The sequence below is a fragment of the Hyperolius riggenbachi genome, chromosome 3, assembly GCF_040937935.1.
Source record: "Hyperolius riggenbachi isolate aHypRig1 chromosome 3, aHypRig1.pri, whole genome shotgun sequence".
Lineage (NCBI taxonomy): Eukaryota > Metazoa > Chordata > Amphibia > Anura > Hyperoliidae > Hyperolius > Hyperolius riggenbachi.
The window spans coordinates 107,627,743-107,771,921 of record NC_090648.1 but is presented as its reverse complement, the minus strand read 5'-3'; the positions used below and the strand labels follow the sequence as shown (position 1 = coordinate 107,771,921).

Below are 144,179 nucleotides of genomic sequence, written 5' to 3'. Positions count from 1 at the left end.
TGAACAGGTATGCAGGGGTGGGTTCACAGAACAGGTATGCAGTGGCAGGTTCACTGAACAGGTATGCAGTGGCGGGTTCACTGAACAGGTATGCAGTGGTGGGTTCACTGAACAGGTATGCAGTGGTGGGTTCACTGAATAGGTATGCAGTGGTGGGTTCACAGTACAGGTATGCAGTGATGGGTTCACAGAACAGGTATGCAGTGGCAGGTTCACTGAACAGGTATGCAGTGGGCTCACTGAACAGAACAGGTATGGTGGGCTCACTGAACAGAACAGGTATGCAGCCAGGAAGGAACAAGCTAAGCCTAACTAATCTTTCCCTATGAGAGACAGTCTGCAGCAGCTCGCCCTACTCTCACTAATGCAGGCACACGAGTGAGCGTAATGGCCGCCGCTGCCTGCCTTTTATTAGGGCGGGAGTGGCTCCAGGGGCTAGTGTAGCCTAATTGGCTACACTGGGCCTGCTGACTGTGATGTAGAGGGTCAAAGTTGACCCTCATGGTGCATTATGGGGCGAACCGAACTTCCGCAAAACCTCGCCTGCGGGACGCGAACGCGAACCACTGAAGTTCGCATGGAACCGTTCGCAGGCAAACCGTTCGGCCCAACTCTAGTGTTCAGATCTTTAAAGGTCACATAAGACAGAACTATCATATTTTTGGCATTTGTAGGTGTTCATATGGAAGAGATCCACTTAGTAAAGCTAATTTGTCCAACGTATATTAACATTTTCAAAATCATAATTTAGACATATAGAGATGTGAGGCAGCTATAGTTGTGGACTGCAAACACTGCTTCACAGCTATAATTGTGGACTGTACCACATATGCAAACACTACTTCACAGCTATGCCTTGTTGCTCTTCATATCACATCGACAGCGGGTCTATCTGACTGAAAATTCTAGACTTTCTTCTGTTCTAAGTCAGATGATGAACCTCACCTTTCCTGGTTCAGTCCCATTCATTCATTTAAACTGTGTCAAAAATGTGTGAGGACCTCAGCTAGGCCTGGATTTACATCACAAGCGCCTAAAGGCACAGATGTTCTGGCACCCTAGACTGGGTTCAGTCAAAAATGGCGCACGGTGATGCCGCTGTTTTTTTTTTTTTTGCTATAAACTTTATTAAACATTATTTAACGTTTAGCTATATAATGTTATCAGCCAGATGACAGAGGCTACAAATATAAATGCCAGGGCTCTGCCACTGCCACTGAAAGTACTGTCTTACCCTGTGCATGATGCTCCAGGCTGGTGGCTGGCTGGCAGTGCCCGCTGTCTAGTGGTGCTGGAAGTGGTCAGGCAGCCGATCCCGTGTGGATGACCCAGCACACTGCTGCCTGTGTGGCATTCCGGCTCTTGCTGCTGTGCTCTCCTCCTGCTAGCATCATCCCCACGCTGTGCCAACCATCCTCATCCCAGGATCTGCTTTTCCTAGACGGTAGACGGCAGAGGTGGCAGGGCTAATGTGTCCGCTCTCCACCTGTCCACTTCTCTCTCTTCCCTCCTGCTGCTTATTTTGAAACTTGAGAAGCCGCCACATACGAGGAAATTGTGTCAGTGAATGAGCCAGCAGCCGAATAACCCTCCTCACGATGGGTTAATTAACGTTAAAGACAGTAAAATGTTAATTAGCGATATGCCGCTTAAAGGGAACCAGAGACGAACGATCTCTAAAAAATGAAAAAAGATGTTATTCATACCTGGGGCTTCCTCCAGCCCCTCAGCCTGGATCGCTCCCACGCCGCCGTCCTCCGCTGCCTCTGTCCGCCGGTACCGGTTCCCGTCACTTCCAACCGGACGCAACCAGTCTTCCGCATGCCCAGGGGCTCCCTCCGGCTCTGTACGCCTGCGCAGTACGGAGGAAACGCACTGCACTTGCGTCGACTGGGCGAAATGACGGGACCCGGTACCGGCGGACAGAGGCAGCGGAGAAAGGCGGCGTGGGAGCGATCCGGGCTGATGGGGCTGGAGGAAGCTCCAGGTATGTATAACATCTTTTTTCTGTGGTCTCTGGTTCTCTTTAACAATTTAACCTTTCAATTTGTTTTTTGTCCGTGCACCATAATTAACATTGATATTGCTAAATAAAGTTATGGCTATGTTTTCAATGCGGCGCCATTTTTAAACATCGCCACTATGTGCCATTTTTCTCTGTTCCCCCCAGACTTTGCCCTCCACGAACTTACAAACTCCCGCCGAACCGCATTGCAAGTGTGCTGGCTGTCCCAGCTGTCACTTCTCCCTTACTTCCCTTGCCCGTCATAGGTAGCTACAGGTGTCCCTTAATACTGAGTGTACCAGGGGAGGACTGGGACCTTTTGGCCTGGGGGAAAACACAAACTAGAGGCCCGTTTTCATGGCAGCCTCAGCCTAAATGATGTCACACATGCGCCCCACGTGCTGTATGCTGGTAGTCACATGTGGCGCCAATGCGGAAATACAGCACGGACACTTGCGTGAAAGAATAAATGCACAGGCATCAGGGTCACTTAATACATTTGGAGGGATGACAGCCAGGGGTTTCCGTCGTGTCCGTATTTCATGATCATCGCATGTCGTTATCGCTGTGCACCCGATCAACCACATCAGCCTGAGATTTCCCAGCATCTCAAACTCGACCAATTTCCGCCTGAAATTAGTAAAATCATTGATTGGGCATGCTTGTGGCGGCACCGATTTTCATCGAATTCGATAATAATTATCAAAACAGTTGGTTGATCGCCCAGTCAACAGATGTATGGCCACCTTAATTCCCCAAGGCTCACCCCCTCCAAACACACAATTATGTCCAAAGAGGGACTGTGAGAGACCGGACACATTTTTTACACACGGACTCTGCAGGTAAGCTTCTGCTCTGCATCATGCTGTGTATATTTACCAGCTTGCCCGCCCTCTAATAGCTCTCTAATTGTGCTTTTATTTTCCTCAGCCAGCTAACCTAGTGGTTCACATTGCCTTATACAAAAACCTGAATGCACCAGGCCCTTTACCAGCCCTAAATCATTAAATGAGAGGCAGCCTGGGGGAAATCTCCCCCCTTCCCCCCTGGCCAGTCCTCCCCTGGAGTGTACCTCTGGCTACCTAATACTATGTAGCTAGAGTTGCCCCCGATCGAAGGGAGATCTCGTCACTGAAATGCTGAGAGCTAGGTGAGTAACCGCTCATTTATGCTCCACATGGGACTCTTCTGACTGTTAGAGATTAGATTGTGAGCCCCTCTGTGGGACAGTCAAGTAATAAGACAATATACTCTGTATAGCGCTGCAGAAGATGTCGGTGCTGTATAAATCCTACCTAATAAAAGCTAAGTGTCGCTGCGTCCAGCAGTTTTATCCCTGTGTCCCAGGAGTTTTGTTACTGCGCATGTGCGCAGTAACGGACAGCTGGGACCAGGGAGCCGGGCGAGCGAGGTGGGCGGGTGCGGGCGCACTGGCGACGGCGGCCGTAGACCTAGAGCCCGTTTTTAAATGGGCTGGGTCTACTAGTACTAAATAATAATGATAATAATTATATGTGTAGTAGTATTGGTAAATAGATGCAAACTCACATTCTTATTTTCAGTTTAAGAGCCACTATTATAATGTGAAATCTAAAGCACAGCTGTCATGTGAGGGCTGGTTCACATTGGGGCGATTCTTCAGCGGCGGTGATCAGCAAAGCGCTGCTACAATGTATCCCTATGGATACATTCACACTGCAGCGGTTGCGATTTTGATCAATCACAAACGCGCTGCATGTAGCGATTTGCGGGCGATTGCTCTGTGATTCTCGTTCTATTAAACAGGAATCACAAGCGCAAATCGCAGTGAATCGCAAGATTTTGCCCGCAAATCGCGATCGCGGAGCCGATCGCGATAGCAGGCAAAGCTCCAAGTGTGAACCAGCCCTGAGGAAGATTCTGCATCATTCAGTTCCCAGGGGGATAATTATTTGCCACCTTTCAGCACTTTATAGTTATCAGAAATCTTTGTGCAGACATTTTTTTGCCTTCTATTTACTTTTCAGGAGAGCCCAGTCCGTTGGTCGTCAGGGATATTGAATGCCATTACCGCTGCCTCACCCAATCAAGCCTTTGCGACTGAGATTTTCCAGCATTCCCAATTGATCCATTCGATGGATTTTTGCTTGAAATTGATTGAAAGATTGGTTGGGAGGCCATGTTGTAGTATAGATTCTCCAACAAACCAATAAAATTATTGTATTGAAGGGTAGATCGGTTTGTAAAATTGAGTGATGTATAGGCACCCTTGGGGTGCTTACACACATTTAATAACACATTTAATATGAGCAGATTGTTTAAAGTAAACCTGAGACTGTAAAATAATAAGAAACAGATACCTCGGAAGGGGGAAGCCTTCCATCGTCTTCCTCTGCAGCCCCATTCCAGCCCCGAACAGTGCGTTTCTTGCACTGCGGTGGAAATAGCCGAATTCAGTTGCGTCCACTCTACTGCGTAGGCAGCTGATGGCTCACGTCTGCAGAGTAGAGCGGACCCAATTTGGCCCGGCTTTTTTCCTCTGGAGCCCAAGCGAAAAGCTGCTAGTGCGCATGTGTGCAGTGGCGATAAGGGGATTTTGGGGGTGGCCAGCGCTGGGTACACTTTGCTGACCAAAAGAGGCCTACACTGTCCTGCTCAGCGCTGCTGAGCAGGACAGTGTAGGCAGAGCCGGCGCTACCATAGTGGCAAAGGGAGCAATTGCCCCAGGGCCCTAAAGCCTATTGGGGCCCCCCAAGGTGTCTCCCCACTGACTTAACTCTGTTCCCCTGCCACATCTTTGAAAGAGAGTCTCATCTGTCCCGGTGGTCACCATAGAGGAGCATTCCCATTGGAACAGGTGAGTTGCTACTACTGTCAAAGACATTGCAGGGGCCCTGGGGAGAACAGTTAAGTTATGGGGGGGGGGGGGTGAGTGAGGAAGGGTGCGCAGATGGCTTAGGGATCCTGTGGGGAAATATGGCTGCAACAAAGGGTCTCTAATGCTGCTCTAAAGTCGGGTTAAGGGGGGGGGGTCTCTGTCAGGGGCCCCCCTGGGTTAATTTTGCCCTAGGGCCCCATTGTTACTAGAACCAGCCCTGAGTGTAGGCCTCTTTTGGATCCACAGGCTTTGGATCCAAAAGTACCCCCTGGGGCACTTTTTTTCCATTTCAGGTTTATTTCAAGCTCTCGTACTACATTGAAGTATTATATTGGCTATTTATTGGCCAACCAAAATTGAATGTGTGGTTCTGGTTTAATAATCCATTTTAACTTGATAAACTTGATTTTTTTTTTGGGGGGGGGGGGGGGGGGTGAAAGTTTTTCCCTAAAGTTCAGCACTCCCTCCTTCGATGTGATCATGTGCAACCATTTGATCAACTTATTTCATAAAATATTGACCATGGATTGGATGAAAAATGAATTGATTGCAATACCACATACAACTCTTGAGTATATTCTGTGGTGTGGGCATGCTCCAAAACTTTATTGAATGGAATACAATTTAGTGTTGGACGCAATGGGTTGGTTGCTAGAAGCAAAGCTATGCGTTTTTGTCCTTGATGTCGCATTCACAGTGCCACAGTGTGGAGCTGCGTTATAAAGTCGCGTTGAAAAAAGTTGTGTTGTGGTAACTCACTGCTTGCAGTGTGTTACCTCTTAACGCAGACACGTCCGTTGCGACTTTAAAGTCGTATTAAAACGCAACGTCCCACTGTGAATGTGACCTTAATATTGGATAATCTTACATAGTTACATAGTTATTTTGGTTGAAAAAAGACATACGTCCATCGAGTTCAACCAGTACAAAGTACAACTCCAGCCTGCTCCCTCACATATCCCTGTTGATCCAGAGGAAGGCGAAAAAACCCTTACAAGGCATGGTCCAATTATCCCCAAAAGGGAAAAATTCCTTCCCGACTCCAGATGGCAATCAGATAAAATCCCTGGATCAACATCATTAGGCATTACCTAGTAATTGTAGCCATGGATGTCTTTCAATGCAAGGAAAGCATCTAACCCCCCTTTAAATGCAGGTATAGAGTTTGCCATAACGACTTCCTGTGGCAATGCATTCCACATCTTAATCACTCTTACTGTAAAGAACCCTTTCCTGAATAAATGGCTAAAACGTTTTTCCTCCATGCGCAGATCATGTCCTCTAGTCCTTTGAGAAGGCCTAGGTACAAAAAGCCAAGCTATTATATTGCCCTCTGATGTATTTATACATGTTAATTAGATCTCCTCTAAGGCGTCTTTTCTCTAGACTAAATAAACCCAGTTTATCTAACCTTTCTTGGTAAGCGAGACCTTCCATCCCACGTATCAATTTTGTTGCTCGTCTCTGCACCTGCTCTAAAACTGCAATATCTTTTTTGTAATGTGGTGCCCAGAACTGAATTCCATATTCCAGATGTGGCCTTACTAGAGCGTTAAACAGGGGCAATATTATGCTAGCGTCTCGAGTTTTTATTTCCCTTTTAATGCATCCCAAAATTTTGTTAGCTTTAGCTGCAGCGGCTTGGCATTGAGTACGATTATTTAACTTGTTGTCGATGAGTACTCCTAAGTCCTTCTCCAAGTTTGATGTCCCCAACTGTATCCCATTTATTTTGTATGGTGCTAGCCCATTGGTACGACCAAAATGCATGACTTTACATTTTTCAACATTGAATTTCATCTGCCATTTATGTGCCCATATAGCCATCCTATCCAGATCCTGTTGCAATATGACACTATCTTCCTGAGAGTTGATGATTCTGCACAATTTTGTATCATCTGCAAAAATAGCAACATTGCTCACTACTGCATCTACCAGGTCATTAATAAATAAATTGAAGAGCACTGGACCCAGTACAGACCCCTGTGGGACCCCACTGCTAACAGTCTCCCATTTTGAGTACGATCCATTGACCACAACTCTTTGTTTTCTGTCCATTAGCCAGTTCCCTATCCATGCACACAGACTCTTCCCCAGTCCTTGCATCATCAACTTTTGCACCAGACTTTTGTGGGGAACAGTGTCGAAGGCCTTTGCGAAGTCCAAGTATATCACATCTACAGCATTCCCAATATCCATATTAGCATTCACTACCTCATAAAAGCTGAGCATGTTAGTCAAACAGAACCTGTCTTTAGTAAACCCATGTTGATGCTGAGAAACAAGATTATTTTCTACTATGAAGTCATGTATAGTATCTCTTAGTAACCCCTCAAATAGTTTGCATACAACTGATGTTAAGCTTACAGGTCTATAATTTCCTGGATCTGATTTTTTGCCCTTCTTAAATAATGGGAAAACGTGGGCTGTACGCCAATCCACTGGGACTCTGCCAGTTGAAAGAGAGTCACAAAAGATAAGATAAGGGGTTTATCTATAACTGAACTTAATTCCCTTAGGACCCGAGGATGCATGCCATCCGGGCCAGGTGCCTTGTCTATTTTTAATCTATTTAGTCTTGCCTTCACTTCTTCCTGCGTTAAGTATTTAATATTACAGTTAGAAGATTGAGACTCTTCTGCCTCTGTAATTTGCAACAGTGCTGTTTCCTTTGTGAAGACAGAAGCAAAGAAAGCATTTAATAACTCTGCCTTACCTTGGTCATCCACCATTGAGTTCCCACCCTCATCCTTTAGGAGTCCTATACAGTCAACCTTTCTTTTTTTAGAGTTGATGTACTTGTAAAACTTTTTTGGGTTAGATTTGATATCCCTAGTGATTTGATTTTCAGCTTCGATTTTTGCCAGCCTAATTTCTTTTTTACAATTTTTATTGCACTCCTTATAATTGCTTAGTGCAGCCTCGGTCCCCTCCTGTTTTAGGACCTTATAGGCATTCTTTTTCCTCTTCATTTTATCCCTAACCTTTCTATTCATCCATAGAGGCCTTTGTTTATTCCTAGACATTTTGTTTCCATATGGGATATACATACTACAATATCGATTGAGAATAAGTTTAAAAGCTTGCCATTTCCCTTCAGTGTCCTCCCCTTGTAGTACATTATCCCAGTTCACCAAACTTAGTGCCTGCCTAATTTGATTGAACTTTGCTTTTCTAAAATTCATAGTTTTAGTGGTCCTGCTGCCCCGTGGCCTATCAGTCACCAGATCAAACGTTATCATGTGGTGATCACTATTTCCCAAATGTTCTTGAACCTGCATATTTGATACATTATCTGGTCTATTAGAAATGATCAGATCCAGTAACGCATTCCCTCTAGTTGGTTCCGTTACCATTTGAGTCAAGTAATTGTTCTGTAGTGCTGCCAGAAATCTGCTGCTTTTACCAGAATAGGTAGCCTCAATACCCCCCAGTCAATGTCTGGAAAGTTGAAGTCGCCCATAACTATATGACCTCATTTTTGCTTGCAGCTTTTTCAATCTGCTGTAGTAATCGCAGTTCTGCAGCTTCATTAATATGAGGTGGTCTGTAGCATACCCCAATAAGCAATTGGCAACTTTTATTTCCACCATGAATATTTACCCAAACAGACTCCACATCTTCGCAATCTTCCTCCATCTCATCGTTGAGGACAGCTGTAAAAGAATTCTTAACAAAGAGACAAACCCCTCCACCTTTTTTCCCTGTTCTATCCCTCCTAAACACATTGTATCCTTTTAAATTAGCTATCCAGTCATGGCTTTCATCCATCCATGTCTCGGTTATTCCCACAATGTCATAGTGTCAATGTCATAGCCTTTGTCATTCAATGTCATAGCCTTTGTCATTCAAATCTGATGGTTACACCTTAAATAAATGCACTTCAAATAAAATTATTTGTGAATGAGTGAGTTAGGGTTAGGCATCAGAGGGGGATGGTTAGGGTTAGGCTCGGTAGAGGGAGGGCTCTGTGAGAGAATAGAATATAGGGTTCTGTAAGGTTAACTAATGGAGGGATGGTGGTAGTTGGGGAGTATGGAGCCTAGAAATTTGTAAGGGCGGTCAGCCCTGAACTGTTGCTCCATATATTTTTAATCAAATCTATATGCAATGTGTGGTAGTAATAAATCCCTCTCTGATCAGATTTCGTTCAGAAAGTGATCTATCTGTTATCTGATGGGCGGTCATCTGCCAGTACTGTATATGGCCACTTTATGGCAATTTTATATTTAAAGAGAACTGAAAATAAAAAGTCAACATAAACACATTTACCTCCTGTGTAGTCTACTACTCAATTTCTTTCCCCTCTCCTGCATCCTCTTTGTCCACTATGATCAATGGATTTCTCCGTCCTCCATTTTAAAAATGGCCAGGAGACTGTTAAACTGTAAGATCACCCACTTGAGCCATAGGGAAACATGGACATTACCTTGCACATTCAGTTGTTCCTGACAACTGCTGATACATAACTGACAGCAACTGAAATGTTTCAGTTCTGACTAAATATTGTCAGAACTGGAAGGGATCACTGTAAGAAGAAAATGGTGAGCTTCTGAGAGGAACTGGCAGGGAAGTTAGTATGTAATATTCATTTGCAGCGACCTCATGTCATGTGTTTATTTTAAATAATTTGCCTCACTTCAGGTTCTTATTTTAAATCATTTTCCTCGCTTCAGGTTGCCTTTAATTCTTCTCCATCCTTCTGTGAACGTTGATGCGGTGGCTACTAGTAAATATACACAGGAGGAGCCTGCTAGAGGGCGCTGTGGTGAAGGGAGGCGGTGGGAAGAGCGGGTGATCGAGGAGGACGGTCTGTCCGGCTGCTACAGGAGGAGAGAGTCGTGTGAGGAGTCCCGTACAGCGCCATACAGAAGTCTGCAGTGACTGAGAAGGGGTGGGCATGTAATACGTCCTGTCTAGGCAGACCACATATATCCTATACATACATGGGGGCAGGAGCTGCTGTGACTCTGAGAAACACGCAGCTGTAGGCTCAGGTTATTCAGTCTGTTCCAGGGCACTGTGGGAGTTGTAGTTCCTCACGGCTGAAGAGGACCTGTCTCCAGGGCAGAGTAATTACTACACTTTGGAAGACGAGACAAAAGCATTGCTTCCTCTGCTATGGCAGAGTTCAGTGCAGGACAGGAGAGAAGCTGTGCTTAGCCAGCTGCAGCTTGAACATATGCTGGTGCTAGTGGTGTTTCAGATGCCGATTACTGCTACACATTTAAGAAAGGGCGAATTCCCTTTTCATTACTATTTTAGGGCTTGTTCACACTGCAGGCGGTTTGTTTTTTTTGCATACGGGCGATTTTTTTCAAATCGCCCACCAAACGCTTGTGCAATGAATGTCTATGAACAGATTCATAGATTCATATCAGCGTGGGTCGTGCACTGTCCGTTCAGTATAGCGGTGCATGCACCGTTTTTGAGGAAAGTATAGGAGAGACGAAAAACGCTCACAAAATCGCTTTATGTAGCATTTGCGTTCTGTTTTTAAGAACAAATACATTGTATTTATTTTTTTCTGGGTCAAAGAGTTCACTTCCTGACTTGTATCAGGGAGTGAATTAAAAATCCCCTTGGAAAAAAAACACTTAGAAAACCGCTAAGCACAAAAACGATTTGCCCACCTAAGCGCCAGGAATCGGAAAAAAGATGCCTCAAAAACAGCCCAACGTAGACGGACACGCGATGTGAACAAGGCCTTAGTATGTCCTAAAAAAAAAAGTATAACTGCCCACTTTATGGTACAATTTCCCGAACGATTGTCAGATCTTATTAAGATTTTTCAGGCACACCAACAGAGGAGATGAGCAATTTGGTGAGGCTAAAAGAATCGTTTGGTACGATTATTTGGCGTCGATCGCCATCATTAATGGTACCCAATCTGATCAATCAGGAGATTGTACTGTTAATGGGCACCTTTACAATCAGCACATTATTATTTTAGGACACTCCATTTTCTATTCCCCCTAGTTTGTTTTTGTTAGAACCAGATATGAACTTGATGGACCTAATCTAGTTAATTGGACCTAGTGGGAAAACTCGCTAGCTTCACTCCCTGCAATATGACTTAGCGAACGCACAAATCGGGTTGTAACAACTAATACCCTCTAGACCAACTCCAACGTGACTGTTTTTACTTATGGTAACTGGCATTAGGGGGGTGTTACTGAAACTTTGCACAGTGCTTATTAGGTTCAGGAGCTAATATATATCAGGTTATTAACAAATATGTCAAGTGCAGTACAACTAGGCAGTTTCTCTTTATACTGAGTGAAAATCACCCCAGGCTGAACAAGAGCTTTGCACAGAGCTAAAATGTAGGGTCCAGTCACACCTGAAAGAGTGCGTGGGTGATTTTACTGCGATTAGCGTGGTAAAATCACTACACTCTTGCGCTTTAGAGCAATTGCGATCAGCGCTTTTATAAGCACTGTATCACCATAGCTCCAGAATCACGAAAAAATGCTGCAGGCAACGTGTGATTGCCGTAAATTGGATCGGTGGTAGTGAGATCATTGCCATAGGGTAACAATTGTGCTAGTGCTTTAAAAAGCGCTTCAGCGATTAGCGGGAATCGCCCTGGTGGCCCTCAGACAGCCAAGAATTGATACCTTGGTAATTAAATGAAGTTTGCATCTTAACAGCCCTGTAGAAAGTTTCAGGTCATCCCCTGCTAATTCCACTTCTTGTAGAGAAAAGTAAACCCTTTATATGCCATGTCTAGTCGACATATATAGTGTGTATTCGGTCCTATTTCAAAACACCCTTGTGTTGCCAGTACAAGTCATTTTATTGGCTAGATCAGTAATTTTGTTCCAGTTAAGTAAATAGTTTAAAGAAAACCTGTAACGAAAAAAGTTCCCCTGGGGGGTACTCGCCTCGGGTGGGGGAAGCCTCCGGATCCTATCGAGGCTACCCCCATCCTCATGTGTCCCACGGCGGTCTTGCTGTGCCCCTCTGAATAGCGGGGATGTAAATATTTACCTTCCCGGCTCCAGTGCAGGCGCAGTATCGGCTCTTTGCTCAAAGATAGGCAGAAATAGCCAATCGCTGGTCCGAGTGCTGTAAAGATTTGGGTACTTACGTTTTATCCCGTCGATCGGTGTAGATTCGAAAATTCTGCAGGCAAATTTGGGCGCAGGGTGATGACAGCTCACTCTGCTCTAGCTAAACTCCAGTTGTGTTGGGGAAAAAAAACTTCCCCACTACCTAGAAATCTCTCAGCCCCTGTAATTCGGGCTCTGGCTATTGCCAGTGGCCACAATTCTGTTTATTCCCCTGGCAAGCTGAGAGTCTTAACTTTTCTTTGCACCAGGTCCCAAGTCTGTGCGGTGCTCCCTTACCAAGGTTTTGAAGGGATGGTGTCCCCCACTCTTTGCTGCAGAGAGCACAATTAGTGGAATTGAGGCTCCAGCCAGTAAGACGCGTAGAGAGAGCAGTTAAAATACAGTAATTGAAAGTATGGAGGAGCTGTGGAACCCAGTCTTTAAAGTCAATGGGAACTGTAAAAAACAAACAGCCAGATACTAACCTAAGGAGGGGGAAAGCTCTGACTCTATAGAGCCTTCCCGCTCCTCTCTCGGATCCATTGTTCCAGCGCTGGCTCCCCCGGTAGCATTATTCAACCATATTGGTCAGATACCGCTTTCCAGCCTGAGTGCTCCCAAAGACACGTGGCTCTGTACTGCGCGAGCACGGTCTCTCGTGCGCTCATGCAGGCGCAGTATGGAGCCGTCTGTCTTCCAAAGTCCCCCGTGGCGGGGGATTCAAACGGGGGAGCTGCCGTTTAAACGAGGTGACTGTGAGAGGAGCGGAAAGGCTCTATAGGACCCAGAGCCTTCCCTTTCTTTAGGTATCTGGCTTATTTTTTTTTGTTTTGTTTACAGTTCCCATTGACTTTAAGCACAGCAGAGGCCACAAACCGCTTAAAGGACAACTAAAGTAAGAGGTATATGGAGACTGCCAAATTTATTTCCTTTTATACAATACAAGTTGCCTGGTTGCCATTCTGGTCTATTAGGATGCAGTAGTATCCGAATAATGCCAGAAACAAGCATGAAGCTAATCTTTCAGATCTGATAATAGGGTCAGGGTCTATAGCTAAAATTATTAGAGGCAGTATCAGCAGGACTGCCAGCCTCCATATCTCTATCGCTTCAGTTGCCCTTTAAGAAGTTGGCCTTCACCACTGTGAGTATTGTGGTTAAGACTGGTGGTCAGTTGAGTTCCGGATAACTGGATTCAGTTGTATGTTGTTAACTTTCTGGAGTTTTGTGTTTGAGAGATAACACGTTGTTTCCTGTGTCCCCAGCTTTCTCACTTTGTGGCTTACAGATAAATGTAATCCTGGATCCTCCGAATATAGATGGAGTGCAGCTCTCTTCAGTGGAACATGATTTCTACCTGCTTGTGTCGGCAGAACTCAGCCACTTTTTACAGCAGGGAACACATAATGCGTAAGTGTGTTACGTTCATGTATTTGGTGGTGATCACGCCGATGCTGGGGGTGTAAGGTCTTCAATTGATCACATGACTTTAGGTAACCTTTCTGATCGCTCCCACAATGTTTTTTTCATTTTATTAACATTTATTTTATTTTTCTTTTAATAAATAAACATCCCTCCCTCCCACAGCCAGCCAACCCGTGGCTGGCTGCCATCAAGGGGGACAACCGTGTCACATGGATTCCACAGTACAGCGCTGCCGTGGATTGCAGCACCGTACACAGTAAACGGTTTCGCCATCTAACAGTCTCCTAGCGGCGATTTCTGCTGGGAGGCTGATGACGGAGCAGAGCTCTGTCATTCAAGCGGAAATGCGCGCGATCTCCTGCAAAACACGGCCACAGGACCTTTCGGCGTTAGGCGGTCCTGGGCTGCCGCCACGCCCATCGGCATGACTCGGTCCCCTAGTGGGTAGGATATTTTACAGCACATGTACAGATCCTGTCCGTCAGTAACAAGCAAGAGATGTACTCTCTGTTTAGTTAGGCTGTGCTTGCAGCTGATACTGTATCTCTCCTCCATGCTGTGAGGACAAAGCCCGTTCTTGTAATACAGGCTCAGTTAGCACAAGTACTGTTATGTCCTTTGGAAGGTTTGGGGTAAGTAAACGGGCAGATTCCTGTTTATCTACCTGGGTGTGCATGTGTTGCCTCTCAGCTCTCTTCTCATTTGGGTTGATTGGACAATGGGGGAGAGGAAGGCATGATTTGACAAACAATTCCAGAAGACTATTCCAGAAGTCCATCAATAGAAATCTAGGACAACTGTGGCCAGAGTCCGATGCTGATTAGCAGCAATTTTCAAATGTTGTTTGTCTGAAGCTGGGGAAGCATAAAAGGAGTATGGTGAAAAATGTTAAAACGCAGTACATATAAAATGTATACGTCGCTGATGCAGTAGGTAGTGGAAATCTGCAAGATTTCTCAGGTTTTGGACTATTCCATCTCCTCATGGGGGATTCTCAGGCATTTCTTTATACACAAAGGCACTTATTGAACAGCAGTTGCTCAGTCCAACTGCCAAAATGGTATGCAAGTGCGTAGGAAGGCCGGCTTCTATCTTTGTATAGGCAAATGCTTTTGTAAAGCATAAAGGTAATACTGAGAATTTCCCATGAGGAGATGGACTAGTCCAAGATCTGTCAGCTATTTACTGCCTACTGTAAGTGACAGCAACATTGGAAAAAAAAGTAATTTATGGTGCGTTTTACAAAGGAACAAATGTACATTATATATGTGTCTAGTTTACATTTTATTACTTTTTGCAATCGTGGTGGACTCACCAGGCAAAATACTAAAAAAAAAAAGTTAAATACCTGCATGAAATTTGAATGCACGGAGGACGTCATCCGCGCCGTTCCGCTGGGTCCCCGCTGCTCAATGTCCCCCCAGGCCAGCTCCCGACCCCACAGCCCGGGTCGGGCTCTCCTGCCTCCACTAAAATGGCCGCAGCTGCGCAGTCCACATAGACGCGAGTGCGGCTGCACAGCTCTAGGGCCTACCCCCTGATCCACGCTACAGGAGATGGCCCAGATTGTGCAAGGATTTGAATGTCAGTAAGCCAATCTTAACAAAAATTCTCCATTTTATCAGTAGCCAGTGGAGTGAACACAGGGTTGGTGTTATGTGGTAATGGCGCGGTTGACTCGTTAACAGCCAACCCCCAAAAGAAGAGATTTTGTTGATCTGTAAAGGCCGACACACAAGCTAGAATGTTTTCTGGACTGTCTTTGCTGAGAATCTTGTACAGCCCCCCCACCCCCTGATGCCCCTGCCTGTGGGTGACCGCCTGTTGTGCACCACACAATGGTTTTTGGCCTAAAGCGGCCAGTTGGGGCGGGTAATTTTGTGTGCGTGTACACAAACCTTTGTTTCCTCTCTGGATACACCTGCGGGGTTGGTTTTATTTAAAAGAAAAAAAAAATTATGTACGGTAATGAATTGTATTTTGTTTGCTTGTTGCTCTGCAGAGTCCTGCTGTTCCCTCCTGTGTCCAGCCGCCTGCGCTTCCTGATTCACCATGTCACAGAGGCTTATGATGGATTGAGCAGCTTTTCAGTGGGTGAAGGTTGGCAGCGCCGCACTGTAATATGCCACACAGGAGTCAGGTGAGACACACAATTGCTTTAGAAGGCCTACACATGTCTAATTTTGATTGGCTAAATTTACCAACTTCCATGTAGTATGATGAGAGCTTACCTACACAATCTGTTCATAGAATTAAAAATCTGATGGTCCCCTTATTCCCTGTAAAATAGGCCGATCACTGAACTAAAATTGAATGTGTGTACGCATCCTTACTGAAGTTGGAGAACATGAGCAGTAATGATCTTCCGAGTAGCTACTTGGAATATAAACTGTAATTATAGCAGCTGTGACCGGGGAAGACGTGGGGGTTAACTTGCCCATAAGTCTTTGGGATCCTATGTGTCTCTTTCGACCTTACGCGAAGCATTGGCCGCGTCCCATGACTCACTACCACGCTTCCTCCTTCCTTCCTACTTAGAAGACCAACGCTAAACATGAGTGATCCCGCTAACTTGGATTAGAAAAAAAAATTGAGTGAGCAAGTGGGGAAATCAATCAAATTTTGCTGATTTTCAATCTTTTAAAGTGTAACTTAGCTAATGCAGCCTGATTGGCTGAAGCTTCTTTCCCTCCTGGTTTCCCCTCCCACACTTCTGTTCCTGTCTGGCCAATATTTCTCATTCTGAGACAATGCACTTCCTATGGCAGAGCTGGGTGGGAGTGTCTGAAGACTGTGTGAGGACAGGCAATGCATACACAATCGGACAGAGGAGCTCCTGGCCAGGAAGCTGACACTCTACCCTGTCGGTCATCTCAGCCTGTTATTCCCAGCATGTTGTCGGTATAAGATTTACTGGACCTCCAAGCCGGGTTTCAGCAAGGAAGCAGAGCTATGCACCCGAACCCAGCTGATAATTTCATAATGAGAAACTTTAGTGGGAGACCTGCAGGAAGTTTGTAAGTTTTGAATCTAAGATCCAGAAGAGGTAATTTACAACGAAGCAGGTTGTATCGATGCGCTGCTCTGTTATAGCAGCAATGCTGTGATGCGCACCCCGCATAGTGGTAATTCGCTAATTACATCTCCCTCTGAGTTGCGACAACTCTGAGGGGGATTAATATTTAACGCCCGACCTGGGAGTTTAGCGGCAGCAGTGAGAGCCGCACCAAACTGAGCGGCGCCCAGGCAATGTACTTAATTTACAAGAGGTGAAGCTTACCGATAGACAAGAGTATATGAAAGCTTCTGAAACTGCTGATGTGTGGAGTTATCAGGCTGAAATTAGAATTTTTTAGCTTTTTTAAGGAATCGTGGAATTTTCAGTGGAAATATTTATAAAAATATTTATATTTTCTCCTACTTTTGAATACAGGTAGTCACCAGTTAATGAACGAGATAGGGACTGTAGGTTTGTTCTTAACCTGAATCTGTCCATAATTCAAAACATTGTGCCATCTCTGTCCCTTGTACCTCCTTTATGCCCCCCCTGTGCCTCTGGTGTCCCCTCTGTTCCACTGTGCGTTCAGTGTCTCCTCCTGTGCCACCTATGCCCTCTCCCCCACTGTCCCCTTTGTCCCCATATGCCCTCAAATCAAAATGCACAGTTTCAAGCTATTCACATCGGCGGTTTGAAAGTAGGGTGTCCATAACTCGTGGATTACCTGTATATGCATATGTTTAATTGAGAGAGGTTTTCCCATTTTATATTACAAATCAAAATAATACTTTTATATGGTTATACTTGTAGACTACCAACAACAGGTGAAGAGCCCAGAGCCAAAGATAAAGATCGTAATCGGTTTTGGAGCAACGCTTCATGCAATAAGAAATATGACCGAGGAAAAGGAAGACAAAACTGGAGGCAGTATAAGGACACAAGACCAGACAGAACAGGCTATGCAGCCAAAGGAAGACCTTGGAAAAAAGAGGATCTGGGAAGAAGGGACAGAGCAGAAGTTGAAACTGAGGAGCCGGAAGTAAGACAGAGACACAGGTATACGTATCGCAAAGGAGATCTAGTGCAAGTCACAAAAATAGAAGATGACCTGAATGAACAGGAAAGTACAAAATTAAAGGATGAGAAGAATGATGGGGTACAGTTACCGACAGACACACCTGTATTGAAAACGGCAGAGGAGCCTATGGATGTCCAAGACAAAGGACCACAGAGCCATGACGTTCCAAAAAGGATGCTAGATAACGATGTACCAGAAATGAAAGAAAGGGGCCATAACATTCCAGATGCCATGGAGAAAAATGTGCACATTATAGGAAAGAAAGACCAAAGAGAAGGAATTGGCACAGAAGACCATCAAGATGCAAAGAGCAGCTCAGCTGACCAAGAGGTTCCCGTGGAGGAATCAGAACTGATTTGCGGGGCCCTGGGGAGTACACAGGACCAAGCAGAAGCTTTGAAAATCTCCAGAGATCTGAGTGAACTGCCAAAGAGTTCTGTGAATTTGGAGAGACTAAACCAGATGACCAACGCCACTGAAGAGATACAGGAGGAAACGCCGGCTCAAGAGGGAGCAAAGATGATCTTGGAGGACCTGAAGAATGTAGATGAAACGTCAGGGAGCCACACAGTATTAGAAAAGGAAGTAGAGAACGAGGAGGAGTTGGTGAGGAGAACCCAACATCAGGAAGAGACATCAGTGGGTCCCGCAGAAGCAGTGCCCAAATCACAGGAATTTAATGCAGGAGAAATTACAGCAGAGGGTCCAAACTATGAAGAGATGTCAGCAGAGCAACAGGAAGGAACACATATCAAAGTTCAAGATGACAGAAAATTAGAGAACAAAGATGACAGTCAGCTGAATACTGAGACCATTATTACAGCAGTTACTGAGACACCATGTAATGATATATTGGAAAAAAATAGAGGTAATGATGATAGTATAGTAGAAAGCACTGACACCGGTGAGGGACTATTACAAGTCAATATACGAATGAAGAGCAATGAAGGAGCAATATGTAGTCCATCAATGAAGGAAGGCCATACAGAAGATAAAAATCAAGAAAGAGCATTTCAAAGATGTAAAGAGGATACAGAGATAGGAATTTCCAGTTCAGAAGCCAGGAAGCCATCCATATCGTCTGTTTTAAGGGAAAGTGTGTGCAGTGTGGTAGAAGGAACAGAAGATGTGGTGGTCCCAGAAGCAAAGGCATCTAACTTGGAGAAGATACCAAAACTGAATACAAATATCGGTGGAGACGACCACAATTCTGCCTCAAACGCACCAGAAAATATTGAAGTCTCCATCTCTAAACTAGATGATGGCTACAACATTGTGAAAGATGAAGTTACCCTAGAGAAATCCAGTAAAGGTTGTACAGAGCTTTTCATGTCTGAAACTCAGTCCTTACCTGATGAAGTGGCTAAAGAACTACTAGATGTACCACAATGTGCAAAAGCAAGCAGTGGCTGTAGGCAAGGACTGAAAGAGTCAGCAGGCATTGAGGAAGATCAGCAGAAGACACTTGAGCAGATCATAACTGAGGTGAGTGGCGAGAAGTTGAATATTAAAAGTACTCGAGATGTTTCAATACGGATGGATGGGCAGGGTCGCGGGGATAAATACATACCTCTCCTGATTAGGGATGATCAATGAAATCCAAATATTTCTGAGTTCGTGAATAATTATGCAATTTTTTAATGCAAATATATGCTGCTTGATTTGATTGGTTCATTTTCAAGCTTCATATATTTGCATAAAAATGTACGTAAATTTGCATGAACTCGGAAATATTTACATCTCGTTGATCATCCCTAGTCCTGATGTCTTTGGGGCATAGGAAAATCTTTGGAATCCTCTGCCTGCATGGGGGCGGGCCATGGCCACACGGGTAGGCGTGGCAAGGGCACGGCAGCCAGTTTAAAGAAACTCGCCAGGGCCCAACTATGAGGGAAGGCGGAGTGAAGTCGTTCACTTGCCTAGAGAGATGACCCCCGGACAGGTAAGTATTTAGCCTGCGACACTCCCCGATGCTACATCATTTTTTCCTGAGCATGTCATGACAGGCTCTGTCATTTATACCTCAAGTACTCTTTAAATGCTACATAGCCCCCCATTTGGTTTGCAAGAAAAAAACTAAAAATTCTAAAATTGCTTTATTTATTGTGCCACAAGCAATGACTTAGAAGGAACCCGATGTGAGAGACCTATGGAGGCTCCCATATTTATTTCCTTTTCAACAATACCAGTTGCCTGGCAGCTCTGCTGGTCTTTCTCGTCAGTAGTGTCTGAATCACACACCTGAAACAAGCATGCAGCTAATCTTGTCAGATACATCTGATCTGCATGCTTGTTCAGGGTCTTATTGCCTGGCTGCCCCGTTGTTCAGCTGTTAATATTTTTAGCCATAGACTCTGAACTAGCAGGCATATCAGATGTTTCTGACAAGATTAACTGCATGCTTGTCATAGATGTGTGCTTGAGACACTACTGAAGGCAACTGGTATTGTTTGAATGAAAATAATAAACATGGCAGCCTCCACATCGCTCTCACTTCATTTGTCCTTTAGGTCCCTTTTCCACTTACTGGGTGGTATCGCATCATGGTGTTCTCCCCGCCGCAGCTTGTCGCATGCACAGTATGGCCACACTTGTGCTTGAAGAGAATCGTGTCCCTGATCAGATTGCTGACAAGCCCTTGTCGGTAATCTTTGGAGGGTCTGCGCTTGGCGACCGAGGACCAGAGGACAGCGAGGGAAGACTCATTAGGATTCAGAAGCTTCCCTCTTCTTGGGAAAGTATGAGATTTTGCACCTGAGCTTTAGCACACTTTTAAAGGGTATCTAAAGCAACAAGTATATGGAGGCCGCCATATTTATTTCCTGTTAAACAATACCAGTTGCCTGGCAGACCTGCTGATCTGTTTAGCTGCAGTAGCGTCTTATTCACACCAACAACAAAAAGTAACATTTGTAAAGCACTTTTCTCCCGTAGGACTCAAAGCGCGTCAGCATGGCTCAGACCAATAATTAATTGATTGATTGGTAAGTCGTGGTACAGAGGAAGAATTCTATAAGTCCGGAAATGCCAGGCTAAACAGGTGGCTTTTCAGTCTAGATTGGAATTGCTCAAGGGATGGGGCTGTCTTTACTGGATGTGGTAGGGAATTCCAAAGGGTAGGGACAGCATGACAGAAAGCTCTGGCTCCAAAGGTTTTGAGGTGCACTCTGGGAGTGACCAAGTTTATAGAGCCTGTTGATCTGAGGTTGTGAGGGGTGTAGTGCAGCTTCAGCAAGTCCTTCATGTATCCAGGGCCCAAGTTGTGCAGTGATTTGAATGTCAGCAGTCCAATCTTGAAGAGTATTCCCCATTCTATTGGTAGCCAGTGCAGTGAGCGAAGGATTAGTGTAATGTAACAGTGGTGAGGCTGGTTTGTTAGCAATCTAGCAGCAGCATTCTGCACTAATTGCAAGCGGAGCAGGTCCTTTTTGGGGAGGCCAGCATAAAGGGCATTGCAGTAGTCAAGCTGTGATGTGATGAAGGCGTGAACTAGGGTTGGAAGATCCTCTGGGAGAATCAGATGTTTAATTTTTGCAATGTTCCTCAGATGAAAGTAGGAAGACACCAGAAATAAGCATGCAGCTAATCTTGTCAGATTTGACAAATTTATTAAACACCTGATCTGCTGCATGCTTGTTCAGGAGCTATGGCTAAAGTATTAGAGGCAAAGGTTCAGCAGGATAGTCAGGCAACTGGTATTGCTTAAAAGGAAATGCATATGGCAGCCTCCATGTACCAGTATACCTCTGACTTCAGGTTCCCTTTAAAGAGTGACTGTCAGGCTGCAAAAGCTAATTTAAACCTCTATTCTCCTGTGTTAAACAGTTTAGAAGGAAGCCAAAAAGGCAATACTGCAGTTAAAAATTTCTCTTACTTTAGATGTTTGCTGACAGCAAGGCTCCGTATTCCCAGGCTCCTAAGGAGGACGCAAGCCGAATAACAGATACTGCAAAGCATTCTGGGGCCCTCCCCTGGCTGCTAGTGAGGCTCAAGTTTCAACAGCATGTAACAGTCTAGCTCACAGCACTAATAAATCTCGGGCAAAGTACACTGCAGGAGTCAGCTATTGTTCCTAGCCACATGGCTAATTAATATTCACTGCACAGTAGTGTTATTCATTGCCAGCGTTTGTGAGAGTGGAATCATTAGGAAGCAGGCAGGACCGACACATTTGGCTTCATAGGAGACAGACAAACATGGAACCTGCCATTAGCTGTCAGGAGCATCATTCTCTGCAAATACTATATAAAAATTATGTGAAGTACAAACGTGGACAGTGAAATGCATATGTAATGTAAGTACAGCCAATCTTTAGCTACTGATATATGTTTATTTTCTCTGAGACCTTATACCTAACAGCTCCTCTTTAAATGTAATTATACATTAGAGTGTTGTACCGTGTTAGCCATAAGTAAAAGCAAGAAGTTTTGAAGTTGGATGATACCATTTATTGGCTAACTTTTAGAAGGAAAGGAGTAAGCTCTCGGTTATGAAGCCTTCATCATACTGATATGCGTTGGCTATTTGTACCATGATTCTGATTCCTTGTTAATTGTTGCCACCTAGTGGAGGCAGTGAGGTAATTCAGGCTGAGTTTGTAGTATACCATGTAAATACAGTATAGGAACTCTTATAAAGATCAGCCTGAAAAAAAATTTTTTTTTTTTTTTTTTTTTTTCTTTGTTTTTTTTTTCTGGTTTTCCAGCTCTAGAAGTCACATTTTATAAAAGAGGGAGCAGTTTTTCTTCCTAGTGATCTGGCCCTGATTATTCAGAAATGTGGCAAAGTATTTACCCTATGTTAGTGGTCAGAATCTCCTATTGACTTTATTAGAAATGGCTCACTATGGCCTAGTGCACACCAAAAACCGCTAGCAGATCCGCAAAATGCTAGCAGATTTTAAAACGCTTTCTCTTCTTTTTCTGTAGCGTTTCAGCTAGCATTTTGCGGTTTTGTGAATCGGTTTTGGTATAGTAGATTTCATGTATTGTTACAGTAAAGCTGTTACTGAACAGCTACTGTAACAAAAAACGCCTGGCAAACCGCTCTGAAGTGCCGTTTTTCAGAGCGGTTTGCGGTTTTCCTATACTTAACATTGAAACGCCCGGGAGTATGCGTTTCTGCAAAACGCCTCCCGCTCTGGTGTGCACCAGCCCATTGTAATACATTACCCTAGCGGATCCGCACCCGCAAGCAGATCGCAAACCGCAGCGGAAACGCTCCAGTGTGCACTAGGCCTATTAGTTCTCCAGTCATGTTAGTTCTTGCTGTGACCAAATGTGGCAGTGGCCAATATGACTCCATTTTCAAAAGCACTGGACACTCTGAAAAAAGCTGCTGTTTTGACGTTGTTTGCATTTTGTATAAATGTGGCAATAAGAAAAATGCAATTACAGCAAGGTCCCCAGTACATGTGCTTGCTGGGTTTTTTTAGCAAACGGACGAAAAAGCACAAACCCTCCCCCAGTGTACAGCACCATCTTCTAACCTTCTTGTAGCTCCTAGAGGCTTTCTGGAATCCTCCATGTACGGCTCCCAGCATGTCAGCTGACCCATGTCTGGTCATATGACACACTGGGAGCTGTGCACGGACTCCAGAAAGCCACTAGGAGCTACAGAAAGGTTAGAAGACGGCGCTGGGCACTGAGTATTTTTTTGCCATAACTCCCCCCCCCCCCCCCCCCTCAGATAATGGGGTTTTTGCTGTATTAATTAATGCTATAGGTATTTTCTGTTGCTTAGCCTGTTTGCCCCTGTTTTGTATACAGTGCAGATTGTTGCACGTTTTATGTGGTGGTGGTTGTTGTTTGCTCCGGGTAACATTCTCTTCTTCCTCTCAGATCAGCGCTCATGTCAGTGTGAAGGATGTGCACATCCAGCCTCTTCTGGGAGATTTCTCACACTTTGCTGAAATCCAAGTGGAACATGGGAGATTCGGCCACATTATTGAGGTGTATGGCTTCTCCTCTAAACTAAGTACTGAGGAACTAATGGAACCATTCCTGGAATTCAGGTATTCAAAATGAATGAAACTGAAAAGCCCTCCTGCTGAAAAGCAACGCTCATTGAAATTTGCCTTTTTAAAACGGAACGTTTGTGCGGTAATTTAGCTTTAAGTAAACACTGGTTTCCCATGATGCATCACTCCTGAATATGCATAAATACATTTTGTTGTACTACTCCAAGCCCGTCCCATAAAGACGTATAAATCCCTGCCATGCACTAATGAGGAGCAGAAAATCTGAAACAGGCTGTCTGCAATGTTGGGTTGATGTGGCTCTGTAAATGTATAAGCTATAGGCTTGCTGTACACTAGTGAATCTGGGTTTTAGCCTGACTTCAGGGGCATAAAGAGATGATTTGCATATTGAGGAGGGATGCAACATGACTGAAAATGTTAAGAGCTAATGAGGAATGTTTTGTAATACAAATTTCATAGTGAAAATCTGAGACCATAAATCTGTTCTACGGAGGTTCTCCTGACTGGAAAGACACTGCAGAACATTGGTGATTTGCAGATCTAGCTTGTATTTAAAGTGAAACTAAAGCAACATTAACCCTCCTGGCGGTTTGCAAAAAAATCGCCAGGGGGCAGCAAATCTTTTTTTTTTAAATTTTTTTTTTTTTTTCATGTAGCGAGACAAAGTCTCGCTACATGATAGCCGCTGCTCAGCGGCATCCCCCCAGCCCCTCCGATCGCCGCCGGCGATCGGAGATCCGGAGATCCCGTTCAAAGAACGGGATCTCCCGGAGGGCTTCCCCCGTCGCCATGGCGACGGGGCGGGATGACGTCATCGACGTCGTGACGTCAAAGGGGATTCCGATCCACCCCATAGAGCTGCCTGGCACTGATTGGCCAGGCAGCGCACGGGGTCTGGGGGGGGGGGGGGGGCGGCGGCGGATCGGCGGGTAGCGGCGGCGATCGGGCACTGCACGCAGCTAGCAAAGTGCTAGCTGCGTGCAGCAAAAAAAAAATTATGCAAATCGGCCCAGCGGGGCCTGAGCGGTGCCTTCCGGCGGCATAGCCCGAACTCAGTTCGGGCTTACCGCCAGGAAGGTTAAAAAAAAAAAAAAAAAAAAAAGGCAGGTACTTGCCTACAGAAAGGGAAGGTGCTGGATGCTGTAGAACCTTCCTGTTCTTCTATGGTCACCCCACTCCAGTACGGTCACTGGTTGAATATGCCTTTGGGGTTCTTTAGAAGCACTCGCATCTTTGGGCGGCTCCGTACTGCACATGTGCAAAGACAACTGTATGCAGCCTTTATCTGGTTCATGCTGTGACTGTTACAAAGTTTTGGCACCCTCTCTGGACCATATTGTGAAGTTAGTAATGTTTTTGCCACACAGCAGACAAATTTAAAACATTTCAGAGCAGGTTTGCAGGATAAATTATAGTGTACCTAAAGGTGCCTATTAACGGTATGGTTTTTACGAACAATTTTGATTTAGTAAATTGGAATTAATGGATTGCAAATTATTGTATAGCCAAAAATCGTCCAATTTTTAATTGATAAAATCGGACACAATCATTAAAATAAGCCTGGGAAATCAATAAACTGACCCTTTTACGATCGACTATATGATCATTTGTATATCTATTTTGAGCAACTGCTGGCTTTTATGTATGATTTAAGCAGAGTTATCTGATCAAAATTATTGTTCATACTAATTGTTCAGTTAATGAGGACCTTAAAGTACAACTGAAGTGAGAAGGATATGGAGGCTGCCATATTTTATTTCCTTTTAAACAATACCAGTTGCCTGGCAGCCCTGCTGGTCTATTTGGCTGCAGTAGTGTCTGAATAACACCAGAAACAAGCTAATCTTGTCAGATCTGACAATAATGTTAAACACCTGATCTGCTGCATGCTTGTTCTGGGTTTATGCCTAAAAGTATTAGAGGCAGAGAAGCAACAGGACAGCCAGGCAACTGGTATTGCTTAAAAGGAAATAAATATGGCAGCCTCCATATCCCTTTGGACCAGAACTCTTGCACAGGACAGAAGGAAAACCTAGAGAAATGCACCCTGTATGTATTTAGAGAGTTTAGCCTGTTTAATGCCCCCTCATGTGTGTAATCACAAGCTGTAATTTGATCTCCCCTCTGTGTCACATGACTGCCACGGCAGATAAGACAAATAAGCTCATTTGAAAACACTGGAGGTTAACAATATTTCCTAATTTCCACTGTGCCCCCCCCCCCCCCCCCCCCCCCCGGTGCACTAAATATTGCCTACTCATGGCCGCTGCCGACTCAAGGCTCTGGCCTCCGCCAAGGAACGCACCCCATGTGGTTGCCGGAGTAACGCAGGTTCGTGTGTGACATCACACGTGCCCACATGTACGCCAGCTACCACGTGGGGCGTGTGTATTGACTGAGCCAGCTGCGCCCATGCACAGGTAATGTATAATGCACTGGGGGGCACATTGGACTTTATGGGGGACAGCAGCTGGCTGGCGAGGTGGTGGATGCGACGTCAAGGCAGATTCTGGATTGATTTCAGCATGAAATTGATCGGGAATGGGCCTGCGATAGATTGCTCTCTAATCAGATTCCATCAGAGAGAGATTTGTCTCTTTGTGGATTCTGCCCATCATCGCTAGATGTATGGCTACCTTAAGGGCCCGTTTCCACTGTCACGGATCTGCATGCAGATTCGCATAACCAATACAAGTGGATGGGCCTGTTTCCACTTGTCAGAAATCCTGTGCGATTTTGTGTGCAAGAAAAATCTGCACGGCAGAGCCATCAGAATTTCGCATACAATGTATTTAATAGGAAATTTGCATACGTTTTCGCTATACGAATTTTCCATGCGCATTCGCGTACGTTTTTCGCATAAAATCAATGTAAAAGCACACCGGCACTGACATGGTCAAATTTGCATAAATACTAACATATGCAAAAACGTACGCGAATTAGCGGTAAAATTTGTGTTAAAAGTAGCATCCGCATGTGAATTCGTTTTCGCGGTTTCCGCTACAAATTTGCACTGCACAAGTGGAAACGGGCCCTAAGTGTGTTGTACCAGTCCTGCAGCTGTGTTCACTTAATTCACCTAAATCTGATAAGTTATTTGATATTTATTTGTAAATTCTGTCAAGCTGAATTCTCTTCAAGGGTCAGTCCGCTTCTTCTCTTGTGGCAACATCTATTTGTTATAACGCCAAACTTGGTATCTCATACCTTCTGCATGATTCATAATGTAAAAAAAGTTTATTACAAACAGAAGGAATGAGATTTACTTGTAATGGCCAAGTCAGGCAGGCAGACGTGGAACTTAAAAGCTCAGAAATGTGAGTTCCAAAGTCCACAAGGGATATAAAATGATACTAAGGCTCACTTTGGGCTGTTTGTATTCCGAGAAATCCGGTGTTCTGATTTGATCCAGCTGCCAAGAGATTTGCCTTCTGTCTGTTGTTCACATAAAAGTTCACACTCGTTATCCGTTGTTGTGTTACTATGTAGTTTATAGTGAAGTGACATCCACCCTTTGACCGTGAAGAGCATCAGAAGACCAGAGTAAATGGCAGGCTATCACATGAACCTTCCAATCAGGCAGAATGAACATTTTAATACCTTTTTTCAGTGCTGCATATATAATGATCACCTGTGCAGCCTAAGTTGAACATAAATGGTGCAAACATTCCAAGGGCTGTTGGGTATTTACTGTCAGAATAGGAGATGATTTTATATGTGTGTAGTGCTCCCAGCACCTACCCACCTAAAACCTGCCTGGCATCTGAGAAAATGTCTCAGATAACCAACCAGTGAGCCTGGCTATCTGTGGCTGTCATTCTCGACACAATTGCTTCTAGGGTTGCCATATAGCTCTTTATCCTTCCAGTCGTAAGAGTGAATCTGCAGCCTGATTGGACAGTCGTGACATGCTTGCAAGCTGACTGCCATCCAGTGCATGCAGACATCTCAAGTGACTTTTGTTGGTCACTGACTTTGAGGGGTGATTTGTAACAGGTGCAGCGACGCTAGAGATGTTTTCTCTGCTTGTAAAGATGCCCATTAATGGTACCATTTTTTTTTTCCCCTCAGATTCGATCAGATTTTTAAGATTGCATTGTACAGAAAACATGCAGTATGTAGCAGGGCTGTGGAGTCAGTACAAAAATCATCCGACTCCGACTGTCGACTCCAATTCGTCAGTTTTTAAAACCACCAACTCCGACTCCAGGTACCCAAAATTGCTACCCAAAATTGCTTCGACTCCACAGCCCTGGTATGTAGAGAAGAAGGACTTAAACGATTCTATGATCAGTTGGAAAAGAGAAATCTGTTGGTCGTATCTGAAGAGAGTAAGTGCTCTAATTGCAACTTTATGGGAACAATCAAGAATTACCTTCCCTTGTACCATTAATGGGCACCTTTAGACAGATCTACCCGCTACCTAACAACAACTGGAAGTGACATTATTCTTAAACACCAATCTACTCTCCCCTCCCAATATGAGTTTAGAGAATCATTATACACAAGTGCAGGGAGATGCGGGTTATTAGCTGCAGTTACAGGATGATGATATGTAAGACCTCTTGAGGAATTTTATGACACAATCTTCTTCTTCCATTCACTGTAAGGCCCTGTTCATAGTGGTCAGTTGCAATGCAGAATAATTCTGCATGTTAACTCACTGCCCATACAATCCTATGGGCCTGTTCACAGTAACGGATTGCGTTATTCTAACTCGTTGCATGCAGGCTTTGTATTAAAGTCTGTGTCCAGTCTCCACTGCAGTATACACTCAGTATTATGTATGCATTATGCAAGTGACCACTGTGAATCCAGCCTAAATTTTGTTGAGGGAAAATGTAGGGGGTAACAGCTCTAAGCCAGCTTTATTTTGTTTGCAGGGACAGAGGCTTCCGGCTGCAGTGGGTTGATCATACGCACGCCCTGGGAATATTTTCCAGCCCTGAGGATGGTAAGACATCACTGTAATGTCAGCACTGTGGGATGTGGCATGAGAGCAGCATGTCTTTAGTGTGTGTTTCAGCAGGGAAACTGCTTTATTTGCATTTTCATACGAAAGTCACAGCAAACCTCTCTTTGTGAAATCTCCTGAGCTTTTGTATACTACATTCCAACATATTGTTTTTACCCGTATCCCCAACATGAGCACGTCAAATCCAGCGCAGGAGATTTGGGTGCAGCCGGCGCCACCATAGACCGTAATAAGAATTACAGCCATAGCGGCGCTCAGTGAGTAACTTCGGCGCTGTCAGAAGGTGGAGCTGAAGTTACTTTTAAAACACTGTAATTCGTCCGCCAGCAATAGCTGGAAGCCGAATTACATTATTCCCCACCATCCACGTGGGCCTGGAGGGGAAATAGTAATTAACGCCACTGAGACTTGTGCAGGAGCAGGGTAAGCCATATATCGGCTGTATCTTGCTCCCAAGTCTCTCGGCGGTGATTTCACTCGTACGCCCTTAATAGCACTATGTACTACAGAACACATTGCATTGTAAAACCTGTTGCCCTGCAGTCATTGGGGAATGTATTGAGACAGAACATGCAAATGGGTCTTCCTTATGCCATGAAATGAGCAGTTTTATGCTTGGCCCGGGAGCTTTAATATGAAATGACTATAAAAACCACTATTAACCCATTGCACTCATACACTCACAGCAAGCTAGGATTCTAGTAATGTTAACAACTTGAATGCCATTTCGGTTGCACTAAATAGAGGATATTCACACCCATAATGGTTTGCATGCTACAGCATTCTGTACAAGACCCTTTCACCAGCGGCGTGGTTTAAAAGGCCCCTACTGTACTCACACCAGCAAACATTTCATGCTCCGGAACCTGGGATTCACACTGAGGCCTGTCTGGTTCTACCACTCTAGGGAAAACATGCGGCCCTGCCTGGTTCTACCACTCTAGGGAAAACATGCATGCACGTAAATCAGTCTAAGATCTTCAGGGAGCGACAAACTGATAAAATCTGATGAAGTGGTTGCTCTTGGGAATCACCGTTCGGCACCAGCGATCTAGTGAGGAGACCACACTTACGCTGGTATCAGCTGGACATTCACACAGCTGCATACACAGCCCAAAGACACTACAAGTCCATTAAATTTTTATTGCATATGTCCACAAACAATGCACAGTGCTCAGTCTTGGTTACAGAATGTACAGCAGCTCTAAATGGCTCTAAATAGCTATGTCATGTGGACACCATCCAACCTATAAATTACAGGTATATTACGTACAGAAAACTCTCCAGCTTAACAAGTGTTTAATAGACACACCTCACTGTGGGTGTGTGAGAGCTGTCCATCATATTAGGAGCTTTCTATAGGCTGCCATGAGAATGTGATGTCATGTTTAAACAAAAGAAAATGAAAATGGCCACGCATCTAACCAAGATGCACCTGACATTGCATAGGGCTGATAAGCCTCTCAAAGGCACAACTGTGCTCATTGCAGTAGAACAGGTGCATTAGAACTAATGCATCTCACAATACAAATAATGGAAGCAAACTTATGCATTAACATTATTAACTTATTAGGGCTCATTACCCTTCTCTTATTGAGAGAGACATCAGTTCAACAGCAGGGTCTTCTTTCTAAAATGGGGTAACTTGTGGGGTTCCTATACTGCCCTGGCATTTTAGGGGCCCTAAACCGTGAGGAGTAGTCTTGAAACCAAATTTCTCAAAATGACCTGTGAAATCCTAAAGGTACTCATTGGATTTTGGGCCCCTTAGCGCAGTTAGGGTGCAAAAAAGTGCCACACTTGGTACCGCCGTACTCAGGAGAAGTAGTATAATGTGCTTTGTGGTGTATTTTTTACACATACCCATGCTGGGTGGGAGAAATATCTCTGTAAATGACCATTTTTTGATTTATTTATTTTTTTACACACAATTGTCTATTTACAGAGATATTTCTCCCACCCAGCATGGGTATGTGTGAAAATACACCACAAAACACATTATACTACTTCTCCTGAGTACGGCGATACCACATGTGTGGCACTTTTTTGCACCCTAACTGCGCTAAGGGGCCCAACGTCCTATGAGTACCTTAAGGCCCCGTTCACATTACAAACGCGGACGGGCACGCATGCGGAACGCAACGCGTACGAACGCACGCCATCCGCGTTTGTATGCGTTGCGTGGCTGATCCCATCACTGAAAAGTGAATGGGACAGCCACGCGTTTTGGCAAAAAATGCGTGCAGCATGCGTTCCCGGACCGCACAGTTCCGGGAACGCATGCAGTGTGATCAGACAGTGCACTCTATGCACTGTCTGTCGTGCGTGTCGGCCACCTGCACGCGTTTCCAAAACGCGGCTGGAAACGCGTGCAGTGTGAACGGGGCCTTAGGATTTCACAGGTCATTTTGAGAAATTTGGTTTCTAGACTACTCACGGTTTAGGGCCCCTAAAATGCCAGGGCAGTATAGGGACCCCACAAGTGACCCCATTTTAGAAATAAGACACCCCAAGGTATTCAGTTAGTAGTATGGTGAGTTCATAGAAGATTTTATTTTTTTGTCACAAGTTAGCGGAAATTGTTTTTGTTTTTTTTTTTCCCACAAAGTGTCATTTTCCACTAACTTGTGACAAAAATTAAAATCTTCTATGAGCTTACCATACTCCTAACGGAATACCTTGGGGTGTCTTCTTTCTAAAATGGGGTCACTTGTTGATATTTCTCCCACCCAGCATGGGTAAGTGTAAAAATACACCACAAAACACAATATACTATTTCTCCTGAGTACGGCGATACCACGTGTGACACTTTTTTGCAGCCTAGGTGCGCTAAGGGGCCCAACGTCCTATTCACGGGTCATTTTGAGGCATTTGGTTTCTAGACTTCCCACGGTTTAGGGCCCCTAAAATGCCAGGGCAGTATAGGAACCCCATAAGTGACCCCATTTTAAAAAGAAGACACCCCAAGGTATTCCGTTAGGTGTATAGTGAGTTCATAGAATTTTTTTTGTCACAAGTTAGTGGAAAATGACACTTTGTAAAAAAAACAATAAAAATCAATTTCCGCTAAGTTTTGACAAAAAATAAAATCTTCTATAAACTCGTCATACACCTAACGGAATACCTTGGGGTGTCTTTTTTTCTAAAATGGGGTCACTTGTGGGGTTCCTATACTGCCCTGGCATTTTAGGGCCCAAAACCGTGAGGAGTAGTCTGGAAACCAAATGCCTCAAAATGACTGTTCAGGGGTATAAGCATCTGCAAATTTTGATGACAGGTGGTCTATGAGGGGGCGAATTTTGTGGAACCGGTCATAAGCAGTGTGGCCTCTTAGATGACAGGTTGTATTGGGCCTGATCTGATGGATAGGAGTGCTAGGGGGGTGACAGGAGGTGATTGATGGGTGTCTCAGGGGGTGATTAGAGGGGAAAATAGATGCAATCAATGCACTGGGGAGGTGATCGGAAGGGGGTCTGAGGGGGATCTGAGGGTTTGGCCGAGTGATCAGGAGCCCACACCGGACAAATTAGGGCCTGATCTGATGGGTAGGTGTGCTAGGGGGTGACAGGTAGTGACAGGAGGTGATTGATTGGGTGTCTCAAGGTGTGATTAGAGGGGGGAATAGATGCAAGCAGTGCACTGGCGAGGTGATCAGGGCTGGGGTCTGAAGGCGTTCTGAGGGTGTGGGCGGGTGATTGGGTGCCCTAGGGGCAGATAGGGGTCTGATCTGATTGGTAGTGGTGACGGAGTGATTGATGTGTGATCAGTGGGTGATTAGATGGCAGAACAGATGTAAACAATGCACTTTGGAGGTGATCTGAGGGTGGGTCTGCGGGCGATCTGATGGTGTGGGTGATCAGATGCCCATAAGAGGCAGGTTAGGATCTGATCTGATTGGTGGCAGTGACAGGGGGTGATTGACGTTGACGGGTGATTACAGGGGAGGATAGATGTATACAGTACGGGGGGGGGGGGTCTGGGGGGGTGATCAGTAGCCCCCAGGGGGCAGTGTTAGTGACGGGGTGATTGACAGGTTATTAGTGGGAAGAATAGATGTAAACAGTACACGGGGGGGGGGGGGGGGGTCTGGGGAGGATCTGAGGGTGTGGGGGGGGGGTGATCAGTAGCCCCCAGGGGGCAGTGTTAGTGACGGGGGGTGATTGACAGGTGATTAGTGGAGAGGTTAGATGTAAACAGTACACGGGGGGGAGGGTCTGGGGAGGATCTGAGGGTGTGGGGGGGGGGGTGATCAGGAGACCCCAGAGAGCAGATTAGGACCTTATAAAAAAAAATAGCGCTGACAGATAGTGACAGGGAGTGATTGATGGGTGATTAGGGGGGTAATTGGGTGCAAACAGGGGTCTGGGGGGTGGGCAGGGGGGGGGGGGGGTCTGAGGTGTGCTTTGGTCGATCAGAGGGCAGGGGGGGGGGCAGAGCAGTGTGTTTGGGTGCGACTTAGGGTGGCTGCAGCCTGCCCTGGTGGTCCCTCGATCACTGGGACCACCAGGGCAGGAAGCAGCCTGTATAATACTTTGTATACATTACAAAGTGTATTATACACTTTGTATGCAGCGATCAAGCTTTTACATCCCGCCATCGCTTACTACCGGCCGGCGGGATGAAGTCGCGGGTGGGCGGAGCCTGTTGCCAGGGGCAGCGCACGTCACCAGTGACACGGTCGCTGCCCCTACGAGCCGAAAGGAGCCGCCGCCATTCGGCGTATTGCGGTCCTTTCGGCGTCCACTTTGTCGCTGCCCATCGGCTGTGGGTGGTTGGCAAGTGGTTAACATGACTACTCTCTTTACTGGGTGAAAGAAAACCTGATGCTTGGAGGCTTCCATACTGCCGTTTTTAACAATGCCAATTTCCTGGTTGTAATGCTGACCTTTTGGTATCGGTAGTCTCTCAGTGCTAAACCTACAAGATGCAGCCAGTGGCGGCGGACGTCTGTTCTGGATGCTTGTTCCTAGTTACTGACTCCTGACGATCACCACCACAGTCAGGCAAGTGACAGTGAAGAGTGCATTTCTCTTGCGTCCGGTTTCCTTTCATGTTAGTGTAGGAGTGGTAAGCTAACCTTGCAGTGTCTGCTTGCGCTCTGTGAGTTGCAGCCTGTTATGCTAGCTCTAGCACTAATCAGTGGGGAGATGTGGCACACATATGTTAGGGGATCTCTGAGGACAAGGTAAGCAACGTTGATTTACTAGCTACCCCAAATGGACACATATGGTGCAAGTCTGTAATTGGGGATTGCATGTGTGTTTTTTGAGCTTTTATGTACTCTTTATTGCCATTCCTGTATGACCTGTGTGTCTATTGCAGCATATGCCGCCTCCCGCAAGACTCACCCGGATATGAAGTTCCGTCCTTTATCTCAAGGAACCCGTCAGTCCAAAATACGAGCACATGATAGGACAGGTGAGGCTCAATCTTATGGTCTTGCATGGGCTGTTGCTGTTAGAACAAATGAAAGCTAGGTCTGGTATTTACAGCAGCCAATCAGAACAGGCCTTACATTTTCTATTCTGGAAAATTATACTGCTGAAGTCTCATCTATAATATAGGTAGATGATCTTGATGGTGTTTTCTGAATTTCGTAATGTAGTAATCTTTTAAGGTACCTGTAAACATCAGGGAGCAGCCATTGGTGCAGGCCTAGGCTGATGGCCTAAAGAGGCACTGTAGTGACAAGCCAGGTGTTACCCTACTTACACACAGCTTACGTTCTTGGAGTTTGTAAGTATAGTTTGTTTGTGATTTAAGTCCTGTATTATACATAGGGAAATGTGCATAAATTGTTTACTTTCAGACAACTCTGGATTTGGACATATAGCATAAATGGTTTTTGGTTGTTTTCAATGTGTTTTTTAAAGCACAATATAATCTAAAAATCTATATACCCATATTTTTCGGACTATAAGACCGTCTTGACCATAAGACGCACCTAGGCTTAGAGGAGAAAAAGCAGGGGAAAAATATATACTAATCCTGATGCGTCCATGGTGAAGGGGCATCTTGTGGATTATGCCCCCTTTGTACCTCATGCCCTTTTTGTACCTCAGGTACCTCTTCTATGCCCCTTTGTGTCCTCCATTTGTCCCCCTGTGTCCTCCTCTGCATGGGCACAGTACAGCGAGGCCCCGACATTGCGGCGGATTAGAGGTTTGTATTGGCAGGCATTCATAAGTCAGGGACTCCCTGCATTTGGACTTTGATACTGACTTTCCTTCCTCCCCCCTCCCCACACACTTTTGGGGTCGTAAAAGTGAGTCTTATAGTCCAAAAAATACAGTATATAGAATCGGACGTGTGTGTGCAACGCAATCACTTGGAAATTAAATCCCTTATAACCTGGGAAAATATGTTCTGGGGGTCGCATGCCCCCCTGCACACCACAACCGCAGCCAATTAGATTTCACCCATTCATGTTAATGGAAACATTTTTAATGCTGCCATTAGGATCGGGAATATCAGGAACTATAAGCTACGAGTGGAGGAACGGAACTGAGGACGGGAAGACACGAGGAAGAACTTCCACTTCCTCCTTGCCCATCATCAACAGCTGAGCAGAGCGGGGGCCACAGGAGGTCCTTTAGGGGGAATATGGTGCTGTGACATATGTCACAGCACCACAAATAATACAGTATGAAAAGTCTTGTGCAAAACCCGGTTCAGGGGTATTTTAAATCTTTAAGTTCTTCCTCAAAACTAACTTTTTCCTACAAGCATACATTCTAACTTAGGCCATTCCCCCTTCAACCTCTGGGCAAGTTGTACTCCTTACTGGATAACCTAAAAACACACTGCGTCTAGGTATGATTATTGTATACTACCCCTCCTCTTGTCCCCCTTATTCCTTCAGATTGTAAGCCCACGAGGGCAGGACTCCCTCACCCTTCTGTGTCTTGGAATGTACCGGACTATAAGACGCACTTTTTCTCCCCCAAAAGTGTGGGGGGGGGGGAAGTTACTGCGTCTTATAGTCCAAATGTAACAATTTACCTGTCCGGGCGGGCACTGTGTCAGCAGCAGCAGAGTTATCCGGAGGTGTTCCAGCATAGCAGCAGCTGCTGCAATCTGTATGCCGGTGTCCATCGCCTTGTCGCCCAAAGCGGCGGCAGTGGGATCAGCTTTACATCTCCCTGGGTGGCATAGCAGCAGCCGCTGCAATCATCTGCAATGCCTATGTGTATCTGCGGCTTGTCCCCCGAGCAGCTCCAGCAGCAGCGTAATCCGAGAGAACTCCCCCGGGTGGCATGGCTGTAGGTGCATAGCAGCAGCCGCTGCAATCATCTGCAATGCCTATGTGTATCTGCGGCTTGTCCCCCGAGCAGCTCCAGCAGCAGCGTAATCCGAGATAACTCCCCGGGTGGCATGGCTCTAGGTGCTAATAAGATTGTTTATGCATGCGCCTCTTCTGCCCGAGCAGCTTCAGCAGCAGCGTAATCCGAGAGAACTCCCCCGGGTGGCATGGCTGTAGGTGCTAATAAGATTGTTTATGCATGCGCCTCTTCTGCCCCAGCAGCTTCAGCAGCAGCGTAATCAGAGAGAACTCCCCCGGGTGGCATGGCTCTAGGTGCTAATGAGATTGTTTATGCATGCGCCTCTTCTGCCCCGCATCAGCCGTGCGTCATCAGGACATCTTCAGCCACGTTACTATCAGCGTCCGGCAGAGACCTCTGAACTGCTTCCTTATTGGCTCGCCGCATGACCCCGGCGCACGTGCGACGCAGGTCATCAGAGGGCATCAATAAGAAAGCAGTTCAGAGGTCTCTGCCGGACGCCGATAGTAACGTGGCTGAAGATATCCCAATGACGGGCGGCTGATGCGGGGCAGATGTGGCGCATGCATAAACAATCTTATTAGCACCTACAGCCATGCCACCCGGGGAGTTATCTCGGATTACGCTGCTGCTGGAGCTGCTCGGGGGACAAGCTGCAGATACACACAGGCATTGCAGATGATTGCAGCGGCTGCTGCTATGCCACCCAGGAAATCTTACAGCTGATCCCACTCCCACCGTTCGGGGGACAAGACGGACACCGGCATACAGATTGCAGCAGCTGCTGCTATGCTGGAACATCTCCGGATAACTCTGCTGCCACAAACCTCCTCATTATGGGTGAGCTTTTAGTTTAATAGTAATGGTTAATTAGTGTAGCTAGGTTGGGGGCGGGGGGGGGGGGGGGGAGGTGATACGGCTTTGTGTAGTGAAGTGTAGTATAGTGTAGCTGGGTGGGGGTATACATCAGTGGTTAGTGAAGTATAGTGTAGCTGGGCGGGGAGATACATCAGTGGTTAGTGAAGTATAGTGTAGCTGGGTGGGGGTATACATCAGTGGTTAGTGAAGTATAGCGTAGCTGGGTGGGGGGGATACATCAGTGGTTAGTGAAGTATAGTGTAGCTGGGGGTGAGGTATCAGTTGTTAGTGTAGTTGGTGGGGCAGAAGTGGTTAGTGTAGCTGGGCAATATAACTTAGATAGAAACATCTTAGGGGGAGGTTAAAGGTCTATAGGAGACTCCTGGACCATGGAGGCACCGAGATTTAGTTTTTTTTTTGTTTGTTTTTTTTTCCTGCTTTTTGCCCTCTAAATCTAGGTGCGTCTTATAGTCCGAAAAATACGGTATTTATTTTGTGTCTTGGAATTTGTTATATATTCCATTCATCATGTTACATTTGTCACTGTAATTAGTATGTCTACCAATCTTGTATATTGTACCAGTGTCTATTGTATATTTGGTGTTTACCAATAACTATTATATACCCCATATTGTTTTTCTTACTCTGTACAGCACACGGAATATGTTGACGCTTTATAAATCAATAATACATTTCTGTCCTACTTTGACTAGCATAGTGTTCCCATATACTTCAGAGAGCCATAGATCAGAAGAGCTGTGCTGCAGTGGTGGTGGAATATGTGAGCGATCACACGCCTTCCATATGACGGTATACTGCTGCAGATAAACAGCGTAAATTCACAACATATGTGTTGTGTATGTGGCACTTACTGGAGAGTGCAGCCCCCTGTTATATATAGTTGTTTTTCCAGTATACTGACTGTAATATAGGCTGTAGTCAGTACCACGTTCAGTTCAAACGATCCACAGAGCAGCCACTTTAAGGCATTGGAGATGTATGACCATGTGCTTCTATTCTACATAAAAGTTTGAGGACATATGTTACTTTTCTCGTTCATAATGTTTCAATATGGCCCTCCCGTAAATGGCATCCCTCTTTGACTTGTTTGATGTGCTGAATGAATAATATACGACAATAAATGGAGTCAGTGATATGATTCGATTGGCAGTGGGGGTACATGTACTGTATGGTACATGATAGTAACGCTGCCACCTAGAGATGTCATACAGTACTGGGATAGTGGTTGACACTGACACTATACGCAAAATGTGTTCATTAGCTGCTGGTTAGCAATAGGGATGGCTGTAGGAGAATTCACTGAGAAGCATGTGATCAGCTGATAGATTTGTAAGGCTCTGATTTGCTGGTCATGATCATGCATTAAACCAGGAAGTCATCACAGCAAATCAGAACCTTACAAAGTTATCAGCTGATCGAACTGATCACATGCTTCTCCATTCTAGTTGGTACCCTTGCTTTACAACACTATAGTCCCAGGTTCACATCTGTGTCAGAGCGGAGTTTTATTTGTGCTGTCTTCCTGTCTGAGTTTCCTGAAACCCCACAAATGTACTGGTAGGCCACCTTATTATTTATTGCATTTATAAAGCGCCAACATATTACGCAGAGCTGAACAATAGATAAATGGGTTAACATACAAGGTAGGACATACATGGAGCTCACAACAAAACAAGATGATCCAATGATTTGATAACAGCTGTTCAGTGTCTTTGGTCAAAAGACGGTTCTAGTCCACAAGAGGGGTGACAGACAGTAAGATTATATAATCAAGCTGGAAACTCTAGGGGGAGGGCTCTGCCAGAGGCTTACAATCTAAAGGGTGGGGGTAGAGACAATAAGTGCACCTGTTGAGAGGGTGCCCAGCAGAACATACAGTATTATGGTGCTGATGTGGTGGGGTATGCGAGCATGAAAAGGCGAGTATTGAGGGCTCATTTGAAGGTATTAACCTCCCCGGCGTTCTATTGAGATCGCCAGGGAGGCTGCGGGAGGGGTTTTTTTTAATTAAAAAAAAAACTATTTCATGCAGCCAACTGAAAGTTGGCTGCATGAAAGCCCACTAGAGGGCGCTCCGGAGGCGTTCTTCCGATCGCCTCCGGCGCCCAGAATAAACAAGGAAGGCCGCAATGAGCAGCCTTCCTTGTTTGGCTTTCCTGGTCGCCATGGCGACGAGCGGAGTGACGTCATGGACGTCAGCCGACGTCCTGACGTCAGCCGCCTCCGATCCAGCCCTTAGCGCTGGCCGGAACTGATTGGTCCGGCTGCGCAGGGCTGGGGCGGCTGGGGGGACCCTCTTTCGCCGCTGCTCACGGCGGATCGCCGCAGAGCGGCGGCGATCAGGCAGCACACGCGGCTGGCAAAGTGCCGGCTGCGTGTGCTGCTTTTTATTTGAAGAAAATCGGCCCAGCAGGGCCTGAGCGGCAGCCTCCGGCGGTGATGGACGAGCTGAGCTCGTCCATACCGCTCAGGAGGTTAAAGGTGGGGGCGAATCTGATAGCTGCTGGAAGCGAGTTGGGGGCAGCTCTAGTGAAGTCTTGCAATCGTGCATGGGAATGAGATATATGCGCCGTGTGACCAGGCGCAGGTTATTGGAGGTTCGGAGGGTCGGGCCGGTATGTGCCTGTGGACAAGATCAGAAATGTAGGTCGGGCAGGTCCTGTGTTCCGATTTGTAGGCCAAGCGCATAATTTTGAAGTTGATCCTGAAGCGGATGGGGAGCCAGTGGAGGGCTTTACAGAGGGGAGTTCAATGAGAAGAGTTTATCAGTCTGGCTGCCACGGTTAGAGGGGAGGCACGACAAAAAGCATTTGCAATAGTCTAGGAGGGAGATGACAAGGGCATGGATGAGGAGTTTGGTGTCAGGGGACAGGTAGGAGCGGATCTTAGTGATGTTATGGAGGCGGAAGTTGCAGGATCAGGCAATCCTTTATATGGGGGGTGCAAAGGAAAGTGCAGAGTCCAGGGTAACACCCAGGCAGCAGGCTTGGGAGGTAGGGCGGATGATGGTGATATGCATATCTGGGAGGGGTGCAGCTGTGCGCGGTGGGAATATTTTCTCAGCACGTAACCCCTCCTGTGCCTACCAAGCGGTGCAGCTGTTATACCGTCCTCTGTCTACCCAGCCAGCTAGTGCTTATTCCCTCCTCTACCCACCCCAACCAGTGTCTATTACCACCTCCTGCCCACCCAGTGCTTATTCCCTCCTCTACCCACCCCAACCAGTGTCTATTACCACCTCCTGCCCACCCAGTGCTTATTCCCTCCTCTGCCCACCCCAACCATCGTCTATTACCTCCTGTACCCACCCAGTGCTTATTCCCTTCTCTGCCCACCCGGCGCTTATCCCCTCATCTATCCACCAGCTCTTATCCCCTCCTCTAGCCACCAGCTCTTATCCCTTCCTCCACCCACCCAGCTGCTTATCCCCTTGCTCACCTATCCTACTATCCTCAGTGTGTGCTGCCCTTCCTCAACTGTGTCCTTCTACCCCACCAGATCCCGTCCTTTTACCCTCCTGCCAGGGCCGGATTTACCGTAAGGCACTGTAGGCACGTGCCTATAGGCGTCTGATTATGTAAAAGTGTCTCACTCCCCTCCACTAGTGCCTCCCTCCCTCCTTCCCTATGCAGATTTACAAAGCAGATCGTAAAATGAGGTTACTCACCCATCTCTCGGCATTCCACTGACGATCTCCCTTCAGTCGGGGGCACCTCTAGCTACTTAAAGTGAACTAAGCAGCTCCTGGCTTCAAATAGCTGCAAGGGCTGCCATTGTTCAGAAGCTCAACCCCTGCTGTTTTACAACTAGCATTGTCCAGGCTAGGTGTGAAATTCTTCAACTGTAACTGATGTTTTCTGCTTGAAGTACAATGGGGGTTTGTTTGTGGTCAGTTAAGTCTAATGAGGTGATTTCTTATCTGTCTTCCACAATCTCCTGCTCAGCGACCGACCTCAGGTCCTTTACAGACGGACAAAGTGGCTATTTTAACCCTTAGATGTAAAAAAGTGAGGTTAATTGAAAGTTTTTTTAAAATAATAAACCACATTTTTAGAATGCATTTTTAATTTGCTATAGAGCTGCCCTGGGTGTTAAAAATGATGCTCGGTTCACTTTAACTGCTTGAGGACCACTAGTGACCAGGCCATTTTTTACAATTCAGCACACTGCAGCTTTAAAGTGAACCTAAAGCCAGTTAAAAAAAATGAGATTAACTCACCTGGGGCTTCTCTCAGCCCCCTGCAGCCGATCGGTGCCCTCGCAGCTCCGCTCCGATGCCTCTGGACCCGCCGGCGACGACTTCCGGTTTCGCCGACAGGCATGGGAACGCGAGTGATTGTTCGCGTTCCCAGCCTGTATATCGCCCCCTATGCTGCTATTGCGGCCAGGAGGTCCAGAGGCATCCGAGCGGAGCTGCGAGGGGGCTAAGGGAAGCCCCAGGTGAGTTAATCTCTTTTTTTTTTTTTTTTAACTGGCTTTAGGTTCACTTTAACAGATTATTACATGGCCATACAACTTACCACGCAAACTAAACCTGCCTCCTTTTTTTCCCACCAACATAGCTTTCTGTTGGTGGCATCTGATTGCTGCTGCGATGTTGTAGTTTTTTTTATTTATTTATGAATTTATAATAAAAAATTAATTACATTTTTTTTTTAAATTCATTTTCCTACCTCCAAGATCCAGAAGTAGGATCGCCTCTCATAGGCATCAGCCTATGAGAAGGATCAGATTTGCAGCCTCTCCTGGGGACAGCTCAGTGACAGAGCTGTTCCCCATACAGAGCTGCACTAGATCGCAGCGCTGTACAAGTAACTTCGGACGCTTTTTTTCCCATTTACAGCCTGCCAGCTCCAATCGTGGGTGGCAGGTTATCCCTCGCTAATCTCTGCCCCAGGACTTGAGGGCAATCGGAGTTAGGTGGTCCTGGGGGAGCCACTCTGCGGCTGTGGGCGCAGAGTGGTTAATATTGAGGGTACCTCTGACTAACTAATGCTAAGGGGCACCTGTAGCTATGATGAGCAAGATAAATAAGGGAGAAGTGACAGCTGGGACAGCCAGCACACTTGTGGTGAGGCAAAGTCTAGGGTGCCCCCTGTGCCTATAGGCTCTTGTGATGTAAATCCGGGCCTGCCTCCTGCTCGCCTTTCTTTTCATTCTAAATGAGTTCTTGCACCTCAACTGGCTCTGTCCTCACTCCAGCCAGAGGCTGTTTTGCCGGCTCACCTTCTGAAGCAGTATAGGCACCATTTTCCTACTAGCTGCAGAATGAAAGATAACCACTTTGTTGTATTTGACAATATAGCTTGAAGTACTCATTTGCCATTTGACCTATTATGAATGCTGCATGCAGTGTGTCCCGGTTGCCTTGTGTGACATAACTGTAATATTTTTCCTTTGCAGCATCCTTGCAGCCCTTCAAGGAGAGACCTCCGACAGATGCTTCTGTGATGAAGAGAATGGTGAACAGAGCGCTGGGGCAGCAGAAGCCAGAGGCGGAGCAATCTGTGGATAACTGAGACATTACTGGTGTGGGTGGCACATGAGCAGTGTTGGACCAGTGGAAGAGACTGTGATGGTTTAGATTTCATAGCAGTATTGTTTACCTTTTATCCTCTGCATACAGAGAGGTGCAGAACAGGTATACGTGGCAAACAGTCCATCTGTTTCATCAATTTGACAGTGTACTTGGGGTGCTCTTTAAAGGGAACCTGAACTGAGAAGAATATGAACTTTTCCTTTTAAAATAATACCAGTTGCCTGACTCCAGTGCTGATCCTGTGTCTCTAATACTTTCAGCCACAGCCCCTGAACAAGCATGCAGATCAGGTGCACTGACTGAAGTCAGACTGGATTAGCTGCATGCTTGTTTCAGGTGTGCGATTCAGACACTGCTGCAGCCACAGAGATCAGCAGGACTGACGAGCAACTGGTATTGTTTAAAAGGAAACATTCATATCCCTCTGTTGAGGTTCCCTTTAATATGAAACACATTTTCCTCTGCTATGAAATGATCCATTATTGATCATCTTATAAAAAATATACAAAACCTCACGTTATCATTTCCTGTTATAATAAGTATACTGTATAATCAACCGTCTTGGCATATATATCAGTGCAAGATTCTGGAATTAGTTTCCTCGAGCTACCTGACCTCACCATGCTGCCGTTCTCTGTGACATTATCAAATTCTAATTACCCAATCGGAAATCTGCCACAAAACCTTCTGACCAGTCACTTCAGCCTGCAGCATCTGACTAGATTCTAGCACAGAAGACTTAAAGGACAACTGAAGTGAGAAGAATATGGAGGCTGCTATATTTGTTTCCTGTTAAATAATACCAGTTGCCTGGCAGCCCTGCTGATCTATTTGGCTACAGCAGTGGCTGAATCACACCACAAACAAGCATGCAGCTAATCTTGTTGTTCTGACAAAAATGTCCGACGCACCTGATCTGCTGCATGCTTGTTCAGGGTCTATGGCTAAAAGTATTAGAGGCAGAGTATCCGCAGGCTAGCCAGGCAACTGGTATTGCTTGAAAGGAAATAAATATGGAACCCTCCAGATAATCTTGCTTTAGTTGTCCTTTAATTCCTGAAATGTTGCCTTGCACTGGATGGTTGTATACACTGTAACTGTTAATGGGACCTATGATGTGAGACTTTGTATTTTTATAGGAAGACTAATAAGGATTACATTTACAGAAGATCCTCCAGATTTGGATGCCTGCTGATTACCCTGAGGGGTCTAATGGTGGTGGACTGTGGCACATATATATGATTAATTCTTCCCATGGGTGTGAATACCACTGACTGGCCCACCCCCAGAACAGCAGGCAGACCCCCAGCTTTACACGTTGACACGCCACTGTTCTTTACTTTCCAGATGCAAATATCAGCTTGTTTAGACCAAACAGCTGTTTAAATCTATTTCAAGCTATCTGTGTACATGATTCGCCAGATAGGGTCATTATCCAATAAATCCTTGTGTCAGAAACAAGGACATTCTCTGCTAACATCCCAGATGCCTTAAAGCAGTGGAAACTTCTGAGATGAATAGCTAAGTTACAAAAAAAAGTTGCAGTGTTGGCACTTTCTGTTTGTTTGATGACTCTGTTACTGTTTGATGTTTTCTTAAACACGATCCTATTGGCAGCTGTGTAAGCGGAGTCTTTATTTTACCACCACTATTAAATGATACACACACAGTAGTACAGTATTACGATATGTTTATATATAGCACTGACACAGCTCTGTAGAGTACACCGCATAACCAGGTCTATATCCCCAGTAATCAGGGGAGTTAACAAAGAAACTGCTTTAACGTGTACCTGAGATGAAACAAAAAATTCATACATACCTGGGGCTTCCTTCAGCCTGATGGCTCCCACAGCGCCGTCCTCCTCCTCCTGGATCTTCCATAAGGGCTCCCAGTAACTTGGGGCTTGTTGCACAGTGCGGCCGCACCGCATGCTCCTCCGTCTTGTTCCCGCGGCAAGGAAAGTTCTGTGCCTGCGCAGTAGTAATGCACCGCCGCAGAAAGCTCCCGGCGGCAGGGCGCAGCCAGGCCACACATGCACAGCAAGCCCCGACTGGTCAAAGATACCGGTAGCTCTTATGAAGGATCCAGGAGATGGCGCTGAGGGAGCGATCAGGCTGGAGGAAGCCCCAGGTATGTATGATTCCCCCCCCCCCCCCCGCTTTATCTCAGGTTCCCTTTAAAGTCCAGTTCTAGTGACCTTTATTAACCTCCTTGGCGGTAATCCCGAGCTAGGGTTGGGGCGGAAAACCACAGCTCAGAGCGGTAATCCCGACCTGTGCTCCGGGTAGCTGCCGGAGGCTGTGTTCAGAGCAATGCATGCAGCGGGCGAATCTACATACCTCCCGGGGGATCCCAACGTCGGCCGCAATTCTTCCGCTCCTCCGAGGCTCTGCTTCCTCCTGTTGAGATCGCCAGCTGTCGTCATGATGACAACTGCCACCCGGAGGATGGAGGGAAAACTGCAGCGCTGGAGTCAGGGGGGTGAGTGATTGCTGAAGCTGCTGCAGATCTCCCTGGCAGCATGATTTTTTTCCAGGTTTTAGGGTCTGAAAGGGTGCAAAAAAATTGAACCGCTTTTAGACCCTAAAATCCGGAAAGAATCATACAAATGCCACGGGGATAAAGAAGCACTGTAGTGACATATTGTAGAATGTAGTAAATTATTCAGGATACTCACCCTTCCAGCAGTAATTTTTCCTAGTTTCAGCATCAGAAACACTTCCTATATCTACTGTAAATATTGTTTTATATTAAATGTACTTTCCCAGTGAGGATTCTGAAAGACCAGGTGTATTTTCTACTGACTTTAGGCCCCGTTCACACTTGCGGTTTTGCAAAAACCGCACCGGATGTCCGGACCGCACCGGAGCCGGATCGGACCTGAACCGTACGGTTCCTGTCCGGATCCGGTCCGGTTCCATACGGTTTTCGTGCGGTATGAACACGGTTGCGGTCCGGATCCGGATTCTTAAAGAGATAACAACCTGTATAAATACCTGGGGTTCTGGGAGGTCAGCAGAAGCTCTGGGGTCATTGTTGGAGACAGCTGGACGTGTGGAGACCATCCTTGGATACAGAGACAGCAGTTGGGACCATGGATCCAGTCATTTTTTACGCTTATTACCTGGGAATTCTCTCCTTCCTGTTGTTTACCTACTACTATGTGGGGAGAAGGCGTGCTCCTCGCAGGAGATGGTGGGTGCACCCTCTACTAGCCAGGAGGCAGAGGAAGGGAGAGTTCCAGGCCCTCTACCGGGACCTCAGACGACACCCACAGAAGTTCTACAGCTACACTCGGATGTCTATTCCCCTGTAAGTATATAGGCCTAAATACACCAACCCCCACCATTCCTAAACACCCCACCCTCACCCCCACAACACCTCATCCCTGTATACCTAGCTAAACACACCACCCTGACCCCCACACCCCTGTATACCTAGCTATACACTACACCCCCACCCTCCACAACACTCCCAAACCTCTGTAAACACACCTCCCCCATCCTCCACCCAACACCTTGTCCCACAACATACTTTACAGCTTCTTCCTTTACATCTCCTGACAGGTTTGATACCCTTTTGGAGATGGTGAAGGATGACCTTAGGAAGAAGGATACCACGTTCAGGAGAGCAGTCACACCACAAGAACAACTACTCATCACACTGAGGTATGTAAAAACTTTTTTTATTGCAAAAACAACCACTTTCCAACATGGAAACATTCTTCCAACATGGAAGACAAAAAAATAACATATCTATGGTATAGCCCGGTCAGTTTTAAGGAACACCAACCACCAACTTTGTGCTGGAAGAGTTGCAGGGCATAGCTGCCCAAGTGTCTTTCGGGGACACCAGGCCCTAATAAATTGAAGTGCTTCAAAAACCTAACCACTGGCACAGGACCCTCTGAGCCATGGGTGAAGGACACAGGTCAGTGAAAAGGCTAGGCCTCTCACCGACCAGTCAAGGTGTCCTTCATCCATGGCTCCAAGGGTCTTGTGCAAGTGGTTAGGAACAAGAACAAAGTGAGGAGCAAGAGGAACCGATGGCAGAGGTGCATGACTACAGGTGCAGTGCAACAGGCACAAGGTTGTGACCCAGGTAGTGTCTTTCGGGGACACCAGGCCCTAAAATTGAAGTGCTTCAAAAACCTAACCACTGGCACATGACCCTCTGAGCCATGGATGAAGGACACAGGTCAGTGAAAAGGCTAGGCCTCTCACCGACCAGTCAAGGTGTCCTTCATCCATGGCTCCAAGGGTCTTGTGCAAGTGGTTAGGAACAAGAACAAAGTGAGGAGCAAGAGGAACCGATGGCAGAGGTGCATGACTACAGGTGCAGTGCAACAGGCACAAGGTTGTGACCCAGGTAGTGTCTTTCGGGGACACCAGGCCCTAAAATTGAAGTGCTTCAAAAACCTAACCACTGGCACATGACCCTCTGAGCCATGGATGAAGGACACAGGTCAGTGAAAAGGCTAGGCCTCTCACCGACCAGTCAAGGTGTCCTTCATCCATGGCTCCAAGGGTCTTGTGCAAGTGGTTAGGAACAAGAACAAAGTGAGGAGCAAGAGGAACCGATGGCAGAGGTGCATGACTACAGGTGCAGTGCAACAGGCACAAGGTTGTGACCCAGGTAGTGTCTTTCGGGGACACCAGGCCCTAAAATTGAAGTGCTTCAAAAACCTAACCACTGGCACAGGACCCTCTGAGCCATGGATGAAGGACACAGGTCAGTGAAAAGGCTAGGCCTCTCACCGACCAGTCAAGGTGTCCTTCACCCATGGCTCCAAGGGTCTTGTGCAAGTGGTTAGGAACAAGAACAAAGTGAGGAGCAAGAGGAACCGATGGCAGAGGTGCATGACTACAGGTGCAGTGCAACAGGCACAAGGTTGTGACCCAGGTAGTGTCTTTCGGGGACACCAGGCCCTAAAATTGAAGTGCTTCAAAAACCTAACCACTGGCACAGGACCCTCTGAGCCATGGATGAAGGACACAGGTCAGTGAAAAGGCTAGGCCTCTCACCGACCAGTCAAGGTGTCCTTCACCCATGGCTCCAAGGGTCTTGTGCAAGTGGTTAGGAACAAGAACAAAGTGAGGAGCAAGAGGAACCGATGGCAGAGGTGCATGACTACAGGTGCAGTGCAACAGGCACAAGGTTGTGACCCAGGTAGTGTCTTTCGGGGACACCAGGCCCTAAAATTGAAGTGCTTCAAAAACCTAACCACTGGCACAGGACCCTCTGAGCCATGGATGAAGGACACAGGTCAGTGAAAAGGCTAGGCCTCTCACCGACCAGTCAAGGTGTCCTTCACCCATGGCTCCAAGGGTCTTGTGCAAGTGGTTAGGAACAAGAACAAAGTGAGGAGCAAGAGGAACCGATGGCAGAGGTGCATGACTACAGGTGCAGTGCAACAGGCACAAGGTTGTGACCCAGGTAGTGTCTTTCGGGGACACCAGGCCCTAAATTATTAGTGCTTCTAAAACCTAACGACTGGCTCAGGACCCTCTGAGCCATGGATGAAGGACACAGGTCAGTGAAAAGGCTAGGCCTCTCACCGACCAGTCAAGGTGTCCTTCACCCATGGCTCCAAGGGTCTTGTGCAAGTGATTAGGATCAACAAAGTAAGGAACAAGAGGAATCAAAGGCACAGGTGCAGGACTACAGGTGCAGTGCAACAGGCACAAGGTTGTGACCCAGGTAGTGTCTTTCGGGGACACCAGGCCCTAAAGTTCAAGTCCAGCAAAACCAAAAGTTAAAAAGCCCTGTGATGGTATCCTTCCTTCGAGGATCGGAGGTATTCAGAGGAGCATGTCCAGGAACAATTTGACTTTTTTTCAAATTGTATCGGCACCACTACTAGAAAAGGTGGGAGTTGCTGCCTTGAAATCTGGACTCTCTTGGGTGCTGGTCGTGGATGAGCTGGACCCTGACAGCGGTGGCCCATATTGACTGCCTCTGTAGCCGGTGTACATCTGTGATGATTGCCAGGTGGGCACCGCTGTTGGTTGTGGGGGTCTAAAAATTGGTGGTTGCAATAATGGCGTGTCCATGTGCTGTTTAATCACCTCCAGCAAATTGGAATGGCACGCCATCAGGTTTTGTGAAGGCACCTTTTCAAGATATGGTATTAGAGACATCACAGTGTGAAAACACGGGTGTGCCTGCAATTTCAGTAGTTCCTTGCTTTGTTGATGCATTTGCTGCATCATGTTCTGCAGCTGGCCCACCGACTGATGATGCTGCGCACGCAGTTGGTCGATTTCTCCTCTGTGCATCTCATGCATCATTTTAAGCTCGTCCCTGTAGTGCCCATGTACAGCGTCGAGCTCACATTGCAGTGTAGTGATGTGGGACTTGTACTGCTCCATGATATGGCCCCTGTCCTCATCTTGCAACTGCCGGGTTATGAGAGTTTGGTGGCTCTGAAGAATCCCGAGAAGTCCGGAGACAGCCCCGGACATCTCGGACTCTGTCTCTCTCCTTGTTGGGGGGAGGGTACCTCGACGCCTCACTGGTGGTGTGGCAGCATCTTCCCGTCCTCTGGCCTGTGTCGGGGTTGCCCTGCGTGCTGGTTGTGCTGCAGTCTCTCGGTGCTCCTCACTTTGTTCTTGTTCCCCTGGAGCTTCCATAGCGGTCGATTGTGGAGGTTCAGCTTCTTCCACACTCGGTCCTGCAACCTCAACATCCAAGCTCTCTTCTGCCAAGTCATCATCAAAGGACGGAGTTGTGATTAAGGACTCCCTCCTCCTACTCCTCGCCTCGGGGCAATAGGTTACATCGGCGACGTCATCATCCACCAAGCTCTCCTCACTGCTGAACCGTGCCTCCTGGGTCGGTTCCTCTTGCTCCAAATTGTCTTCAGTCCTGTAGATAAAAAAAATATTTATTGGTGTGCCAAACAGCATGTGGCGTCAATTCACAGAGCTAGCAAACACTAGCAATCACTTTATCACCAGTTTCTACCCAACATTTGATAAAGCTTGTGAGAAAAGTTCGCTAGCCATGGGAATTGAGGCCATAGCAATACATGGCCGAAGTCATGGTAATGAGCTCTCAGTTCCTGCCCACAGTAGTGGTACTTACAGTCTAGGTTCCAGGCTTGCATTGATGAAAGACAATTGCTTGGCAAATTGGTAGTCTTTTTGTCGCCTTCCCCCGCCACTGCCACTTCGTTCGGCAAGTTTTTTCTTCCGTAGCCATTTCACATATGCATCCCGTATATTGCGCCACCTTGTCTTGTACCTTTCTCCTGTAACGACATGAAAAATTGATTTCGATTATTTCTCTTGTAGGTACATCGCAACTGGACAAACATATACATCGCTACATGTCACATTTCGTATTGGGAAGAGCACGGTGGCAGGCATCGTCGTGAGGACTTCGAGGATCCTTTGGACGCGACTGAGGGCCAGATACATGCCTGTGCCGGACACCACGAAATGGGAGGAGATCGCCCAGGGCTTCTGGACCGAGTGCAAGTTTCCTAATTGTGTTGGCGCACTGGATGGGAAACACATCCGGATTCAGAAACCCGTGGGGAGTGGCAGCCATTATTTCAACTATAAAAAATACTTCAGCATTGTTCTAATGGCAGTGGCAGATGCGGACTACAAGTTTGTGTACGTGGATGTGGGGTCGTACGGTAGTTCCAATGACTCTGGAATTTTCCAGCGTACGACCCTTTGCCGGCTGATGGAGGAAGGCAGACTGCGTCTCCCCCGTGACAGACCCTGGCCTGGGACAAGGGCACCGGCCTACCCCTATGTGTTTGTGGGGGACGAGGCCTTCGCCCTGTCCGACCATGTAATGCGTCCGTACCCAGACAGGGGACTTGATGCCAGCCAGCTACACTTCAATGCTCGGTTGAGCCGTGCAAGGAGAATGGTGGAGTGCACATTTGGGATCCTGGTGTCAAAGTGGAGGGTGTTCCACACGCCCATGCTGCTGAAACCGGGCAACGCAGTTGTCGTGGTGAAGGCAGCATGCATCCTCCACAACTTTGTGCGGCAGGAGGAAAGAGAGACTCCGGAACCCCCGAATGTGCTTCCACTAATGCCCCTGCGGAGGTATGCAACCAGGCCAAGGGTAGTGTCACTGCGGAACAGGGACCAACTGAGACTTTATTTTACCACACCACCTGGACGAGGGTGAATGTTTGGTTTTTAATTTGTTTTGTTGAAATGTGTTTATTTTGGAGTTTCAAGTTTGAGTGATTTTAAATGTATTAATTTTTTACAATAAATTGATGTATAATAATTGGTCATTGTGTATGTTTTATGTGCACAGGTGGGGTACATCGCAGGTGGGTGGGATACATCACAGGTGGGTGGGATACAGCACAGGTGGGGTAGAGGTGGGTGGGATACATCACAGGTGGGGTAGAGGTGGGTGGGATACATCACAGGTGGGGTACAGGTGGGTGGGATACATCACAGGTGGGATACATCACAGGTGGGGTAGAGGTGGGTGGGATACATCACAGGTGGGGTAGAGGTGGGTGGGATACATCACAGGTGGGGTAGAGGTCGGTGGGATACATCACAGGTGGGGTAGAGGTGGGTGGGATACATCACAGGTGGGGTACAGGTGGGTGGGCTACATCACAGGTGGGGTACAGGTGGGTGGGATACATCACAGGTGGGATACATCACAGGTGGGGTACAGGTGGGTGGGATACATCACAGGTGGGGTAGAGGTGGGTGGGATACATCACAGGTGGGGTAGAGGTGGGTGGGATACATCACAGGTGGGGTAGAGGTGGGTGGGATACATCACAGGTGGGGTAGAGGTGGGTGGGATACATCACAGGTGGGGTACAGGTGGGTGGGATACATCACAGGTGGGGTACTGGTGGGTGGGATACATCACAGGTGGGGTACAGGTGGGTGGGATACATCACAGGTGGGGTACAGGTGGGTGTGATACATCACAGGTGGGTGGGATACAGCACAGGTGGGGTACAGGTGGTGGGATACAGCACAGGTGGGGTACAGGTGGGTGGGATACATCACAGGTGGGTGGGATACAGCACAGGTGGGGTACAGGTGGTGGGATACATCACAGGTGGGTGGGATACAGCACAGGTGGGGTACAGGTGGGTGGGATACATCACAGGTGGGATACATCACAGGTGGGGTACAGGTGGGTGGGATACATCACAGGTGGGGTAGAGGTGGGTGGGATACATCACAGGTGGGGTACTGGTGGGTGGGATACATCACAGGTGGGATACATCATAGGTGGGGTACAGGTGGGTGGGATACATCACAGGTGGGGTAGAGGTGGGTGGGATACATCACAGGTGGGGTAGAGGTGGGTGGGATACATCACAGGTGGGGTACAGGTGGGTGGGATACATCACAGGTGGGGTACTGGTGGGTGGGATACATCACAGGTGGGGTACAGGTGGGTGGGATACATCACAGGTGGGGTACAGGTGGGTGTGATACATCACAGGTGGGTGGGATACAGCACAGGTGGGGTACAGGTGGTGGGATACATCACAGGTGGGTGGGATACAGCACAGGTGGGGTACAGGTGGGTGGGATACATCACAGGTGGGTGGGATACAGCACAGGTGGGGTACAGGTGGTGGGATACATCACAGGTGGGTGGGATACAGCACAGGTGGGGTACAGGTGGGTGGGATACATCACAGGTGGGATACATCACAGGTGGGGTACAGGTGGGTGGGATACATCACAGGTGGGGTAGAGGTGGGTGGGATACATCACAGGTGGGGTACTGGTGGGTGGGATACATCACAGGTGGGATACATCACAGGTGGGGTACAGGTGGGTGTGATACATCACAGGTGGGTGGGATACAGCACAGGTGGGGTACAGGTGGGTGGGCCACGGGTGGGTGGGCCACGGGTGGGTGGGCAACACGTGGGTGACACAAATCCATAGCAAAAGTTGAATACATCACAAGCTTAAACCACAAGCCCCCCCAAAAAAACTTCTAGTCAACATACCCTCTGTGCCTTGCTGTCTCTTGCTCAAGTTCTCAAAGTCCTCCACATACAGCTTGGCAATTTTTTTCCACAGTCCTCTGCATTTTTTGATGTTGCTGTGGTCCGCATCCCCCTTGTCCCACAGGGCTGGTACCTGCTGCACCTGTAGGATGAGGTCTTCTGATGTGTAGGGCCTCACCCCCTCGCTATCAGACAGATCCTGCTCCATATTGCTGCCAAAGAGCTCCAGCATGAAGTCACTGCTGCTCCACTCTGTGAACGCTGGTGCCATGTGGTCCCCATCCAAAATGGCCACCATACCATAGAGTCAGCATAGGAAGTGTGGTACAACATCCGGTTTTTATAGCCAGTGTGTTGTGCGCTCTCCGGTTCTCATTGGTTTCCATTGGCCGAATGCAACATTCCGGCTCCGGTCCGGATACGTCAGCCGGACCAGCCGGACCAAAAAATAGCGCATGTTGGAACGGACGCCGGAGTCCGGATCCGGTCCGGCTCCGGTCCGGACGAAACGGACGCATGTGAACGGTCGCATAGACTTTCATTGCTATGCCGTGCGTCCGTTTCGTCCGGTCCGCATGCGGTCCGGCACGGCTCCGGCACGGCGATTCCGGATAGCAGCCGCTAATGTGAACCGGGCCTAAGACCTCTCAGTAACCAAACATTCCGCAGAGATCACCTGACAAGACTAAAGATGTCGCCAACTGTGATACATTTCAGAATGTATATCAGGGAGAGGAAGATTTTTCAATGGGAAAACACTGACTTAGGCTACTTGCACACTAAGACGTTGCGTTAGGTGCCACGTTAAGGTCGCATAATGTGCACCTAACGCAAGGCCTGGTGCTCTTCGATGTGGACGTCGGAGTGAGCCGCGTTGTGCAGCTCACTCTGGCGTCCGTGATGCATACTCTTGTGCGCATGCGGCATCACGTGGTCCCGCCGGCCAATCACCGCACAGAGCGGCCGCTCCAGGAAGTAAACACTGCACGTTACAACGTGCAGTGAATATTAATTAGCCATGTGCCCGGCCGCTCTTCCCTCCTCCCCAACATGACTGCGCATGTGCAGACAGTCTAACGCAGCTTAAGCCGCTCTAACGCCGTAGCATGCTGCACTTTCTTAAGAACGTGCAGCGTTGCATGTAACGCAACGTGGGCTGTGTGAACAGCCCACTTGTGTTACATTGCTGTGCGTTGGGGAGCGTTACAGGCTGCACTAACGTGCGCCTGTAACGTCTTAGTGTGTAAGCAGCCTTAATTTATAAATGAATATTGTTCAGGAAAAAAGCAATTGTATTCATTACATTATCATTACGGTTCCTCTTTAAAGGAATACTGTAGGGGGGTCGGGGGAAAATGAGTTGAACTTACCCGGGGCTTCTAAAGTTCCCCAGCAGACGTCCTGTGCCCGCGCAGCCACTAACCGATGCTCCGGTCCCGCCTCCGGTTAACTTCTGGAATTTCTGACTTTAACGTCTGAAAACCACTGCGCCTGCGTTGCCGTGTCCTCACTCCCGCTGATGTCACCAGGAGCGTACTGCGCAGGCCCAGTATGGTCTGTGCCTGTGCAGTACGCTCTTGGTGACAACAGCAGGAGTGAGGACACGGCAATGCAGGCGCCGTGGTTTTCAAACGTTAGTCAGAAATTCCAGAAGTTAACCGGAGGCGGGACCGGAGCATCGGTGAGTGGCTGTGCGGGCACAGGATGTCTGCGGGGGACCATTAGAAGCCCCGGGTACGTTCAACTCATTTTCCCGCGACCCCCCCCCTACAGTATTCCTTTAATTAAATGCTTCCTCTGCGACTAGAACTCATATGGGACCGCCCGTAGAAAAAAAAAGTACACCTCACTCGGAGATGCTTAAGCCTTATCTGGCGTCGTTTTTACAACACCTGCTCTTCTAATGACAGCTGAGCTCCATACCACGGTCAGGAGCCAATGAAATACGCTTTTGACCCTGTGTCATTGTGAGCCAATCACAGTGATCACAAAGCAGGTGATCACAAAGAGAGGTGCAGTCCTGAATTAGATAAGCAATGGAGTCCTAATATAAAAATGCTCACTTGAGGACCGCAGTGTTAAACCCCTGTAAAGATAGGCCACAGCAGCTTTAAGGCCTCGCTGCAGGGCCGTACATGTCGGCACACAAGTTATTCCCCACCAACAGAGCTTTCTGTTGGGAGTCTGATCGCTCGCCCAATGTTTTTTTTTCCACAAATATCTCATTTTTCTGTTTACCTATTTTTTAATCATTTTTATTTTCTCCTCTCCCCCCTAGGCCCGTCCTCCCTTCCCCCGCCAGCCAATCCCCATGATCAGCTGTCATAGGCTTCAGCCTATGACAGCCAATCACTTCTGTCACACGGCTGTCCCCAGTACAGTACTGCCTTAGATCGCAGCGCTGTACTAAGTAAATAAACAGCGGATTCGCCGTCTAGCAGTCTCCGGAGCGGAGCTCCATCATTGAAGCGTGATCCCCTGCAAACTCCGCCCCAAGGACTTTACGGCGTTAGGTGGGGCTGTCGCCTGGTGCACGCCCCCCCCCCCCCCCCCCCCGGCGTGACACGGTCGCCAAGAGGTTAAACAGGATAAGGGACCACCACCGGGCTCTCGATACTTAAAGGAACACTATCGATTATCATGTTGTTGTTTTTTAATTAGGGATTGAGAGAGTTCCTGAAGTGCTGGTAAGTAATGATGAATACAATTCACTTGCTTATCTCTTTTGTTTACTGTATCAAATTTATTTCACTCTTAAGGCCCATACACACGTCGGAATTTTGCGAACTACCCGTCGTTTGAACGTTCCGTCGTTCGCACGTCAAATCCGGCGTGTGTACAGACTATCGTTCGGGTGATGAGACTGGTTTTCAGTCTTGTCACCCGAACGATAGTCTGTACACACGCCGGATTTGACATGCGAACGACGTAACGTTCAAACGACGGGTCGTTCGCAAAAATCCGACGTGTGTATGGGCCTTTAAGGTGCGTACACACGTCGGATTTTTTTAAACGACCCGTCGTTTGGATGTCCAATCGTTCAGTCGTCCGGACGTCAAATCGGGCGTGTGTACAGTCCGTCGTTCAGCTAAGTCAAGACTGGTCTTGAAAGATCCGCCTGTGTACGCACCTTTAACCACTTGCCGACCGCACGCTTATACCGTGCGTCGGCAAAGTGGCAGCTGCAGGACCAGCGACGCAGTACTGCGTCGCCAGCTGCAGGCTGATTAATCAGGAAGCAGCCGCTCGCGCGAGCGGCTGCTTCCTGTCAAATCACGGCGGGGGGCTCCGTGAATAACCTGCGGGCCGCCGATGGCGGCTCGCAGGCTAAATGTAAACACAAGCGGAAATAATCCGCTTTGTTTACATTGTACGGCGCTGCTACGCAGCAGCGCCGTAAGGCAGATCGGCGATCCCCGGCCAATCAGCGGCCGGGGATCGCCGCCATGTGACAGGGGACGTCCTGTCACAGGCTGCACAGGACGGATAGCGTCCTGTGCAGCCCCGATCACCAGGGGGCCAGGTAGGAGAGGGGGGAAGCGGAATTTCGCCGCGGAGGGGGGCTTTGAGGTGCCCCCCCCCGCCAGCCACACGCAGGCAGGAGAGATCTGACCCCCCCAGCACATAATCCCCCTAGTGGGGAAAAAAGGGGGGTGATCTGATCTCTCTGCCTGGTGTTTGATCTGTGCTGGGGGCTGTAGAGCCCACCCAGCACAGATCACATAATTCAATGCTGGTCCTTAAGGGGGGGGTAAAGGGTGGGTCCTCAAGTGGTTAACTGAAGGACAGTGATGGCAGAGTGAGCCATGATGTAATTCCCTCACAGTACATCTGTTAACCCTGTGTGTGTGAGAGAAAGCTCTCTGCAGACAGTTCAGTCAGAGACACAGCAGCTGCTGAGGAAATGTAACTTATGTGCAACATAAACGTTTGTATGTGAAACCTGACAGGCTTTTCATATAACTCTGCTTCAATATTACACTGTTCTTTGCATGTCAGACTGCAGAGATTTACCCCTGCAAATGAGAATGTAGCTAAAAATCTACACACAATGAATTAAAGCTTTTGCTTTAATTCATTGATGATTAACATAAAAAGTAGGAAAATGTTTACACAGCTACTTTTACATTATTTGTACATTGCTATTTTATAACACTTGGTTTGATAGTGTTACTTTAATATTTTTAGCCTCCCTCTGCTGTATTTTAAAAGGGGAGGTGTAGCTGAATTGCCAACCACCACCCCTTCCAATCAGGATGCTGGGAGGTGGGACTGACTCAAAGGATGGGGTGAACCATCGAGCTGTGGACCTGGCTCTGATGAAAGCCTGCCAAGTTTTGGAGAAACAAAAGGCAGTGCTTGTCATGTGACTGCTGCTTCTTACAGCCTAACTAACCCATTAGCTTCAAATGAAATATTTAGTTTGAAAACTGCTGTGCACTGTAAACCTCCACTGGCAACAGGGAGCTTCAAGTGGGTTTTCTATGTTCTGATCACATATCACGTGATCAGGAGACTGTCAACGCCACCTGGTGGTGGAAGAGTGGTGATGAAAGACCACCACGTAACGCTGACATGGCCTCCTGGGTCCCAATCTCCTGTCGTATCGTGTCATATTATGCTTTAACTTGCTCTACAGGTTAAGGGAACCTAAACTGAGAAGGATATGGATTTTTCCTTTTAAAATAATACCAATTGCCTGACTCTCCTGCTGATCCTGTGTCTCTAATACTTTTAGCCAAAGCCCCTCAACAAGCATGCAGATCAGCTGCTCTGACTGTAGTCAGACTGGATTAGCTGCATGCTTGTTTCAGGTGTGTGTAATTCAGCCACTACTGCAGTCATAGGGATCAGCAGGACTGCCAAGTAACTGGTATTGTTTAAAAGAAATCATCCATATCCCTCTCAGTTAAGGTTCCCTTTACAGCGTGTAAATCATTCCTATTGGGTAGGGTGCATAGAGTTCATGAAAAATGTTATTGGATAGGAGTTTTAACCTCTTTACAAGGTGTGATGTGTCCCCTTCTCAGTCCTGGCGCAGTATATACACAGCATGCTTCTTCCATGCATATTGATTAGTCAGCAAGTGAATAAGACCAATTATAAATAGTAATAAGTTATAATTTATTCCTAGACATACACAGAAAAGAGCTATATATGTACTGAATGGACGCAGTGCTGGTGCCTTTGCCATAGGCTGGCAAGATAAGCTGGAATGGTGTACAAAAAGAAGACGTGTATTTCACATATTAATGCATAGTACATTGCAGAAACTGCAGCTCAGAGCGTGAGCAAGTCCATCGGGGCAGAAGGCGTCTGACCCGGAGAACGGCAAAGTGCTGAATGGTCCACCTGCGGAAGAAGTAATAGCACCATAAAACGCTGGCTGGACTCCATATTGTGTGGATACAATGGTCCCAGAGTGGAGGGGGAGAACAAGATGGTTGGCTGCATCTAATACTGCAGTCCCTGATACTTCACATCCAAATGACGTCGTATTACGCACCGTTTTCAAGGCAGCCTTCACTGAGTGGTCAGAAAGAGCCGGTCACAGCGGTGGAAGCAATAGAGCCCCGCAGTCACGCTCTGCATTACATCACATTTACAGAATGATCAGTCATTTTGTGTCTTCTGGAGAAGATCTGTAGCACTTGTATGTTTCCAGATCACTGGCCTGGAGACCTGTGCATGTGTGACATGAGTACTTGGTCTGTATGAGCAGGTTGGGTAGGATGCACACCATGCCCATCTGGGGTCCTCTGTGTGTGTAGGATAGTACCAGGGAATGTAAGATTAGAGTCTGCTGCATGTCCTGCTCTCACAAGGGCAATAGGCCTCTCACCCTGAAGGGCCGGCTTGTTGTTGGAGCATGAGAATGATCCTATGTTCTCCTGAATGTAGTAGAGATGACTCTCACTCCGTGTCACCTCTACCGGGCTGAGAGTTGGTTATTGATGAGCCCAGTGAAATGTTCAAATTTCTCCTCTGTCTCTGTGCTGTATGAGCCACCTAATAGAGAGAGTATAGAGAAAGCAGTCAGTAGAGTACACAGCGGTGACATGTCTGATTTATATATACAGTAAAACCTTGGATAGTAAGTAAGTTGGTTTAAAATAAACCTGTGATGAGAAAAACCTCCCCTAGGGAGTACTCTGCCTCTGGAGGCTTCCCCTGTTGTTGCTGAGACCCCTCCGCCGCTGAGACCCCTGGACACAGGCAAACAAAAATAATCCAGCTGCGTGCAAGCACAGTAGCAGCTTTCCCCTCGGGCCCTTGCTGAAATGGCTGAGCCCGATCTGGTCCACTATACTGTGCAGGCTGCTCACGCCTGCGCAGTAGAGCAGACCTGATCATCCTCGGTCATTCCTCCTGGAGCCCATTGGTAAGCCAAAATATCTTTTTTGGGGGGTACCAGCGCTGGATTGGTGGTGCTGAGTAGTATCATAATAGTCATTCAGTACCTCATCTTTCAGTACTTGCTTTCAAAGTTGGTGGTACTAAGTGAGATCTCAAAAGCAGCCCTGAGAGAGACATGAAAAAAGAAAGGGGTGGAGACAGACAAAGCTGTCAGGATTGGTTGTTTTCAATGAGAAGAATTACACAGCTACACACTTCAATCAGTGAAGTAGGTGAGCTTGTTAACAGAAGGAGCAGCTAATTTAACTACTTCATCCCAAAGCGGTTTTTACCCTAACGGACAAGAGCGATTTTGACCTTTCAGTGCTCATCCCTTTCATTTGCCAATAGCTTAATCGCCACTAATCACAATGTAATGATCTATATCTTATATCTTGTTTTTTTCACCACCAATTGGGCTTTTTGGGGTTGATATTTGTTTTCAGTAATTACTTTATTTTCTATGCATTTTAAAGGGAAAAGCAAGGAAAAAATGAAAAAAAAAAGCACTATTTCTCCAATTTCATCCCCTATAGTTTTAATATAAACGCTGCTACTGTGCATAAAACCCACACATTTTATCTGCCTATTTGTTCTGGTTATCACAAGATATTATGTCCCTAGTACAAAGTATGGTGACAATATAGTATTTGGAAATAAAGGTGTATTTTTTTTCTGTGGTGGGTTTTTTTTCCACTATTTTCAACGTCCTGGAGCCATTAAGAGGCTCTAGCAGGACATTTTTTATAAGTCAGCTTGTCATTAAATGGCTCATTTTACTCTGGAAAAACTGTACTCTTATTTGTTTGCATATATTTTAAATTTTACAATTTTTTGCCATAGTGCCCCTTTAACAGCAAACTCGTGAAAACCAAGATCAGATGGCCATTTATTCAAACATATGTCTTGCTTCAATATAGTATCTTTACACCTTTAGTGGTGTCCTTTGCTGTTTATGGTCAGGGACCTGAGGAGAGCTGGGCACCTTCAACATAGCAGTTTTGGACACACTCACCTATATGGCAGTTGTACATCCATATACGATGGCCATCATATCGACATCGACACTTCATGACGTTGTTGCTGTAGTCTGACTCTGCCACTTCTTGGTTGGGATTAATAACAATCTGTAAGAAGAAAAACAGGTCGTTTGGAACATGTGGTACCCACTGCAAGACCAAATCACTGGAAACTGACAATGAACAAAGTTTCTGCAAGCTTTACACTAAAGATGTTTAGCGATGGGATGTGGACAACAGCAATAGACTGCAAGAAGATTGTTGATAGGACTATTAAATGATAAAGGAGGCAGGGAGAAGTTCAATAGACTTTATCAAAAACATTGTTTAAAGATCTGTACACATGGGTGATGTTGAACTATTTGATCTGATGGCGGTCTTTTGAAATGCATAAGCATTGCTGTACCGTACATCGGCCGTCTGTATTCGTCGTTTACTGCTTTTTCGTTAAATGACTGTTACACAGTGTCGGTTGGAATGATCGTTCATCTGTCTTTTTGACAGATTAAATCTTGCCGTGAGTTTGCACCTTTGCAATGTAAGTTTGAGTCAGTAGGGGGTGCAGTGGTTCCTTTAGAAAATTGAAGAGATGCACTTTAAAGTGAACCTCCAGACTAAAAATTGACTCAGCAGCACTGCAAAGGCCTGGTGTTTAACTGTTTCACAGCATCAGAACTTTTTTTTTCTCTTATATAAGCCTCATTTTTAGCTGCACAGAAAATAAACTGCCCGGGCATTTTTCCCCTGATGCTGTGCAAAGCATGATGGGATTTCTGATGTTGTTGTTCTCGTTCTGCTGTTTTGGTGCAATTTTTTTTTTTTTTTTACATTTTGAATTTGACATTTGAAGCCTATCACGTGCAGCTGGGAGGGGTAATCAGGACACAGGACAGTTGGAACTGTCTCATGCTCCGTCACCTCCTTTCAACCAAAAAGATGGCTGCCCTCATGACAAAGATGGCAGCCCCCATGAATCACAAACATTTGCCTGTTCTTTTAAAACAGGGTGGGTAAGAGAATATATTACCTATCCTAACTAACATAACTAATGTAACTTAATGACAGTATGTTTGTTTAGGCTGAAGTTTCCCTTTAAGAGTTAAGCCTGGGACGCCCTTGCAGCATTTTGCACAGCGTTTGCATTTTGAAAAACTATCACTCATTCACTTGAATGAAAATCGCACCGAACTACGCTTTTATAAAACTGCTAATTATTTGCAGTGATTCTCATTCAAGTGAATGAGAGAGCGTTTTTCCAAAATGCTGCAAGTGGGTCCCAGGCCATACTGTAGTAGTTAGATGATGGTAGCGGTGTCAATGCATTTGTTGGACCAGAATAAAAGTAGGTGTGCTAAACATGATAGTCCTTTATTTACACCAACAGTAGTTTGTTGATGTATTATCTATCTGGAATACCGTTTCCTTTGTCAGATCCTGAGTGTAGGGACCCAAATTCCAAACCTTTACAAAACAGAGGAACGCATTCTGTCTACTGATGTAAAGAGGCAATTAGAAAAATAAGGCAGTGATGGAGCCAGAAGTGACAGTAGAGATACTGTGTAGCGGTTTGTGAAGCCAATCTTCTTTATTTGCCTGCTGTATTGCAGTTTGACATTTTGTTGGATGGGAAAAATGCGCATGCAATTAGGAAAGTTCCGAGAAGTCTCCAGCATGCGTAATCCCCTTCCTGACTTTGGTATGACAAGCAGCTGTGGCTCGACATCTCCCTCCAAGCTTTGCGCTGAGGTGGCTGAATTGTGGGTTATAAAATCAGCGCTCTACCTATCGTCACACGCTGAGTCCACACTGTCAAATGAACTCTGAAAACTGCTGAGAGCGTGGAAGGGGTTTAAAGGCAGCCTATAAAATAGCACCACATACTTTCTATAAAACGTTAATGTAGGCAGTGTGCAGTTAGCAGGGGGATGAGGGGCAGCATGTTTCAGATGCAAAGCAGGCTTTATCTGAACACTCCTTTATATCAGGAATGTGTCGTGTATAGTGATGAGCGCAAATTTTGCATCGAAAGTTGTAAAGAAATGTTTCCCTCGTTTCCACTATTTCCCTTATTATACACAGCAGTTTTGGTGATGATAGCATGTATGGGGGCTTTCCTATTAATCCCGAGATCACATTGGCACTAAAAAACTGACCGTTAGCGGAACCTATGGACCCGTTTCCTTTGTTCTATTTGAATGGATCTGCTCTGCTGAACGGATTGCAGGTTTGGCGCTGCAGGGATTTTTTCCGGACAGTGGAGCCCAGTGGAACTGAAACGGAGGCTGAAAACACTGCATGGGAGCCAATGAAAAAACACTGTACACGACATCTCTAACCAGCAAAAATCTAAGTTGGTGTGTGATTCTGCAGCAAGAGCAGAGTGTTGGCGCACTATAAGCAGGGGGGATGGGGGTCTGGAAGTCATTATGTATAGCGGCAGGAGGTCTGAGGCTAATCTGTGGCGAGTGTGCGTGGAGCAAGCAGGAGGGAGGGAGCAGGTGTGTACATCCAGAGCCCATGTTACAAGGAAAGGAAGGTGAAGGAGAGAGGTCAGTGGGTGGGGAGAGAAGCAGAACGCTGCAATGGCAGTTGAGGGTGGAAAAGGCTGCCTGACTGAATGGAAACAGATGCAAAACAGAACACATTTGGATCCATTAGAACGGAAATCAAATTCGCTTTCATGGATCCCTTTCCCAGGAAGTGCCAGTGTGGCCCTGGCCTTAATCAAGAAAGTCGTTATTAATTATGTGTAAATATGCATAATTGCAAATAGATTATGCAAAATCAATTGAATTTCCAAATCGTAATTACATGTGGCCATAAATTGAAAAAATTTACATAATCGTACTTGGCATATTATGATCATCACTAGTCGTGTAGAAGAGAAATAATTGTCCAAATTAATAAACATGTAAGAGGAACTGGATCTCTATAAATATCAGGATGTTTCCTGCACAAGTAGAGCACTGAAGTACAAGCTACTCATGGACCTGCTAGAATCTCCAGCTCACATTCCTGTGTCGTGTACAAGAACTTAGTGTGACTGCACTGCTATGTCTATCCAACGAAAACAAGCAAACAGCAGGGCTAGTGCTGTCTCATTCAGCACTGCCTGGCAATGCTCACCACTCTCTGCCACCTCTTTCCATAGGTGAAGGGTAGAGATGGTTAATGAGATGCAAACAATTTTGCCTAAAATTCAAATTTCATGCAAATTATATGCAGCTTGAACTTGGATCAATAAAAATTGGTCCCATTTCAAGCTGCATAACATTTACATGAAATTAGATTTTTAGGCAACTTACTTGCATTTCATGGACTATGTCATAGTGATAGTATGTGTGACTGCCTCTGCCTGTGTAGATTTAACTCTATCACTAAACCTATATGACTTCCTCAGATGTCACCATCATGACAGATCCGTATAAAGACTCATTGAGAGCTAGGACCATGTTGCCACCTAGTTGTGGTGATCCTAGTTCCCATAGGTGAACACTAGGTGGCGTGAGTGCACTCTGATCAGTCATTTAGACAGAAAGGCATATCAATGTACACATACACCACACTGCTGCTGCCGCCTAGATGTGGTGATCCCAGTTCCCATAGGTGAACACTAGGTGGCATGTGTGCACACCGATCAGTCATTTGGACAGGAAAGGCACACATGCCACAATAGCTCTATTGTTCGATCCTTGGTTATGTTGATTGATCATTCAAACAGCATGATGTGTATGATTCATTGATATATACAAGCATGCTGAAAAGCTGAACAAAGATCAAATAATTATTTCTGATTGCCCTGAAGCACAATTCACATTACATCCTTGAACAATTGAATCATTTGAACAGACTGGAAATGAATACGGGCAAATATCTACTAAGCTTTAGTGACGTTGAGTTGTAAACCTATTCTCATCCCTTGTTTTGGAGTATGTATTTGATAAAAGGATATGCAGCTTCAAGATACTTGTAAATTATTTTGTTAGGGTTGGTTTAGATCTTTCGAAATGGTCTGTACTGGGGACACTAGAAAAAAGCCTCATATCTCACCTGGAAGAAATAATCTCCTGGAGCCACATCAGTGATGTCAACCCACTGACAGTCAATATCGTGCCTGTAGATATCCCAGCAGCCAATGCTGATCCCTTGCTCCCCGAAGTTAGCGCACACAAACTGCTTCTGAGCCTCTGTGGAAGGACGGAAAGAGTGACGTTACTCTAGAAGGGTGAGTGGGAAATAGAGGGACACAAGTGGTGTATAAACTGCTCTCACCTGTCTCACACTCCGAGTCCTCCAGGCAGAAGCTGGCCTTGTGTCCTTCAGCAATCTTGGTGCCATTCAAACTCAGTAAGTCGTAGTGGGTGAAGACCTCCATACTGTGGAAGTGCCTGTGAAAAGAATGGGACAGATTAGCTTTCACTTGTATCATGTAGTCAAACCCATCCTATAATTGGATGTTTAAGTATTTTCCCTCATCTGGCAAGTCAACATTCAAAAGTCAATATTATTTATTTCGATTTTGGAGTGGTTATAGAACCTTGTAAATTGTTGTTGTCTGTCACTCCTTAAAGAGACTCTGTAACAAATTTTTCAGCCTTAGTTCTTCTATCCTATAAGTTCCTATGCCTGTTCTAATGTGCTCTGGCTTACTGCAGCCTTTCCTAATTGCACTGTCTCTGTAATAAATCTTATCTCCTTTCCTCTGTCGTGTGTCGGGCTAATGCTAGGTACACACCATACAATTTTCTGTTAGATTCTTCTGTTAGATTTACCTACAACATGGGAAAAAAGCTATCTGGCAGGTATATCTAAGATAAAATCTAACCGAAAATTGTATGGTGTGTACCTAGCACAAGGCTTGAATGTGTGGAATGTGCAGGGCTGCTTGTGATTGGATAGAAGCGATACACACCCTCTGCAGGCCCCCTGCACACTCTGTATGACTCACACACACTGTTTATGTGAGCCTATCACAAGAAGGTTAGTTTGTTTGTAAACACTGCCTAAAACTGTTAATTACAAGCTAGGATTGCAGCAGAAACAGCACAGAGGGGCACAGGAGAACATAATGAATAGAATGGTATGCTTTTTAGTGTAAGAATATTAGAGTACAGATTCTCTTTAAGAGGAACTTTAACCCAGGATTGAACTTCTTCACAATCAGTAGTCAAAATCCCCTTTCCCACAAAAAAAATTTCTCGAATGATCATCAGGGACATCTGTATGGCTGATATTGTGGTGAAACTCCTCCCACAGTGTGATGTCATGACCATGGTCCTGACAGTTTGCTGTCTGAACCTCGGTGCATAGAACTCTCAGTAACCATCACTCTGAAGGGATTACCCAATGTCGCTACCAGTGATAAATTTCATAATGTAAATTGGGGTGAGGAAAGATTTTACACTGAGCAAACACTGAGTAAATAATTTACAAGTGAGCATTGTAAAATATTAATAATTGTATTCATTATCTTATTTTCACTACTGTTTAACTTCCAACCGTTCTCCACTCTGTCCTACGCTAAAGAATAAGCTTTGGCTTCCCTTCCACTTTCAGTCGCTCTGTTTCTTATACTGCGAGCCATGAGGTGGCCATAAAACAGTGCAGCAAAGTCAAGGATCATCCACTCCAATTACGTATCATTACATAGTAAAACAAAACGTTTCCCTTCTATGCAATCAGCAATCTTCATAAAAGCCCAGTTTAGAGCATTCTTCAAATGTAAGAAGCACACGCAAGCTGATGTAACCCCTCTCTGGGCATAAATGTCTCTCTCTGCTTTCCCTCACTTCTTCTACACACAGTAACCACAAGGGTCATGTGTTATAAAGTAGCTAAAAAAAATCGCATGTAGCGTGTTATCTGCTTTGTCATGTGACTGCTCCACCAGACTTCTTCAAGCAAAAAACACTTGATGTCTAGCAGGAGGAATCTTGTGAGAATGAGCAGATTATCACAGTGGGTTGTATCTGATTATGTTAACCCACTAGTGGCCTGCCCCTGTCACATGGTTCAATGATAACACAGTAAGATACCTTCAGGCCCTTTCCAATAAGCTGGTCAATGCATGTCCAGGAGTTTGGTGCATGTCCACCAGTGGTGGGAATTACAGACCAGCAGGGATATGTATGCCTGCTAAACAGGCTAATGCTGGATAACATGCCAACACTGACACAAATTGAACCTGCATGAAGAGTAAATCCTAAAGGAAGGAGGTGGCTGGATAATGTAATGGTTAAGAGCTCTGCCTCTGACACAGGAGACCTGGCTTCAAATCTTGTCTCTTCCTGTTCGGATCTCACCTATACAGTAAGTAGTCCTTAGGCTAGGCTCCCTAACACTGCTACTGCCTACTGAGCTTGCCATTGTGGCTGCAGCTCAAGTGCTTTGAGTCCACCAGGAGTATAAATGTTATTCTTCTTGTCTTGAACATTCCTTCTTTGCACAACTCACTCATATGGGCTTACTAACCATGGCATACAACCTACATCCATGTACCTATACAGCAGAAGGCCACCTCTTGTTCTGCTTTACCTAGGTAACTACTTTGTAAGCCAGGAAATGCTGGCATGTAGCTGACATCATCAGTTGAAGGCTATTAATTTTAGGAGAGTGTAAATCCTGTGGCAGTCAAAGGACAGCTGGAGCAGGAGGTCAACCCAACTCTACCATTCCCAAGCTCTTTCCAAGGTTGTCATGGAAGCAACAAGACCTCCGTACAGGAAGTAGCTGAAATGTAGAGCCAAAATCAAAAACATGACTTCTTAAGGCTTATTCAATAAGGCAGCAGAACGAGCATTGCTGAGGATGGTGGAACCCTTGGGAGTGATTTACTAAAGAACTGCAGTTGCAAAATGTGTCGGTTCTTGTTACATTTCAAGTAATCTTCATTAAAGTGTTGGTTTCACTTCCCCCTTACTGTAGCAACATCTGAAATAATTTTACTGGTACGCATAACACATCAGGATCTCATAAACACTGGATCGTTCTCAAATGAAATATGTAAAACACATTTGTAGAAGGCATTCTCATGCAGTAATGCAGTGCATATGGGGAGGCACAGGCAGAGGTGCCCCCATCTGAGGAGATTGACAAAAACCCCGTTTCTGTCAGGATGTAATATGCTCGAATTGCCTCTTATTATTTTTATTACCATATATCAAACATCTGCAGTGTTTATAGGGGGAGTAAAGTGTCTTAAAGGGAACCCAAGGTGGAGGCTGCCAAAATTTATTTTTAAACAATACAAGTTGACTGGCTGTCCCCCTGATCCTGTGTCTCTAAAGGCTCATACACACATCAGACTATAGTCTTTGGAAAATGAAAGATCACAGACCAATCTTACCACCCTTCATGTAGTATGAGAGCCATACTCTACACAGTCTTTTCTATGGAGCTGAACTCCACATCAGAAAAAAATCTTTGCAAGATGCTGCACACACAGATGCTGTACAGACACAAAAGATCAGTATCTGCAAAAGATCTGTTCCTGCCAAAGATCCGTTCCTGCAAATTGCAATGATAGTCTATGAAATCTGCAGATCATCATACACACATGATTTAACTGACATCCATCTGCAGATCAAGCAGTCATCTGCAGATCTGAAAATCCATCCTGGTGGATCTGATCTGCAGATGGATGTCAGTTAAATCATGTGTGTATGATGATCTGCAGATGTCATAGACTATGAATGCATTTTGCAGGAATGGATTTTTGGCAGGAACAGATCTTTTGCAGATACTGATCTTTTGTGTCTGTACAGCATCTGTGTGTGCAGCATCTTGCAAAGATTTTTTTCTGATGTGGAGTTCAGCTCCATAGAATAGACTGTGTAGGTATGGCTCTCATACTACATAAAGGGTGGTAAGATTGGTCTGTGATCTTTCATTTTCCAAAGACTATGGTCTGATGTGTGTATGAGCCTTAATGCTTTTAGCCATAGACTTTGAACAAGCATGCAGATCAGGTGCTCTGACTGAAGTCTGACTAGATTAGCTACATGCTTGTTTCAGGGTTTTGACTCAGACTGTACTGATGCCAGAAGATCAACAGGACTGCAAGGAAACTGGTTTTGTTTAAAAGGAAATAAATATGGCATCTTTTCACTACCTGCTTGTGGAAAAGGGCCCTACATTTTACCCAGCTGTATTCCCACCCATCCTCCTGCTGAATCTCCATTAGGAATGTTTGCACTCCTAATGTCAGATCAGATTGGAACTGCAAGGCCGCGTTCACAGTAGTGCAGTAAAATGGCCGCTCATGCAATGCTCCACCTATGTGACGTTCACAGTGCAGTGGGAGCTTTGCTGTATAACGGGTTGTGGTATGGTAATGCACTGCATGCAGTGCGTTACCGGTAAAACACGCACATTAACAGTAGAAGTGAAGCATACTTTTCATTGACTGTATGCTTCACTGTACCCAACACAACGCAAGCACAATGTGCTGCCGCTATCTTGATCCGTTATGTTACCGCTGTCTCAGGTGATGCAATGGCCACTGTAAACGTGACCTTAAGCTTTTGGGTTCCTTTCAATCCTTTATAAAATCACTAGTAACCTTAGCACGTTTGAAAACTGGCTAGGTCTGTCTGTACTCCTCCAGGTGCACGCGTGGCCGCCCCTTCTGGCCCTGTCCTCCCTCCTCTCTACACAGTCTCTGTGTCCCTGCCTGCACGGGACACACACACACACACACAGGAAGTCAGGCACAGGGATGCAGAGACACTTGCATATTATTATAGAGGATGGATCAGTGGATCTGTTTCCTTATGACTGAATTACTCAGCACAGCAAAGACAGTGCAAAGCACAATCTGACAGGCAGTACTGATCCCACAGACAACATGATAAATGAAAGGCTCAGTGTTGTTTACTGTGCTGTATTCTAAAATGACCTCACGCATTCTTCAATTCCTCATCAAGTCACAGATAGTGGGACACTAGCCAGAACAAATGTGTTCATTGGAAAAGGAAATTGTCAAACTGATTGCTAAGAAATGTTCTTCTGTCGTCTTGTGTTTTCTATTTCACAGAGAACACCGTTTCCACCATATTATATCACGATTCAGTCCCTACAGGCCCTGCCACAAACTGCCGCAGTGTATCCTGGTACAAACTCATATGTGGAAAGTGTTGGTAGCTCATATTTAGTTGGCTGAAGCGCTTCCTTCACAGAGGGCTTCTCTATAATGAGGTGCAGATAAAAGTCGCTGGCTTCAGCTTGCAGTATGGAAACAATGAGGCCTGGTGCTGTGTAAGAAAGATGCCAGACATGTGCACATCAGGATCAGTCTGGCTGCTCAGAACGTTCCCTCTTCTCAGGCTGGCTACGTTTTCGAAAGGAAAAAAGCTGGGCTGTTCTGGACAACTAAACACGGGGCCAGTTTTTCACATGTCGTGTATTGTGGTAAAGACATGAGACAAATGCTACTGTGAAACAGAGGATCAGACTGAGCACCTCCAAGGAAGTGACATGTTCTCCATGCTTGCTTTGTGCCTATAGTTGCTTAAATAACTGTCTCTCGCTGTACAGACACCACCTTGGCTCTCAGCCAAGCAACTTGTTTTGTTCTATGGAAAGGAAGAAGGGGATGAGCTGGAGGTTACTCGCTACAAGAATGGCTGATGTTATTACACACACTACAATTTCTCCTGAAAGAGCTCACTTAGCTGAAAATTTCCGAATACAAAGCATCAATTCTAGGAAAATTCCTCCAGAAGGAGAATTCACAGAGAAGCATAAGACCAATTTGATAGGCTGGTCAAAGTCATGTGATCATGTTTTACTTCTGCTTCTGTAGTGAGATATGATTACAATCAGTCTATCGGAGACCATTACATTCATCATGTGCTTTTCCATGAACTCGCATGTAGGAGAATTTCTGTTAGGACAACTTGTCACCTCCTTCTTCAGACTGGTAGTTGTGAGCACTTTACTATTCACGTTAATTTGCCCTTCACAGTGCTGTGCTAAGTTATGCTGGTTTCTGGCTACACTTAGACTTAAGCACAGCTATGTGGCCAGCGCACCCTATTCCAGGTCCAAATGGCAAGAACAGAAGCACGTCTTTCTTCTGCATTCCACATCTAATGTCCGAGAACGTTGGGCTGCTACGTATAATTAAGAGCCGGAATGTACTGAACTGTTTGAGCTGGCAACACCTCTGTGCTATATTTATTGCTTGTTTTGGCTTCTACGTGTTTTTTGGATCTAGTTTTAGACCTGAAAAATCTAATTCTGATCAACAGTAAACAACACAAAGGTGAAGAGTACCAGGTCCATGGGAGCAGGAAGGAACATGGGAGAGATGCCAGGGAGATGGCTATCTAGACTAATAAGCAATAAGTCCAGCACCTTTCTGGCCAGGGTAATGAAGTCAAACCAACTGTCAAAATAATTAGCTGCATAAACGGTTTGTATTATTTGCCTTGTAGCTGTGGAGACTTATGAAGTGTCTACTGTGGTCAATAATGACTGTTCAAGCATTGCTAAGCCAAAGAGGAAGTGTGAAACATAGATTGCTGTGTATTTAGACCACTCCTTATAACTATACTCAGCTGTGTTTACATTGCCCAGTGCAGCCGCCGAATTTGGTCCATTTCCGAGCATCTCATTGAACATCCCTAATTATAAGCAATAAGGACCGGTTCACATTGAGCTTAAAGTGAACCTCCAGACTAAAAATCGACTCAGCAGCACTGAAAAGGCCTGGTGTTTCTTTAACAGTTTCACAGCATCAGAACTTTGTTTCTCTTATACAAGCCTCATTTTTAGCTGCACAGAAGAAAGCTGCCCGGGCTTTTTTCCCCTGATGCTGTGCAAAGCAAGCATGATGGGATTTCTGATGTTGTTGTTCTCGTTCTGCTGTTTTGGTGCAATGTTTTTTTTTTTACATTTTGAATTTGACATTTGAAGCCTAGCGTGTGCAGCTGGGAGGGGTTATGAGGACACAGGATGGTTGGAACTGTGTCTCCTGCTCCTTGTCACCTCCTTTCAAACAAAAAGATGGCTGCCCCCATGACAAAGATGGCAGCCCCCATGAATCACAAACATTTGCCTGTTCTTTTAAAACAGGGTCGGTAAGAGATTATATTACCTATCTACTCTAATTAACATAACTAATGTAACTTAATGAAAGTATGTTTGTTTAGGCTGAAGTTCCACTTTAACCCTTTAGCAGCCAATTTATTTAGTGGCTTGCAAGTGCTCCAGGCTAATTTATTTTAGCACGTAATTTTATTTCTTATGTGTTACATTTCCGTGCTTCTAATTAGCACTACTGTAATGTGTATTTATGTCCACTTGTCATTAGAGGGCAGTGTGAGACAATAACAGAGGACTTCTGCTTTTAGTTTCTATATTTTCTGCTAGCAGAGAGACATCATTCCAAGAATTTACAGCACAACGAGTTCTGCAGACATTGGTGAAAAGAGATAACTCTATTGAAGCTGCAAATGGTTTAAAAATGGGCTGTTTAGCTCTGCTAAACGGAACCGATCCTAGCAGAGGTGAATGGATCCTATGTTAATCAATAGTTCACCGCTGCTGACAAGTTTGGGTCAGCAGCGATTTTTCCAGATCTACACCATCTGTTGCATTGACCGTGCGCTAACAGAACGGAGGATCACAGGTGGAAAACTGATGCCCTTTAAAAACTTCACAGATCAGTTTTCACACAGGTCAGTTTTTCATCCATGCAAGTGTGAATTGGGCCTTAGAGATCCCCTCAAGTGGCTTGCCAAAGTAACTGCTTTTATAAGAAAGAGCCTTTATGAAATATGAATCAGCAGAAATGGCCCATGAGATGGTAATAATTCAACCCTCATGCAAATGGAATTTAAATTGTACGCAGCTTGGCATTTGGGCCAGTCAGATACATTTCCTGCTGATTTTGATTGGTCCAGTTGCAAATATCATACAACTGGCATGCAAGTTGGAACCATAAGCATCTTAGTGACCATCTCTAGTACATAGCTGGTCTGCACAACTACCGCATTCATTTATAAGAGGTATAATTTCTCCACTTAAAATGACATGAATGTTTTTGTACGTTTCTCAGCCTTATTACTTGCATCTCTGGCTTAATGAGCTACTGGTGACAGGACTATGCTGAAATGGTCCTGAAATTGGCCGTGGGCTACAGCAAGATGTTTCTTCAGCCTAGGACGCACACCACCATCCCTCAGCATGAATATGGACTTACCTGTGGCACTCGTGCCATACCCAGGCATGACGTCCATTTTTGGGTCGGAAATCAGCTTGACCATTGTTGTGTATCTGGGAGCTGAAACGTAACAATCGGCGGTATCCAGTGGTGAAACTGGCACGGTCAGCTGAAGAGGAAAGGCAACGTTCTTCATGGGCGCATTGAAGCATAAACATCGGTCTGTCCTCCAGGTAGGTGGTCTGCTCAACCAGTGGAGCATTGAGGACAAGATCTGGGGCAGCTGTCAGCAAGAAAGATGATCAGATGCATAATATAAGTGTGTGACCTTTTACACACAGTTAAATTAAACACAACCCACAGCTAAAATATACAGACACAAAGGGCTAAATTCGACATAATGACAGCCAAGACATAAATATAGGGCACACACCAGTCAGTGCAGCTCAAAAGTGTTTAGAAACCATTTTACCAGTTATACAGGTGAAACTAATATATGAAATAAGAACCCTTTGCAGGTATTTTTGATTTATTAACTGATTAGAGTCTGACACTTTGAGGCTAGAATATGGAACATTTTCACAATATTCTAATAGTCTGAAATTTTGATTTTGGGGTCCTCATAAGCTGTAAGCCATAATCATCAAATTTATAACAAATAAAGGCTTGAAATATCTCGTTTTGCATACAATGTGTCTATTTCATATATTATTTCACCTTTTAAGATGAATTACTGAAATAAATGGACTTTTGCGCAATATTCAAATTTTTCGAGTTTCACCAGTAAAACAGTTGACTGGTTTGTGAACTAATGATTGTGTGCTTTCAGTTGCATGCAGCATCCACAACATTTTTTGGAGGACACTAAGTGCATAATTCCAGAAGAAGCCCTACACTGAGGCGTCACGGGTGGGGCTGTGTTGGTTACAGTGACCCAAGTGCAAACACTTCCGTGATGTAGACACCATCAAGTAAAAGACAACTGTGGGCAGGAAGTGTTGTGAGAATTGTGTCTCAAACATAAACAAGGAACCTGATGAGACAGCAATCCAGTGTTGCTTCATGGTGGGGATGGCCCTAATCTTTATAATACACCTTTGTGTATGGTAGGGCTGTCCAACTGGCGGCCCGCGAGCCGGATGTGGCCCCCGTGCTGCACTCGCTTGCCCAAATAATGTGAGGCCCCTTCCTCTGGCAGGCCCACCTTTTGTTTACACTTGGCTCCACCCTCCCAAAGCCAGGACATTGATGCTCTGCCCCCTCCAGCCAAAAAATCCAGTGCTAGATACACACACCCTGCCCATAGCACAGGTGTAAGGCATAGAAAACTCACTCTCTACACAAGACACTCCGGCAGCGAATCGTCCTCCCCCCTTGGGACAGTTGATGAAGGCTCCATCGTGTCTGCAGTGTGCCAGTGACATTTCTGTGCCCGAGCATTTCACTCCACTCATGACCACATCATCTGCCGTGACGTCTCCGTGCCAGTACCAGGTTTCCTGTAAGGGGGAATACAATTCTCAATATTGTCTTTTTGTTCACCAGCCTTTAATTACTGATATCAGTCCTAGTGACCATTGAAGTCCCATCTCCATATTTGTTTTCAGACTTGCTGATCTGGTTGGTCACAATTGGAATCTCTTCACTGTATAATGAACAACGTTAAAAAAACATCGCCAAACCCTAATAGCAATCAATTAATCAATCAACTCCTATCAGGAATCCCTGTTACTAGTGTATAAAGTGTAATAGACTACAATGCTGTGAGATTTTTTTGGGGATATTTTGGGTTTCCCTAAAATTGACCTCAGACTATGGAGGAGACCCCTCACGCTATGACTATGGTTTGATTCGATTGTGAGCTGTGACATGGCTATGTTTTCTGTAAAGTGCTGCAGAAGGTCTCAGTGCTATATAATAGATACAGTAATTATAATAATTTTCAAGCTATCAGCTTTATATATGTATATCTTTTGTCCTCCACTGCCCTGCTTGGATTGGCCATGACGCTGTGTCTATCTTCCCCGCACACTACCCTACCCCTGTGATTGGCCGCTGCGCCGATTGGATGGTGCATTTGGCCGGAATGGTGTGTGCAGCATCCAGAGAGATGGCAAACACACAGAGCGTAGTGTACGCCACCAGCTAGTGAAATAATAATTTAGCAAGCTTCTCCCAGAGGCTCAGACTGTGTCACTTCTAGGTAAAGACTTCTGTTGACACAGCACAATCTTTCTTTGCTCTGGTTTTCATACATAAGGTTCTGATGAGTTAATTTAACGTCCTTGTCCTGAAGCTCCCTGCAGACTTTAGACAGCATGATCCAGCCACCCATGTAAACACAAACGCCTTCCTCAGCCAAGCATTTTTGTCAATGTCTTTATACATTATATGCATTAATATATATTATATTAATGTCTTAAATCTAGGTTAAGGGTGGTTTCTGGAGTGATTGTGGTAGATGACTCACATACACTGCCTGGCTACATGGAGATTAGCTGCAAAGACAACAGTATGGCTTAGTGCAAGCATATCACACTACAGCCCAGGCAGTGACAGGGTAGTTTATTGTAAGGGTTTATTCAGCGCTCAAAACCTCTCACTATACCTTTAGGGAGAGGTGACATCACACAGTAACATTCCTACGGTGCACACAGCAAGTCAGCATACTTTCCTTTCACAAATGAGCCTATAGGTAGAAGCCACATGTAGAAAGAACGTCAGCCGTTGGAAAGTGCTGCATTTATAATGTGTTTTTCCACCCCTGTGGGCAGAGATGGCTGAGCTCTGTCTGTCTGCCTATTGTGAAGTACTTCTACCAGGAGAATAAGAGGGAAGGCTCCACAGAATGGCTGTGTGGGGAATATAGGCTTCTTTTCCACAGGCAGCTGAAAGGCCAGTTTGTCAGGCAGCTTCGCCTCCCAGCTGCTGGGCACAAGTGCCATTTGGCTGCAAATACGTCTCTTGTTGCGTCTGAGCATGGCAACCGCCTGGTCGATGCACAGGAACAACTGACAGGCAGTGAATAAACAAACCTTAAAGCTGACCTAAACTCAGAACTTTCTCTCTGCTCTAAAAGATAAGCAACTGCATAATAACCTTTAAAGAAAAAATATTTCCTTGTTACAGCTTATAGAGCTTCTACAGAGATGCGGCAGTGTGGTTACTTCCTGGTATCCTGGGGGCACAGAAAGGGTTAACTTCCTGAGTTTACATATGAGCTCACAATTCGGCAGAGTCGGCATACAGCTGACAGCTCAAATTACACTAGCTCATTACTTGCTGAGAAGGGAGAATTAGATTTTCTGTTCTCTATAAACATGCACAGGGTGGATTTCTCTGTGTTCTCATTGGTCTTGATTCACTAACCGGCGCTAAACAGGTTAGTGTGCCTTATCACTTAGTGGGTACAAACTACAGCGCTAACCTTATCTGAGGTTAGTGTGCCTTATCTGAGTTAGTGTGCCTTATCTGAGGTTAGTGTGCCTTATCTGAGGTTAGTGTGCCTTATCTAAACTTAGTGCCCTTTAAGTAGCTTTGTGCACACTAAAAGATGCACAAAGCGACATCGCGCACTGCACCGTGCACAGCACTCACAACATAATGCGCCGATCGTTGCGAGTGGTGCGACGATAACTACGCACCCGGTATACTGTATATGATAGATGCGACCTAAACGGCGCATCAGTGCGCCATTATCGTCGCATCCTATGTGACCTTATGGTCGCATCATATACAGTATAGCGGATGTGTCATTATCGTCGCACCCCGCGCAAAGATCGGCGCGTTACGCTGTGCGCGACGTAGCTTTGTGCATCTTTTAGTGTGCACAAAGCTACTTAAGGGGCACTAACCTCAGATAAGGCACACTAACCTCAGATAAGGCGCACTAACCGGCTTAGTGCCGGTTAGTGAATCAAGGCCATTGTCTCCTGTGCAAAAGTTCAGATCCGCTTTAAGCTGCCGCTGGAAAAGAGTCCTAAGTGGTGTGCAGAAAGAGGAGGGCAAATGTTTTTAATGCTACAAAAAAAAAGGTTGGTAAGGAAAATGTCATGCTGACAAGCAGGTACATTAAGAGTTCACACTTCAGCAGACTATAGAGTGTTTAATAAAATGCACTTGTCAAAGTTCCTGAACAATTCTGAAGGGCTAACAACAATTGGCAATCAGGTCCTTTCTTTTATTTTCAAGCCTCTTCTATGAAAGGGCAGTGCAGTAGAATAATGCTCGGATCAAGGATTCTGATTGGCTGCTCTGCTCTCCATGTTGGCTCCAGTCTTCCTTATAGTGGCTTTAAAAAAATCTTTCCCAGCATGAATATGACGTTATTTGACTCGTCTACTGTACATAAAGCATGCTGCATCCACAGCACCCGCCTAGCTATTAGTGTTGTTAGGCCAATGAGTGCAGACCTGATTGGTCGCTATTAGTTAATGCCCATCACTGTCACCTCGCACCATGTTATTCAGCGAATTCGCTCTATATACATTTAGGAATCCAGTTCATCCTGGGTAATGTAAGCGAATCCCAGCATTCCATATGTGCCATATGTTTATGTGTGCTACGTGTACACGACTCCAGTGGGTTCTGATCTAATACATCTAGTTTATTGCTAACATTCCTTGCTACCTCCCCCCCCCCCCCCCCTCCTCCTCAGTTTGGCAGGAACAATTGTACATGTTGCACAACATTAGATATTCTGCTTCCAGCTGCGATACACAGAATATTGTCTGCTCTCCACGCTGCGGAATGAGGCCAGGGAACATTCCTGTAGCGACTGCAGAGCAAGGCATGCTACAGCGCTTACTTATGTCACCAGCATCCCCAGCCAGGCAGGCCTACGCAATGAAGCCTTCACTTCCAGAGCAGATGCTGTTTATGGCCACTGAATATTATTATTTGGTATTTATACAGCCCCGACATCTTCCGCAGCACTTTTACAGAGTATATAAAGTATCAGGGCCAGCGCTACCATTAAGGCAAAGGGGGCAATTTCCCCCGGGCCCCAGAGCGCTATTACCCCCCCCCCCCACACACACACACACACGGTTGGAACCTCCCCAGGTTTACCATGACTGCTCCCTGGGGCCCTTGCACCGTTTGAGGCTATATTGCAACTCACCTGTCCTGGCGCACTGCTCCGCCCATGCTCCCGTCTTCATCACCGCAGACTGACTCTCCCCCATGGCCTGTTGCATGACATTACACATAACATGCGCCAGATTACTGAGGAGAGCCAGGCAGCGGGGATTAAGACAACACTGATGGAGCAACGCACCAGAAAAGGTGAGTTGTAATCCAGCTACAAATCGTGTAGGGGCCTCAGGGAGCAGTCTGGGGGGTCCCACAGCTGGGGTGCAGCAGTGCTCGAAGGCTCCGGGGAGTACAGTAGAGTTGAGGGGGGAGATCAGGGGAGGGGGGGCGGCTGATGGCTCTGGGACCCCTAGTGCTGAATTTGCTCAGGGTAGGATGGTGGGGGAAGGTCACCTTTGCCCCAGGATCCCACTGGAGTTTAAACCGGCCCTGTATAGTATTTTCACTAACATTTCCTAAGAGGGGTTCACAATCTAATCCCCCCCATGGACAGATGTCCATCGTAGTGTAGGGAAAATTTTAGGGAGAAGCCATTTAACCTATCAGTATGTTTCTTAGACATCTGCAACCAAGTGCCTTACCTGAAAAGCATGATTGGCAAAACCAAGTCCCAGCTGGCGACAAACAATCATGGCTTCCATTGTGCCCCAGCCTTCACTGCACACGGTGCCCCAACGCAGGGTTCCATTGCGCTCCATTAGTACCTCCACTCGCCCCTCTGTTGGGGTACGTCCTCCGCTCAGACGCATCTATGGAGACATAGACCACCAGAGATAAGGTACTGTAGCACTAGAGTACTCAGTTCATCCTTCTAGCTCACAGTTTAACAGTAACCAAAAACGGGTCAACTATAGCCTGATAATGCAGATAATCAATTCTCCCTGATTGAAGGTGTGATCAGTTCAATTCGCCACATTTCATCAAATTGCTTCTGAAATTGCTGATTGAAAATCAATCAAACTGCTGTGCTGCACAAAGCTATGACTCTCTATCAATACATATTTAGTACCATTCCCTATAACATCAAATGACAAAAATTAACTGCAATTAAAATAATTAGATACATTGCTGACATAATGAACCCGTTGGAATAATTGACTTATGCATGGTTTGCACAGCTAATTTTTAGATGGGGATCCTTAAAAAGATGCAAATAATTCTGGGTTAATACTGCTGAAAGCACCTACAATGGGCACATGAGCATCAGAAGTGGACCATGAAAGCATATTTATTTGGCCTTCAAATTTTCCAGATCTCAGCCATTTTGATCAGCATCTGTAGGATGTGCTGGAAAACCAAGCCTGATCCATGGAGGCCTCACCTCACAACTACAAGACCTTTCTGACTCCATTCATGGCCCTCATGGAGGCCTCACCTCACAACTACAAGACCTTTCTGACTCCATTCATGGCGCCCATGGAGGCCTCACCTCACAACTACAAGACCTTTCTGACTCCATTCATGGCCCTTATGGAGGCCTCACCTCACAACTACAAGACCTTTCTGACTCCATTCATGGCCCTCATGGAGGCCTCACCTCACAACTACAAGACCTTTCTGACTCCATTTATGGCCCTCATGGAGGCCTCACCTCACAACTACAAGACCTTTCTGACTCCATTTATGGCCCTCATGGAGGCCTCACCTCACAACTACAAGACCTTTCTGACTCCATTTATGGCCCTCATGGAGGCCTCACCTCACAACTACAAGACCTTTCTGACTCCATTTATGGCCCTCATGGAGGCCTCACCTCACAACTACAAGACCTTTCTGACTCCATTTATGGCCCTCATGGAGGCCTCACCTCACAACTACAAGACCTTTCTGACTCCATTTATGGCCCTCATGGAGGCCTCACCTCACAACTACAAGACCTTTTTTACTCCATTCATGGTGCTCTGTGCAGCCACACATATCAAAGATTGGCCCTGGACACATGTAACTCAGAGCAGGATCATCCACCAGGGAACCTAGGCACCTAGGCAGGTGCTTGGGGCCTAGTGGGCTTCATGGGCCTCACCTGGTTCTGGAATCCCATGGCCGGTACATTGCACCTCACTGAGGCGTCCTCCTCGTGGTTGCAGCTCTGGGAATGCATGTTAAATTTGCAGTCTATGAGTGACTTCTCAAAACCGCTGCATTCAATTTCACTCATGTGAATGTGGCCAATCCCTGGAGAGACAGAGAAACAGTTATTTGTCATTTGCTGTTCAACTCAGAGACGACTAGAATGCTGGAAAGTAGGACACTGCTGTATGTTACAAATGCATGAAAATGGTGACACAAGCTGGTCACACTCAATATATGGTGGTCATCACTTCCAAGTACTAAACAAACGTTTATAGATCTTGTCTGTAGTGAATTGCTTGTTTGCCTCCTGTGCTTTATGGTCATTCATACTGGATACTTTAGTGTGCACAGTGAACCCTGGAATTGTTACCCAGGCTCTGGTTACCCTTAGGGTTAAATTAAGTACAGTGCAATGTGCTTATCCTTGTCTAGTAACCTAGAACAACCAATCATAAATCAACTCTTCAATAGCAGTAGAAAAGGTGCAGGTCTGCACTAGATGCTGACTAGGAAGCCAATTGAGGGAAGTGGTGACTTACTGTGCCCTCTGGACACTAACAATCTTGTCACTCCGTTCGGTGTTGGTCTCTGAGGAAGCGAGTTGTACTCTCGGAACGGCTATTTGGCCGCTTACACTACTTATTTGTCTGTTTGTATTGATGATGCAGTAAAAACAGTGTCTTGCAATCGCAATCTTACAGGTGCCCGAAATCCATTTTCTACTGTATTGGAGTAATAAATCAACTCTCTTGGTGATCCTTTTAAAATAGCATAAAGCTGGAAGCTGATGTAATAGCGGTACTACATGTGCAAATTAATATCCGGATTTGCCTAGTTTGATACATTTGGCCCTATGACATTACCCTGCCCCAGCTGTGCTCCAGATAAGGCCTCTTTGGCGGTGCCAAACCCAAGTTCTCTGCAGACCACACTGGCAGAAACCAAGTTCCATCGGTCATCACAAATGGTTCCCCACTCATTATTCTTCAGGACCTCAACTCGTCCCTCTCCAATGTTAGCTCCACCCCTCAGGCGGACCAGTGGCTCCTGAAAAGGGTAGCAGAAGAAACACAAGTGAGATGCAACAACCAGTATAAAGTCTCCTTTCATCAGAAACCATGCTACTCCTTTCCTGTTCTTAAAATACAGCTTAGTCTCTATGTAGTTATGGTTAAAGGCTCCTCCCAGCACACAGTCTCCGCCTCTCACCTCTGGACGATATGCTTTCCTGAAGCCTGCGGCTGGACTTGGAGCGAAGCCTCTTCCTGGTGTGCAGCTGACAACAGCCGGAGCCCCACCAGGGCACGTCTGGTTTATAGGGGCGCCTCCCATTTTGCAGGAGGAAATGTGGGATTCACTTCCAGTGCAGTTAGCTGAGAATTTCCAGAAGTTGTGCTTCTTACGGGTTGCAAATATTCTGTGAAAATAAAAGATCGCAAACGATGAGCAAATAACATAGAGAACGATTGAAACATGCTGCAGTTCCAGTTCTGAGCAGCAGATGGCAGCAATAAATATTTCTAAAAGAAGAAAAGAGAGTGGGGCTGGCACTGCAATTCTGAGACTGAGCATGCCATTTAAGAGTCTGAAGCCTTAAAAAAAATCCTCGTTTTACTAGACATTTATGTTAAGCATTATGTACAGAGCTAAAATGCCGCCTTTCCGCGGCAGAACAATGTAATTAAACCCCCCAAATCCCCGGGTCAAAATTTGGGGCTCCTTCCTGGTAGAGGTAGAGCTTTGTGCAGTAGTAGTTCTGCCTCTACTCGCATCAATCCCCGCGGATCTCCGCCTCCTCCCGTCACTCTCAGTCTTCTTTCACTGAGAGGGGCGGGGAGAGGCGGAGATTGACACGACTGGAGGCAGAGCTACAGCACAAAGCTCTGCCTCCCTGGGCAGCAAAATCCACAACGTGGAAAGTCGTGGAATTTTGCCCTGGGACTTTCCAGGGTTTAATTACATTGTTCTGCCGCGGGAATGCGGCGTTTTCACATATTGCTTAACATAAATGTCAAGTAAAGAGGAATTTTTTAAGGCTTCAGACTCTTTAAAGGGACCAGAATTGTTACAGTCACTCCATCAATACTGGCCAGTCCAGTCCCATGCCTTAGCGATCTTTGAGTGCTGGCGCTCTATCCTCCTACATATAAATATTTCTAAACTGATTTTAGTCTAAAGACTATTCTTGAGCACAGCTGGTATAGGAAATAAACTGTGTTATTAAAAATGCATTACGGATGCAAACTAACCCAACACATCCTTTCTTCAGAAAAAGTTTATATTGCCTCCCAAAGGAGACGACCTACTCTGAGCTATGATGCTATTATGTCTTGTGTGGATAAGAAAATGATCTACGAGCCCATCAATGTCAGAATAGGCAACTCCTTAACCCACTTTGAAAAAGTATGGCAACCATGGGTGGATCATAGAGGAAGTTTGCAAATGGTTCAGGTCTTAAATGATTGATAGTGATGTGCCAGCCAACGAAACTTCTCTCAGCCTTTGGAGCGCTTTATCCCATGTCCATTCTTGTCGCCTTTGTTATTCTGTGTTATTGAGCCCTAGACAATTAGTGATAACCCATCCCCTATTGTACTGTCCTTATTCATATAACTTTACAGTTTGTACACTTTATTTCCGCATATTTTTGCATTTTCTTTCTTCTTTAATGTCCCACTGTAGTCTACATATCCTTGATTTTAATAATATGTGTTTCCATCTACTGATGACTTCTATTGCTTTGAGTATATGTATGTTACTTTACATGTTACTAATTTTGACAGCTTGTTATTTCTACTAATATGCTCTCAATAAAGATTATTTTGAATACTAAAATGAATTTCAGATTAAAATGCTTTACTGATTGGGATGAAGTGCTATTTTTAAACATGTAATTTTGCGTTGACAGGTTCTCTTACTTGTAGACCTTCTGGTTGTACTTCCTCTCCCCAGGGAAGCCGAACATGCCACATATGACTCTGGTGTTCTTGGTGGTCCAGTGGGTGTCACACACCTGCTTCCACGTTCTGTCTACCTTCACCTCCACGTAGCCCTCAGTGACGGGTACCCGTTTGCGGTATGTGGCAAGGATTGGGCGGATGCGCACTTCTTCCACCAAGATGTTCAGCACCTGCGGGGGATAGCGGCATATTATAAGCTCGGGACATGACTGTGGTATTGGATAATTAAAGAGAAGCCAAACCATAAATATTTCTGAAATGTTGTCATATTGGTGCAATGTTCTATCCGCTGTACCTGACATGTCGGGGCAGCTCTGATTATATAGGAAATCATTTATGTACCAGCTGCTGCTATATCTCCCCCACATTCCAAGACCTAATCACTGGCGTGACTCAGGATTATTCAGAGAAATCTGCTGTCCCTGGTCAATACTGGGAGTTTACCAAGCGGAAGACATAACTGCGCCTTATTTTTAGTGTATAAACAGGTGCAGGGCAGCCGACCGCAGACCGACAGTCAGCAGAGGCTTTTTTTTACAGAAGTTAGCTTTTTGGCTAAAAGGGTGCATGGAAGGATAAAAATATCTCTAAAGTACAAGTTACAATAACATATTAACAGCATCACTGGCTCCTTTCATCTCTCCTCCCAAATATACTACTGGAGCAGCTAGACCAAGATCATTACACCTCATTGCTAAGATAAAAACATGGTGCCCTTCTGTGATGACTCGTTGCTACAGGTGCAAACTACAGGGCTGCCTCCATAACCCTTGCTTCACTCATTCCATGCCACTGATACACAAAGTATGAGTACCCCAGAGCTTGCACCTGTAAAAACAAAAACAGCAATGGGAATACCTAGGTTAGCATCCTGAGAATATATATATATATATATATATATATATATATATATATATATATATATATATATATATATATATATATATATATATTAAATCACATATATAACATAAATATGTTTGCTCCCTAGAACTCAGGCTACCGGTGGGGTGACAGTACAGAGACAACTGCATGTGACATGTCTGATGTCTGCACAATCCAGTCACTTTTGCAGAGTAAAGCTTAGTTTATTCACATCTCGTGACAACAGTCCATTCACATAGCCAACGACCGTTTCGGGGCCACCGAAATGGTCGTTGGTTATGTGAATGGACAGTTGTCACGAGATGTGAATGCAATAGCTAAAGCTACAGCATGTACCCACGCTACGCAAAAGTCAGTGGATACATCCGAAACATCCAACAAACTACAGATTTTGCCGTATTGGCTGCATGTCGCAAAAAAATGTAGCCAAACGTCAACAAGTGATTAACTCAAACAACTGTTGGGCAGATATCATGCAGTTGCCCGCGTGTGTACAATGTGGTTTAAACGGTATTGTTCTACAGAATGCACACATGTCGTGCATAATGTTGCTTCTGCTTGCCAATGAGTTGGTCATTTGCAATATCAGTGTGCAAACTACATAGCTGGGAAGACTCATTGTTTGGTGGCAACTTTTGTATAGTGTGCGTACGGACCTTTAGACTGAGGCCAACCAATCAGAAATAGGCTTTATTGCTTTACTAAAGGATCTGAAGTTGTAGATGAAAGCGTACATGTGGTTGTAGCTCATCCGTCAGATTTAGGGATGACGGTGGCCTGTGTGAGATCATCTGGACTTGGCACAACCAGCGTGAGTCAGAGTAGGTCAGTGTTCTACTCTACGTGACCGGAGCAGATGGAGGAGACAGGAGACAGAGGTTTGCTTAACCCCAATGTGGCCACTTCCATGATGTGCTGAGTATCCCATTCTTTCCTAAAGAAGATATTAATAATAAAGTACCATAAAGGAGAACATAAACCGCAGCATATAATTAGTCTGTGGTTTTCAAGCCTCTAACACGTGCAGATATTGTGCTTATTTCCTGAAACTTCTACTTAAAGGCTAGAGCTTGCCATTGCCATATGTGGACAGCTCCATCCAAGCCACAGACAGGTCCACCTACAACAGGCAGTCTCATGGCGTCCACACATGTTCAGGCAATTCAAGGCCAGAAAAAAAATGATGACATTCAGGGGCGTAGCAATAGGGGTTGCAGAGGTAGCGACCGCATCGGGGCCCTTGGGCCAGAGGGGCCCCGAAGGGCCCTGCCTCAATTACAGTATTAGCTCTCTATTGGTCCTGTGCTCAGAATAATCACTTCTATAGATACTTTGAATGGTAGCAATCATTAACAAGCTGTTCCCCATCCCCTTCTTGCACCTCTGACACTGTAGTTGCCATTGGCAGGTTTTGGTGCGCCGTATCAATTGTTATGTATAGAGTGCTTGGGGGGCCCCATTGTAAAACTTGCATCGGGGCCCATAGCTCCTTAGCTACGCCACTGATGACATTGCAATCAACCTAGACCATATACGAACTTTGCAAGTTAACCACAACAAGCCACCAAAATATTTTTGACTATTTTTATGTTTTTTTTGTTTTGTTTTTTTTACAGCAAACTGAAATGTGGATAGCATTTAATAGAAATTATTGTAACTATAACTTCTAGTGTTCAGTCAATACAAAAAAAAACAAAAAACACATTGCATTGACTATTAGGTCAAACATTTCAATTGCTATGTGCGGGCACCCCTGGAGATCTATATAAATCCATTGCAACCAACTGTCCCAGTTTCTGAGGGACAGTCCCTCTTTGGGAACCTAATTCCTCTGTCCCTGTTTCTGCCTTATTTGTCCCTTTTCCAGGACTGATGTACAGATCTGTGTAAATACTGTATATGTATTTCTCTACTGAAATATATGTTTAAAGGATGGGAATAAAGTTTGGAACCAATTAAACGGATCATTTACTTAATTTCAAATGTTAATATGAAGAAAAACTAGTGATGATAGAAATGACCAGTAAGGTTTAAATTCTAAACATACGGTACATCTTTTGCTCATGAATTTTTAGTGGTATGCGTGGCTAGGGGTGTGGTTGAGAGCTTGATTAGAGGTGTGGCAGAGGAGTGTCTTAAACTGAAAAAAAAGTTGGGAGGTATGATAAGTCCACACGGATCTAGTTCTTCCATCCAGGCACACAGGAAGCCACGTCTACATCAAGAAACACAGGAAGCTTCCCCTCCTCCCAGACACACAGGAAGCCACATCTGGGCACACAGGGAGCTACTGCTACATCAGGGCACACAGGGAGCTACCACTAAATCAGGGCACACAGGGAGCTACCACTAAATCAGGGCACACAGGGACTTACTGCTACATCCAGGCGCACAAGGCACCTACTGCTACATCAGGGCACACAGGGAGCTACCACTAAATCAGGGCACACAAGGGACCTACTGCTACATCCAGGCACACAGGGTGCTCCAGCAGTCTTTCAGGAACACAGAGAGCTACTGCTACATTCCAGCTCATAGATTCCGGTTGCATTTTTAATGCAGTACCACCTAAGGGACCAAAGATCACAGCCATCCATTATTGGCTTTCGGCCCTGTTCCTTGTGTGCAGAGATTTGTCAGGATTTGCTGAATCGTTTAATGATACTATATAGTGTAGGTGATGAGTTTCCATAATTCTTGGCAATTTTACAATAGGAACATTGTTGCACTATTTTTGGAATTAGGCCTCGTTCACATCAGGGACGTTTCTGTGCGCTTTCCACAGCGCACTGCCCTGTGCGATCAGCAAGGTATTAATTTTTCCATGTAACTAAATGTAGCTGGTTCACATCTATGCGCTGCGCTGAGCAGCGTTACAAAAACGTAGTGTTGCATGCATTTCTGTGCGCTGAGCTGTAAAGCGCACATCAATGCAAGTGAATGGGTGCGCTTTTTTAGCACATAGAAGCGCGTACAAGCGCATAGAAGCGCATGTGTCTTTTACCCCATTTGGAGAAAAAAATACATTTACATACAAAAAAAAGTTTTATTGACAACTGCTGCTGCTACAGTAAGCAAAACGTGCTTTAAAGAAGCGCAGCGCAACGCACAGAAACGCGCACTAAAGCGCGCACAAGCGCATGCGTTTTTTACCACACGCTTTAACACGTTTTTCAGCGCAGCAGATGTGAACGAGGCCTTACACAACTTTTCCAGTATTTTATTGTTGCTGTCCTTTTCTTTTTTAAACAGGTAATTAGCATAAAATTCCTAATGGACATATATTTTACTTAAAATAAAATTCTTAGTTTGAACATTAAGTGTGTTTTAATTAAAATTTTATACACTTCTTTTTGGAAATGGGTTTGTAATTTCATTAATTTTAATAAAAACATAAGAGTTATGGTAATTAAATAATAAAAGAATTAATCAAATAGTACTATTTTTGTAATACCTGGGGCTGTGCATCTGGGCTCTAAACATATTCAAACACACATACATTCTCTGTCTGCATGTGTGTACACGCCACAAAGAACATCTGCTAAATGTAGGAAAAAACACTAGGAAAAGTGTCTCAAAAAAAATGTCTCAAACTCTTGCACAGCACACAATGAAAAGTCTTTTTTCCACATATAGTTGCCGAAGAAATGTACTGCTCCGTTTTCTTCTGTGATTGTTTAGCCAGATCAAAGTGTCTAGTTAGTTCTTATCAGTGGCTGTGAATAGACTGCAAAGGAGCTCTTCCATCTGCCCATACAGTAAACACAGAGGCTTAACCCCTTCAGTGCTCCCTGGAAAGTGAATCCAAGTTAAAACTTCAAGTTTTTTTTTAGGACTTCCATACTTAATAATTAGGATTTTTTTCCATAAAGATTATCATGCTGGGGCTAATCTGTTAGAACAGAGAGGAAGTTCTGAGTTTAGTTCCACTTTAACTTCCACCAAGTTCACAACAAGCACAACATTTCATGCAGAGGAGACACTGAACTCGTGACCCAGACAGGACATCCAGACCGATCACTCTGGGCACAGATACCAGGTTCAGTCAGCGAGCACAGCCCAGGCGCACAGAGTAAACAGAGCTGAGACCGCACTGGCAAGGGCACTCCTAAAGCAAACTTCACATCATGGTAAAAAGTGATCAGGGGAGTAAAATAGGATGTCAGAGAAAATGATGGGCATATGTTTAATCCTGGGACAGGCAGATGAGACCTAGTGTCACAGACCTGGAAAAGTGGCGTGTTGTACAGTATATCTGCAGCACAATGCAGCACTCTGTACTCTCTGAGCCTGTGTAATAATGTGTGTGTACTGTACACTAGGTGTGATTGCTCTGTGAGCTGTGGGGGAAATGCAAACACAGGCCCACACACTGCAGCTGTGTCTGACAGTCACAGCCCCACATGTCATAAACAAAGAAGAGAGCTGTCACCCAGTGCTGACAGTGCATACCTGTCCCATGAATGATGCTGTACAGAGAACCAGACTGGGCAAGCATGTTTACTCAGGCCCATTACATCCTTTCATTGTATAGTTCTGCCATCTTGCAGCTGTATTTACCACTGAGATGAATAGTCAGCTGCAGAACATGCATATGGTGTAGAGCTGTGTTCAGGCTTCTATAGAGTAGTTATAGATGAGCAGGGAAGAAATTCTGATATACAGTACACAGTGTAGACAATGTAACAGGCAGGAACACCACACAGGGTGTATGTATGCTAATAAATAAAAAATACAAGTGACCACTGTTTACATAAGGCAGTAGGCATTGTATTGTATGCAGGCAGCGTCCATGCATGTGTACATTTAAAATGCCATTTGTTAAAATGGGCAGGAATTTAACTGTTAGTAGAATATCGGTAAATTTCTGACATTATACTCTCCTCTTTTACCATTAATAGAACATCAGTAGATTTACAGATATTCTACTATCTACTTTTACTGTTAGTAGAATATCTGCTAATTTACTGATATTCCTCTGTCACAGGAGCCCTCAGTGGCTGACCGCACTTAGCCTTCTAAACGGTGCCAGCGCACAGATCGTGCGAACTCTGGTCGCAGTCAATGCGCAGGAACCGTTAAGAATTAGCCGCAGACAACTCAGAAGGGAGCCTGTGAGACACGGGTGATTACAACGTCACCTACTGGTTCAGAGTAAACTGCCACCACCGCGGTTACTATGGGACCGTGGGGCCCACTAACTGACTGACTAATCCTGCGAATAAAACGGTTAAACACACGATATTCTGTCTAGCCAACAACAAACAAACAGTAGCGTATCTTCAGAGACCCGGGATCATTTCTGTGTGTGCTGATAAGCAGGGTAGCGGAAAGTGAATGACTTGGAGAAAGTCGTTTATTCACGCAATATAAATAATTAATATATACAGACAATTATGAAAATCAACAATTATGAAAACAGCAATAGCCAGTATGAAAAATAAAAGAAGGGAGAAAATTACTTAGTTCCTGGAAAGATGTCCTTATTGTGGGAAGAATCATAAAGTCCTTGGTTTCAAAGTCCAGAGTTCAGACCAGGTGGATACCAGCATATCCTCAAGCTGGCATCTGATGAGTGCAAGATGGTTCAGTGTGGAGGACCCAGCCCGCCTGCTGGCTCTGTGCTTTTGATGAAGCTGGTTTGGGAGTGTGGCAATGCCAGCCCCCTCTGAGCTACCAGCAAATGACAGTTCATTCCCTCTGAGAGATTTTAGAGCTAAACTTATGAATTGCTGTAACTCCTGAACCATACACGTTACATTTAGGGGGGTAACAGCTTCATACTTGGAGGAAAATACAGATTAATATGATACCTGACATGGCTAGTGCATCAGATCAGGGTCCTGAGTAGATTCATACCTGGGTGGTAGGGGCCCCGGGCCCCTCTCGACTGGTATCAAGAGATCCAGCATGACCCTACAGATCCAATGATACCGCTCTCATAACCACCCTATTTATTGTATTCTGTAAATGGGCAAAATATTATATTGTACATTCATTTCTTCCTGCTAAGGCCGGAGTCAGCCTGACTGGAGTCCAGCTGTGTCTGCTTCTTGGCTATGAAAGGCCCTGTTGGCTCCTTCAATTAACATCTGAATGTGAAATCTGCTTAGACAACTTTGAGTTTACACCTCTGGCTTGATCAGCAGTCACAGGGCCAGTCTTCCTGCCAGCTGCTTGTCACCTTATACCTGATGGATGGGCCATCAGCACAGCTTGAAGCCAGGGACTCTCTGGGCCCAGGCTCATTAGCATATCAAAAGGGCCAACCAGCATTTGGAATGGTGCTCTCTTTGCTAAGAAAAGGACTGCAGACCTCCTACACAATAAATCCAGATTCTATCGATTTGAAGCGCAATCGACGCAGAGAATCGAGTGCGATCGTTCTTTTCTTCACGGGCGGTTCCAGGACGCGCCTGCGTCCCCGCAATCGTCCGTGACAGCCCTCCCTGGGGAGAAGGCAGATAGACATGCATCAGCAAGATGTGTGTCGTTGCCGCTAACCTGCGATATCTGATCTAGTTCCCCGTTGCAACGGGATAGCCCGTCGGCGTTCTGGTGTCGGCTGCCTGCCTTGTGTTGAATCGTGAAGTCATACTGCTGTAATGACAGGCTCCAACGTAAGAGCTTGCCATTGGTCCCAGCAGTGCGGTTCAGCCAACTCAGGGGATTATGGTCGGTAATGATCGTGAGGAGCGGCCGTACAGATACGATTGTAGTTTCTGTAGGGCCCACACGATCGCTAGGCACTCCTTTTCAGTTGTGGAGTAGGCTACCTCTCGGGGCAGGAGCTTCCGGCTCAGGTAGAGGATAGGGTGTTCATCTCCTTCTCCATCCACCTGGCTGAGGACTGCGCCGAGACCGTAGTCAGAGGCATCGGTTTGCACAACAAACCGACGACTAAAGTCCGGGGCCTGAAGCACAGGGGCACTCGCGAGTGCCTGCTTCAACGCTTGGAAGGCGTTCTCGCAAGCGGGGGTCCAGCTAACAACCTTGGGGTGTTTCTTGCTAGTGGCATCGGTCAGGGGCTTCGCCAGGGTACTATAGGCTGGAACAAATTTCCTATAGTAGCCGGCGGTCCCCAGGAATGCCTGGACCTGCTTTTTCGTGATAGGCCGAGGCCATGCCAGGATGGCGTCAACCTTTCCCGTGTCAGGTTTCAGGGTGTTACCCCCCACCCGGTGACCTAAGTACTGCACCTCGGTCATACCAATCTGACACTTACTCGGCTTAACTGTCAGATTGGCTGCGGCCAGCCTCTCTAGTACCTGGGACAGGTGTTTGAGGTGTTCCTCCCAGGTGGGGCTGAACACCGCAATGTCATCCAAGTACGCTACAGCGAACCCTTGCAGCCCCTCCAGCAGGTCGTTTACGGCCCGCTGAAACGTGGCAGGAGCGTTCTTCATCCCAAAGGGCATCATCGTGAACTCGAAGAGGCCAAAAGGGGTGATGAAGGCCGACTTCTGCCTCGCGTCAGGTGCAAGTGGTATCTGCCAGTACCCCCGGCTCAGATCCATGATTGATAGGTACCTGGCGGACGCCAGCGTATCCAACAACTCATCGATGCGAGGCATGGGGTAGGCGTCTGTAGTGGTGATGGCGTTCAACTTCCTGCAGTCCACGCAGAACCGAGTTGTCTGGTCCTTCTTGGGGACCAGGACAACAGGGGCTGCCCAGGCACTACAGGACTTTTGAACCACCCCTAGCTCCAGCATCTCCCTCACCTCTTTCTGCATGTCCACTTGCACCTCTGGGGAGACGCGGTAAGCGGATTGCCTGATGGGGGGATGGGTGCCCGTATCTACCCTATGCACTGCCAGACTGGTCCGCCCCGGGACACCGGAGAAGGTGTGCTGGTACGGACCCAGCACCTCCTGCAACTGCTCTTGCTGGGACGAGGAGAGTTGTGGGTTGACGCTTAGGTCGCTGTCCACATCTCGTATGTCAGCCAGCAGGTCTAATAGGGGGTCTGCCTCTCCCTGCTCTAACCGGCTGCACACTGGCAGCACATACTTGGTCCTGTCATGGTGGGCCTTCAGCATGTTGACATGAAAGCTTTTCTGTTTCCTGCCTCCCATGTTCACCAGGTATGTCAGAGGGTTTAACCGTTGCACTATGGTGTAGGGTCCCTCCCAGGCCGCTTGCAGCTTGTTCTGCCTCACTGGAAGAAGGGCATACACTTTGTCACCTACCTCAAATGACCTCTCTCCAGCAGTGCGGTCATACCAGAGTTTTTGTTTGGCCTGAGCCTGGGCCATGTTTTCCGTTGCCATTTCTGTGAGGGACTCCATCTTGTCCCTGAACTTGAGGACATAATCAACTACAGAGACATCTGTGGGGTCCCCCTTGCCCTCCCACGTCTCCCGCATCAATTGTAGGGGTCCTCGGACATTCCTACCATACAGGAGCTCGAACGGGGAGAACCCGGTAGATTCCTGCGGCACCTCCCGGTATGCAAACAACAGATGAGGCAGGTATCGTTCCCAGTCGCCACCTTGCGACTCAACAAACGTGGTCAGCATTTGCTTCAGCGACCCGTTGAACCTTTCACACAGTCCATTGGTCTGCGGGTGGTAGGGACTGGAGACAATGTGCGTCATCTGTATCTTTTTGCACAGGGCCTCCATGAGTCCGGACATAAACTGGGTTCCCTGATCGGAGAGCATCTCCGCAGGGAACCCGACTCGGGAGAAAATGTTAAGTAGCGCGTCGGCTACCTTGTCCGCTCTCAGGGAGGAAAGTGCCATGGCCTCAGGATAGCGGGTGGCGTAATCCACCACCGTCAGGATGTACCTCTTGCCACTGCTGCTGGGAGTGGGCAATGGTCCAATTATGTCGACTGCCACTCTGTGAAAGGGCTCACCTATGATTGGCAGTGGACACAAGGGAGCTTTGCGGGGATTCCCAGCCCTTTTTACCTTTTGGCAAATGGTACATGAGCGGCAGTAGTTCGTCACATCTATCCGCATTTGAGGCCAGTAGAAATGTCCCCGGATACGATCAAGGGTCCTGTGGATCCCCAAGTGCCCGGCCAGGGGAATGTCATGTGCGGACTTCAGCACATGCCCCCGGAAGGCACTAGGTACCACAAGCAACTTGGTACCCATCCCCATTTCACCTTCGGTGGGGTGTACAGGCTCACTGTACAACTTCCCACCTTCCCAGTATACCTTGAACGTAGCCTCGTCTGTGAGGGGCTCAGAAGCCTGTTTTCTGAGGGCCTCGAGGTTAGGGTCAGTCTGGAGTGCTTGCACAAATGCAGCACTCTCACTCTCAGCCAGCTGGCCCGTGACGTATGAGGTTAGTGGCTGAAGGGTACCATCCCTGTGGTCAGAGGAGGGGGAGGAGGCCGGGACCTCCTCTACCTGTTCTGAGCTCAAGGTCTGAGCAGTATGGCTGCGTGTTACCGCTAGCACAGGTATCCCTTCAGAATGGCACATATTGGCATTACCTACATCATTGTCACAAGCATTAATAACAGTAACAGGAACATTTTCATCACAGACAGTTTGTACATCAACTACAGGTACCCGTGAACTGGGCACGTTCAACCCACCTCCCCCCTGTTCTTGCCCCTGGGTGCAAAGTACCTGGGTGTGGGCAGAGAGTCCGTCTCCGTCCTGGCATTCCACAGGGCTTGGTGCAGGTTCATAGTACGACACCAGCGTGCCTAAGTCGGTCCCCAGCAAAACAGGGACCGGCAGTTGGTCCAGGATCCCAACAACCTTCTCGTGGACCCCCACCCCCCAGTCGATGGACACCCGGGCTTGGGGAATGTGCGAAAGAGTGCCCCCCACTCCAGTGAGGGTGAGGTACTGGTCAGGAATGATGGCCTCTGCGGGGACAAGGTGTGCACGCACCAGAGTGACATCTGCTCCGGTGTCACGGAAACCAGTGACAAGCTGGTCATTCACAGTAACCAGCTGGTGATTGCTTGTGATGGGGGAGTTCCCTGTCCCCTTTGCAAACATCAGGTTGGATGCGGCTCCTGGTTGGGGTACGCTGGCAGGTGGTGTCTGCCGCGGGCGAGGTGCAAGTGGTCCAGGTGCTGGGGTGGTCTGCCTCCGCTCCGGACAGGTGAACTTCATGTGTCCCGTCTTGTGGCAGTAGTGACAGGTGACCTCTCCAGAGGCTGCAGCCCTGGGTGCAGAAGCTGTGCTGGCTGGCCTCTGTGGCTGACGGCTCACAGGGGCAGGAGAGTCTGCCGAGGTATTGGGCTGACCTCCTCTCCAGCTGGATGGGACAGTTCTGCGTGTATCAGCCACCCGGGTAGTTGCAAAAGTCTCAGCAAGGTCTGCAGCGACAGTTGCTGAAGTCGGCTTGCGTTCTAACACAAATTGTCGTACATCAGCAGGGCAAATGTTCAGAAATTGCTCGAGGACTATCAAGTCCTCCAGGACGCCATAAGACCCTTTGGTGAGGCCTAGAGTCCACTGACGGAGTGTGGTGAGCAAGCTGCTGACCACATCTCGGTACGAATCAGAAGACTTTTTCTGCCAGGCCCTGAACTTTTTGCGATAGGCTTCTGGCGTCAGCTGGTACTTAGTAATGATAGCGTCTTTTATAGCAGCATAATCATTATCCTTCTCCGCAGGCAATTCTGCGAAGGCATCAAGCGCTTTGTAGCGCAGCAAAGGTGTCAGATGTCTGGCCCACTGGTCTTGGGACAGACGATACTGACGGCATGCTTTTTCAAAAGACCGCAAAAACAAGTCAATGTCTGTGTCTTTTTCAATATTAGCAAACTTAAATTTTGCACTTACGGGTGCTGCAGCTCCTTCAGCAGGGAGGCTGGGCGGTGAACTCCGGCTGGCCTGTTGAACCTTTGCCATGTCGAGCTCATGCTGTCGTCTCTCCCGCGCCTCTGCAGATTGGCGCTCCCGTTCTCGCTCAGCGGCATGCCTCTCTGCGTGGCGTTCAGCAGCAGCAGCAGCAGCAGCAGCAGCAGCAGCTTGCCGCTCCCGTTCCTCGCGTGCTTCCATGTACTGCATGTACTTTTCCAGGTCAGTCTCCATCAGCTTTTGTAATGCCTGCTGCATTACCGGGTCAGCACCCATGGACAGTCCAGTACTGGCCAGTTCCGGGCGAGTAATGTCAGAAACTCTGGGATTGGGGTCCATACTGACAGTCTCTGGCGTAACTGTTGCAACAGGGCCCGCAGGATGCTCAACCTCTGTACGCCTAAGATCTGCAGCCTCTGGTTCCCCTTGATTGTCAGATGGGCTGGTATCCACCTCAGCGGACACTCCCGGCTCCCGCAGTTGCTGGGCATCCCATCTGGACAAGTCTGCTATCAGGTCCCGTTTTGTCTTGCGGAGGATGCCAATGCCCCTCTCTTCGCAAAGATTTTCCAGGTCTGCTAGGCACATGTTCTGGTAGTTCCCGGACATTTCCATGCCAAATAAAATAAAACTTTGGGGAAGGGGTACTGGCTACACAGTCTCTCTGTATATATAAAAAATATATTGCCTTCCAGCTACACCAACGAATTAGTTCGTTTCTCGATAGCGCTAGCGCTATCGCAGATACTTTCAGCACAACACAGATCCCACCGCTGCCTAACACTGTCACAGGAGCCCTCAGTGGCTGACCGCACTTAGCCTTCTAAACGGTGCCAGCGCACAGATCGTGCGAACTCTGGTCGCAGTCAATGCGCAGGAACCGTTAAGAATTAGCCGCAGACAACTCAGAAGGGAGCCTGTGAGACACGGGTGATTACAACGTCACCTACTGGTTCAGAGTAAACTGCCACCACCGCGGTTACTATGGGACCGTGGGGCCCACTAACTGACTGACTAATCCTGCGAATAAAACGGTTAAACACACGATATTCTGTCTAGCCAACAACAAACAAACAGTAGCGTATCTTCAGAGACCCGGGATCATTTCTGTGTGTGCTGATAAGCAGGGTAGCGGAAAGTGAATGACTTGGAGAAAGTCGTTTATTCACGCAATATAAATAATTAATATATACAGACAATTATGAAAATCAACAATTATGAAAACAGCAATAGCCAGTATGAAAAATAAAAGAAGGGAGAAAATTACTTAGTTCCTGGAAAGATGTCCTTATTGTGGGAAGAATCATAAAGTCCTTGGTTTCAAAGTCCAGAGTTCAGACCAGGTGGATACCAGCATATCCTCAAGCTGGCATCTGATGAGTGCAAGATGGTTCAGTGTGGAGGACCCAGCCCGCCTGCTGGCTCTGTGCTTTTGATGAAGCTGGTTTGGGGGTGTGGCAATGCCAGCCCCCTCTGAGCTACCAGCAAATGACAGTTCATTCCCTCTGAGAGATTTTAGAGCTAAACTTATGAATTGCTGTAACTCCTGAACCATACACGTTACATTTAGGGGGGTAACAGCTTCATACTTGGAGGAAAATACAGATTAATATGATACCTGACATGGCTAGTGCATCAGATCAGGGTCCTGAGTAGATTCATACCTGGGTGGTAGGGGCCCCGGGCCCCTCTCGACTGGTATCAAGAGATCCAGCATGACCCTACAGATCCAATGATACCGCTCTCATAACCACCCTATTTATTGTATTCTGTAAATGGGCAAAAGATTATATTGTACATTCATTTCTTCCTGCTAAGGCCGGAGTCAGCCTGACTGGAGTCCAGCTGTGTCTGCTTCTTGGCTATGAAAGGCCCTGTTGGCTCCTTCAATTAACATCTGAATGTGAAATCTGCTTAGACAACTTTGAGTTTACACCTCTGGCTTGATCAGCAATCACAGGGCCAGTCTTCCTGCCAGCTGCTTGTCACCTTATACCTGATGGATGGGCCATCAGCACAGCTTGAAGCCAGGGACTCTCTGGGCCCAGGCTCATTAGCATATCAAAAGGGCCAACCAGCATTTGGAATGGTGCTCTCTTTGCTAAGAAAAGGACTGCAGACCTCCTACACAATAAATCCAGATTCTATCGATTTGAAGCACAATCGACGCAGAGAATCGAGTGCGATCGTTCTTTTCTTCACGGGCGGTTCCAGGACGCGCCTGCGTCCCCGCAATCGTCCGTGACATCCTCTATGACTTAACCCTAATCTAACTCTCACATGAGCCCTCCCCTCATCTATGCCTAACACTAACAGCCCCCCCACTACTCACCTATGCCTAACACTAACAGCCCCCCACTACTCATCTATGCCTAACACTAACCCCTCCCCCACCCCTCACCTATGCCTAACACTAACCCCTCCCCCACCCCTCACCTATGCCTAACACTAACCCCTCCGCCACCCCTCACCTATGCCTAACAATAACCCCTTCCCCACCCTTCACCTATGCCTAACACTAACCCCTCCCCCATCCTCACCTATGTCTAACACTAACCCCTCCCCCACTCCTCACCTATGCCTAACACTAACCCCTCCCCACCCCTCACCTATGCCTAACACTAACCCCTCCCCCACCCCTCACCTATGCCTAACACTAACCCCTCCCCCACCCTTCACCTATGCCTAACACTAACCCCTCCCCCACCCCCACCTATGCCTAACACTAACCCCTCCCCCACCCTCACCTATGCCTAACAATAACCCCCTTCCCCACCCTTCACCTATGCCTAACACTAACCCCTCCCCCACCCTCACCTATGTCTAACACTAACCCCTCCCCCACCCCTCACCTATGCCTAACACTAACCCCCCCTTTCCCCCCGTCCCCAACACACTCACACACTGTAACTCACCTGAACCGAACACTAACCTCTTCTCACTCCGACACCCACCATAGCCTCAATTAATCCAGCATTCAAATTACACTCCTGGCCCCCGGGTTTTACACAGCTAAATTTCAAAGCTGGAATTCGAATGTGAAATTTGCATGCAAGTAGATTTACAGATATTCTACTATCTACTTTTACTGTTAGTAGAATATCTGCTAATTTACTGATATTCCTCTATGACTTAACCCTAATCTAACTCTCACATGAGCCCTCCCCTCATCTATGCCTAACACTAACAGCCCCCCCACTACTCACCTATGCCTAACACTAACAGCCCCCCACTACTCATCTATGCCTAACACTAACCCCTCCCCCACCCCTCACCTATGCCTAACACTAACCCCTCCCCCACCCCTCACCTATGCCTAACACTAACCCCTCCGCCACCCCTCACCTATGCCTAACAATAACCCCTTCCCCACCCTTCACCTATGCCTAACACTAACCCCTCCCCCACCCTCACCTATGTCTAACACTAACCCCTCCCCCACTCCTCACCTATGCCTAACACTAACCCCTCCCCCACCCCTCACCTATGCCTAACACTAACCCCTCCCCCACCCCTCACCTATGCCTAACACTAACCCCTCCCCCACCCTTCACCTATGCCTAACACTAACCCCTCCCCCACCCCCACCTATGCCTAACACTAACCCCTCCCCCACCCTCACCTATGCCTAACAATAACCCCCTTCCCCACCCTTCACCTATGCCTAACACTAACCCCTCCCCCACCCTCACCTATGTCTAACACTAACCCCTCCCCCACCCCTCACCTATGCCTAACACTAACCCCCCCTTTCCCCCCGTCCCCAACACACTCACACACTGTAACTCACCTGAACCGAACACTAACCTCTTCTCACTCCGACACCCACCATAGCCTCAATTAATCCAGCATTCAAATTACACTCCTGGCCCCCGGGTTTTACACAGCTAAATTTCAAAGCTGGAATTCGAATGTGAAATTTGCATGCAAATGTGAATTCGCCTTAGCTCCAATGCATTTTTTTAATGTGAATTCACATGTGGATTCACATCATTTTTTATTTTAATTCTGTATTTCTACAATTTTTTATCTAATGGACACAGTCATGTAGGAATTAATTGTTGTGTAAATTTGTATGTTAAAAAAAACACACACACACAAATTCGTGCCTAGTGGAAGGTGCCATACGTTCTTATTTCAACTAGGTGCCGTCGCCGTTTCCGATGCCATGCATGGCTATAGGGATTTGGGTGCATGCTGCGGGAAACTGCAGTATGTCGTCCAGTGCGATTCAAACAAAAAGCCATAGCAGTAATAGGCAGCATTTCCCGCCACCTCGCCGTCAGGAAAACACTGCAGATTCGGGCCCGATTTGGCCCTAGTGGAAACGGGCCCTAAGACATATATTGCCAGTGTGCTTACAGATTGTTGTATGTTCCTTTTTTTAAACCAGTACAGGCTAGTAAAGGAAGTTATGTGTGAGCAGCGAGTACACTGCCTGCTATATGGAAGACATATGGTATATTTTCAGTGTGTGCGCAGGCCAGTACCGGTATATTATAATTTTACGGAAATGACTGTGTATATCCAGTGTATGCTCAGCCTGTTTGTGGAATAGATATTACAGTATCCTGTGTGCAGGGTGGATTACAGGATACTGTACAGGCTGGGATCAGAAAAGTACATAGACTGGGTGTGATACGATGCACAAAGTTGATGATTAATGGAAAAGGTGACATTTCTCTGTGATTAATGCTAAAAACTGCTCAGTCCAGCCTCATCCTCTGGAGAGCAGATAACCTTGCAGTCCCTCCGGACCGCCAGGGACACCAGCTGTCCTCAGAATGCCAGGCTGTCACTGTTACACCAGAAACAGAGAACTACAGCTGAAGGCAGAATCTGAGTATGGTAAAACAGCCACCCAGCATACAACAAATATGCAGTAGCAGCATGTTATACATGAATCCCTTGCTTTTACAATGACAGTTTTGTAGATAATGCAATATATAAAAAAACCACTGAGCAGCTTCTGAAATACCGTTTCAATGACCACAGAGTAGAGTAAGGAAAATACTGCAGACAGAAACACTTAGAGACAGTAGGAGGCGGAACAGTGACCTTAGTCACATGATAAGCAGCAAACTAAATCAAGGTAATTCAGAGCTGCACTAGAACTGAAACTGACACCTGTTTAACCACTTAACGACCGCCTAATGCCGATAGGCGTCGGCAGGTCTTAAGTGGATTTCTATGGAAACGAGCAGCCTTTCCATGTCAGTTCACGGAGAGTGTCTCCGTGAACAGTGTGCGAGCTGCCTATCGCGGCTCGCACGTGTAATGTAAACACGTGGGGAAGAAATCCCCGCTGTTTACATCAATACGGCGCTGCGGTGCAGTAGCGCCGTAAGGCAGATCGGCGATCCCCGGCCTCTGATTGGCCGGAGATCGCCGCATACTGATAGGCCGGCATCTATCCTAAGCTGCGCAGGACGGATATCAGTCCTGCGCAGCCCATTGAATGAGGAAGAGGGAGGGATCGGGCGAGAGGGTGGAAAACGCTGCGGAGGGGGGCTTTGAAGAGCCCCCCCCCCCCACTAAGCAAATACAGCCGGCGGCGATCAAAAAAGCGGGTAAGTCTGATCGCCCTGCCTTGTATACAATCTGCGCTGCGGGCTGGAGAGCCCACGCAGCGCAGATCAGACAAAACACCCCTGGTCCTTAAGGATATCTTCAAAACAGTCATTCACAAATAGCAATGTAGGAGAACTCCTGGAGAGGCATGTGATTGTTTGATCAGCTGATAGATGTGCAAAGCTCTGATTTTGATTTGCTATGATTACATCCTGCTTTAGCACATGATCATGACTAACAAATCAAGAGGCTTGCAGATCTATCAATTGACCAAACTGATCACATGCTTCTCTGTGAGTTCTCCTAGACATGACTATTCACATACAGTACAATTTTGCCTTCTTAAAGTAGACAAACATTGCTCAGAATTCAGCTTCACATGAGCAAGAAGTAAACCCGGTAACAAATCACATTCAGCGAGTGAATATGCGAACCCTTGAAAAGACCCACTATGCCCAGAACCACTGGCTATACTATAGCAAGCCCATTCCTTCCAAAGAGTCACACAATGCAACTTGCAGGTAGCTGTTTCAGGTTGTAGAGTGTATTATAGGGGTTGTCAGGCCCCGATTTACCCCACAGGAGCCTATAGGCACCAGATGACCCTAGACTTCGTCCTCCATGAACCTACAAACCCCCACTGAACCACACTGCAAGTGTGTTGGCTGGCCCGCTTCCATCTGAAAATGGCGCCTGTGAATAATGGCGCACAGTGTTGCCGCTAATCCGTTTGCCGCTTATCGCTATTTAACGTTAAAGCCTTATTGTTATTTAGCGTTAAAGCCTTATCGTTATTTAGCGTTAACACACAGAACCCTCTCTGTACCTATCCCTAACCCATAACCCCCCCCCCTGGTGGTGCCTAACCCTAACCACCCCCCTGGTGGTGCCTAACCCTAACCACCCCCTGGTGGTGTATATTGTACTGTATACCTAACCCTACTCTCACACAGAACCCTCCCTGTACCTATCACTAACCCTAAGACCCCCCCTGGTGGTGCCTAACCCTAACCACCCCCCTGGTGGTGCCTAACCCTAAGACCCCCCCTGGTGGTGCCTAACCCTAACTACCCCCCTGGTGGTGCCTAACCCTAAGACCCCACCTGGTGGTGCCTAACCCTAAGACCCCCCCTGGTGGTGCCTAACCCTAAGACCCCCCCAGTGCCTAACCTTGCCAGTGTTACATTAAATCCATTCACCGTTTTGCAGTTAAATAACGTCTGCAGTTTGGCTTATATAGGGCGCTATTGATAAATAACGTTAGTGTGTGCTACTATTGATAAATATTGTTAGTGTGTGCCACTATTGATAAATAACGTTAGTGTGTGCCGTTTTTCTTCTTTTTTCCCTGTGCACCATTATTATGCAGTACTAACGATAAATAGCGATAAGCGTATCTTTTTAATGCTGTGCCATTTTTATGCATAGGTGCTGTGCGCCATTATTCACTGATCCCGGCTGGCTTAGCTATCACTTCCCCTTACTTCCCTTGCCCACCATAGGTAACTACAGGTGTCCCTTAGCATTAGACAGACAGAAGTACCCTCAATATTAAGTAGCTAGAGGTGCCCCCAAGTATTAGGTAGCTAGAGGAACCTCAGTTTTAAGTACCGGTAGCTAGAGGTGCCCTCGGTTGAGGGGAGATCTGGTCAGTGGAATGCTGAGAGCAGGGTGAGTAACCTCTCATTTATACTCTCAGCAGGACTCTACATAGGGAAGGCGAGAGGAAGGCACTTGGGGAGAGGAGTGAGCCGCCTCTCCACCATCAGACGCCTGTAGACACGTGGCTACAGTGCCTTATGGTAAATCCTGGCCCCTTGCTCATGTGAAGCTGCATCATTGCAAACACCTTTTATTTTAAGAAGACAAAATTGTACCTGGGGACATATGGGTTATTTTTGTTCTTCTAAAAAACCTATTTTTTGGTTCAGCATAACATAACTACATACACTACAAATCTAGTATCACTATATACTGTACATTTTGCTACAGGCTGGGCTTCCCTCTCCAATTTACTAGTACGTCTTAAAATTGAAAATAGTTATTCCCCATACTAGTTTCCTCACTCTGTGATTTTGATGTAATATGCCAATAAGGAATGTGCAAATGTGGAGTAGTGGAGTAGCTATAGCAACCAGTCGTAAATCAGCATTTGATGTATTTTTACTGCAAATTAATCTAAACTGATAAAACCTGCTTTCAGATTGGCTGCTGTGGGTAGCTTAGTCCATATTTGTTCCAGTTTTCTAGCAATGGTGCCATTCTTTATCCACAATTAAAGTGATATGAAACTCATCAGTTCCTCTTTGCTGTAAAAGATTCTTTACAGCATAAAACCTACTACCAGAAAAAAATAAATTGGTAGCAGAACAGCATTTAAACAGTTAAACACAGTACTTTCTACTTTATTGGGAAGTTTAGCTCCAATGCTGAAGTTGAGGAAGTGATTACATGAGCTTGTTTATATTTCCTTATCAGCCACTATAACAAATTCTCAGTGGATAAATTATATCTAAATACAGCAGCTATGCAATACATTGCAATGGCAGCTTTCAGAGCAGGTAAACTGTGCCCTGGGAACTTGTACTTTGTAAATGGATAAATATGATAACTGTATGGGTAATAAATAGGAAAACACATTTTTATTGAATGTTATGTCAGAGTTTAACTCCACTTTATGCTACATAAAGACCCCATAGGTTAGGGAACTGAAATCAGTTTAGGTGACAGTCGTCAAGTGTGTTCCTGTTACTTGTTCTCAGTCTTCAGGAATTGGCCTATTGTCCTCTTACGTCTTTCTGCCCTCACTGTACAGGACACACCACTTAGAAGCATGCACATCTGTATAGGGATGGCTGGCACACTGCTACCCAAAACAATCATGAACGCTGGTGTTGGGTGAAATAAATTCCATGTCTTTATGTGTTTTTAGTCCTCACCTCCAACCGCTCCACCAGGTCATTTTCATGTCTAAAGCCCGGGATCCTGCGGTCGCTGCACTGCACCCCAACATCTTCGCTGTGCTTGCAGTCAGAAACCCCCCAGCCATTGGAGCTGCAATCCGCAATGCTCTTCTCCCTGCCGGTGCAGTGCACGTTATCAAGCCAGATTGGTCCTGTGCAAAATAAGAAATAATTACGAATAAGACAAAGATGCTGCAGTGGTGTACCATGATGGCAGAGTCCAGTACTGTACTGATGAACAGCTATCTCTCTGGGTTTGGATGCGACTGTTAAGGTACCCAGAGACATAATGACAGATAAGATAGACAGAGTTAGATCAGACAATAATGTTGTGTCTATGGGTAGCTACACACATCACCTGCTACCAGATCTCATGTTTATGAATGGGCCAGCAGCCAAACCAACCTGAGGGTTGATGAGTTGTCCCTAGATGGCGGGACCCTATCCCCTTAGGCGACATCTCTGGGCCGATGCTGTACAGATGCATAGACAGCCAGTAGGCTGACTACAAGCTCTGTTTCAATTAGGGGAGGCAGAGGGCACACAGAGGTGACATCACACGATAGGCGGGGCAAGCGCAAGGACAAAATAATGAGCTGTCACTTGGGTAAGTTGCGGGCTTAACTGTGATTGGTCAACCACTTATTCATTAACCTTCCTGTAATTCTCTCTATGGTCTGATATGATGCAGGTGCAGGTTGACAATCTCAATTCTGGATCACTTATAATCACCATGTTAGAGATGACTTGGTCTATCAGGTCCAAAGTTTGCATTTCTCCTAGAACTCCAACTTACTTTTAATAGGGTATTTACATAGTGCCACAGAGGACATATAGATTCAGCTATAACACCAGAATGCTCTCCAGTAGCCACAAAGGCTCACTTACCATCTCCCTTGCCATACTTGGAGCTGGGTGCCCATGACAGCGCCTCCATGTACCCCAGTTCTCTACAGACAATATGAGCCGCATACATGGAGAAGTCATCATCGCAGACCGTGCCCCACACTCCATCGTAGTACACTTCCACTCTCCCCTCACTGTGCTTGCGCTTCTCCCCTGCTAGACGGACATGGACCTTTGGAGGAGGCTTAGGTGGGGTTGTCGGCTGGGGTGCAGGTTCTTCTTGTACATGATTTTCGGGATAATTTTGCCAATGCTCATATTGTCCCAGTGTGGGTGTAGATAGTGACAGGAAGACGAGAAACACGACCACCACCAGCATGGCTTAGAGGAGTCACTGGCTCTGATCACGTATCTGCAATAAGAGAAGAGAACATTATTGATTAGCTCATGTTCTGTAAAAATTCAGCTAAGTAGTTAAAAGTGCTCCTTGTAGCACCCAGACACATTAATACCTTCATTCTTCTGCGTTACAATAAGAAAGTTGGAACTCTGTGCAATGTCTCCACTCTTCTGTTCCTTAATTGGTACAGAATACCCTAATTAAACTAGTAGTTAATGTCACATGGAACCAGTAATGCTTAGGTTGGTTTGCCTTCTTAAAACAGAAGGAATGTACAATCATTTAGCTTAAAGTGAACATCTGTGGTTACCCAGTTACCCACAATGCACCACTACTGAATATGCATATTAGGCACTGTTTTTTAGTAGGAGGGCTTTTTGGTCTCTTTTAGTCCCCTATACTCTCCTTGTGGTTTTTGGGTCACCCTGAGCTGCTTGGTTACTGTGTTGTACTGGTCCAAGCCCTATCTCATAGAGCCATGTCAATCCCTGCCATGCACTGATGATGTCCAAAAGTCGAAAACAGGCTGTCTGCATGTTGGGCTGATGTGGTTGCTTAAAATTTAAAGCTATAGGCTTTCTATACACCAGCGGTTCTAGATATGAGACTGGCTTACAGGGGCATAAAGAGATAATTTGCATATTCAGTAGCGGTACATTGTGGGTAACCACAGATGTTCACTTTAAGCTGAATTATTGTAAATTCCTTCTTTTTTAAGAAAGCAAACTTACCTAAGCGACCTAAGCATTGCTTTTTAGTAGACGGGCTTTTTGGTCTCTTTTAGTCCCCTATACTCTCCTTGTGGTTTTGGGTCACCCCGAGCTGCTTATTTACTGTATGGTAACAGCTGATTTAGGAGATCTTAGTTGCTCCAGCTTAATCTGGGCAAGCACAGCATTTATGAGCCCTCTAGGATCCTCCAACCTAGTCCAATCCAGCTACCTTGCCCAACATCAACTTATTAATCATCAGGGGCATAAATAGGGGGGGGGGGAGCAGCACCTGCCACTGCAGGGGGCCCAGAGGGGTGGGGGGCCCAATCTACTAATGTTCCCTTTCTCTGATACTCCAGATCAGGTGTTTTTGTGGCTACACATGTTATGGGTGTGAAGATCCTGATGGCTTCACTTGTTTTATGAGCCTTGTAAGATGGGCTCTCAGTCTGTGAAGGGTCACCAAGAAGAGGCAAAGAAATGCTTGTGAACATTAAGGGGCCCCATGATTTGAACTTATGCCCCAACCATATTCCTTTTTCCCTTTATCCTAAACGTAATAATTATCCTTTCTCTTTTACTACCTCAAGGTAGTCCTACCTTATCTTAGAAAGTAACAGTAACCCCTTTAAACTACCTACGGTTAAAAAGAGAAAACTGTGGGGAATTAATGAGTTTGACAAGTCCAACAGTTGGGTATTACACTAAGCATATCCAGCTGTTGCTGATGTGGACAACAGGCTGATGTGTGAGAAAGCTTATTGGGCAGACTGGATATTTTCAGCTGGTTACTGAGGCTAGAACTTCTTGTTTTCCCATGTAAACAGTTGCAGGCCAGATATCACTGACTGAGCTGTACATACAGCCTCTCCTGACAGACCAGGGCCCCTGGGTTCACCGAACTTCTGGTCACAGATCCTAAAGTTCTCAAGGCTATTCAAAGCTCTCCTGATACAAAGGTCTGGCACAAAGGCATATTGTATGGATGCTACTCAACTGCTGACCCATGAGATGTCTCTAAGCTCCCTCCTGTGGCCCTTAACCACCCTGAAAACCCATTAATCGTCTTTAGGGTGACATCACACATTTTAATTAGATCCAGCAGGGCAACATCTACTACGGTCTTCCACATATCCACACAGGAAGTGCTAACCAGCTCTGTATGGATATACATATAGCGGAACATTTATAATCCACTGCCAGCCGTCACACATGTGTAACAGTAAGTCCATAGTTATATGCGTATTACATGCTGCACATCTAGTCCACAGATCAAAATCACAATGATTCAGCAGCCTGGCCATTATGTGTAGGTGGAAGTTCATATCCTCTCGTAAAACAAACTTTTCCTGGAGCCCCTTCCCCCAGCCCTGTACAGAAGCTGCCCCCTCCTTGTCTGACTCACCCAGACTCCTCTGGGATGGAGGGGGGGTTCCTGAGTCTGAATTTTTCCACCATGAAGTCATCCTGAAGATGACCTCACTAAAACAGGGGATACCCCGGCCTATTTAGTATTTGCTGAGCTAGTGGGATGTATAGTATGCAAGTATAGCGGCAGACATTGGTTGCCATGGACACATTGCACAAGGTCTCCAGAGCAATAATAAAACGCATTGCCTTATGGGAGCCCCTGGTAACATTCACACCAAGGAACGTAAGATTTTCCAGACCTTGTCTGAAATAACAGACCAGAAGCAGCTTGCGGTCTAATGTAAGAATATTTTTCTTTGCATCCGCAGCTTCCTATCGAACAATGGCCCTTTCTTACATGCACGCCCACACATGAGCCAGAACTAGCATGTAACCTGGTAAACTCCATACAAATGTTCTGCTAACAACAGAACAGAGTGAATTTAAAGGACACGTGAGGTGACGTGTGACATGACGAGACATGCATATGTATGTACAGTGCCAAGTACACAAATAACTAAGCCGCATTATTTGCCTAAATGCATTAACATTCAGGTATGCAATTGATATAGTAGTTTCTCTCAAGTTGGAACCAAGTTGGATTATAGCTTAATTCTCGAGGATAAGGAATTACAGCCATAAAACACTTATCTGGCAGAAAATGACACCCAAGAGCAGGGAAGAGAGAAAAAGGTCAATAGGTCATATATTTTATCTTCTGGGACCTTGAAAGGCTGTAGCAGTCATAGACAACACAACATTAAATATACTTTTTTTTTTCAATGGATACACAGATCATGAAACTGAGATTCTAAAAAAAAGTAATTATTAGGAGTAGGAGGATAGATACAACCGTATATCTCATCATTTATTTTTTCACCTCGGGTTTCCTTTAACATGATCTTGTTAATGGCTTATTTAGTAAGACAAACATCCATATCGTAGTTTCTAAGCTTCAGGGTTGTACGAAATCCAAAGAAATGTAGCTGCCTGACTGATTGAGCTCATTAAGCAAAAAAATGACTGGGAAGGCAAAGGTTCACTCTGTTGTTTGCAAAGAAGACTTGCACTAATTCTGGGCTCTTACTACTGCTTCCATTCAGGACTCCAGCGGAAGGCATGGCTGAGCTGCCCTACAACCTCCCTTCCATTTGGACAATTGGGCTGGGTGCCATGGTTATAACAGCTGGAAGCGTGCCAGGCAGCAGTGCAAGCCACTCGACCATGAAAGATCGCGTCATTCAGTTGAGGCAAAAGCTACTTTTTGGGCTTTTAAACAGAAAATAAATCTGTGAAATTCTAAAGAAAATGTCATTTTTAGGAATGGGGATAGATACTGCTTATCTCATCAGTTCATTTTCAGCTCAGGGTCACTTCAAGCAGAGAAAACACCACCCAAACTCCTCTCTAATTACCTCCAGGTACTGGTGATGCAGCAAAAGAACACATTTTTGTTACCCTATTAGCAACATAAGACCGGAGTAAACCACAGCACGCCAACATGTCCATTTCTAACTAGCCAGAACAAGCAGAAAAAAGACAAATGGGGCTCCTACTTTGGGTGCAGCAAACATAGGATGCCTTAAAAGTGGCAAACAGTTGAGCAGATTAGGACATAAAAAACTTAAATTCTCTTCTATAATATATATAACCAACACCCACTTAATAGTTCATTCTGCAGCAACAACTGCAATAAAACGCTTACTAACAGGGGATTGGCATTGGCATTGATGGTGAGAAACTTTCACACACGCTTCTCTACAGAACCGTTTTAATGCAGTCACATTGGAAAGTTTGACAATAAACTGCCCATTTTAAGATGATGCTCACATCTCAGAGGATTCATGTCAGGACTTTGACCAAGCCACTGCAAAACCGTCATTTTTTTCCCTCAGTCATTCAGAGTTTGTTTAGCTCTTGTGCTTTGGATTGTTGTCCTGCTGCCCAGCCTAATCATGCCTGAGCTTCAGGTGGTGGACTGGTGACCACACATTCTCCTGCAGAGAGCAGAATACATACTTCAATTATGCCAAGCCACATCAATACATTCCCATACCATCACACTGCCACCACCATATTGGATTATGGAATAATGGTTTATTGTGGTAAATGGTGTTAGCATTACAACAGACATACAGTAATCCATTCCTTTATTAGCCTACAGAGCACAATTCTGAGGGTGATCATCAAGGTGATTTTTGGCAAAATCTAGACAAGCCTTTATTTTTCCGTTTTTAGCACTGGTTTTCACCTTGCAACTCTTGCAAGGATTCCAATTTTTAAGAAAACGTCTTACAGCTAAAATGGTGGAATCATGAACAATGTCATTAACTGAGGGAAAGAGGTCTGCGGATGTGTCTGTCTGGGTTCTACTGTGACTTCCCGAAAATATTCTTTAATGCATTCTGGAAGTAATTGTACTAAGACGGACACTCCTGGGCAGATTTATCACTGTTCCAAGTGTTCTATATTTGGAGATGATGGCTTCAGGGTGGTGCGCTGAGATTTAAAGATCATTTTGTAACCCCTTCCTGATTGATAGTTTCACTAAATTTCTTTCTCAGGTCTTCTGGAATTTCTTTTGAGAGAAAGGTTCATTTTGCTAGAAAGGTTCTATTTATGAGATATATAGATGACATAGGGCTAACAGTAATCAAACTGCCATATGTCCAGTCTTATTTTACCCATTGTCAGAGAAATTCGGATTATTGGTTGCTTGAGCTACTAACAGGCCAATTTATTCCCAGCTGGCTTGTCATCTCACGCATGCGCAGTAGCACAGACTTGCTCAGGCATCGGCGGGAAAAGCAGAGTCTGATTGGGTCCATGCTTCTGCAAAGGGGGAGGAGGAGGAGGCGGTAAGTATCTAAATTTGTGGGGCATATTATTATGGCACTGCGCAGTTCGGTACAGGGCGAGCTGAATGCCGGCTCTCCCTGCTGCCGCTAAATTCCCCGGTGGCATTGAATGCTATTCCCCTTCCGAGGTGTAGCAACTCAGAAGGAGATGTAATTCGGGGTCTGGCAATCGAGGAGGCCTAGAATTACCGTTACGCGGGGGTGCAGCCGAGCATTGCTGCTATGACGGCGCCCAGCTTTGGCACTCGGCTCCGGGTGTGGAAATGAACTGATCCGCTAAATTTGTGCTTCTCAAAACCTCACAGGTTTGCTTTGAATAGAAATAAATATGGCTGCCTCCATATCACTCTCACTATACTTAAAAATAAATGTTTTGTCTGGAGTTCACTTTAAATGCATTGCTTTGAGATCAGCCCGAAGTTTTCCATTGATTGCTTGACATTTTTGTCTTACAACCGCCATAAAGCTGTCTTAGGCTCCCAGTTCCCCCAGGGCTCCTCAGCCGCAGCAGTGAGCAGTAGAGGAACATCCTTACATCTTGCCCATGCTGTAAGACATGACACGTCATGGTGATATCGGCTGCACGTTACAGCATTTTTCCATGCCTGGGAGGCAGCAGACTCTACTGAGACTTTATTGCCAATTGGAAATATTTACTAACCGATAAAAGAAACGGCACCTTGCAGCACCTCCACGCAGCTATAAAGTCACACAAGCATGTAATTCTCCACCACGTAAAATGTCTCAAAGTCAAGAAGGACGATACACAGCAGACAACGACTATGGAAATCCAATCTTGCTTATGTAGACAGGCTAATGAATGCTGCCATTAGCAGCTGCTTTACATTGTGACTGATTGTTGCCTGCTGCGGAGGGTGATACAATACACCAACTTTAGGACAGACAACGACCCAGCAGACTATACTGATTACACAGGCCGGGCTTATAAAAATAGATGAAAGGTACAAAATGTTTTTTGTGCTACAGCTCTCTGTGTAACTCAGTTGAATTACACTATTTTTGTTTTAGAGAGGTGGAAGGGTCAAAACGCCTGTCTGGATTCTTTGCTATCTTTGGCCCTTATTAATTTCACTTTTTTTCCTAACTTTTCTCCTACGACATCATTTTTCATCTTCTCTTTAAAATAACTTTTCAGCACTTAGCAGTTGAACAAAACAAAAAGTAGGTGAAAAGGGCTATGTCAAAAATATTTTTTGAGTACTTTCTTGCTTGCTTGGGGCGTTAAATGCATTTTACTCATAGTGCGTGAAAATATCACCCAGGATAAAACTTTTGAGAAAATTGAATTGAATAAGGGCCTTTGTCTCCAATCAAGACAATTCATTCAATAGCTGCCATATGTTGTCCCTTGTGGTACAAAATGATCTACATAGTTGCCCTGCAATGTGATCTGTTGGGTTCATGTAGGCATCCTGACTAAGCTAATCCAAGTTTCTTATCAGCCCTTCAGATATTGGAGTGTTTTTGTGGTTTACATTGTTACTGCCTTGCTTTAGCTCTTGGACTTTTACCTTATGGATTTTGTGGTAAAATTTAAGAACCACGGTAACATTGGTATCAGCAAGTTTACCAGGCCCTATAATCTCCACATCGTTACATTACCGCCCCCATGTTTTACAGTTGGTATGGAGTTCTTCCTGCAGTAGTGTGTGTGTCTGTGTGTCTGTGTGTGTGTGTAGGGGACCAGCAGTCACATTCATGGAAAGGATATAAATATGAAAAGAAATGACAACTATTTAATTGATTTCCAATCGAAGAGGGATTCATTGGCTTTCCATAAGTGCCCATCAGGGGCGTTTCTAGGGTCCCTGGAGATCAGTGGCACCTGTGGGCACCAGGAGGGGAGGTCAAAAAATGGGCGTGGCCATGCGGTGAGTGGGCGTGGCCATGGGTGGGGCCAAATGTACATGAACTTAGCAGCGGTGTAAGCTACGGATAACGGGCCTGCCCATCGAAATATTGGACGGAGCCCCCTGTCCTTTATTTCGATCATTTACAATCAGTATAGGCATAGATCAAAGATGTATACGCACATACAATTTTGATTGGTCAATCACTGACCCCCAATTTCCCACCCCCGTGCAGTAAGTGGGCCAACAGACAATGAATTTTATGAACAGAGCTAAAATTGGCTAATCAAAATTGTATGTGTGTACCAGGCTTTACAGCTAATACTGTACATACTGAAAGTAGCAGGGATCAGCATACAATACAGCTGGTTTACAATCAATAAAGGCACAGAGTAACACCTTACACTGTACACACTGGAGGTAAATCAGCACACAGTGCAAGCACTAGAGAACAGCGTATACTGTACATACTGTAGGCAGCAGAATTCAGCACACTGCAGCTAGCGTGCCAAAAATATGACGATCACGTTGTGTGGCGTGCTTATCGCGCCGCACCAAAAAATGGGTGGGCCATGGACCAGAATATAGGTGTGGTAACGGGTGGAGACAAATTTACATGAACCTAGCAATGGTGGGACATCAGATTAGGACAGTGGTGGCGAACCTTTTGGAGGCCGAGTGCCCAAACTGCAACCCAAAAGTCACTTACCGGTATCTATCGCAAAGTGGCAACAGCAATTTAAACTAAATACTGTACAAACGTTTTAACTCATACATGAACATTATGGAAAATCCAAGTTGAAAATAAACTGTGAAGATAAACAATTTCATCCATCCTACTCCTGAAAAATGTATTCAATTTTTTAGAACCTCCCAGTTTTATTTTCTGTTTTAAAACGCTAAAAAAGTAGGTTTAATGCTATTGTCTCATATGATAAGGATTCAGCTTTTCCCATAGTCTCGCAGTTAGCAATCATGTGACCCCCAACAAGACATATTCAGCAATCATGAGGCCCCCAACAAATCAGGAGGCCCCCAACAAGACAAATTCAGCAATCATGAGGCCTCCAACAAATCATGAGGCCCCCAACAAGACAAATTCAGCAATCATGAGGCCCCCAACAAGACAAATTCAGCAATCATGAGGCCCCCAACAAATCATGAGGCCCCCAACAAGACAAATTCAGCAATCATGAGGCCCCCAACAAATCATAAGGCTCCCAACAAGACACATTCAGCAGTCATGAGGCACATAAATAGACAGCATTTCACATAAATAGGCAGAATGCCCCCTTAATATGGTAGCCCCCCCAAGTTAGGTAGTGAGTGACAGGGACCCCCAGGTTAGCTAGTGAGTGACAGGCGCCTCCAGTTAGGTAGTGAGTGACAGGGACCCCGATAGTGAGTGACAGGGAGCACCTTTAGGTAGTGAGTGAGTGCCAGGGAGCCCCTTTAGGCAGTGAGTGAGTGCCAGGAAGCCCCTTTAGGCAGTGAGTGAGTGCCAGGGAGCCCCTTTAGGCAGTGAGTGAGTGACAGGAAGCCCCTTTAGGCAGTGAGTGAGTGACAGGAAGCCCCTTTAGGCAGTGAGTGAGTGACAGGGAGCCCCTTTAGGGAGTGAGTGAGTGACAGGGAGCCCCTTTAGGGAGTGAGTGAGTGACAGGGAGGCCCTTTAGGGAGTGAGTGAGTGCCAGGGAGCCCCTTTAGGGAGTGAGTGCGTGCCAGGGAGCCCCTTTAGTGAGTGAGTGCGTGCCAGGGAGCCCCTTTAGTGAGTGAGTGCGTGCCAGGGAGCCCCTTTAGGGAGTGAGTGCGTGACAGGGAGCCCCTTTAGGGAGTGAGTGACAGGGAGCCCCTTTAGGGAGTGAGTGAGTGACAGGGAGCCCCTTTAGGGAGTGAGTGAGTGACAGGGAGCCCCTTTAGGGAGTGGGTGCGTGACAGGGAGCCCCTTTAGGGAGTGGGTGCGTGCCAGGGAGCCCCTTTAGGGAGTGGGTGCGTGCCAGGGAGCCCCTTTAGGGAGTGGGTGCGTGCCAGGGAGCCCCTTTAGGGAGTGGGTGCGTGCCAGGGAGCCCCTTTAGGGAGTGGGTGCGTGCCAGGGAGCCCCTTTAGGGAGTGGGTGCGTGCCAGGGAGCCCCTTTAGGGAGTGGGTGCGTGCCAGGGAGCCCCTTTAGGGAGTGGGTGCGTGCCAGGGAGCCCCTTTAGGGAGTGGGTGCGTGCCAGGGAGCCCCTTTAGGGAGTGGGTGCGTGCCAGGGGAGCCCCTTTAGGGAGTGAGTGAGTGCCAGGGGAGCCCCTTTAGGGAGTGAGTGAGTGCCAGGGGAGCCCCTTTAGGGAGTGAGTGAGTGCCAGGGGAGCCCCTTTAGGGAGTGAGTGAGTGCCAGGGAGCCCCTTTAGGGAGTGAGTGCCAGGGAGCCCCTTTAGGGAGTGAGTGAGTGCCAGGGAGCCCCTTTAGGGAGTGAGTGAGTGCCAGGGAGCCCCTTTAGGGAGTGAGTGAGTGCCAGGGAGCCCCTTTAGGGAGTGAGTGCGTGCCAGGGAGCCCCTTTAGGGAGTGAGTGAGTGCCAGGGAGCCCCTTTAGGGAGTGAGTGAGTGCCAGGGGAGCCCCTTTAGGGAGTGAGTGAGTGCCAGGGGAGCCCCTTTAGGGAGTGAGTGAGTGCCAGGGAGCCCCTTTAGGGAGTGAGTGCCAGGGAGCCCCTTTAGGGAGTGAGTGAGTGCCAGGGAGCCCCTTTAGGGAGTGAGTGAGTGCCAGGGAGCCCCTTTAGGGAGTGAGTGAGTGCCAGGGAGCCCCTTTAGGGAGTGAGTGCGTGCCAGGGAGCCCCTTTAGGGAGTGAGTGAGTGCCAGGGAGCCCCTTTAGGGAGTGAGTGAGTGCCAGGGGAGCCCCTTTAGGGAGTGAGTGAGTGACAGGGAGCCCCTTTAGGGAGTGAGTGAGTGACAGGTAGCCCCTTTAGGGAGTGAGTGAGTGACAGGGAGCCCCTTTAGGGAGTGAGTGCGTGCCAGGGAGCCCCTTTAGGGAGTGAGTGAGTGCCAGGGAGCCCCTTTAGGGAGTGAGTGAGTGCCAGGGGAGCCCCTTTAGGGAGTGAGTGAGTGCCAGGGGAGCCCCTTTAGGGAGTGAGTGCGTGCCAGGGAGCCCCTTTAGTGAGTGAGTGAGTGAGTGAGTGACAGGGAGGCCCCCTCTCTAGCCGCCGCCGCCGCTGCTCCCCCCCCCCCCCTACCTCTCAGCAGACCTCAGGATCAGCGGCGACCCGACCAGATGTACGAGCGGGCGCTGGACGCACCCGCTCGATATGCGGAAGTGATGTCACTTCCGCATATCAGTGCGGGCGCTGGGTCCTAGCGCCCGCACGATTGGTCGCCGGCTCGCCGCCTGATCCTGAGGTCTGAGACTGTCAGTGACGCGGCGGCTGGAGGGAGCCGCTGAGTCTGACAGAGGGGGCGGCCGGGCGGAGATCCGTGGCACCCCAGGAAAGATTGGGGGCACGTGCCCCCCTAAAACAGGGCTAGCGACGCCCCTGGTGCCCATTATTGACTTGTGTATGCTTGGCTTCAAAGCCTGGTCAGTGTCTAATGCCGCGTGCGTGTGGATCGATTCCCGCTCATCCCCGTCGGCGCTCCTTATCAGCCGTTCGATTCCCCGCTATTGTCCACCGGCGGGGATCGAGCGGGGAATCTATCCGGCAGATCATCAGACCTGTCGGATATTATCAATCGAGCCCATCAGCGGCTCGATTGATAAGGAATGAAAGTGCCGTGTATGCCAAGCATTAGGGCCTGACTGTTCACAGTGTTGGACCTCCGTTTCTCAGTTTGTATTCTGATCAAACACCTGATCTGCATGCTTGTTCAGGGTCTGTGGCTTAAAGGGGAACTGAAGAGAGAGGTATATGGAGGCTGTCATGTTTGTTTCCTTTTAGACAATACCAGTTGCCTGGCAGCCCTGCTGATCCTCTGCCTCTAATACTATTAGCCATAGCCCCTGAACAAGCATGCAGCAGATCAGGTGTTTCAGTGGTTCAGACTTATAAGTCTGATCTGACAAGACTAGCTGCATGCTTGTTTCTGGTTTTAATCAGATACTACTGCAGAGAAATAGACCAGCAGGGCTACCAGGCAACTGGTATTGATTAAAAGGAAATAAACATGACAGCCTCCATATACCTCTCTCTTCAGTTCCCCTTTAAGGGATTAGAGGCAGAGGATCAGCAGGACAGCCAGGCAATGTGCAATGTTTAAAAAATTAATAATACATAAATTATTAATAATAATAAATAAATATGGCAGCTTCCATATCCCTCTCACTTCATGTGTCCTTTAAGATTAAATTGCGTCTACTTTTAAAACAAAGAGACATTTTTCAGGGCTAAATCCTTAAACTGTTAGAAATATGGGACTATGGGGGCTTTTTTTCTGGAAATCAGTTCTGCAGCTGTTCAGGAAATAAGGGGCCAATAAGGGATTATCCCTGTTTTCTTAATCATGACGGCCTTTTCTAGCGGGAAGGTTTAGCAGAATGATGTTTTGCAGTGCTCCTCAGATAATAATCATCTAATTATTTCTGCAGCAGGCAAAGAGTAGAGGAGCCGTGAAGTGCTGGATTATTCATGTCTATGGGGCAAAGTGACTGAACTGTTCCATCTGCCTCCCATTACTCATAGGCTTCTGTCCAGCTTGGTTACAATGAGATACATGCTGCAAAAGACATTTTGTAACTTAAAGTGTAACTCCTCCTTCATTATTATTATTACTATTTAGTATCTATATAGCGCTGACATCTATCATAGGAAATAGTCTTGTCACTAACTGTCCCCTCAGGGGAGCTCACAATGCTACCACAGTCATATGTCTACCATAGTCTAGGGCCAATATAGAGGGAAGCCGATTAACTTATCTGTATGTTTTTGGGATGTGGGAGAAAACTGGAGTTCCCAGAGGAAACCCACACAGTCATGCGGAGAACATACAAACTCCATGCACCTTCATAAAAATATATTGATTTAACACACATTAAGGTAATTCATTATCTCTCCTTATCTATCTTAAAGCACACATGAACTGTGCTTAAACCTGTAGAGTTTTACTTACCTGGGGTTTCTTCCAGCCCCCGTATTCCATGAGGTCCCTCGGCATCTGTTGTTGTGCGACCTCAATGCCAGTCGCTCATGCACGGTCCCACATGCCCATCTTGATTGCGCTCCCATCACTAGGAGCGTTCTGCTCATGCATGCTTCATTCTTCAGAGAACCATGCATGTGCAGAATGCTCCCACTGATGGGAGGACGATCAGAAGGGTGCGCAGACGGGACCACACATGCGCAGTCAGCTCGACTGGTGTTCTTGTTGCACGACTTACAAAGCCACCAGCGGGAGAACAGAGGGAACCCAGAGGATGCAGAGGGACCTCACGGAATACCGGGGCTGGAAGAAGCCCCAGGCAAGTAAAAGTTTACAAGTGTAAGCACAGTTCAGGTATGCTTTAACTCATGATTTATCTCTTCTTATATGTCTTGGCTTGTGATCTTTCCTTATCTGTTTATCTCATGAATTATCTCTTCCCATAGCAGAGTTAAATAATGAATAGGGTGAGAGAATTCATTAGCTAACCTTATCTTCTGTTTAAAAGTTATTTTAAACAGAAGATTAAAAATTATCTCATAGGAGAAAAGTGATTTGAATAAGGGCCACAGTAACCAATATATTATCACTGATGAGAGGAATACCGAATCACAATACTAAGAAAATGAATATTACATATTTACATATTGTTATGCTGTATTTACAGATTATCCTACATCATCATGCAGAATGAACATTAAAGAGAACCTGAACTGAAAATAAAAAGTCAAAATAACCATACACAGGTCATACTTACCTCCTGTGTAGTCTACTCCTCAATCTCTTTCTCCTCTCCTGCATCCCTTTTGTCCACTGTGATCAATGGATTTCTCCGTCCTCCATTTTAAAAATGGCCATTACCCCCTAACAGCTTCCTGGTCATCACGCTGTTAAACTGTAGCATCGCCCACTTGAGCCATAGGAAAACATAGACATTACCTTGCACATTCAGTTATAACTGACAGCTGCTGATATATAACTGACAGCAACTGGTATATTTCAGTTCTGACAAAATATTGTCAGATCTGGAAGGAATCACTGTAAGAAGAAAATGGTGAGCTTCTGAGAGGAACTGATGGTGAGGTAAGTAGGTAATATTCATTTGCAGATACATCATGTGTTTATTTTAAATCATTTTCCTCGCTTCAGGTTCCCTTTAAAGTCATGGCATGCTTTTCCCTAAAAATTATTGCAATTATCATCCTTCAGCATGTTCTCCACCAGTGTGCAGCAGAAGACTATACAGGAGCTGTGCTGCTCATATACACGTACTAATGGTAATCAGATTTCCAGATGACTTCTTTAGCTGTATTATTTTCCACATATCCCCCTCAGCAGCATCATCCATAGAATGTAATGACATCACTATGGTTGAACCACAAAGGCCTGGCCCCATGTAAATATGCATTATACTTTCCATGTATAAGAAGATGGAAAGCTCTGTCTGCCAGACCGAAAGGTTTTTTTTTTGCAGGCTGAGGAAATAAACAAGTCATGCTAGTACATTTGTGGGAGGCCTCTGCTTACCACCAGGCTTTTCTGGTAAGATGACATGGGAGATGACATGTTAGCTTAGCTCACCAAACTCTGAGCACCAGCCTGGGTTGCCTTGTGGGTGATCCGGCTATGAAAAGCTCCAGCTGTGTTCATAAGATGCCAATCCCAAAGGCCCATAACCCTTTAGCGATGTTCGCAAGTGATTTTGCAGGACAAATGATTTTTTTCACAATATCGTGCAACATTGATGTTCAATGATGCACACTACCCACAGCGATCGTTCGTATTTGACCGTCTGACATGTCTAATTGAGTCGTTCGGAATGATCCTCATTGAGTTGCGTGAGTTTTTCCATTAATAGTCCATTTTCGCCCCACAAACGAGGCTGGCATGTTTGCCCACGTGGATCGGGGGAAACGATTTGTCGGCGAAGATCTGCAATCCATCTGGCTGTATGTATCGGTGGGTATTCAGTTTTATACTCACTCCTACTGAAGATTTTTTTTTGTAAAGGGAAAACAGAGAGCATCAGTATGTAGAGCACTGCTTATTCATAAGATGTGTACTTATCATGTGCACTTTGGTTCTGTCAGAATGTTCTAACTTATGATATTGCTGCTTCACCAAGAAGACTGAGACTTGTATGATTATTATTAATTTTGGTTTCTTTGCTCCAGCAGTTCTTTGGGAAATGTTTGATCCATACATGTCTGCATAATGTGATCGCAACCAAAGGGTTGAACCGCATTACACTGCCCAATGTCAGGTTCATGACACCAAGCAATTAGTGAAGAGGTAAGCGAGTAGTTGGAGTCTTCACCCATATAGAAAGAAGAGTTCATCAGACTCTCTGACTGGAGAGATTACAACCCAAACCGTTGTGCTGTGAGGTCTACTACGATTTGTCCCTACCATTCAACCATAGGCTAGAATATGTCACTCAAGCAAGCTAAGCAGACATGTCTGTACAGATATAGCTTTTCAGCAGGCTGTCAGAAAAAATAAATGGTACAACAAGGAGTGTGGATAAGGCTCTGACTGTAGACACATAAGCTTTGCTGTCTCCTCACAGGAGTGAACTATATTTGGTTAAAGACAACTTTCCGTTCTGAGAGAGGTTATGGTTAGGTGTGAGGAAGAGTGCTATATTCTGATGTAGGTCAGGGTTAGTTGTGAGGAAGGGATTTATGTTCTGGAGGAGGTTAGACATGAGGAAGGAGTTTAAGTTCTCAGGGAGGTCAGGGCTAAGCATGAGGAAAGGGTTTAGGTTCTTAGGGAGGTTAGGCCTAGGCACGAAAAAGAGGTTTACGTTCTGAGGGAGGTCAGGGTTAGGTGTGAGGAAGAGGTTTACATTCTGAGGGAGGTCAGGGTTAGGTGTGAGGAAGAGGTTTACATTCTGAGGGAGGTCAGGGTTAGGTGTGAGGAAGAGGTTTATATTCTGAGGGTGGTCAGGGTTAGGTGTGAGGAAGATTGTTTACATTCTTAGTGAGGTCAGGGTTAGGTGAGAGGAAGAGTTATACATTCTAAAAGAGGTCACGGTTAGGCATGAGGAAGGAGCTCACATTCTGAGGGAGGTCAGTGTTAGGCATGAGGAAGGGGTTAGAGGTAAGGAAGAAGTTTACTTTCAGAGGGAGATAAGGGTTAGGCAAGAGGAAGAGGTTTATGTACTGAGGGGAGGCCAGGGATAGGTGTGAGGAAGAGGTTTTGCATTCTGAGGGAGGTTAGTTCTAGGTGTGAGGAATGGGTTTATGTTCTGAGAGAGGTCAGGGCTAGATGTAAGGAAGGGGCTTATATTCTGAGGGAAGTCAGAGTTAGGTGTTAGGAACAGGTTTACATTCTGTGGGAGGTAAAGGTTAGGCACGAGGAAGAGGTTTTGCATTCTAAAAGATAAGTCAGGGTTAAGTGTGAGGTAGGGGCTTACATTCTGAGCAATGTCAGGGTTAGGGGAAACATAATATCTAGATATCCTTAATATGATTCTCTGAATAATATTCCGACTAGGAATTTAGGCATATTCTTCTTAAAGTGCAATCCCGATTGTGCACTTTGTGTCAATCCTGGCTGGGAGCGATAGTGAGTGATACTGATTTATTGCTGCTGCACAGAGTGTGTTTCCAATAAAACATGCCATGTCCGCCCTGTATGTGTTAAAGGGTAACAGGCTCAGGTGACCCAGTCATCTCATCATTATTTTATAGTGGTAACAGAAAAGTTGATATAATGCAGAGAACACTTCTTATCTCTTCATTACTGCATTTGCAGCATGTAAATCAGCCACTATGTGCATTCAGGCATGTGGTAAGCTGTGATGTGGGGATGGGCCATGCAGACCGACCATCTGAGTACACTTCATAAGCCTCTAATCACAGATTCCTGCATGTCTGCCCCAGGCCTCACCACCTTCCCCATCAAATAAAGTGAAAGATCCTGTGGCTGCCTGTTCTGGTAAGTGTCTCATTATTATAAGGAAATGATTGCTGAGACCAGACAAGCCCTTCACACCAAGCTCTCTCTGAGATCAGATCACTATTATAGAGTGTATGCATTGTTAAAATGCATAAACTGCAGTATGTTGTACAGATGTGCGTCTATAAACACTGTTCATGTACACCATGTACAGTATATTCGTATAAAATGATAAACAGATAAGCTAAAATATGAATATAGACAGACAGATATAGATAGACAGACAAACAGACAGACAGACAGACAGACAGACAGATAGATAGATAGATAGATAGATAGATTCTGCACACAGAGAACAAAGCAGCGCACACGGAGAATGAAGCAATGCGTAGGGAGAATGTAGCACTCTGTACGGAGAAGGGAACTCACGTATGGAGAAGTGGTATGGTCCATTTGGAGTTTCCAGTGTGCGGGTAGCTCAAACTTCTCACCCAACTGTGTAGGTCACTTTATTATCATTTTTGCCTTGTGACACGGTACTCCATCCTACTGGGAAATACTCAGATTATCACCACAAGTGCTTCTGGATTGTTGGGAGAAGTTACTCTTGGAGGACATTTTGATACCATTTTTTATTAATGACAGTTATTTTAGCAGAATTGTGAGAGAAACCACTCCCTTGCGTAAGAGGCAGCCCTACACATGGATTGTCTCATGATGCTCCACTGTTGGGACAACATAAGACTCATGGTAATGCTCCTTTTTCTCCAACAATCATTTTTCAGATGTCCCAAACAGTCGGAAGAAGTATTCGTCAGAGAAAATACATTTGCATCTGAGTTCTCCTGTCTAATCCTTGCCCTTTAGTCAGTCTTTGATGATGTATTTCTTGGAAAGAAGTGGGTTCTTTGCCGCCCTTCTTGACATAAGGCCGTTGTCCAAAATTCTTCACCTTATTGTGAGATGCACTCATATCCACCTGCTGCCAATATTGAGAAAGCTTTGCACTGGTGGCAGCATGAGTCTGTAGCTGACTCCTAATGAGGAGATGGTCCTGCCACTTGCTGGACACTTCTTCACACCAATTGAACCATTTACTTTCAAGTTCTTGTTAATCAGGTAAGTGGCTTTTGCAGGCGCAATATTTTTAGCAGCAATTTCCTTGCATGTGAGGCCATTTAGATACTAAGTGGTGATGGCTGTATGCATTTCTTTTGGAAGTAACCATTGCAAACACAAGAAGACAATAATTTCAAGCGCCTCTGCCCTCTTTTACAGAAATCAGACCCCCTTATAATTGAATGAGAATGATACAGTAATTTATTTTCTACTCAGTCACACCTTCCCTTGTGCTAATGATATGGCTATACTGAATTGTAGTCAGATGATTATTTAAAGCTACGTACACACGGCGACTTAGCAACTGCCTCAGCCAACAATCTGGCATATGTACAGCAACCGACGACCCCCAGTACCCAACCCTCGAGTGATCTGATGGACGGATCTACTCAACCTCAGCGATGCCAATACACTCGCTGATATTATTGTTCCAGCTGCTCCCCCACCTTCCGCATTACTTCACGCATGCGCTGATCATTGTCCCTCTGTAGTCCCCCCGCCATCCAAGCATAGCAACACAGCACGTCATCAGCTACACAGCTGACCAGAGCCAGGACAAGGTCCTTCAGCACCCAATGCTGAGACACCAAAGTGCGCCCCTCCATCCCTCCCGTCCCAGCCGCTACACACTGATTGCTATTAGACTAAGAGGCGCCCCAGGGCCCCCAACCACCCCAACACTTTAATCTCTAGTTATCTGGCTTGCAGTCAATTCCATGTATCCCCTTTTCTTAATTCTCTCTGCTTCAAACACAATAGGGGAATGATAGCTAAGTGAGTTGTGCGCCCCTCCTACACTGCGCCCTGGGGTTAGAGCCTCTCTCGCCTCTGCCTCGGGCAGATGATGAGTCGCCCAAGGCCAAGGTCAGGGGGTCCGCTTCTGATCCACGAGGGGCGACATGAGTTGGGTATGTGTACAGGCTTTCAGGCCAGGGCCAAGACACAGTGACAATATTTTTGTTTTGTTTGTTTGTTTGTGATACAGGTTATTATGCTAATAGATCTCTTTGCAACAATTAAATATGCATCTGATGACTCTGCACAATCATCTAAAGACAATGTGAATTGAAACCACAAAAACTGAAGCGGAACATTTTACAAAACACACTTTTGTGTAAGTGCCAAAACTTTGGGCTAGAATTGTACACAGCTACAGAATCCTAGATGTTACTGTTATACTGCATACTGTTTTTGTTATGCAAAAACTGCTTATAGTTCAACCAAACTAAATGGGCGCATGTGCGTGTGATTAGGTTTGTTTGCCATAAATGATATGTGCAGACTCAGCAGCGATACCACAAAGCGTGTATATTTAGCCATCTTCCATTGTGCAGTCTTACTTTATTAAATCATGGATTACAGCAGGCCATGGTTCAGCAACACTATAGACAAGACGCAGAACATTTATATTGTGCTTTTTTCCAGGCTGCCTCAAAGCGCCGGAGCTGCAGCCACTAGGGCAGACTCTATAGGCAGTAGCAGTGTTATGGAGTCTTGCCCAAGGTCTCCTCGCTGAATAGGTGCGGGCTTACAGGCTTATCAGGAAGAGCCAAGATTTGAGCCCTGGTCTCCGGTGTCAGATTTGGAGCACTTAACCATTACACTTTCCAGCCACAGACTATACTATAGCACCGCTGAGCCTTGTGATACAACACAGGTAGCATCAGCATCCGACGAGCTCACCATGTCATATCAGTATATGTATAACATGGACATTCCCCGCTCCTGCGCCTCATGCCAGGCACAGAATAAGTAAACCGCTGGTAACTGTATGGTCTCCTGACGCCAGACGCCTGTTAGCCTACATAGCCAGGCAGAGAATATCGGCTTACACCACATTTTTCATCTCCCTCCTTCATACCAGGGAATGGTCTGGCTGAGCCCAGAGGTCTTCCCTGTAACATAATCCTCCCTGGTGATGTCACGTCTCAGTTATGTGCACACAATCATGCCATCAGGGGAGAGCAGTAACTTAATGGATGTCTAAAGGGGATTTCCAGCCTAAACTGAAATGTATTACATTTCCTACCTAGACACATATGATTTGTCTGTGAATGTTCCACAGAAAGGATGCCTGAAAAGCATCTATTCATGGACAGGGAAACAGCAATTACTATATATTAAAGGTCTAACTCTATCCAAAACTGTTATATTCTAAATAGAGGCTAGCAGACACATAGCCTCTAGAGTAGTGGACTGTATGTAGTCTGACTTCTCTCCATAAGCTCCAATAAGGCGTATATGAAAAAGGTTGCCTGAAATGTGGGCCCTTGGAAAAGCTGATAGTAGGATATGGGTAAATTTGGGTAAAATGGGTAAAATATTGGTGATAGATACAGATATTTTACTACCGCTAAATCCCATTCTCAAACGGAACCCTCTCTCTACTGATGCCTAACCTTAATCACTCCTCCTGGACGCTTAACCTTAACCCCCTACCCCCCCCCCCCCCACCACAGCTAACCTTAACCCCCCAAGACTAACCCTAACCACCCTATGGCTAACCTTAACCCTCCAAGGCTAACCTTAACCACCCCACGGCTAACCTTAACCCCCACTACTAACCTTAACAACTCCCCTACGGCTAACCTTAACCAACTTCACATTTAAAATAAGGCATACAAAGCTGGCTGTAAAAATCATACATTTCCGTTCTGTAGATAAAACGGTACAGTGATGCTGCAGTGGGGAAAGAAAAGGTTGTGACCACACCAAGGTCCTTGGGCCTGAGAGGCCCACCATGGGGCCTGCCTTCAACCCATTGTATTATCTTTTCATTGATGCAATTGTGGTCATGATCACCTCTATATGTCTACAAATGCTGCTTGTTAACAAACTGTTCCCCTCCCTTGCTTATACCTCTATGACACTACGAATATCCTTGGAAGGTTTTAGTTCTCCAAATCAATTGTTATGTATTGAGTATTTGTGGGGGCCCTAATGTAACACTCACACGGGGCCCATTCCTCCTTAGGTACTAGACTGCAATGATACACTGATCAAATTATAAACAGCAACACGTAGAAGGTTTTGTCAAGAAAATCTGGGCCATAGTTGCACAAATCAAAGATGGTTGCTGCTATATAACTCTAACCTTTGGTGTTCAGAGATAAACAAGGCCTCTGACTGGCTGAGGCTTAGCTAACAATGAGGTGGCCAATAGCCAATAACCTCTGAAGGCAACTCCTACACAAAGAAAGGTGGTTGAACCAGTGCCGGTCAATGTGCCGACAATCAATATTGCTGCAGCCAACCGAAATGCCCACCTGATTTCTGTCTTCATTCATTTCAGTGGGGTTTAAATTTTCTTTCTGCAGACACCAAGACAGTTTGCCCCATTTGGTCAAACTGCTCTCGAAGCAAACTGGCCACTACTTTGACTATCTCTATTCACAGTTCACTTTCTTATAGCCATTAATGAAGGAACAATCCATTTTTACTTTATATGTTGGTCATTTTAGCAGTGGTTAAAATATGAAGAATTAGAGAATGGTGAAAAAAAAGAAGTGTCCAGATTGAGCAGACAAACATGAGTTTCCTCCAAATAAGAGGCCCCTGTCTTCATGGAAACACGTATCTCAGTAGAGATATGGTAACTGTAGAGAGGGATCAGACGAAAACACTCTCTCTGAGATAATAAGCAGGCTCCTTTGAAAAAAAGTCTTTGATATAGCGACACACTTTGCATGTGTTTTCCATTTGCTGGCATGTGATCCAAGCATTCTGAATCTTCCTGCATGGGTACAGCACACATAAATGTGTCATCAAGTATAAACATCAAATTCACACCACTTTACTCAAACAAAATGGCTGCACTCGCAGACTGTGTTTTTTAAAGTGTAAGGTCCACATGGGCAAAATGAAAGCCCCCTGTGTGCACACAGAGACATTCTTGTTTGGTGTTACGTTTAGTGGAAGTGTGATATTAGAAAGTAGTTTTTTTTAATAGAGTCATAATTTAAAATCGTTACACCTTCCATTATATGTAGCCACTGGTTAGTTGAAGCACACAATGGCTAAAATAAAACGAGGAGATCCTCGGGTAAAACAACAGATACTAAAGGCCCATACCCACTAAGTGATTACTCTCAGAAATCTTTCACGTGGGTACAGGCCCTCAATCACACAAACGACATTTGGCGACAATGCCCATCACGGCGGCTCTTTAAGATCCCTGACGACTCCTGCACAAAGTACAATTACTTGAGCTCATGTTCGCGTCTATCGTGTTCCGTCCTGTATACCCGCCGGTAGGAAGATGGATTGGGTAATACTCGTTCTTGTAGGATGTCGCTGTCCATCTTCCTGCGTCGCATGGTGCGTATTCAGCTTTAGAAGAGGGAAGCCTCTGGATCTTGCAGAGGCTTCCCACCAGGGCTGTGGAGTCGGAGCAATTTTTGGTACCTGGAGTTGGAGTCAGTGGTTTCAATAAGCTGAGGAGTCGGAGTCGAATGATTTTTGTACCAAATCCATAGCCTTTGTAAAAATTAGACTAAGAAGTTGGAGTCGAAGAGTCGGAGCAATTTTGGGTACCTGGAGTCGGAGTCGGTTGTTTCATAAACTGAGGAGTCGGATGATTTTTGTATCGACTCCACAGCCCTGCTTCCCACGCCTTCCTCTCGACCACCGTGGCTGCCTAGGACCCTGCTGATGATTGCAACCGCGCTCCTCTTCATGTATGAGCACGCTGTGCCCACGCAGTAGTGCAGTTGTAGTCACACAGGCGCAGTGCCGCCATGCTTCTGCGTGAAGAAGAGTGCGGTAATAATCACATATCCCACAAGCACTTGTTAGATTTCTTTCAGGGATTTACGAACTGCAGCAGTGGTCCAGAGGTACCTAAGAAGAGCAAAGCCTCTGGATCCTGCAGAGGCTTCCCTCTTCTTAGGTAAGTGTCTTACTAATAATCTATATTAATAAAGGCAAGACAAAGATTGAAACACCTTAATAACACAAGAGTGGAACAGTCTACAGCTAAGGAACCCAAAAAAAATGAAGTAAAGAAAACATTCAGCATAGACATATAAAAAGAAAGCAGTCATATTGAGAAGAACCTGTGGTGGTTTTGGTAATCACAGCAGGACAGACATGTTCCTCCTCTCCTCATAAGATAAGTGGATTCTTGTTAAAGAGTAACACCAGCCTATCATTTTCCTGAGCAAGAGTGGAACAGTAAACTGAATATAAATGCCACTTAGATGTATGGGCAGTCTCTGTGTAGTCTGGTGCTATTTTCTGCAGCCACAGGGATGATTCACGACCTGTGAAAGTTGTTAACTTTACACAGCAGTCCAGACCTCGCATGTAGACCCCTGCACCTGGTGTCCATAGACAGAACAGGGTTAAGTCAACCATAAAGACAAAGAGAGCCTGTGGCAAACTGAGACCCCAGAGGTTACTCAGCAGCCTCCTGCAGAGTCATTTAGTAATGAGAGTGTCCGTAGGAGGAGTGACCAGCAAGGAAAGTGGTGGGATTAGGGGACTGGAGAAGCGGTTGTGCATGGTGACAGTCACTGCTGAGTGGAATGTAAACACACATTGGGAAAGCAATTGCCAACCAGTCAATAGAGAGGCATGGGGTGGCAGCCAAGGGGGGCTTTATTGTACTGTCAGCTGGATTACCGGTAGTTAAAATGGGGCAATTATCTGGTTAACGCTACTACCTATAATGCACCCCAGATCAGCAACAGAAGCCTTGCATTGACCTGTTAAGGAATGCGCCTCCCTGGTGGACATCTGCAAGCCATCTCTGCACATATGTATGTATGTCCTTATTTTAGCACTCACGTTATGAACTGACTCAAGGACCTGTAACACGTATACAGTACTGACACAAGGTATCTAGAAATGTTCGAAGAGGTATAAAACTGTACAGGCCGGGCTCTGCGACTTAAAGCTCAACGAAACCCCAAAAAGGACAAGGCAAACCTTATTAGCAATCCATATAAGTGAGTACAGTATACTGTAAATGGTTTATAGAAGCAAATTTCATGGGCCACATGTGCTTGCCACTGCTCTACAGCTGAAATCCTTCCCTAGCACACATTTTAGCATTTCAGCATTACAGCAGTGAAGGCGGTGGACAGTGTTTGATGATGCTTGGCTGGAAAAGGAATTCCAAAAGTCAAGACTCCAGATGGAGAGGGTGATGCAGTTTAACCCATTACAGCTTCAAAGGAATTATCTCATTTGAGATTAGTGCACTGCTTTGGACCTCAGCTGGCAGAACTTGTTGTGCTGTAAATTCTTGAAATGCTTTGATGTCTCTCTGCTAGCAGAGGATATAGAAACTGAAAGCAGAAGTCCTCTGTTATTGTCTCACACTGCCCCCTAATGACAATTGGACATAAGTACACATTACAGCAGTACTAATTAGTAGCAAGAAAATGTAACAAATAGGAAATAAAAAAATGTGCTAAAATAAATGGACGAGGATCAATGGTAAAAATATAGAGTAGGAGTAGTTAGGATGGAAAAGATCACGAGTCAAGTAATTTGTAAATGTTAAAAGTAGAGTTTATCAACATATCACATGATAGAAAGCAGCAATAACATTGCACATTGCCATCAGTGTTGTGTTGTTTTTTTTTGTACAATTATAAATCGGGTATTATTTCCCAGCATCTCACACTCCATGTTGCAGGGCAAAGGGGATAATCTCTCAAAAGGAGTGCATATGTACAGATGCAGCTAGCCCCAGAGGCAAACCCAGGATTTTAAAGGGGGGGGTTCCAGAAAGGTCTCCCTCAGCAACGCACAATACAGTATAATAATATGGTAGGACATCATGCTGGGTACACATAATGCAATTTCCCATCTGACCGGCAATGGGATCGATCAGGAGCAGTTTGGATACAGATAATAATGAGGACAGCCGACATTGGTAAGTGAAGCATTCACACAGCAGGGCACAGGGCTGTGCTCATGCCTGACTCTGTTTAGTTCCCCAGAGCTGCTCCATGCTCTGTACACAAGCTGCTGCTGCTCCATCCAAAGTCAACTGTAGCTGGGGAAGAAAGAAGGGAAGTGCTGTGAGCTGCAGGATACCTGCAGATATTCTGGTGTCTCAACTTGTGCCTGTCCTCAGACACATCACCGGCCCTGGTTTGAGGGGGATTCGGGTTAGCTGTAATCCCCCTCTGCGTTTGCCTATAAGCCCTATTTGTCAACCATATAACAAATACATTTTAAGTCAAGGTATTGAAAAATAAACTCGAAGCATTTTGTGAATGTAATACAGTGCTGTTCACATATTCAGGAGTATAATCCCACCTTGAGATTTTCTTGAACCAATTATTATTTGCAAACTCATATAGGGAGACAATTTTGGAGCACAGTTAACCCCAATGGGGTGAGAAAGAAAAATGGGAGAAAGCAGAGTCAGAAGACACATTAAGGCCTCGATTCATAAAGCATTCCCGCATTCGGAAATGCTGAAAACGGCACACTTTACCGACCACACAGCAGAATCTTTATTCACAAAGGCTTTTTCCGCATGAAAAGCCGACTTTCGCGAGCAGAGGGATAAATCACCGCCTTGCGCGGTGATTATCATAGCAAAAGTAACAAGTAGTCAATTCATAAAGATTAGAGGTAGCGGTGTGCGGACGGGTATTACCGCTACCTCTGATGTGGCGAGAAGCGTGCGGAATACATTGCAGTGAATGGGACAGACCTCCCAAGCAGCTGCAGAGAGAACACCGCACGGAGAGACTCCGCCTGCTTCTCCTGTTTCCGCATGTCTCCCGACAGCCTTACGCCTGCCTATAGCGGAATATCTCCGCACGCCTGTCACATCTAGCTACATTTTTATGAATTACCACCCTGAAGGCGGAAATACCGACAGCGGTGTTTCCCCGCTCGACGTTACCTTCCCGACAGCACTTTTATGAATCGAGGCCATGCCTGCGTCAACAATATCCTCACAACTGCACAATGGGGTTTTCAATTTGCGAAATTCTAAAAGTAATTCCTATAGTTTATACACTCATCAGCAAGATTGCTTTGAGATTTTGGCTTCTTCGATGTTGGGTTTAGCCAGGCTCCACATTAGTCCGAGACATGTATGATATATAACTTCAACTGATAAAGTGAACCTTAACACTTGCACGGTACAGAAGGAAAACATAGAGGAATGCACCCCGTATGTATTTAGAAAGTTTAGTCTGTCTAATTCCCAATCTGTGACTTATCACAACTGTAATTTGATCTCTCACCTGTGTCAGCTCTGGAATCTCCTCTGCCATGGCAGAACGGCTAATTTGTAAACACAGGATGTTAATCCTATGTATGCTTCCATGAAGGCCACCTCAGCTGAACAACCAAGCTTCAGTCAGCTTTTTCTATACCTGAATAAATGTGATGCCCACCAGTGGCTGTGGAAGACCACCCATGTGACCACACTCCAACGTAGTCTGTTATCTGTAGGTCAAGCTACAGAAGAGTGTTACATAGCCTTGAACACAACTAGCCAACTCTGTCTGACAGAACAACCAATTACACTGTAATACTTAAGAAATCAGCCTCATTAGTCAAGGGTCAGACAACTACACTATACAACTATCCCATTCATCAGTCAAAAGGCCACACAGCTAGACTGCATAATGGATAGTTCCTGTCAGTAGGAAATGGCCACAGAGCTACACAACATAACTTACTAGATTCTGTCACTGGAACTAAACCGATCAGTCACACATCTACACAGCTTCCATCAGAAGGTCACAGAACAATGCTATATAATAATAAATCAGGGTCTGACAACCAGACAGATGTTTGCATGCCCACCCAAGACAAAGACAAGACACAGAACATTTATATTACGCTTTTCTCCTGGCGGATTTAAAGCGCTTGAGCTGGAGCCACTAGGATGCACTCTATAGGCAGTACAAATATTAGGGAGTCTTGCCCAAGGTCTCATACTGAAATAGGTGCTGGCCTACTGAACAGGCAGAGCCAAGATTCAAACCCAGGTCTCCCGTGTTAGAGGCATACAAATGCCCGTCAGAGACAATGGAAAACTAGTCTCATAACCCAATGTTATGTAACTGAGCTGTGAGCCGGTCCATCACATAAATATGTACATTGCAGTAATGATTTTCACCTGCAAAGTGCTACAAATCACATCAGCCTTAGTTAATAAGCACTGTGTTACGGAGAGGGAACATCAGCTTCAGCTTAGCTTATGTATTACTAAGGACCGGTTCACATCTGTACGTTCCAATCACATACTGTACACATACTGTACATGACAGTGGAACACAATGGACTCCTATCCGTTGCTGCCTGGGAGCCGATATATGCCATCAAATCAATGACCACACATCTGCTGTCTGGAAAAATTTCAGGGCTTTACTGTCGCGAGATGGACACATTCGCTACGGACATATGTGAATGAGTCTATGCAAAACTATACATCTGTTGTACGAGAAAAGACAAATAGCATTCATATTGCGCTTTTCTCCTGGCAGACTCATAGTGTCAGAGCTGCAGCCACTAGGACACACTCTATAGACAGAAGCAGTGTTAGGGAGACTTGACCAAGGTCTCCTACTGAATAGGTGCTGGCTTACTGAAGAGGAAGTACTTGTTCATTGCCTGTCCAATGTCCAGTGCAGGACAGAGAATACATGTCAGCCAGCCCTTAGGCTTTGTATACACTAGCCAATAATATTCAAATCCAGGCCAACAAATGATCTTGTTAAAATGAGATTGTCTTTTTGATTTGAAGTGAATTCTTCTGAAGATCAGTTAAAAATTAATTGTAAACAATTGTCTGGACTGCTGGTAAGTGCTCAATGGTCCCCATGCAGGACTCAGTGTATGCATTGTGCTTCAACCGGCCGTCCGGCTGTTCCCGAACAGTCATGCAAAGTTGTGTTACGTTTATCCAAAGGGACTGAAGGAAACAGATATCCAAAGAGACTGAAAGGAACGGATATCCAAAAGAACTGAAGGGAATGGATCCCATAGATTTGCACAGGATCTATTCGCATATCTTTGGCACAGTTTAATTCCCCTAAACGGAACATTTCTATTGCCAGTTTGAACAGGACTTTACTGGGTTTTTATGTTTCCTTCCACTCCCTAATATTTACTGTTAGCATTGCATGTCATGTGATGTCCTCCTTTTGAATTATGGATGGTGCCCCATTCTGTATAGTTCAGATGAACTCTGCTAACAATTGCCAGGTATGAGTGGGATCCTGCAGGAATACAAAGGCATAGGAAAGCCAATCAGTTGCATAGCTACAGAGCCATGGGCCCCAATGTAAATATACAATGAGGACCCTAACATTGTCCATCCTCCCCCCGGACCTGTTTCAGAAGCAATGAGAGATGCCTAAGGGCAGTCTCGGAACAGTTAATGATTGCTACAACACCAATGAAGAGGTGATGCAATTGAGGATTCAGGACTGTAGGTGGGATCCCTGGAGTGTAAGTCCTGTTGCAGTTGCTACCTCTGCAATCCTTTTTCCTATGACATAGTTAAAGCCGCATTTATACTATTTTATAACATTTTTGTGGCTTCCTTCCATGTGCAGCCTCTTCCTTTCATGTGCAGGTCCTCTCCTCCATGTGTTACTCTTGATCTACAGCCTCCTCTTCCATGTAAAGCCACTTCCTTGAGCAGCAGTCGCCCTAGGCCCAGGCCCTTATAGCCTTTCCAGAAACCCAGCCCTGGCCAAACACAGCAAACCTATCCATAGTAAGAGCTGTACAGTTTCTAAACTTGTAACTTCTGCATTCTAATGCTGTGAGTGATTAATGAAGCTAATATCTCTTCTTGCTTGCAGTGTGCTGCTCAAAGCAGTCCTCCGTTTAGGGACAAGTGCCCCCTGCAGCTATATTCAGTTCATAATTCTATAGAGAAATTGGAGCTGTGCGTTATATTAAGAATTCTTGGAAGACAAGTCTGCACATTGTTTGACGTTAATTAAATGTAAAATATTTTGGTAGTTTTTCTCCTATCTCCTCCATCAGGGAACAGAGGAGCAGTGTGCGTGAGCGCAGATGAGTCACTGATCCGCCATGCATCCTCTGTGCGTGTGCTCTGCCTGGAACCCAACCAAAAAGCACACAGTTTACACAGGCAAATACCAACCAAGTCACAGGAGAGACGGACGCCTTAAAGGATAAGTGAAATTACAAACAAAAAACTTCACCCCATGCTTTTACCCTGACAAGTGATTCCACAAACATAAACACCGAGTCCTACATGGCAGCGGCTGTATTCTGAAGCCAGGAACTGCAGCTTGCTAATAACGCGTGAAGGCTTGCCACAGTTGCTGAACAGTAATCATGCCCCTTGCCCCTTGCATTAGTGATGATTTGTGTGGGAGGAGGGAGGAGGCCTGTGAGGTAGCAGGCAGGGGTGAACAATAGACCCTGCAAAGGATGCAGCCGCAGGGGGGCCAAGAAGCCACAGGGGGCCCCGTCCTAAAAGACTGACAACTAAGGGCAAGGAGAGAAGAAAACTTTCTGCTCTCTGCACATTTGTTCTAATGACTGCATCTGCTCAACCACTAATAAGGAATCATACATAGTTTTGCAGACAAAGATTTGTAGATTTGTTTGTCGGGAGGGAACCCCTTTAAAGTTTTGCAGAGGGGCCCGGTGATTTCTAGTTACGTCGCTGGTAGTAGGAAATGTGGGCGCCCGCTAGCGGGAGAAGTTTGGCCACTGATAGGCGTCCATTGAAAGAGCGGTATTGAGGGGAAATTTGGGCCTGATAAATAGCGGGCAAATTACCCTCAACGCTGCTATTTCAATGGGCTTGATTCACAAAACGGTGCTAACTGTTTGCACGGGCGTGCTAAACAGTTAGCATGTGAAGTGCCGCTCGTGGTCTTTTGCGCGTGCAAAGCCCCACCCGACCGCACGCAAAAGTCTACGTTATCGTGCGCAAATGTCCACGATTGTTTGAACACGGGGCTTTGCGCACGCAAAGGACCGCAAGTGGCACTTCACGCACTAAGTGTTTAGCACGCCCATGCTAACAGTTAGCACCGTTTTGTGAATCAAGCCCAATGGGTGCCTAAGGCGGTACATGAAAAATTACATTGCTTGCTTCTTTTCTTGTGATTGGCTATTGGGGTAGGGGTGGAGGTTGGTTTACTGTTAGGTGTGGGATGGGGTGGTTAAGGTCAGACGTCAGGAAGGGTGTTTGTGCTGGGGGGGGGGGGGGGTATGCGGGGTGGTTAGGCATCAGGAAAGGTGTCTATGCAGGGGGAGGGGGTTAGGGTTAGGCGCCAGGAGGGAGGGTTCTGTGTAAAAGTAGAGTTAAGATTAGCAATAGTAAAATATTGGTATTTAATGACAATATTTTACAATCTTTCTTTGCACTTTAATAGTAGAATTTCAGTACATTTGCCGATATTCTATAATCTGCTTTCTTGGGTGCCCAAATTTCAGGTGTCCTTTTGTTACGTACGTAGCTACCGATAAGAGACCCAACGATGACTAAAGGTGCCCATGCATTAGGCAATATATGGGCAGATTGATCAAGAGATAGATCTCTGTCTGATCAAATCTGATCGGAGAGAGATCTGTTGGCTGCCCATACACCGCAGACCGATTCACAATCGATTTCAGCATGAAATCTCTTGGGAGCCGACCTCGTAACGCCGCCTCCACAGCTTGGCCGTGTCAGTGCAGTGCAGCTGGAGCAGGTGAGATTTACAGTCAGTGCAGCTGGAGCAGGTGAGATTTACAATGCACGGGCACCAGGGAGGCACATGAACATTTGGGGGCTCCATCACAATTATTGGTCATCACAATATTGCATGCCATTACTGGCATGCACCTGATCAATGGTACAATCTCCTGTACCATCGATTGGATCAGCCAGAAATTATCATTTGGGCCTATAATTAGGGAGAAAAAAATGCCATGCATTCCGATGCAACTGGTGGGATTGATCCAAAAAACAAATCGAAGGAATGACCAATACATCGATCATTCGCAATTGAACAGAACCATCAACGCTACCTGATTCAATCGATCAGACGGTTGATCATTCAGGAGATTGTACCGTTAATGAGCACCTTATGCCTGACCACCCTTTGAATTACACTGCAGTTGTGGGTCGCTAGTTTTAAAAGCAGCGATCCTCCACAAAGTGGCAAACGGGTGTTTAAAGTAAAACTGCATTAACCATTGAAGCCAATGGCGTTCACTACTATCTAAGCGGCCACATAGCATGTATGACCCGGCTGGCTAAGCATGTCCGTTGCCATTGGTTTCTAGGCATCACCTAGGGGTGGGCACCTGCTCTGAGACACACTGCACTAATAGCTACAGTAATTGCTGGTTACAGAGGAGCTCATTCATGAGGAAAGGTGTGTGCTGCGGACTCGCTATACACGTGGCCCAGCCTGCATTAGAGGAACGACAGCTGGAATCTCATTAATGGCCAAAGGCTACGCTTCCAACGTTACTTCCTCTAGTTGACAGTATTAAATGTAATCGAAGATAAAAATCTCTGCGCCTGTTATTTACAGCTGCGAGTTCAGAGGGTGACCAGTGGAATTCAGTGCACTCTTTCATTTATCTGAGAGCATTAGTGAGGCACCTCACAGAGCAGAGACCGCCATTATGTGGGTAAGCAGCCCTGTTACTGAGGGTGGATAGATTAAACCTGACCTAGACACTTAAAAGCAGACGCCAGGCGATATCTGCACACACCTTTGGCGCCCCATTTACTAATATTCACCAGGACTGGAGAACGCAGTACGGGGTCATTCACTTTTATTAGAATCTATGTGCATTTTCTCTTTGTTTAAAATCCTGCTTGTTTCACATTTAATGTATTTCAATGGCAGACGGGCGCTGAACCGGCGTTAAACAATGGTTGTGGCTTTCGGCGCTCAAGTTTTGCCCATTCACCATCATTAATTTAGTATTATTCGTGCAAATGCTGTGCTTGATCCTGTCATTTCCCATCGTCTCGTTTAGTCTTGGAAGCTATATGTAGCTTGCAGGACCACTTAAGCACGGCCCTTCCGCGTCCCCCTGCGGGGATCAAAAGGCAGCATAACGACTGGACAGCGGGAAATGCCACTGAAGGTTGGCAAAATGCTTTTCTGCAAAGCATTTGAGCCAGACGTCACATTGCTGGTTCAGACACCAATCAAGTAGAACACATTCTCAGTCCATCCTAAACACTAGCATGGATGTGGACCTCGAGGACTGGTGTTCGACACCTGTGTCCTAGCGGTATGTGAGTGCAGGGGGGCAGCCTCTAGTGTTGCAGCCTCTAGTGTTCCTCCAGGGGTTCTAGGTTTCATCACAAGTGATACGATCCACTTTTCTCATCTCAGGATTGCACAGTATTCTCAATAGAAGAAACATACAGAAAAGTTAATTGGCTCTGCCCCTTCTTCAAATTGGCCTTGGACTATGATACATACACTACACGATACATACATAGACATATGACTACTGTAAGGTTAGATTGTGAGCCCCTTTGAGGGACAGTTAAAGAGGAGCTGTTAGCCGTACTATCTCAGAAAACAAACAAGCACATATATAAGTAGATAAATACTTGCTCTACTTACATAACAAATGTATTGCACTGTCCATGTTTTGATTTTAGTGATTTTTCTACAGTAAAAAAAGAGAAAATCCTTCTTAGCATTTCCCATTTTAAGTGTGGCTATTTTGAAGCCAATCATGATATAATTTTCTCCCTATTACTTTCCTCTGCCTGATTGTGTATGCATTGCCCTCCCTCCTCTATAGAAAGTGCATGGTCTCAGCATAAGAAATATTGGCCAATCAGAGAGGAAGGGCCTTTTTCCACTACCCTGCGATTTGCGATTTGCTTCTGATCGCAAATCGCAAGGTACATTAAACTAATGGAAACTGCAGCAGCAATTTCCATTAGTGGGATCCGATTGCGATGCGATTTTGGTCAAAGCGCAATCGTCGTCCTGCCGCGTTTTGTATGCGATTGATCTGTACTATAATGAGTATAGTAGCTCAATCGCAATCGCATAGTGGAAATTGAAACGCGATCGCGATCGCGATTTCAATCGCGATCGCAATCGTGATCGCGTTTCATAGTGGAAAAGAGCCCGAACAGAGGTGTGGAAGGGGAAAATAGGAGGAAAGTAGAGAAGCAAAAAAGGACAACCCAGCATGCTCTGCAACTTCCTTTTTGTGTACCAAATTTTGTGTGTACCGAATAAGATGGGGAATGATCATTTATCAACAAGAAAAGTAATAGTGATTTAAACTTTTGGATTACCTGGTTAGCATCCTTATTACTTGTTCACCAGATAAAAAATAAAGAATTGATTTTTTATTTTATGCCACACAGTTACACTTTAAAGAGACTCTGAAGCATCTTTAAAACCAGTTTTTACCTCTTATTTATGACAAGGATCATTGGCAGACCTAAAACGCCGCTATCCCGCGGCCGAACGAGGGTTTTATCACCCTCAAATCCTAGGGCAAAAATCCATGACTTTCTTGGTCGTGGATTTTGCTGCCCAGGGAGGCAGAGCTTAGCGCTGTTGCTCTGCCTCCATTCGCGTCAATCCACAGTGGATTTCCGCTTCTCTCCCGCCCCTCTCAGTGAAAGAAGACTGAGAGGGGCGGGGAGAGACGGCAACCAGCGGGGATTGATGCGAGGAGAGGCAGAGCTACTGCAGAAAGCTCTGCCTCTACCAGGAAATGCTCCCCTGGTTTGCCCTGGGGATTTGAGGGTGATAAAATCCTCGTTCGGCCACGGGATAGCTGCGTTTTAGGTCTGCCAATGATCCTTAACATAAATAAGAGGTAGAAACTGATTTTAAAAGAGGCTTCAGACAATATACTCTATACAGCACTGCGGAAGGTGTCGGCTCTACATAAATAATAAATAACAAGAGAAAAAAAAATGTTGTTCTCAGCAATATCTACAAACATATCATAAGCAAGGAAAAACAGTATTCAACAATTACTATAACTGATATAACTGTGGGTAGTTTTGCTTAACGCATCTTGGTGTTTTGCTTTGAGGAAGGATGAAAGACACGCACTCTGGCGAAGAAAGGCTCTCTGAATACTGGCTAAGAATTAAAAAACAATTGACTTCTGAGGCAGTAAAGACCATTCAGGCTAGTTTAATATAAATTGTTGTACAAGCACGAGAGAGCAGACATGTTTAGCTGGATGTGAGGAGATTTGGATGGTCTCCAGCCCTCAGAAGTTCCTGAACTGCTCTAAAAGCTCAGAGAATTCCTCACAGACGTGAAGCGGCTGCTGCTCCTGGGAGTCAGATGCTGACCACCCCACCCCAGACTCTGAATGGAATATCCATCACTGACAGGAAGTGACCATAATCTGTGAATGTGAAGGATGCAGAACAGATCACTGTGTCCCCGGCATGGAGGGAAAATTCATGGGGTCCAGTTAAACGGCCAGTGGCCATGCTTTGTGCCTCTAGTCTTTCATCATCACTCGAGTTTGGAAAAACAAGCCCAAAATGAATAATGAGGAAAGAATGGAGACATTATTGTAATCCCAGTACATCCATCATACCAGCTCTTGACAAGGACAGATAGGATATGAGGGGTTACAGCTTCCCAGCCTTGGGTGGCCCATGAGCTTCTGAGCTCCTGCATGGTCTAATCTGATCAGAGAAGCATCAAAAATGCATATATGGGCATATCAGCTCTACAAGGTACACGTTGGGTCCCCCATACAAGATACAGTTCTGGGCCTCTCTCCCCTTAGGCCTGGGACTAGAGTATTAGCTGTACCTCCCAATGCCCTTGTCCCGTGCTAAGCCAAGATAATCTGACAGGCAGATGGCTCACCAAGGAATTGAAGGGGACTGAGGATCGCTGTACGCTAGATTCTCAGTCAAAACGGCCTCAGCTGCGAATCCAGGGTGTGTTGAGACTTTAGGGGCGGGATGAAACATGACATCTCTCTGCATTCTATGCATTGCACATTGCTGTGACCACTCAAATTGTGAGAGAACAAGAGAGGGTGTGACCGGCTAATATGCCTATGGCTGGGGTCCAGTTAAGACAGTGCTATGTGGTCCAAAATATATAGTCATCCCTCTAATTGCCACATATCTTCATTTTCTGGTAGGACTAAGGAGGTGGTCTTAAAGCCTTCTGGACTGTCAAGTGAAAGAGCAAATAGCGTTTAACATATAATGCATACAATGAGGGTGACTAGCCCTACACAGAAAACCAAGAACTGCAATAGTGGTGGTGAGAATCTCAATCTGAAATCAAACAGAATTCCCTGTGGTAGGAATGGTCAGTGAGATGCAAATAATTGCAGCACATGCAATGTTTTTTATTTTGGTGTGCCAGGAAAGACACATTTTGTCTCCATACCCCAATCCAGGGAACAGGAAGACCATAACCTACCGTATATCCTCAAATATAAGTCGACCTCGCATATAAGTCAACTCCAATATTAAACCCTTCTAAGCTGGAATTGTTTAATGACTCAAGTATAAGTCTACCCAGCAAAGTTAATTACTACATTTGGGGTCCAGGATGAATTAACAGCTGCACTTGGGATTTGGTAATAGGGACCAGCAGATGTTAATGACTGGACTGCATAAAGTATTGCAGCCATTAATCCCTCCTGTCCTTTAAGTGCAGTGGATAACTCTGTCAGGCCCCCAAGTGCAGTGATTATTTACTCCCCTTTCTGCAACCCAGTATTTTCCCCCCTGCCCCTTGTAAATTGTTGTGGCCGGGATTTTCAGGCCTGTGTTTTCTTGACATCTCCTTTATCAAGAAAGTGTCACTTACCACCTGGGTAAATTGCTGCAAATGGGAATGTCACTATTAGTACACACATTGCTCAATGTGCTCAGCCTTGCCCATGACTTGTGTATAAGTCGACCCCTATACTTTTATTTAGTGAGTCTTATAGTCGAGTATATCCAGTGCATCAGTTTTGTGGGCACCAATAACAAATTGATAGTTTACATTGGAGTAATGTTGTTTCTAAAATTAAGTTTATAAAGGATACACAAATTATTACCAGACCATATACATCTCACTGGTCCAAACTCACTGAACCCATCTACCGTAACAAACCCTTCTAATAACACTTTTGAAGGATGTGTATCCACTTTATACACATTATACTGTTTATGTACAGCCTGAGTCTTTACAGGTTAGAATATTGTTCATAAAATCCAATCAGAGTTGCAACAATTGACACAGCAGTGCCCATTTTAGTTTTAAAATTGCCATTGATCCCCTCCTTAATGAAAATAGAAGTTGGCTATAAGAATTCCATAAAGTACAGTGTGCTAAGACTAGCTAGCTCTGTGGTGCCCCCTGTCTAGTCTGCTTATGCCTAAAAACAGCCCAGAGCCCACATATAAAAACTTTAAAAATAGGAGTAAAGATTGTACTACCAGTCAGCATCTCTCTCCCATATTATATATGTTTAGATTAGAACATCGCTCAGTGTCATTACGTAATACATAACAGATGTAGAATATCAGTTAGTATTGGCCACATAATATCTGCCCAGCATCTCTTAGCAGTCAAAAACACTATTAGCCACAGTCAGTAAAAACTACACATAGGCTTTGCTTTACTTATGCGGTGAGCACAAATCCTAGTATAGCATATTACATGTCTGATATCCTAATATGGCCTCTGTATGTGCAAAGCAATACTAAACAGTACACTAGATATTACATGCACACCATTGCTCACAATGTAGATCACTCGCCACATAAAATGTACAGGCGGCTATACACAATAAAATCTTAATTGTGCAATTTTACCTTGTATATGTAGTCTACGGGGCAACAGATTGAGAATCGAGATTGTATGATGTAGGGCCAGCTTCACAGATAATCTCTAGGTTGACATTTACTACTGCATGCAGCATTTCTCACTGGAGGCTACATAATAGCAACAAAGCGTCCGCCACACTGGACTACTCAGAGCATTGAATGAGAAACAAAAGCATAGTTCTTTCTGGGCTGTGATGTCATACAAGCAGATAGTCACAAAAGCATGTCATTGTAATGTGAGGAATGCAGCGGGTCAGGGATCACCTCAGCCTCACTGCAACATAATCAGCCACTGCACTGCAATGTGCTAACACCTCACACTTCCTGAGCTCAGCTGACAGCAGATGACAGTCATTCCAGAGGGCATCCCTCACAACAAACTGCAACATGTACATTACACCAGCTGCTGATACACTGCCTGTCAGCTGCTGATACACTGTCTCCTCTGCAGGGCTCCATACAGGTTGTATAACATCTGCAGAGCATCTCTCCTCATCTTAGTTCTGCAGATACACTGCCTGTGTCCTGAGGTAACTGTCTCCTCTGCAGGGCTCCATACAGGTTGTATAACATCTGCAGAGCATCTCTCCTGATCTTAGTTCTGCAGAAGCAGACCGTGTATAATGTGACAGACACAGACTTTGTTATTGCAGACTATCAGTACATGATGTTCCACAACACCAGGCTTTGTTCATCTGCAAAGTATTATTTTCTAACATGGCGGCTTTGTGACTGCAGATGATCCCTCCCACATGGGTGAGATCTCTTAAAAGCTCTATAGAATGGCTGCATTTCCACATCATGCAAATCCGTGCGTTTTCGCGCACAGCAATGCAAGTGAATGAGCTAGTTTCCATAGAATGCGATTTTCCGCATGCATGTGAAGAAAACAACAGAACGCTGCATTTTTTTGCACTACACACATGAACTCTTGCGATTTGCGATCTATTCCAATAGCGCCGCATAAGAACCCACGTCTATGCGTCGCAATGCATTCTTCTCAAGGTTCAAAAAATCTGGTACTAAATAGGCGGAAGTACATATTAAATTAGTAGGGGAATAGCTGTTGCTAGGCAGGAACCATGAAGTCCAAAAATGCATGCAAAAATTTGCATTATAACGCACACACAAATGTATGCATTTTTGCTACGCGGGAAAACCAATTGCAAAGTATCACTTCCTAATGTACAAGTGCTTTAGAGGCAGTAAGTACATCACCATTACAGAGTATCACTTCCCAGGATAACAACAGTCCTGATTAACTAAACTTTTCTCCTGAGATTTTTTTTCCCCACCACATTTTTTGCAACTTATCAATAAAATACTCGATTCTGGCCTCAGGTAGCAAAACAAGTTCTGAAAATAAGTTGCTTCTTTCCTATTGCATATTGCTTTTTAATTTACAAAGTGCAGAAAATGAATTCTGTACTCAAGAGAAAAGTTTATTGAATCAGAAACTAGTTTGCAAACAAAAGAAACTAAGTAACAGCAGCAAAGTCAAGAGAACAAAAGATGCAGGAAGCAGTACCCTTCTCCTGTATAACTTGCAATAAAATAACACAGACTTCTGCATCAGCCACCCTAATCATGTCACTGGCAGAGTCTGATCTTAGAGCAGTGTCAACTCACAAATCAGTAGCAGTGCTTGCAGCCCTGGGCAGCTTGCTTCTGTCAGGCAGTACTCTTCTTGCTCTCAGTACTCTGGTGATGAGGGATCCTTGTATGTGCTATAGAAGCCTTGCCTCAAGTCTCTAAACTGGATTCTGCACACTTTTTGAACTCCCAGAAAGCTGCTTCCCTCCCCCTCCACTCCCCTCCCCAGCCAGCCCCCTGTAGATTGACACAGCCTAGCTAGTGAGAGTGAGCTCATGCTTAGGAGCTGTGTAATATGAGTTCAGGAGCTCAGCATCAGCTTCAAGGGGTTAATCATCTTATTTCTCCCAGCTAGAGATGTGGCTGGAGTATGTGGCTGCATCTGCTGTGACATGTATAGTATAATACAGGTAATGCTGGCAGTCAGCTCTGCACCTATAAAGAAAGCTGCATACTGTATGTACAATTAGTCGAGATCATTTAAAGTGTACCTGTAGCAAAACAAAAAGTGCCCCAAATGGGTACTTACCTAGGTAGAGGGAAGCTTCCCGTCCCGCTGCTCGCTGTTCCAGCCCTGGGACCCTCCTGTACAATTGTAGATAGTTCACGCCTGCGCAGTAGAAGTAGTAGTAGTAGTCGGGTACACCCCGATCGGGCTCAGCAGGAAATAGCCCGATCGGGTACGCTCTACTGCGCAGGCGTGAGCCATCTACAATTGCACAGGGGGCCCCATCGCCCAAATAGCTTGAAAGCTGTTACTGCGCTGAAGCCAGGGAAGGTAAATATTGCAGGCGCTACTGCGCACCACTGTTGGATGTGGTTTCAGGGGAGCCAGTGCTGGAATGAATCAATGGGGGAAGCCTCCCGAGGTAAGTATCCCCCTGGTGGGAGGTGAGGGGGGGGGGGGGACGGGGGGTGTTACAGGTTACCTTTAATGGTGATGTGTTGGAAAAATGGGCGAGTTCAAAGCTGGCCATACAGTTGTAGATTGCCAACCGATATGGCAAACGATTGATTCCTCGCTGATCGGAATTCATCTAGTGAGAAAATGATTCCTATACACACAGCATGTTGATCTTTTCTTGCAGATTGATCAAACCACAGTGTTACAGTGTTCAATGCAGTGCAACACTATAGGCAGCCAATTGACCGCCCCTCCTGTGCCGCCTCTCGTCCAACCTAAATTTTCCATCCGGTCCAATTAATTAGGGGCCAAAATGGATCAATCAGATATTTTGGGGGAAACAATTTTCAGCATATTTGCTTATATGCCCAGAATAGAAGAGGAAAATCGATATGTGTATGGGCTCCTTCGAGCTCTGAGTGACTGGCTAGATAAATGGGGCAGAGCATCTCTAAGAAACCAGGTTCTTGTGGGATATTCCCAGCATGCCACGGCACAAATTGCTGAAAATGATGCTGGCCATGAGAAAGGTGACAGATGTCACAGTGCATTGCAGCTTGCTGTACTGTATATGGGGCTGCAGATCAGTCAGAGTGCCCGGTCTGACCCCCTTCCCTGACCCCTTTCCACTGCCACCCGTGCCATACAGTGGGGCACGGGTGCATCAACTCCAGATCATGGAAGAAGGTGGCCCAGTCTTATGAATCATGCTTTCTTTGTCCTCAAAATTCCTCAAATCTTAGTCTGAAGGAACATCTGTGGAGTGTGCTGGAAAAAACAAATCAGATTTATTGAGGCCCCACCTTGCATCTTACAGGAGTCTGCAAATGTCAGCTCGTTACTGATCTGCAGCTCTGTGTGCGTGTCCAGAGGGAGACAGTCATACATGTCATGACAACCCCATTCACACTACTTGCCTGTGCTGTTTTTTCAAGGTACGCCTGTGTGTTCAGGAAGAGGAAGGTACCTGGGCTGTGTATAATGAAAACTAGTGCAACACAACAAAGTACCAGACTAGAAAAACGACGCAACTTAGGTTTACAGCTGCGTAGCCAAATGAGAAGGTCATTTTGAATTAACACACTAAATGGCAAAAACATTTGCGTGGCACTGATACATGTTTATAGCAAATGTCCAGCGACAGTGGAAATTTTGCTTCAAGTATGGTGTGAAAGCACTTGTGACTGACTGTGTGTAATTTGTGCAGTGTGAGGTCCTTATACAGCTTATTGCTGGAAAACTGGAAAATACACTGGTGGAGGCACCCTTGATGATAACTATATACTGGAGTATTGGTGAGAAGAACAAACCAAGTGTAATGGAAAAAAATATCAACTATCAGAATCATCAACTCTCAGGAAGATAGTGTCATATTGCAACAGGATCTGGATAGGATGGCTATATGGGCACATACATGGCAGATGAAATTCAATGTTGACAAATGTAAAGTCATGCATTTTGGTCGTACCAATGGTCTAGCACCATACAAAATAAATGGGATACAGTTGGGAACATCAAACTTGGAGAAGGACTTAGGAGTACTCATCGACAACAAGTTAAATAATCGTACTCAATGCCAAGCCGCTGCAGCTAAAGCGAACAAAATTTTGGGATGCATTAAAAGGGAAATAAAAACTCGAGATGCTAGCATAATATTGCCCCTGTTTAACTCTCTAGTAAGGCCACATCTGGAATATGGAATTCAGTTCTGGGCACCACATTACAGGAAAGATATTGCAGTTTTAGAGCAGGTGCAGAGACGAGCTACAAAATTGATACGTGGGATGGAAGGTCTCACTTACCAAGAAAGGTTAGATAAACTGGGTTTATTTAGTCTAGAGAAAAGACGCCTTAGAGGGGATCTAATTAACATGTATAAATACATCAGAGGGCAATATAATAGCTTGGCGGATGAGCTTTTTGTCCCTAGGCCTTCTCAAAGGACTAGAGGACATGAGCTGCGCATGGAGGAAAAACGTTTTAGCCATTTATTTAGGAAAGGGTTCTTTACAGTAAGAGTGATTAAGATGTGGAATGCATTGCCACAGGAAGTCGTTATGGCAAACTCTATACCTGCATTTAAAGGGGGCTTAGATGCTTTCCTTGCGTTGAAAGACATCCATGGCTACAATTACTAGGTTATGCCTAATGATGTTGATCCAGGGATTTTATCTGATTGCCATCTGGAGTCAGGAAGGAATTTTTCCCTTTTGGGGCTAATTGGACCATGCCTTGTGGGGGTTTTTTCGCCTTCCTCTGGATCAACAGGGGTATGTGGGGGACGGGCTGGAGTTGTACTTTGTACTGGTTGAACTCGATGGACGTATGTCTTTTTTCAACCAAAATAACTATGTAACTATGTAACTATGTTCATGCACCTAAAGACAAAGCGTTTCACGGCTCCAAGCCGCTTCCTTGCGTCAATATAAGTGCTGAAATGTAATGAGTAAGCATGTAAATGTAAGCATGAGCTCTTCAGAGTAAAGTCTGCGTAACTCATGATTCTAAAAGCCACTGGGTACTTCTTCATCTAGTGGAGTTTATTTCTGCCTCTCAGCTCCTCCAAGAGTGAATGATCAGCAGTGTGGACATTCACAGCTCGTTGATGTAGAGAAGTCTGGAGATCTTCTGAAAACAGCATGAGAGGTGCAAAATAAATCTACGTGTGGATCTGTTTTTGTGCAACTAGCTCACCCATGGTGGATTTTGTTTACAGAAGTGTTCTG

At 45.9% G+C, this 144,179-nt stretch overlaps 2 protein-coding genes across 3 annotated transcripts; one reads left to right on the top strand and one right to left on the bottom strand.

Annotated features, from left to right (window-relative positions):
* Window positions 1–9,380: 9,380 nt before the first annotated feature.
* Window positions 9,381–43,699, top strand: LOC137562919 (uncharacterized). Of its 2 annotated transcripts, none has more exons than XM_068274735.1 (9): window positions 9,381–9,435; window positions 9,539–9,756; window positions 13,183–13,327; window positions 15,345–15,482; window positions 17,151–18,903; window positions 23,259–23,431; window positions 28,282–28,352; window positions 33,696–33,791; window positions 41,939–43,699. In XM_068274735.1, exons 5-9 carry the CDS (start codon window positions 17,545–17,547, stop codon window positions 42,052–42,054), a joined length of 1,815 nt encoding a protein of 604 aa, XP_068130836.1. In that variant the 5' UTR covers window positions 9,381–9,435; window positions 9,539–9,756; window positions 13,183–13,327; window positions 15,345–15,482; window positions 17,151–17,544; the 3' UTR covers window positions 42,055–43,699. The 2 variants fall into 2 exon arrangements, with proteins under 2 accessions (XP_068130836.1, XP_068130837.1); XM_068274736.1 differs by having other exon boundaries at window positions 9,539–9,764.
* Window positions 43,700–57,163: 13,464 nt separating this feature from the next.
* Window positions 57,164–140,703, bottom strand: LOXL2 (lysyl oxidase like 2). Its single transcript, XM_068274734.1, has 14 exons — window positions 140,586–140,703; window positions 102,853–103,222; window positions 101,941–102,116; window positions 81,723–81,934; window positions 80,014–80,221; window positions 79,668–79,851; window positions 78,755–78,906; window positions 77,313–77,480; window positions 72,971–73,136; window positions 71,677–71,920; window positions 63,744–63,859; window positions 63,522–63,658; window positions 59,468–59,579; window positions 57,164–58,065 (listed from the first exon to the last, which is right to left on the bottom strand). Exons 2-14 carry the CDS (start codon window positions 103,187–103,189, stop codon window positions 57,986–57,988), a joined length of 2,292 nt encoding a protein of 763 aa, XP_068130835.1. The 5' UTR covers window positions 103,190–103,222; window positions 140,586–140,703; the 3' UTR covers window positions 57,164–57,985.
* Between the last annotated feature and the right edge of the window lie 3,476 nt (window positions 140,704–144,179).

Excerpts from the sequence above, each read along its gene's own strand:
- LOC137562919 (XM_068274735.1), top strand. The coding sequence starts at position 17,545 with ATGGATGTCCAAGACAAAGGACCACAGAGCCATGACGTTCCAAAAAGG. Across the intron at positions 18,904-23,258 it reads TTGAGCAGATCATAACTGAG|ATCAGCGCTCATGTCAGTGT; the intron begins GTGAGTGGCGAG and ends TCTTCCTCTCAG. Across the intron at positions 33,792-41,938 it reads ACGAGCACATGATAGGACAG|CATCCTTGCAGCCCTTCAAG; the intron begins GTGAGGCTCAAT and ends TTTCCTTTGCAG.
- LOXL2 (XM_068274734.1), bottom strand. The coding sequence starts at position 103,189 with ATGCTGGTGGTGGTCGTGTTTCTCGTCTTCCTGTCACTATCTACACCC. Across the intron at positions 63,860-71,676 it reads GTATGGCACGAGTGCCACAG|GCACTTCCACAGTATGGAGG; the intron begins GTAAGTCCATAT and ends TTCTTTTCACAG. Across the intron at positions 58,066-59,467 it reads GATGTACAACTGCCATATAG|GTGGCTCATACAGCACAGAG; the intron begins GTGAGTGTGTCC and ends TCTCTCTATTAG.